General features: G+C 35.3%; 13 protein-coding genes, 2 long non-coding RNA genes, 1 other non-coding gene and 2 pseudogenes across 19 annotated transcripts; 10 read left to right on the forward strand and 8 right to left on the reverse strand.

Moving 5' to 3' along the window:
- The first annotated feature begins 1,503 nt into the window (after nucleotides 1–1,503).
- Nucleotides 1,504–2,208, forward strand: LOC122280013 (annotated as a pseudogene).
- A 1,256-nt stretch (nucleotides 2,209–3,464) lies between these two features.
- On the reverse strand, nucleotides 3,465–4,019 carry LOC122279525. Its single transcript, XM_043090210.1, has one exon. It carries the CDS (start codon nucleotides 4,017–4,019, stop codon nucleotides 3,465–3,467), a length of 555 nt encoding a protein of 184 aa, XP_042946144.1.
- Nucleotides 4,020–5,737: 1,718 nt separating this feature from the next.
- Nucleotides 5,738–8,445, forward strand: LOC122278802. Its single transcript, XM_043089004.1, has 2 exons — nucleotides 5,738–6,230; nucleotides 7,143–8,445. Exons 1-2 carry the CDS (start codon nucleotides 6,140–6,142, stop codon nucleotides 7,922–7,924), a joined length of 873 nt encoding a protein of 290 aa, XP_042944938.1. The 5' UTR covers nucleotides 5,738–6,139; the 3' UTR covers nucleotides 7,925–8,445.
- Nucleotides 8,446–9,371: 926 nt separating this feature from the next.
- LOC122279526 (UDP-N-acetylglucosamine--dolichyl-phosphate N-acetylglucosaminephosphotransferase-like) lies at nucleotides 9,372–15,018 on the reverse strand. Its single transcript, XM_043090212.1, has 12 exons — nucleotides 14,962–15,018; nucleotides 14,116–14,522; nucleotides 13,128–13,215; nucleotides 12,616–12,707; nucleotides 12,376–12,494; nucleotides 11,875–11,990; nucleotides 11,675–11,801; nucleotides 11,495–11,582; nucleotides 10,887–10,947; nucleotides 10,729–10,769; nucleotides 10,524–10,644; nucleotides 9,372–9,924 (listed from the first exon to the last, which is right to left on the reverse strand). The coding sequence occupies exons 1-12, from the start codon at nucleotides 15,016–15,018 to the stop codon at nucleotides 9,865–9,867; spliced, it is 1,377 nt and encodes a 458-aa protein (XP_042946146.1). The 3' UTR covers nucleotides 9,372–9,864.
- Nucleotides 15,019–15,711: 693 nt separating this feature from the next.
- On the reverse strand, nucleotides 15,712–21,916 carry LOC122278801 (glycosyltransferase-like At2g41451). The gene is made up of 11 exons (XM_043089003.1): nucleotides 21,411–21,916; nucleotides 20,105–20,254; nucleotides 19,913–19,965; nucleotides 19,121–19,229; nucleotides 18,895–19,029; nucleotides 18,768–18,812; nucleotides 18,198–18,385; nucleotides 17,777–17,918; nucleotides 17,018–17,064; nucleotides 16,523–16,610; nucleotides 15,712–16,403 (listed from the first exon to the last, which is right to left on the reverse strand). Exons 1-11 carry the CDS (start codon nucleotides 21,753–21,755, stop codon nucleotides 16,122–16,124), a joined length of 1,584 nt encoding a protein of 527 aa, XP_042944937.1. The 5' UTR covers nucleotides 21,756–21,916; the 3' UTR covers nucleotides 15,712–16,121.
- A 752-nt stretch (nucleotides 21,917–22,668) lies between these two features.
- Nucleotides 22,669–36,173, reverse strand: LOC122279304 (folylpolyglutamate synthase-like). Of its 3 annotated transcripts, none has more exons than XM_043089852.1 (17): nucleotides 36,015–36,173; nucleotides 35,374–35,535; nucleotides 32,930–33,138; nucleotides 32,525–32,590; nucleotides 31,991–32,100; nucleotides 30,995–31,055; nucleotides 30,665–30,748; nucleotides 29,728–29,784; nucleotides 29,417–29,477; nucleotides 29,131–29,177; nucleotides 28,860–28,937; nucleotides 27,363–27,521; nucleotides 26,441–26,776; nucleotides 26,186–26,264; nucleotides 24,716–24,871; nucleotides 23,621–23,820; nucleotides 22,669–23,240 (listed from the first exon to the last, which is right to left on the reverse strand). In XM_043089852.1, exons 3-17 carry the CDS (start codon nucleotides 33,119–33,121, stop codon nucleotides 23,181–23,183), a joined length of 1,746 nt encoding a protein of 581 aa, XP_042945786.1. In that variant the 5' UTR covers nucleotides 33,122–33,138; nucleotides 35,374–35,535; nucleotides 36,015–36,173; the 3' UTR covers nucleotides 22,669–23,180. The 3 variants fall into 3 exon arrangements, with proteins under 3 accessions (XP_042945786.1, XP_042945787.1, XP_042945788.1); XM_043089853.1 differs by lacking the exon at nucleotides 36,015–36,173 and adding an exon at nucleotides 35,867–35,997; XM_043089854.1 differs by lacking the exons at nucleotides 31,991–32,100; nucleotides 35,374–35,535; nucleotides 36,015–36,173 and having other exon boundaries at nucleotides 32,930–33,073.
- A 3,276-nt stretch (nucleotides 36,174–39,449) lies between these two features.
- On the reverse strand, nucleotides 39,450–41,650 carry LOC122279760 (protein EARLY RESPONSIVE TO DEHYDRATION 15-like). Its single transcript, XM_043090567.1, has 3 exons — nucleotides 41,495–41,650; nucleotides 39,980–40,327; nucleotides 39,450–39,875 (listed from the first exon to the last, which is right to left on the reverse strand). The coding sequence occupies exons 2-3, from the start codon at nucleotides 40,290–40,292 to the stop codon at nucleotides 39,718–39,720; spliced, it is 471 nt and encodes a 156-aa protein (XP_042946501.1). The 5' UTR covers nucleotides 40,293–40,327; nucleotides 41,495–41,650; the 3' UTR covers nucleotides 39,450–39,717.
- Nucleotides 41,651–49,267: 7,617 nt separating this feature from the next.
- On the reverse strand, nucleotides 49,268–51,469 carry LOC122279035 (annotated as a pseudogene).
- A 68-nt stretch (nucleotides 51,470–51,537) lies between these two features.
- LOC122279036 (AAA-ATPase At5g17760-like) lies at nucleotides 51,538–52,931 on the forward strand. Its single transcript, XM_043089314.1, is given in 2 exon segments — nucleotides 51,538–52,054; nucleotides 52,057–52,931. Coding segments are annotated over 2 exon segments (768 nt in total). The 5' UTR covers nucleotides 51,538–51,652; the 3' UTR covers nucleotides 52,423–52,931.
- Nucleotides 52,932–58,256: 5,325 nt separating this feature from the next.
- On the forward strand, nucleotides 58,257–63,627 carry LOC122279037. Of its 2 annotated transcripts, XR_006229427.1 has the most exons (4): nucleotides 58,257–59,142; nucleotides 60,232–61,004; nucleotides 61,193–61,528; nucleotides 61,643–63,627. It is a non-coding gene; the product is annotated as an uncharacterized LOC122279037 (long non-coding RNA). The 2 variants fall into 2 exon arrangements; XR_006229426.1 differs by having other exon boundaries at nucleotides 61,193–63,627.
- LOC122279034 (calmodulin binding protein PICBP-like) lies at nucleotides 60,267–64,700 on the reverse strand. The gene is made up of 2 exons (XM_043089313.1): nucleotides 63,945–64,700; nucleotides 60,267–63,848 (listed from the first exon to the last, which is right to left on the reverse strand). The coding sequence occupies exons 1-2, from the start codon at nucleotides 64,296–64,298 to the stop codon at nucleotides 60,267–60,269; spliced, it is 3,936 nt and encodes a 1,311-aa protein (XP_042945247.1). The 5' UTR covers nucleotides 64,299–64,700.
- A 1,398-nt stretch (nucleotides 64,701–66,098) lies between these two features.
- Nucleotides 66,099–71,946, forward strand: LOC122279149 (triacylglycerol lipase SDP1-like). Its single transcript, XM_043089532.1, has 4 exons — nucleotides 66,099–66,520; nucleotides 66,931–68,848; nucleotides 70,094–70,237; nucleotides 70,477–71,946. Exons 2-4 carry the CDS (start codon nucleotides 67,430–67,432, stop codon nucleotides 71,464–71,466), a joined length of 2,553 nt encoding a protein of 850 aa, XP_042945466.1. The 5' UTR covers nucleotides 66,099–66,520; nucleotides 66,931–67,429; the 3' UTR covers nucleotides 71,467–71,946.
- On the reverse strand, nucleotides 71,034–72,665 carry LOC122279150. Its single transcript, XR_006229486.1, has 2 exons — nucleotides 72,404–72,665; nucleotides 71,034–71,656 (listed from the first exon to the last, which is right to left on the reverse strand). It is a non-coding gene; the product is annotated as an uncharacterized LOC122279150 (long non-coding RNA).
- Nucleotides 72,666–78,986: 6,321 nt separating this feature from the next.
- Nucleotides 78,987–80,089, forward strand: LOC122279931 (probable calcium-binding protein CML36). Its single transcript, XM_043090840.1, has one exon. The coding sequence runs from the start codon at nucleotides 79,137–79,139 to the stop codon at nucleotides 79,827–79,829; it is 693 nt and encodes a 230-aa protein (XP_042946774.1). The 5' UTR covers nucleotides 78,987–79,136; the 3' UTR covers nucleotides 79,830–80,089.
- A 9,106-nt stretch (nucleotides 80,090–89,195) lies between these two features.
- Nucleotides 89,196–92,151, forward strand: LOC122278084 (pentatricopeptide repeat-containing protein DOT4, chloroplastic-like). Its single transcript, XM_043088166.1, has one exon. The coding sequence runs from the start codon at nucleotides 89,500–89,502 to the stop codon at nucleotides 91,447–91,449; it is 1,950 nt and encodes a 649-aa protein (XP_042944100.1). The 5' UTR covers nucleotides 89,196–89,499; the 3' UTR covers nucleotides 91,450–92,151.
- Nucleotides 89,221–89,433, forward strand: LOC122280266. The gene has a single exon (XR_006229847.1). It is a non-coding gene; the product is annotated as a small nucleolar RNA U3 (small nucleolar RNA).
- A 630-nt stretch (nucleotides 92,152–92,781) lies between the features above and the next one.
- Nucleotides 92,782–97,843, forward strand: LOC122279598 (probable methyltransferase PMT6). Its single transcript, XM_043090308.1, has 7 exons — nucleotides 92,782–93,253; nucleotides 94,021–94,435; nucleotides 94,988–95,277; nucleotides 96,008–96,391; nucleotides 96,517–96,763; nucleotides 96,900–97,038; nucleotides 97,510–97,843. Exons 1-7 carry the CDS (start codon nucleotides 93,085–93,087, stop codon nucleotides 97,666–97,668), a joined length of 1,803 nt encoding a protein of 600 aa, XP_042946242.1. The 5' UTR covers nucleotides 92,782–93,084; the 3' UTR covers nucleotides 97,669–97,843.
- A 14,187-nt stretch (nucleotides 97,844–112,030) lies between these two features.
- LOC122279527 lies at nucleotides 112,031–113,409 on the forward strand. The gene is made up of 2 exons (XM_043090213.1): nucleotides 112,031–113,065; nucleotides 113,185–113,409. The coding sequence occupies exons 1-2, from the start codon at nucleotides 112,031–112,033 to the stop codon at nucleotides 113,407–113,409; spliced, it is 1,260 nt and encodes a 419-aa protein (XP_042946147.1).
- Nucleotides 113,410–114,925: the final 1,516 nt, after the last annotated feature.

Genomic DNA, 114,925 nt, shown 5'->3' on the forward strand with positions numbered 1-114,925 from the left:
AGTAAACCGGATTGGACTGGACTGAATTGGTAGATTTGGTCATGTAACAGATTTGATTCGATTCGATATTGCTTTTATTTTTCTCAAAATCGGTTTAATTATAGTTTTCATTTTTTTAACACTGGACTGATTTATATATATATTTTAATTTTTATATTGTATAAATATTTTTAATATTATATATAAAATATTTTTTTATTATATAATAAATTACTAATTAATATAATTTTAAATTTTAAAATCTTATATTACTATAGTCTATTGTATTAATAGTTATACTAATACTATATCACTATAGTCTATAATATAATAATAATATATATTATAATATACTATATAATATGTCGAAAAAATTGGACTGAAATAGATAAAATCAAAAACACCGGTTTAGGAATATAACCAGTATATTATCGGTTCTTCAAATCTCAAAATCGGTATATACTGATCTAATTTTAAAATATGTGAAAAATCAGACCGAACCGGACTAGTTATACCCCAAGTGAGGAGTGTGGAATACAGTCACACACGAAATGTTTGAAATTCAAGCATCTATCTAGTGATCCCTCTCTATAAAAGGGCACCTAAGTATCATGTTAAATCCATAGATTTTACTTACCCAGCTTTGCTATAAGTCTCCCTTTTCTTCTTTATTTTTTCTCCCTAATGGCATCCAAGTTTGATTCTGCTGGCCGCACAAGCCTTTCACTGATTTCCACAATGCTGCTTGGGCTACTAATGGCTTCCCTTGACACAACAACTGTGTGTGTTATAAAATAAAACTCAAAAATATTGAATGATTGAGTACTTTAACCTCAACAATTGAATAAAAGTAGGCTATTTTGATTTGGAAAAGCCGCTATGATGAAATCGGTAGACACGCTTTTCTTAGGAAGCAATGTTAGAGTATCTCGGTTCGAGTCCGGGCGGCGGCATGGCATCTTATAAAAGAGTAAGTTGGCAATTCCATTATATTTATATATAAATTAAATATTAATTCGATTATATTTTATATTTATATAATTTAATTTTTATATATTCTATTTAATATTAATATTTAAATATTAATATTAAATTATATATATAATTTAATAATTTAATATATAATTATGTATAATTTATATGGCACAACAACTGTGTGTGTGCGCGTGTGCTGCATTCACAGTTGGGAACCAAATTTATTGCTAACTTGTCATGCAGTAATAAGAGCAAATATATATTGATCTTTTAGGATACCAGAATGTAAAGCATATATATTTTGATTACAAATATACCATGGTACTGTTTAGGTTTTATAGGAACAGCTAGCTAGCTAGCATAAGCCACAAAGTTAATTCGATCTAAAAAGTTGGATTAATGCATGGAACTGATATTATATATATATATATATATATATATATGTATGTATGTATACACGTATGTAAAGCCATTGTCTTCTTTCTTATTTACTTTGATGCAGGTACCCAAAATGGTGTTTGGTGTTTGTTATGGTATGGAAGGCTTGGAGATAACCTACCGCAGTCTAAAGAAGTTGTAGCTCTCTTTAACCAAAACAACATCCGAAGAACGAGAATCTATGATCCAGATCACTCTTTTCTCGAAGTCCTTGGAGGCTCCAATTTCTCCGGCTAGTCTCGGGAACCAGATCAAAGTTTCCACTATTATTATGACTGGAGTCCTTGGAAAATCCTACCCTCCTCCATCAATGGGCTACTTCAAGGCCGGCCACTTCTCGATCCCGTCATTAGCTTCATGGTCAATAACTAGTCTCTATTACTCGTTAACTTGTACACGTATTTCAGTTACATTAGACACACGAAAGATATTACTCTCGACTATGCTCTTTTTATGTCTCCTTCACCTCATGTAGTGAGCGATCCTATGCTCAATTACAAGAATCTTTTTTATGCCAGTTTAGATGCAATTTACTGGGCATTGGAGAAGGCTGGCGGGGGGTCTTTGGACATTGTTGTATCAGAGACTGGTCGGCCTTCAGTTGGAGGGACAGCTACATTAATTGAAAACAAGAGAACTTATGTCACGAATTTGGTCCAACATGTGCAGGGAGGGACTCCAAAGAGGCCTAAAAAGCCTATAGAAACTTACGTGTTTGCCATGTTTGACGAGAATCAAAAATCTCCTGAGTATGAGAAATTTTGGGGCCTCTTTCTCCCAAGTGGACAGCCCAAGTTTCAAGTTAATTTCAATTAAGATTAGCACTTTATTTTGGTGCATCATGTAATAAATTAAACATTAATGCACCTTATAAATATTGGGTTGTTATATATCATAATAAATCGGAGTTCTTCAATACTTTGCCATGCATGCATGTTTTAGTTTTTTTTTTTTTTTGCCATGCATGCATGTTTTAGTTTTTTTTTTTTTTTTTTTTTTAAAAAAAAAATTTATTTTATACGTAAATATAATTGATAAATGATTGGATAATGAAAGTTTTTTTTTCTTTTTTTTTAAGAAAAATGGGTTCTTTTCTTTAGATTTAGAGATATTTTGAATTGAGGACTTTTTTGTAAAACAATTTAAAAATACCCAAACTGATGCGGTTTAATCACATATATATGTTTAATTCATGAATTAAACATATATATTGGCATGTCAAAGCTAAGAAGATTAATGAACACTTCAAAATACTAATAAATGGTATATGATTTATTTCATGTGTCTTTTATTTTTAGGTTACATTTGTTGGGTAGTGAGGTAATCTCAGATATTCTGTAAATAGTAGTAAAAAAGTAATGATAAAATATTGAATAGTAGTTAATAGTAGTAAAAATTAATAAAAAATAATAATAAAATAATAAATAGTAGTAGAGTATTTTCAGTATCCAAACTAGCCCTTGAACTTTTAAATTGAGAAAAAAAATCTAGGACAGATTTCTTGCTGAATTTTCCTTATAAGATACCTCGTTCATACGGTGGATTTCCACCCTAAGTTCCCAAACACCCTAGAGCTTCCTAACCAGAGAGCTCACTGTTGGGCTTTCCTAATTTGGGCTCTAACTATAAAACAAAACCTAGTCAGACCAACTTGACCCATCATCTCGGCCCAGTGATTGATTTTGTTCTATTGCAGGCTTGCAGCACACCTTGTTATCCTAAGCCCCAAGTCCTCTGTTGTTACTCCTGTGAATAGCAGAGCACACCGTTCTCATAATTTAAATAATAAAATTTAAAATTTAAAATTATTTTAAATTAAATTATATCATATAAATATTTTATTGAGTATATTCTTATAAATAGAATTTCTAATTCCTCTGGCACTGTTGCTTAAAAATTAATGGATTTGTTGGTCTCTCAATGACTATCTAATTATTCTCATATCTATTGATATGAATTAAATTAATTTAATATAGTGATTCAATTATGGAATTGGAAACTAACTGCATAATTTTAAATAAAATATATATATATATATATATATATATATTTTTGATGAAAAGATCTCATTCTCATATATTCATTCTCAGAATTATATTTTTCTCCAGTTGGATACATTCATTCATCCACTCTGGAATGTCCTCTAACCAAACTAACTCATTATCACATTGAAGAGCAAACTGAGCCAGTTTATGTGCAGCTAAGTTACATTCTCTTGGAGCATATTGTATTGTCCATCTCTGCCTAGTATTGTATATTAACTTAATATCTTCAATAATTTGGCCATACCAAGCAAAGTTCTGGTCAGTTTGTTGCACTTCACTGATAATGTTCATTGCATCACCTTCAAACACTGCATTGGTTATTCCAATTTCCTCACATAAAACAATAGCTCTCCATAGGGCATTAGCTTCTGCTATACTTGGATCACTCACTGGAGTAAGAGGCATGCTTAAGGCTGCTATGACTTCTCCCTCAAAATTCCTTATGATTATACCTGCTCCCATTTTTGAGGTAGAGGTTTTGAAACCAGCATCCCAATTGACTTTGTATCTGGTTTCATCAGGAGGTTGCCACTTGACATCTCTTCTAATAGGTTGATGAATAAGTAGAGATCTGGTTCCCATATCATCCTTGGCCTCAATGAAATTGTTTCATTCTATCCTTGCTGCTGTCCACACTTCTGTAGGACTTTTAAATACTTTCTCAAACACCGATTTGTTTCTTCTCTGCCATATTTGTTTAAAGGTAAAAGCCATATATTCTAGTTCCTGTTTTTGCACCTTGTTTATCAGATATTGCCAAGTCTCCATAAAGGTTTCTTCTCTGCAAATTAGCTTCTGCACTTTGCTATCTTTCTCAGCCCATACATCTGAGCTTGCATTACAGTTCCATAAGGCATGCCCACTGTTTTCCTTGTTTAGCAAACATATAGGACATAGATTTTTTTTTGTTATTTTTCTTTTTTCCAAGTTTTCTTTAGTTGGTAAGCAGTTTGTGAGTGCTCTCCACAAGAAAACCTTGAGATGATTCGGGATGTTAAGCTTCCACATCTGGCCCCATATCTGATTTTTTTCTGTATAAACAGATTGTTCTCCCTTTTGTTGCCTCTCCAACTCTTGAGCCAAGTAATAAGCACTTTTAACTGAAAAGTGTCCCGATTTGTTGGGACCCCAATAGATCTTATCTTTAAGTCCCATTCTACTTGTAGGGATAGCTAATATCGCCTTGACTTCCTCTTCTTTAAAATTTTCTTCCACCATTTGTTGGTTCCAATTTCCGCTGTCTACTTCAATTAAAGCATCTACTGTTGCTTCATTTCCAAGGTTTGATACAGGGGATTGAATTTCGAATGATGATGGGGTAGGCAACCATTTGTCTTCCCATATCTTTATTTTTTTTCCGTTGCCCACTCTGTGTCTAATGCCTGCTCTGATTAGATCTCTGACACCCCAGAAACTTCTCCATATGTATGATGGTCCATACCCAAGATTTGCTTTCAAAACAGAAGTCTTTCTGAAATACTTTTCTTTCATCACTTTGGCTGCTAAAGAATTAGTGTTAGTGATCATTCTCCATAGTTGTTTGGCTAGCATTGCTCTATTGAAGTTATCAATATTTCTGAACCCCAATCCCTCTTGATTTTTTGAGCTGCTCATGTCACTCCATTTTTTCCAATGGATTTTACTATCATTTTTCAAGTGGCTCCACCATAAGTTGGTTGTCATAGCAGATATCTCTTTGCATAATTTTTTGGGAATCTTAAAAACACTTAGGCAACAAGATTTGTCACATTCATTGGACAGTTAAATAAAGTAGGAAGGAGGAAGGGTCAACAAAGTAAACCCGCCAAAAACTATAAGTGTGGCACAGTTAAAACCGTAAAAGTAAAGAAACACGTACGTACGGTGTCACCTAGGTTCTGTCCTTTCTTTCTAGAAGACCACAGTATTTCAACCGACAACTTTGCATATACTCTCGCATGTATTTTATAAAATTTGAGTGTAATTTATGTGCAGGTAAAAAAAATATATATATAATTATAAGTATAATTATGTATTAATTTGTATATTAATATAATGTGATTGGTTAAAAAGTAAATTTTATTAAAAATAATATTAATTTAAATTTTAAGTATGAATAAATCAGTATTGATACACATATTAGTGTGCGACTATGTTTGTATATAGTAAAACTTAAATTTTTTTCATTGTCTATCAGGGTGCTCAGGGGGGCGTGATGCATACACCGTCTTTGATTCACAGCCAGGGAGAGTCCTTATCAAGAGGCGAACAATGATGGAAGCGTGATGGGAACAATATATATTTAGTAATTCAAACCAAAACCAAGAGTTACCATTTGCCTCCGACACAACCAACCAAAGCGGCTTCTCTTTTTAAGAAAATATATATGCTCCCACAAAGTCACAATAACCTCGGACGGTTCCCTGTGGTATAGAAACTCCTCCAAATGCATTTTTACTCGGAAGGAAAAAAATAAAAAATTTTAAAAAGCTCTTCAATTGCTGCAGCTGACCCAATCACACCACTTCCTACGCTTCTTCTGAATCTTTGCGGAGAAAAGACACCAACCCTCCTGCTTTTTTGCTTGCAAAACCTGAGAATTGCTGCATTTTGTTTCTTTTACGGCTTAAAACCAGTTTCTGACTTTGTTTTCCCTGTTGTTTTGCTTGCTTTTCTGGGTTCTTTTGATTTGTCTGTCGTGTTTTGCTTTGTGATTTACCTGTATGGGTCGTTGGAGAAGACAACAAGGTGGAACTCATCATAAAGAAACTCAGAGTCAGGGAACACGATCGCAGAACTGGAAGCCACCTGTGTGTATGTGACCTTTCTGGGCTTTTTATTATTTCTTTTTTACGGGATTGTAGACTGTAAAATAGTTTATTCTTTTCTTATTAAAGGTTTCTCTCTAATGGAATTTTTCTTCAAGAAAGTGGGCCTTTTTTTTAAAAAAAAAATTTCTCAAAATTTGATGCGGCCGCCTTTGTGTCTGCACTTGTAGTTCTCTCTTTGGTGCCCATTTTAATAGCCGAGTCATATAATTCGTGATTTTGTAAAATGATGGTTTCTATTGGGTTTTAGGGAAACGATAGAATGGATTTCTTGCTGAATTTGGTAGGGTTTCTGATCATGACGGTTTCTGTTTGGTCATGATGTATTGAGCTTTTACCTTTCCTTCTCTCCTTCTAAAGCTTCTTGATTGTGGAGATTTGGACGTTGGAAGTTTTTTTTTGTTTTGAGGGGGTTGGCAAGGTTTTGCCTTTGAGTCTAATTGATGCTGGGGACTAAAGTCATGATGAATTTATTTAGATTCTTTTTTTGTGTTCTGAGGATTCTACTATACATGTTGATTACAAATATACATGTAAACGATTCAGATATTGAAAAGGATGCATCCATTAGTGATTAAACTTGAATCAAGAAGTGCAGAAGGGTTATTCAGATATTAATTTTTTTGAGTTAAAATTAGATTAACAAGTATGGATATGTTTATTGGATGTGGATTTTGATAATGTGACTCGATGACTTCAAAATACACCAAAAATGGCCAATGATGCTGATGGTGGAATCTGTGGAGTTATGTTAGTTGTATGAAAGGATTTGCCTCGCATTTACTTTTCTACTCCTATCTTCCAGTAGATGTGTGCATCGAATTCCCTTTTTTATGTCAATACAATGGAGATCCTTGCATGTGCAATTGAACTTATGGCTTACTCCCTTTGTTTTCAGATGCTTGGCAGTCATCTGTGCCTTCCTGGGAAAAGAAGTTCTGCACATCAATTGGTTTGGTTCCATGGCGGAAGCTCCTGGAAACCAAGAAGTGTATATATCTCTATAATAATGTGGTTCAATGGAATGACTCTGCTGGTGAAGAAGCATTTCACAATGCAAAAAAAAGATTTTGGGCAGAGATTAACGGCCTCCCCTGTGACATACCATTGCCCGATCCTGATATTTATATTGACGAAGTAGATTGGAACTCCAGCATTGATCCTGAATTGCTGTTGAACTTGGAACAGGAACCCAAGGCTCCTTCTGAGGGAGATAAAGATGAGAAGGCTGTGATTCTTGCGGATTCCCTCCTCTTGAATCAGTCATTTTGTTGCACTGGATGGGGAGAAGCTGAAGAGGACTTGAGAAAAACCACCGACTTGGCTTGGCATCCTGGATATGGGAACTACAACCAGGCTGTAAATAACAACAATGGTTATTGGGAGCATAATTATGGTCAGAGTAATAGAGCCATTGAAGATAATGGATGGGAAACTTATCAGAATGATTCATGGGGATGGAATCAGTGGGAGAAAAATTACAATGAGTCAGAAAACATAGACGGGGGAAGAGCTGGTGGGTGTTGGAGAATGTGGGACAACAATAGCAGGAGAGAAGTCTCTGATCGGTACATGTCAAGGTATAAAACCTCAAGGTTTCATGGAAATGACCATCATCAAATGGGTCGTGGGCGGAAAGATGGTAGGGTAAGGAGGAAGGTCAATCTTGCATATGAATGACCGCTCTAGATTTAGAAAGGAAAAAAAGGCCTGCCTCGGGGCAGTGGAACCTGAAATCTTGTTGTTCTGCCATTATGGATTCAGCATAGCATGAAATCCATGGAGCTATGAGAAATAAGTTTTGTAAATAAGTTTTGTGAAGTCCTCGAGTATATAGTATGTTGTTTACATGAGTTTGTTATGTTCTTGGTTATTTGCATAAATAATAGTATGTATGTAATTGCGCGATACATTCTCAGCAAAGTTGATGATGTTTGGTTTAAGCTTAGATTTTTGTAGTTTGGTTGGGAAGTCAAAGCAGATTTGGAACATGGCCCGGGATATCAGGAGAGAGTGCGTTGTGACCATGTTTGATAAACTCAGTTCTCATAAAATACTTTGCTGTGTATGTGACAATGAGAGTATCAGTTTGGAGGCTACTGTATTCTAGGTTGAGAGAATTTTAAGCTACAATGGAAGTTGATTAAGATTAATCAGATTAATGAAATAGTAAGTTCTCATTGTTCCTTCTTTTTCTGTTATTTCGTTTTATGCCAAACTCTTGTTCATGAAAGTTGCTCAATTGCCATATTCTTTTGTCATCACTTACCATTTGAGAAATAAGGATAATTGCACTTCCAGCCCTCAGTAAGACAACCTTGTCTGAACTTTTTGTGCTTCTGCAATCTCTCATGTCGCTCAGGCCTCAGGGAGGATGCAAAATGCTACATCTCATCAAATCTGAAAGGGGGCTATACATCAATTGGAATGCTCCTCTAAAATGGGGTAACGTACAATTTATCTCAAACCCAAATTTGAAAATGTCTCCAGGTTTATACATAGTTTATCAAGATAATGCAACATGTACATGCGAATTGTTGTATGTTATTATGAAGTTTTCCTTCACTCTGTATTTTTTGGCCTTAATTTTGAGGTCAACTGAAGACATCTTTATCTGCGCATTGTTGTTGATCTCACTCCCCATTATTCCTAATAATTTCGAAGCTTATTTAGTTTGTATGCTGTAATAAATTGCTTGTCGAGGCTTATTAAAAATCCAATCTTTACGGTTTCCCGTCTAATCTAATTGTGCAGAAATCAGAATATGATATGCATAGAAATATTTGTAGGGGAAAAGCAAATTTACCAACTTTTCTCATATCAGCCATTTTAGAACTTCGTCTAGAGATGTTTATGCCTGTATTTTTTTTTCTTCTTGCACAATTGGATTCAAAATTCCACCTCTTACCAGAAGCTGCTCCGGACACCAAAAGGTTTGCCTGTGCATACAAATTGCTCTCCGGAATTGCCTACGGCCAGCTGAAGCATTGCTGTTTCATAAAAAGTCAGTTATGGAACAGGTGCAGGCAAATTGGGATAAAGATCCCATTTATTCTTGGGTGGCCTGATTTTTAGTGCTTCCAACTACCGCAATATTCAATTATTTGATGCTATATTGAAACAGAGCTTCCATAAGTTGTGACGTCAGGTATATATAAAGACCTACAATCCACACCAATAGTGATAATAGTAGAAGTCCCAAAGACCTGCAGTCCCATTATTAAAAATAATAAATGGCACACCAAGTAGGTAGGATTTTCTAGCCAAGAAGTGGAGGAAGAATTTATTCATCAATTTTGAAACCGAAATGCATCATTCTTCGTCTCTAATCCTTAATTTTAAACCAGAACATGATCTCTTGCTGTCTTGGCTTTCCAGAAAGATAACTTTCTTCTCATGATGGTTCACGATGATATAAATTAATCTCAGGAGTGCAATGTCATTTAGCATGATCTCTAAAACTGTTGAAACTGTAGGGGGTTTGTGCTCCAGAAGAAAGATGTACTTCAGTAATTTTGTAATTTTAACCACTTTTTTTAAACCAGGTCATATCATTCAAGAGCTTGTGTTCCAGATGTTAATCATTGCGGCCAGAAGACCATTTCTTTGACGTTGCCATCTCATTTGTACCAACCAGCAAGGTAATACCTCAGCACAAAACAGAGGCAGCATGCACTGGCCTGTTCCATATAACAAGATGAAATGGCACATATGGAGTAAAATCCAGTCAAGCAATTTAAAAAGCACAAGTATTATACAATAAACAAAATGGTCTTTCCTAATCATAACAGCTCAATATCGAAATAAAAAAGGTCTAGTTGTAGCATAATGTTTGCTTCAACCGGAGCAACAGATTTCTAAATAGGAAACTTAAGATCCTAAATATGCTGGGTGGGATAGCTGATGAGGATTCATTATATCTAGATGGGTTTTCCAGGCAGGGCTGACATTTTAACTTCTGATTGCATGTAACACATTGAAGTGATGGAGGCCTGAATTCCTACTTTCAAAGACACAATAAATAATTTTTGATGACATGGAACCTCATCAAGGCAGAACTCTTTGGACCCACCCTGGGGAGTAAATCCTGGATATATGACCCCACCTGCCAAACTGTGTATCGGGTAATTCAGGGGAACTCATAGTGCAGAAACTAATCCAGGATATCTAGATCTACAGCTCATCCCAAGTCTGCCTTTTGTCCACGAGGCTGAACCCTGACGGATACAAGATAAAATAAATAATAAAAATGTCTACATATAAAAAACCAACAAATCACCTGGAAAAGAAGAAGAACGATGCAAAGTGACTTTTCTGACATTCTGCCAAGTAGTCTCAAAGTAAAATTAACCAGTGTCCCATCATTAGTCCCAGTTAGCTGTCCAGTCTTAGAATCAAACCTGACAAGTTAAAAGGACAAGGGAGGTATCAATGGATACAACCCGAAAAGCTGAAAAAAAAATCTAGAGGACTGATAAATTTACCTAGGGAGACGATGCCGTGGACATGGAACCAAACCCGACAGCTGAGAAATAAAAAATATCCCGAAGTTAGATGCATTTTACCCAGCAGAGTTGTAAATTATAAATAGTTATTTGCTCTCCTCTGTTTCGTGGGTTGGAGGGAGTTTACTAGACCAAACCTGAGGGAGCGATAAGAGGAAGTTCAAAACTTGAGAAGCAAAGAAAATCAGTAGTGTTTCACTGCAAGAAAGATTTGGAAAATGGAAAAGAAAACCATTACTAGGCAACGGACAAGTATTCTAATACACGTGATATTGAAGTTTATCGAACTAGAATTTAATCATGTTATATATAGGTGACACTAATCCAGCAGATATACAAACAGGGAAGAATATCCCGACATATCTAACTAGCACATTGAATCAACAACCAAATGAGCTTTAGATTGGATAATGCCTTGAATCTTAATCACACATCCTAAATAGGTGAAGGCAAATAAACTGGATTCGTTTCTCTTGGTTTTTGTTTTTGGGGGGGAGGGGGGATTCATCATTCAATAAGAACTGAAATGCTGATCTCTCAGCCACTCGTTAAGTATTACCAGAAAGTTATCACCGAAATCCTATCTTTCTCATCAGTGAAAATTCAAAACGGCAATCCATTTTCCTAACTACTCCCTAATTTTAGATATGAAAGCAGCATAATGTTGGGGGGAGGGAAAAAAGAAAAAGAAAAAGAGAAGATCCAACTTTCTGAAGCACCCATGAGGGAATATAAGTTAACACACCTAAAATGGCCTAAAATTCCAACTACAGCCATAGTCATCCCAGCAAAGTACGTGCAAGTATCTCCAACAAAAACTGAAGACGGGTTCCTATCATAAGCAAGACAATAAAAAATGTCAAGAACAATTAATTAAATTCTGAACAATGGATAACCAACGGTAACAAGAAAATGTATCACTATCAGTTGTAAGAAAGTAAAGCCAATGAGGTCGCAAGTAAGGGTTGAACTAAATAAATAGAGAATGCATGGGCCTGTTTATATTCAGGATCTGTAGATGCTCCAATTTGCATGATATTGAGCATCAAAATCTGCAAATTGCTAAAATGAGTCATATTCTGTAACAAAGTTATAATCCAATTGGTTTGCAGACTTTATGCTTACAGCAGATGCAATTACAACTGTTTGCCCAACTTCAAGTCCATTCAGACCAGCATGGATATTTATAGAGTTTGTGCAGAAAACTGCCAAAAGCCCCATATATAGCTTGTATATCCATCCTGTGACATCAGAAGATGTAAGGCCAGACTAGAAGGATAAACAACTAAAATAAAGTTAACAACTAGGATTTCAAATGTGACAAGAATCTGCAAAGTCAGGCAGAAACTGTTTAACACAGTTAAACAGCAACAGCATTTTCTTCCCGTGGGGATGGAGGAGATAAGTCACTGTTTAAAATCCATGCAGATGATGTATCCAATTGCTGAAGTTTGGTGCCTTATCATGAATGTATTTCAAGCAGTCTAGTGGCAGATTTTTCTATCCTGTCTTCAACCCTGTTTGTTTGTTTGTTTGTCTAACTTTAAGAAAAAGGAAAGGAGGAGAAGGGGGGGGAGGGAGTTGTAATAATTTTAATGGTATGTTTCTCTATAACAGAAATCATACCTAGATCAAGAACCTCTGGGCCAAGGTATGGAATGAGAGGCTTTGGTATAACAATAGTTGTATGCCCAGCATAAGCCATCAACAAAGGAAGAGTAGCAAATGATGGCAGCAGTAATTTCCTGCTCTTCAAAGATTTCAAGGAAACACAATAAATTGAATCTAGCACTAGTTCAAGAAGAATGCATACGAAACAAATGCTTACAGTTACAGAGCAGAAGATATAGATGACTGGATACTCACACTCTCCAAGGGACATCAAGGACATCATCGACAAATCCAAGTAATGTCATGAAGCAGATGGATGCCAATGCTGCATTGTACTCAACAAGCCACTGCATCATTGATGTGGCAAGCACATTTTTTGTCGTTCAAGCAGTTCAAAATCGATAGATGTTAGAATAAGGGCACCATGAGCATTAAAGCAATTCAAAGATGAGTCCTGATGATCATAAAAAAGAACTTAAAACTCCGATTGGCTTAAGATGATAGATAATACCAAACAAAGAAATAAAGAAACGAGCATATTATAAAGTCAACACGAAAAAGCATATCATTGTTGAACTTCCACTTTTCAGGTTAAATGAATAGAAGAACAAATGCTATAAAGCGTCATATCACACGTTTCCCCAGAGATTCTGTGTTTTTCTAGTGAGCCTCCTATAGGTCACTCAAGGGGACCGCAGTGGTCTCTACCTGAATATTCTTTATTTTTAGTTATGAACTAAGAAATTTCCAAGAGATAGTGAACTTACATTGGAATCGGATGTGAAGTTAGAATACTGAAATAAGATGGCCAAGACCAAGAAAACAATTCCAACAACAATACCCAATGACTCAGGCCTGCAACAATTTCGAAATACTATCATCAAGTTTAATAAGAGAAGTTAAACAGATAATTATGATATAGAGCTAAATGAATGAATGGAGGGGGGAAAAGAAAATAAAAAGAGAGAATAAATAGAAGACAACACTAACTACATGGTAATTTCTTTTCATTGAGCTTAGCATTTTCCTACGGCAAGTTTTGGTGTAAAAGTTTTGCCCCTATGGGTTAACTTTCATAATCGCCCACTATTAATAATAATAAGAAAAACCATACAATCTCAAATTGATTGATTATTCATGACATCTTAAACTTACGCTAGCAACTCCCCAAACTCTTAATAGCTGAACAAAATTAGAATTGTCCCCTCAGGCTTTTCTTTTCCGGTTGACAAAAAAGGAGAAACAAAGACACGAATACAAAGCTGATTCTAAGATCACTGTCAAATTAAAGAACTCGAACAGGCATATTAAATCCAAATAAAAAAATCGGTGAGGAATCTCATATAATTTCCTTCACACATAACTTTGGGATATAGTACAATATCAGCTCAAAAAACTATATTGAAAAGATTCAACCGCACTTCACATTAATAATGATGAAAAAGTGATACAAACCTAGAAATCACTAAAGTTATTTTTTTACAAGTAAAATCGGTAATATTATTGAAAAAATATCAGAAAGGAAAAAAAACTGACACTTCATTAAACTATTGCAACCGAAGTTAAGAATCCAACGGAAATCCTATTCATAAATTCGACCAGAATGAAAATTTAACACCTACCCAGCCGAAAAATCCAATAAAAAAATCAATCTACAACGCATTCAGCTGACAAAGTGAACTTACAACGTCCTCCCGGATTTAAAAAAAAAAAAACCTACACGAAAACAGGAACCCAAAAGCGGAAAGCACTCACACTCTGAGAGTGCCACCATAGGTACCCCTCTTGTTAATATCGTAGCCAAAAAGATTGCGCCTGAGTACGTATTTGGAAGCCACGGGGATCATCTTATGAGTGACGAAGAACCCAGCAAGGCTGAACCCCGCATTTACGAGGATTGACTTCTTGAGGTCCCTGTCGATCTTGTAGTGGTGGAAGATGAGGTACAAGTATGGGCTCAAAAGTAAGAGGGAGAGCTTCAAAATGAAGCCCGACTTTGAATTTAGTGGCGCAGTTGGAGGCTCCGTTGGAGTGGGGTCTTGAGATTTGTGTTCTGTAGCGGATGCGTCTGCTAAAGCTCTCTTGCGAGCTGCAATGGCGGGCTTCTCCCTTTCTGTGAAACGTTCCTCCTCCGACGGAGTTGCGCTTTCGATTTCTACTTTCTAGGACCAGGCCAGAAGGAAAGGTGATAGATTTATGTATACGACATTGGCCTAATCAGATCATGACATGTCATCGATCTATGGTTCCCCATCAAATTCCTGCCCAGGTCAGCATTGAGATGGCCCCAAACGCACCGGTGAGAAAAAATATTTCAAGATTTTCTCGAGATTTTTCTACGAAATTTAAGATTTCAAAAAATAGTATTATAAATTCAGCTTAGACTTAGAAATTCTACGTGAAAGGCTTGCATCATATATCTTCACTTAATTAATATATAATTTTTTATTTTTTTTCTTTCTATTCTAATGTTGAAATACATATATATTTAAATAAAATAATAAAAATCACAAATCACAAATTGATTAGATAAATGAATGCGTGTGTTGTAAGACTTTTTTATAGCATTTATCTTCTAGGATTATATCCCATAAAAGTCACAAAATCAACGCCAAGGCTATAACTATTCGTTGTCTTGTTGTCTATTTGATTGTCCATTTTGACAACACAATTGTTCTTATATTTTTTTATTTTCAAATATCATTCAAATATAAAATAATTCTCAATTTTTAATTTTTAATTTTTTTATCTAATTCTTATTTAATAATTATAACTTTCCTAAACTTCTAAACAAAATGCAAAAGACAATACTAATTTTTCAAATTTTAATCAAATAATTTTTTAACTTTATAATATTTTATTCAACTTTTTCTTTCTCATTTTCTAAAATTTAATAAAATATTTTAACTCAAACTATTTCACTACTATTCACGTGAGATATTTAAAGTATCCAAATGCCTCTTAGTTTGAGGCATCTCTCTTCTATTGTGTTGGCTACTGATCTCCCAGATTTTTGTGTGAACTGACAAAGAGATTAAAGTCCCTCAAGTCGAGTCTTTTGCTTCCACCACCAGTTCTCAAGGGTGCAAATTCTTTTGAACTTGAACCTTCTTCTCAAAGAGGGTGTGCAAGTCATTTGATGAGAACATTTACCACATTATACATTAATCACTTGGTCCTAGGCTACAACCTTTCAATGTCTGCCCACTTCTTGATTCCAAAAATCCTACCACCATTGCCTCACAAGAATATATAAGGTTACACCAGTAAGGTTTAAAAAGCAAAAGCATGTGCTGGACTTTACATTTTGCTCTTTACATTCCTTACTATCAAAACTGATACATTACTCCCTTCAATCAATAAAAGTTCATTTACCGTGTATTAACAATCAATCTTGAGGCCACGGTTTTAGATTACAACCTCAGGCAATCAGCTGACAGTCATATAAATGAACAAGATATAAGAAAATCAAGAACCTGCAATGCAAATCCCGCTCTACACCTATAACTCTCTAAAATGTATAACCTAAACTTACATATTAAAAAAATGTATAACCTAAACCTGAATGTACACCAGCACTTGGATAACAATCGGGAAGAACCCCGAGGAAACTGAACATTGAAGTGCCCGTCAGAACAGCCAAGCCTGCTTCTCGCACTCACTTTGTTTCCTCTTTTGTGAAAATCTCACAATCTCCAAACATGAAGCTGGCAGTGGCAAGGAGTTAGGGCCATAGTGAATGGCAAAAAACAAGTGGGGGATTATGCGTCGACGTGAAAATCATGCAGGCCAGGAGGAGATAAGGGTGGGATAGCCAAGGTATGAGAAACTTCTTCTTGGATTTCCAAGACCTTCCTTGCAGTCGCTTGAGAGTCTCCCCTGTTACCCATCTTCCTTGAAGAAAGCACTCCAGTTGTGATTGTCCCAGAAGAGTTACTACTCTCTATGGATTTTAAGAAATTATCTTTTGACAAACTTTTTTGCATTGCCGATGTGACTATGGAGCTAAAAACTCCAGATTCTCTCAGACCTTGAATAATGACCTGTACAGAAAACTTACTGAGAGTTTGAGAATATCCACTAACCAATCATTAACACAAAGCATATAATTTCTTGTGTGTATAATCAAAATGTAGGTAGACTTTATGCCAACTGAACTCACCATAGGAGCATAAATGTGAGTCAAGATGCCCTTCCTCGAAAGTTTCAAGTTTAGTTCTTTGTCAGTCCACACGATGTGTTCACGGTACCTATTGCAACAAAGAAAATTGAGTGAAAGCAAGTATTTATAGGAATCAAGCCAGAAACAGTCATTCATTGTAATACACCCCCTCTTAACTAACGATGAAAATGCTTCTGTAACAAGTCATCTTGGAGAGATCTCAAGAAAAGTGGGTCTCATTACAATCCTATAAGCGAGTTATCATTCCCAATTGTAATCACAACAATCATTCCAACAGTAAATGTTAAACACCACAATGAAGTCAATCGAACTCTGGATGGCCAAATGTACCCTCAAATACAACTTGCAATGTACTCAGCAAAAACAGGAAAAAAAAAATACAACTTGCAATGTGCAGACTACAGAATAGTTTTATTTAATATGAACTTTATCTAATGAAATCAAAGATGGGAAAGTTCGAAATAATCATCGTACCAATGAAGCATTTCCTCCTCCGTTGCAGTTGAAGCAATTATGAATGCCTGCACAGCATATGGTAGGACAGAACTGTAAGCAAGATGACCCAAACATAATCACACATCTGCGATTTGTACTAAAATATTTAACTACAAATCAAGATATACTGACATTAAGACCCTCCCCCCCTCCCCTCTCTTTTCCCCCTTCTCTCATTTATGCTTGGTAAAACTAACATCTATCACTACTTATGGTAAATAACCGCAGAGAGAAAACACTACTTGGGTAGCCAATGAAATTGCAGCCTGATGGTATTTGACCCTTTCACTCATGAGGGATGTCGGCCAATCAAAACCTTTTACTCTGAGGATCGAGTACCCCATTTTCAAAAAATAGCTTGGGGGTAGTATGAATTTCAACATGAGGACAATGAAGGCATCACTTGTTATATCTAATACCAAAATAGATTGGGTGACATGGATTTCTACATGAGGACAATTTAGGCATCACCCATTCTATCTACTACCAACAATCTACGTGCCATATACAATGCATCTATATACCGGTATAAAATATTTCACCTCTCAGGCCCAACCAGAACAGAATCGATAACTACACCATGCTCCAAATTACATGCATATGCATCATTTTTAAGATACTGGTCACTGATTAGACATGTAAAAGATTTATGGGTAAGGATCGGATAGAGTTGCATAACTGTTTCTAATCAAGCTTCTCTAACCATAAGAAAAGGATAGTGAAAGCATCAATACTCACAACTCTATCAAACTCCAGCATGAAGCATCTTTTAACATCTTCCTTTGTAGGCTTGCAGCCACATCGATCACGTCTTGAAGTTAAATCAGAAAATTTAGGGTATGTGTAATGCAGAACAGCAGCCTCATCTAATTTGATCTCGCTATAAAAGAGTGCATGGCAGATGTGAGTGTACAAGAAACAAAATACCATCCAACCATAAATTGGGAGACTTTAGATCATCAAAAGGTTTAAGGGTAAGAGAAAGCTGGTGATGAACATGTAGAGAGAATTACCAAGGAGTTCATGAATACCAAATCACATAAGTATGTCAATGAAAAAGTATTGTTTGATAAATTAGTGTGTATACTCATAGAGGTTTAAAAACTCTGTGACATGCATGGTCATAAACCTGCTAGCATATAATGTAGATCCAACATACTTTGGAGTCTTCATATAGTTGTGCCATCTGTGTGCACCATTAGGACGAAGATGATCTTGAACCCGAGCAGCTGATTTTCCATTTCCATAGGTCAAAAAGTAGTTTGGATTACCACGGGTTGCTTCTTTGTAGTTACCAAAATATACTTCTTTGGGAAGATGGTCATAGTTCTTCTTGAACATCGAGACCTATTCCAACAAAAGATGAGTGACATTGGATGAAAGAAAATGCATGTGCCTGGGTCATAACCATAGTTTGATGACAATTTGATGGAAATAAAGGTTAATTGCAAAAATTTGAATACAAATTATCCCTGGTCAACTTGTCAAATTTTTTTTTTTTCCTTAAAGCAACTTTGAAAAGTCTTACACCTGTCTACATCCCACATGCGCTTTTGACTTTCCTACTATTGATTTGACAAATATAAAAATTTCTAGGTGGACGGTCCATAGTACAGAAAAATACAAGTATTCCAACTTTGATTATAACTAGTGTTGCCCATCTATAAACCATCAATCATACTTTTTTTTAATATTAGTTAAGACCATGAGAATGTCAAAAAGATTATACCTCACTGAAAGGTTCCTTGATATCATCCCGCTCAACACTGCTCTCCTGAAACACAAAACATGCCAGCATAATTTTAAGTATTATAAACCACATCAAATAAAATTCTAGATAAACCTGTTCCACTCACATAATTTGGAAAAACAACCATATCAACATTTCCTGGAACATCAGACAGCAATTGTCTCAAAGAGTACTCCCGAGTGCCTGCCGGATGTAGTAGTTCATCAGTGTCAAGATGGATGATCCACTCCATACCAGCATCCTGAAATTGTCAAAGACAGCACTAGAACTGTATTACATAATAAAACATAATAACTTGTGTCGTGCAACAGGTGAAAATTCAGTAACCATACCCGTGCCATGACAATCGCCATTTCCATATTGAGAGATTGCTTCACAAACAACTCATAGTTACATGGTTTGTAGAAGAAGCTTGCCAACCAAGTCTCATTCCAGATCCGGCTAATTACACAATTACAGGAACGGAAATTGAAGCATAAATGATTAGATTCATAGTACTTAGTAACATATACAAAATAATAAAATTTCACAAAGTAAAAGCAACCTTGACTGTCTTTTCCACTAATAATAATTACTTTAGTAATTCACTGACCACTCTTGAAGGCAAAATGAATATTCAGAATTGGAATCAGCAATAGATTGGGATCTTTCACAATATTGAAACCCATACATCCAATGGTGACTAAATTGCAAGCTCAAGGTTAAAAATTCACGTTATTCTTCCACTTGAGGACCAACAACATGTTTATTTTAATACTTTGGTCCTGAATATCAACGCCAGTTTTCAGTATCCAAATAGTGGACCCAGCTCACAAAATCAATGTATATTTTTTACATTGGCACTGGGTGTCCGAAAATAGCGTCCCGACTAAAATTCCAATAACAATTTTGCCTTTGAATCCCAAAATTAACTCTCTTCCACACATTTGCCATGCAATATTGATGGAAAATTTGAATTTGAAAACAAGCATAGGCCTTAAGAGCAGCTTCAACATTATAAATAAAAGGAATAGTTATTCAAATAACAGAGAACTATTCAAAGTAGAGAATGACCTAAAAAGAGAACAGATAAAAACACTTTTACTGTAAACATAAAAAACTATTTGGATGGCGAATGTACAAACCTTTTAGCTTGCTGCTCCTCTAATTCTCTTGTTCTGTATATAACTTTTACCCCCTGTAAAAAATAGTCCATAACAATAGATATCAATAAATTGAAAACAAAAAGAGAACTATAGCAAGAATGTGCAGCTCCCTAATACAACAAGGTATTGAGGGGTTAAATATAATACAAGAAGCAGAGAACATAGACTCACTGGAATCGTTTCCAATACTTTAGATACATTTGCAGAGGCAGCCTTCCCTTCCACAAAAAGGAAAAAGGTTGAAACTCCAATAACCTTATGATAAAAGATCCATGGCAAAGTCTGCTCTAGACCAGCAGAAGTGCTTGTTGTAATGCATATCTGGCATACAATAAAATTGCAAGAGATAGAGGTCATTTGTTTTTTATAAGAAAGGTTAGTGATCGAAAATGCACTATCCCAGTATGACAAGTTTAGCACTAACTCATAACAGAACATTGGAAATTAATACAAAACAACATTTCAAACAGAAGGATAGCCATGAATTGGACAGAACAGTCACATCAAACAGAAGGACTCCTATGGGCTCGAGGATCAAAGGAAACAGCTCTCAATCCTAAAATAATAATAATAATCAAAAGACCAACAACGAACAGACTCGTCAAAATAAAAAACTGCGATGTGTCAGTAATCTAAAAATAAGGAAAATATCCAAGATTTTTTCACGCTAACTGAGAGTGGACACGCGCAAAAATACCGGAGGTTGGAACCATATCATCTACCCTGCTTTGGCTAGACCAGCACCGGGGGAAAATGCATTAAATAATTAATATCGGTACTATTCCTACATTCAGACCTCGAAACGCCAACCTTTTTTTTGAGAAAAGAAACGCCAACCTATCTCTGGCTATAAACAATATTAACTAGCTTAGAAGAAGAATCATTGAGTATCTCATACCATGTAAATTTAAATAGATTAACCAATCCAGCTTATCTGTTTTAAGATTGAATAAAAAAAAATTACCCAAGACTAGAGTCCGGATGGACCTCGACACCTAGATGTTCGAGATGCTTGTGAGTTGGATCATTTCGTTAGTCATTTCCTGATCTCAAGGATTTACAGTTTCCTCAATCTGTATCCTGGAAGACACTAGAGATCTTGGAGGATATATGTCGACGCTGCACAGGACTCTGAATAGAGCATGCATATATATCATCCCAAATTAAGAAATCAGATACTTTTTTTTATACTTCATCCCAGATACTTCAAATAGTTTCAACATGAATTTCGAAAACCCACTTGAATTATCAACGGGCAATGGCTCACATGAGTCGTATCATATTCTAATACTGATTAAAATAATATATTTCTCATGTCAAACTAAAATCAGCAAAACCCAGATGCCAGATCCAAAAACCCAAACACACACGCCATAAATTAACCCCCCAAGAAACCCAAAAAGCAAAACCCATTGACCACATTTAACCGCAAACGAAACACGATAAGCGTTCAATCAAATTCCATTCAGCCGATCACCTTAGGCTTCAGATCCGACCCGTACCCGAACTTCCAATCCCTGAAATACGGGAAGGCAGTCGAGCGGCTCTGACCCAGAAGATCGACGCAATCGGAAGAGCGAGACGATTGGGAGGGTTCGGCGCCAGAAACATCCATGCCCGGGAACTCGTTATGTTGTGGTGACCAGCGGGTAATCGGGTCGTTGAGGCCGCCCCGCCATTGAAGAATGAAGGCAAAGGAAGCGAGTATCAACGAGAGGATTGTTAGGAGCAAGAGCAAGCGAGAAGTGAAGGACTGCGTAGAAGACGAGGAAGAAGAAGAAGAGGAGGTTGTGGGTCTGACGTTAGAGTGAAGACCCGCCATGAGAGGTTGAGGAAAGAGAAAGTTTTATGAGTATATATGTATGCCAGGTATTTTGTATATACTAGCTAGCGAGAGAGAGGGAGGGAGGAGAAGTTGAAATCTGAAAGGACAACGAAACCATTATAGAAGCCGTTTTGTCGTTGGGCGTTATTCTGAGTCCTGACTGCCGGGGCCGGTTTCGGTTTCTTTCTGTTTTCAAATTTATTTATTTTTTTTAAAAATGAATTCTTTTGATTTAAAATATGAGCGGTGCTACTCACTCCACCTTCCGTTGAATTTTGTTTTTAAATTTTTTTAATATATTTAAATATATATATTTTTAAAATATGTCAATATATTTAAAAATAATTTCTTAATTATTAAATAAAAAAATTAATCAGCTATTAACTGGAACGGTACATTTGGAGCAGGCGGTATGGTAGTGTTTTTCTAAAAATATTTATGATCAATTATACTTTTGCCTTCGTTTGAGTACAAAGGAAAAATATAGTTACAAGCACAATTGTATACTAATCTGTGCATCAATGTGATGTAATTGGTCAAAGATAAATTTGATTGAAAACAGTATTAGTTACAGTTTACACGGACTTCCAATAAGTTATTTTATAAAAAATATTCTTTATTTAAATACAATTATATAAAAAATTGTAAAATATTTATGGGGGCAGGCATGCTATTTGGTGATCGTGAAATGTGATGAGCTGTAAGGTTTACGCAAGACTAACTTGATTTTTAGCTTTTGGTTTTTTGTTTTTGTTTCGTCTTTGTTCTTTCTTTATTTTTATGGTAGTGGGTGCTTAGGGTGTGGTTTTTTGGGTCATTCAGAGAGGTTTGGTTCCTTTTTCAATCCTAAACACAGCTGTCCATTGAGGATGACGACTCACCATACAGATAGATAATCATATCCTTTGAATAATAGAACTGATCTCTCTACCATATTTTACAAAAAAAAAGAAAGAAATACAATGCAATATCCAACGTTCGAATTATCCTTATTTTTCCCTCAAAGGTAGCAGAAAGAGCAACATGACTTGCAACCTGCAGGGAGCAATGATACATTGATAGTATGGAAGGTCTTGATTTGCTTGCACATGGTGTCTGTAATGCTGCTAACTGTTTATTTACTTCAATTATTTGTTTTATTAAATTGTGCAATGTTTTTCTCAATACAACAATGTTATTAGCCAAAAACAAAAAAAAACCCTATCTCTCCTCAAGCTTGAAGTTCAAGTCCCCTTAGGTGCAAACAATCTTTATGAGCCAGAGGACTGAGGGATTTTTCCATTGAATTAACCGAGATGCAGTGGCAGAAAACTCTTTACCGAGGGCCTGTGCACCTCCGAAATTAGTCGGGTAGAATCAATGTGATGTAATGAGTGAGAGAATGTTTTGGACAACCCTATTTTTGGCGCTGTATAGTTTATATCACCTCTTCAATAGCTTGAGTACATCCCCAACCAGATGCAATGATCCAGTGACAAGAACCTGTAAATCAGCAAATAAGTACAAAAAATACCTGGTTAGCATGAGTTTTTCACCGTCTGTCCAGATGCATGCGGGTTAAACTGTCATCATAAGGTTGCATATCATTGTTATTATTATTGCTGACAAAATTTATGCAATTATAATGCATGACTTACATCCAGATAATCTGTGCACACCAGGCTTATTCTTAAAATTCAGATACAGAAGCTGCAACCAGCTAACAAAACGGAAAAAATTTTCTTGTATTTAAGGAAGAGTCAGACGAAATTTTCAGGACTAATTAGCCCAATCTATATTTCCACAACCCCATATGCTGCCTAGGTCTTTCCCAAAATCAAGTTAAAGTAAGAACAATTTGTCATCTCAGATAGTAATCTTGCCTGAACTTTTAAGGATGGGTTTTGTTTGACACAATCTCGCAGCCATTTTATCGTCAATGGCAATGAAGGCATTACTGCACTGCAAGCAAAATAATTATCCACAGGACTGCAATGAGAAGCATCCAGGTAAAGAAATTCATGAGGTGGTACAATTGCTGTATTGTCCATCCTGGCACCCTTGTCATGAAAAGTACCTACTTCTGCATGTGAACAGAACAGCAGCTTGCTGGTCAGATCATACCTTAAAGGCTTTAATGTAGCAATTATTTCAAGTGCATGTTCAACTCAAACCCATACAAAACAAGTATTCAGAAAAGAAAACATGGACTTGATAATTTTTGCTTCCCAGGGTATAAGAGCACACTGCCACTATTTCACCATTTAATAAGGAAAATTTCTATTTAAAAGCAGGTGCGGAGAACACACATTCCACATCATTGATAAGGCATTATTTGATTTGCAAGAAAGATTTAAAAATCTGAATATTGCAAATCAAATATTGCCACGTAACCAGTGTGGATGGTGTGTTTTCTACACTGGCTTGCAAGTAGAAGAACTCTTTAATAAGTTTGGGTGAGTTACTGTTACATAAATCCTTTTAGTTAAGAAGTCCGGGCTCCCTTTCTATATCATGGTGGTGTGCTTTGAATGTTTACCAAGATGGAACCCAAAGCTCAGTAAAAGAATGCGATTGATCCCAACATGAACAATTATTAAATCAAACTCATTAATGAGTTCTGCACATAACTTCATCTTTTTTAATTTTATTTTTATGTAAAAATTAAATAAAAAAACAAAATAGGAAGGCAAAATCCTTAGTGCATACGAGTTTGTAAAAAGGACAAAAAGTAAAGAAATTTAATGTATTTAGGGACCTGTTTGCTTTTTGTTTGTCTTTGTTTCTTTTTTCAATATAATACTGCAGGTAATTAGTTACAAAGGTGAGCCTCTAAATACATTAAACTCCTCTTTCATGGAGCAAGTGACACCCGTTCAAAGAAACGTTGATTTACCCCTTTCAAAGATATGTGATTGATAAACAGGAAGTGAAATTGTTGACATTAATTAACAGTAAGCCAAGAAGATGGGGAATACCTTTCCCATGGATAATCTTCTCCCAAAGTCTCTGGAGGTTAAATTGCCAAGACAAATCCCTCCCAGAGATATCTGAAGGAATGACTGAGGCACCATAAGTAACCTTGTTATATGTTGACATACTTGGTACAAAAAGTGCTTTTGCAAAGTGAGTTCCTGCACATAATCATATATGATCCTCAATGCATGCTTGTAACTTGTGTCATGCCATGCAGAAATCTTCTTGAAAAGGAAAATAAGGCTATGTTTTCATGCAGTCATTTATAAGCAGGAAATCCAAGAATCAAAAGACCTCCTCATTTATCCATACTCCATGTACCAATGGCTTTCGGGAGCAAATGGCATTCCAACCCCACAAGAATAGAGTAGTGGGTGAGATATAGGATTGAAGTCCATTGAAATGCTAGAGATACTTACCAATAATAACAATAATAAAAAGAATCCTAGCCATTGGAACTATAAAAAATTTCCATTTATTATTTTCAGGGACCTCCACTGACAAAATCAACAGGCATTTGCTTCTACAGTTATTCTCCAGCAGTCTTGATAAGAGTATTTTAATTAATAAATTTGTTATAAAGAGCTAGAGACACAACCCAGGTACACAGGCATTATTGCTAACATTATATTGTTAATAGATATTTTCTGGAAATTCTTCTCACAGAATCAAGTAGAATTTGTTTCCATGTTTTGTCCATAATGTAGAATGAAGCATGTGAATTACCATACTTTATTTTTCAGTGTATTACGCCACAGCTTTATTTATTTTCGTTTCCAAAGAAATAGTAGATTACTAGTCTTTTAAAGATGAGTACTGATTCAGATGCGCTGTGATGAAGTGACATGATTTCAGGGTTAGGAAGAATACTTACGAGAAGAGGAGGTAAATTGGGGTAGATGAGAAGACATGTTGCATACGGTTCAGCAAGCAAATATCTTTTGATAAGTGATGTAATTTTATATAAAACGCTAAGGGTTGCCACCCAAGAGCACAAAAAGCATACAATAGGAAACACCCAACTAGAGGGATGAAGAAGAAAAAGAACACAATTCCACGAAGTCTAGAAAGCTCTATGGTCATGGAAACATTGTGCACCCTCATCCAAACATAAAGAGAATTGAACATAATGGCTCTTAATTCTAAGACCGTCCTCTCACAATCTTAGAAGGTCTGAGCATTATTTTCCTATCAAATACAAAAATCAAGCACAAGGGGGACCATGCTCCAAAACCCTAAAATGCTACCAACATGTGGATTAGCGTTATTTGGTTGCAAAAGGGGCTTCCAGAGGGATACAATCATGTGGGATGGGAGGGTGGTGACGAAAATTTGAGGACTGTATGGGGGAGTATACAATAGCATGCAGCTTTGAAACTGTTGTTGACAACTTTGAATGGACTTGTGCATGTGCTTATGCTCCTGATATTGATCATGATAACACTATTCATTCGAGTCTGAATTAGTGATACCTGATGAAGCACATGTACTTGCAAGCCGTGGAAGTAGAATATGAGGGTCTCTCACATCCATGCAATTGAACAAAAGAATCTGCAATGAGTGATAAATACAGTATGTGAGGAGCCAATTAAATCTATCATACGCCACATAGAAATGGGCAAAAGTGTCTATCAAGAAATATATAAGCTGGATCACCATAAGCTGTCCAAAGACACCTCAAAACATGAACCCTGAAACTAACTCTGGCTGTTTATTATGGGTTTTACCCGCTTTAATGATTTTTCTGACTCCTCCATGCTCCTGATTTCATGTTGGATGTTACCATTCCCCCAGACTTCCTCCAAATTTCTATCCTTAAATGAAGAAGATGATTTCTTGTTTTCATTCACAGCACTAGAGAACCAATTGGCACAAACTTCCATGCTCTCGGGACTATGAGCTCCATCCAAGTAGAAAATCAGATCTCCACAAGAAGTTTCAGACAGTTTTAATGAATCACTGGATTTGGAGTGAGTGTCATAAAAAGTCTGAGCCCTTCCAGAAATTTGTGCGGTTGAAAGACCTCTTAGAAAAGCCTCAGGCAAATCTGCTTCCTGGGTATCCTGATTTTATAATCCACAAAGTTGACACAGTAAAATGTGGGAGGAAAGAAAATACAGTACAATAGAAAAAGAAATTAAAAAAGAACAAAACTACCATTCTTAACCCCCAGAGTACCAATGTAAAAAGAAAAAAAAAAAATTCTTTCAAGTGTAACTAAAACAGTAACAGTAAAAGGTTACATGATCGTTCTGTTTTTCTTCCTCTGTAAGATAATACAATTCACTGAACAATATCAAACCTGTCACTTCACCCTCCACTTGTTGTGAGAAAATGATATGCTATTGTGCCCAAAGGCCATTGGTTTACATGAAATAGTTGACACCAAAAATATCCTTTTTGTGGTCTTATGAAACCAAGGTGCTTGGCTCCAGCCCACTAAGAAGAAAAACACTCTCTCTCCCCCAAATCAAACCCCCCGGCACATATGGGTACATTTTCATCAAATATTTAACAAATTGTATAACATTCTACCACCCTCTCATGATGAAAACCAAGAAGATTCTGTGAATTTACAAGCCTGTAGAGATATTGATATATAGTTTGCATGTAAAGCAAAATTGCAGTGGCGTATGAATTTCAACCAACATTTTGGAATGGCTTTTCCCAATTCCCTGTTCTTTGAAGCCAACATTTACAAAGGGAAACTGCAAGACCAGCATTAATGAACTGATGATCACCAGACAAGCCAAGCTTCAAGCCATCCAACTTTTTGTTATCAAAAGGTGCCACTACTTTCAATGGGACCTGCAATTTATAATTAATAATCAATCATTTATATCACTATCAATTTACCAGTCCATGTATGAGTGTGGGTTGTGTGTTCATGCAGGCCTGTGTGTTTGAGTGTGTATATGCATAAATTACAGTAGTCCTGCTAAGATTGTTTGAACCCATATCTAATTGCAGTTGCACCTGAAAGATCTTTTTTTTTTTTTTTAATTAGCACCAGGGCGTCTGAGAACAGAGTCTCGACCAATCCCTGGGGTGCACATGCACTCGGTAAGGAGTTTCCTGCAAGTGCACCTCAGGTAATTCAAGCATGTGTATGAATTAAACCTAGACTAATTGTTTTATTATTTTTAGTATATTTCAGAATAATGAGAATAAAAAAAAACATATGATGATAGTAGTCACTTCTCCAGATTGGCAGGTATTTTCAGTAATCTTCCTTCTTGAATCTATCCTCACAAAAAATTCCAGATTATATAAGGACAGAGCTGTTAGATAACTAGACTTATTAAAGGATCAGACTAGATAGATACCTTTACCCACCTTCTTTTTACTAGAAAGAAACTATAATGAAGTTGGAAAAGATCTGGATAACTCAATATATATAGGCTCTGGAAATTATCGTATTTTAATTCAATTAAGATAAATAAATATTTTATCAGAGTGATTGTATGCAAAGTGAATCTATAAATACAATTGTGAATTTATCACTTGCATATTAAAGAACACAATCACAGTCAAAGTCATGAAATTACAGATAAACAAGTGGACCAAATATGCTAAAACTGGATATGATTCAGAAATTGATTCAATCTGCTAGTAAGATTCTAAGGCTCTGTTTGGATGTTGAGTTGAGTTGAGATGAATTGAATTCTTTATAAATAGTAGTGTGTTGAGATGGTGGAGTGAGTTTTATGGGCCCGCTTAAGATGAATTTAGATGTGTTTGGATGTTAAGATGAGTTTAGATATATTTATGGGAAGTTAAAAAAGGTTGTGGGTCCCGCGTGAAAAGATGTGTTGAGTTGAAAAAGGTCATGGGTCTCACGCGTAAGAGGTTTTAAGTTGAGATGAGTTTAGTTCTTTGAGAGTTGGGTGTTTGGATGTTAGACTCAACTTAAAATTAGACCGAATGACTCAATTCAGTCCAAATTCCAAATGGGGCCGAAGAGATAGTTCTCTGGTCTAGATTGAAAACAACTCAAGAACCATAAATCCATAGCTAATGTGTTCACCTATAAAAATAACAAGCAGGTCATGACAAGGCAAGCAAAAGTATTTTCACCAACACATTGCTACAAAAGCAGGCAGTTGAAATGAAAAGGACATAATTGTAAACCTTAAACGTGATTACCTTCAGTTCATGCGCTCTCTCCAGAATAACATCCATTGCTTCAGAAAGTTGGCGCACCGTGAATGCAGGAATTTGAGGCTTCAGGAGCAGGGAAGACATTAAACCAATTCAGAAAATGATTGTCAATGAAAACTGCCACTTTGAATAATCAAAACATATATATAGCAATAAACAACCCATTATATTAAAGGAAGCCAGATACTTTTTTTTTTTGATAAGTTAAAGGAAGCCAGATACTTCTTAGTCTGAGTTGCTAAAAGGAGTTCAATACCTTGAAAATTCCAGCCTTGTGTGAAGCTATCTCCCCAAGGGTATTTCCTGCATATTGTACACTCATTATCAAACTTTGGCCACCAGATACAATTTCTTCTCATTGACTAACTTCAACTGTGCATAATTTGCAATAGAGTCAAACAGAACATAAAAAAAAGACAAATGCATCACAAACAAATCAATCAAATAGAAAGGTTTAAGTTTCCCATATATTGGACATTGAGAGAGAACTGTATCAATAGAAAACAGAAAGCAGCAAACTTGTTGAGTTAGAAAGCACGCACCCAAGGTCTCTGTATGATCCATCCCCAGAGAAGTAATACCACAGACAACAGGCTTTTTGATCTGCATGGTTTATCACCAATCTTCAGAACTATCATATTTGTTTATGCTTGCAACATTTTCAAATAAATGCTAAAGCAAAGACTCGAGATTTTATTTATTATAATGTTCTTGGATTTCTGAAACTAATAAATGATAGTCTTTTAAAAAGGTAAAGTTAGAGCTTTGAAAAGATTGAAAAATTGAATCAGGAAGTCAGGGTAATTTTACAAATAGATATATAACAATTTTTCCCCTAACAAAAAAAGCATACCACATTTGTTGAGTCCGTAGTTCCCCCAAGACCAACTTCAATGATAGCAACATCAACCTACAGACAGGAACTATTCTCAGTGAAAAAATTATCCTCAAATACAATAATTCATGCAGTACTTAAAACTGTTGATCATTACAAATTGCTTAAACTTTAAAAAGAAAAACAAATTGCTTAAGATGGTAGGTAATCAAATTATGGAAACAGCTGGGATTTTTTTTTTTGTGGAGATTGGATGCAGTTACTAATTCATGATCTAGCATGTACAGAACAGATGCATATGTTGGCACACAGGTTGAAGGCCTTAAAAATATGCAAAATAATTCAAGAACACCTGCATCATGTCAGTTAGGGTACAGGATACTTATCATTTGCACTTCACTTATTAAGGTACAGGATGGGATTTGGCATAACAAAAGCACAAGACTGATAGAGATATTAGATGCTTATCCTTAAAAAGCATGTAAGTTTCAAAGAATACACTTATCAAGAAAAGTTTCAAAGAATACACTAACTAGTAAAGGCAGCAGATATACACATGTTAAGAAACGTTTGTGTATGTGTCTATTTGTGTGTGTGTGTGTCGAGAGAGAGAGAGAGAGAGAGAGAGAGAGAGAGATCCCTGGAGATCCCTACGATTACTACTGGGCGAAGCACCAACCCAGTGGCAAGATCACCATAGAATCTTCATCAGAGTAGTTCAACTGTTAGTCAAACCAGCAAGCTTCACTGATGAAATATACTCTGGATGATCTATCACTCATATAGTCTAATAAAGCAACTAACGTTGTGCAATTTGCTAGGTCGCATAGGAAACATTATGAAAGATAGACATAGAAAAAGTTACAAAAACGCACATTGCGACTACTAGCCAGTCGCAAATTTGAAGGAAAGAAATGGCTAAGCTCCAATTGGAACCAAAGGATATAAGACCAACCTTTTCACAAATAAATATCTTGAAAGCCAAAATGGTGAGGAACTGAAATAACGGGGGCATTGGCAGGCGCTCTGTAACATTTTCCTGTAGAATAAAAAGTGCCATTTACGACTTTTGATTTTGAACTGGAAAAAGGAATCACTCACGAGTTGCAATACATTGGCAACAAGTGAACACAATAAGTAATAATGTACAATGCATCAAGCTGTGACTCTAAAATTTCAAAATCAGGACCCAAGCATCACGTTGAGTTTCTAAAAGTCCTCCCAAACCTTTTATTTAAGATTCAGAACAACATATCTTTCAAGATACTCTGGCTTCTATATATACCTTCAATTGGTACCAACAACCCCAAAAATACAGTAGGAACTTGTCTTCAGATACGTCCAACCTGCAGAGGGAATTAAAATCAAATATGAAAGATAATTCTACAGAGAATTTTCCTATAAACCAAGAACATGACTTCCAAAAAATAATTTAATAATGAAGATGCTTAAAAAAGCTAGGGTGATTTTTTTCTGATAAAATAGTCCAAAACTTCCACATATATATAAAGATTGGGTCCTACCGTAGCCCTACTCTCTCTCTCTCTCTCTCTCTCTCTCTCTCTCTCTCTCTCTCTCTCTCTCTCACATAAGTATTGTTGTCCTATTCTCAAAAAGAGAAGACCTTATATCAAAATACAATTATCAGTTTATTTTCCTTCTAAAAAAATGAAGACCTTATATCGAAGTAAAATTATCAGTTAATTTTCCACCAAAGGTTATTTTGCAACTCAAATCCATCCATCTATGTGGAGATGCTGAAACGACATGCTCAAGTGGCCTGAGGGAATAATTGGTCAAGTAATGATTTTATACAAGCACCTTCACACAAGTCAACAGCCAAAATAAGCAAATGAAGCCACAAATAAAGGTAAGAGATTCATCACAGCTGTGAAAATGTTTGAAACAAATCCTGGGGCTTTGAGTCCTGACAACCTTCTAAAAAGGGCATGCAAATGAAATACTTATAGTTGTTTACATGGCAATTAAAGGTCCAAATATATCTTCTAGTCAAGTGGTCTTTTATTTTCTTGTACTCCACAAATTAGGACACCTGGAGGATTTCGTAGGTACCGATCATCCATCTTGTTACAGACTTCCTACTACTGTATATTGAAGATTAAAAAAGTTTGTTGATCAATTTAATAGAACCAATGAAATTTCTTATTAATGAAAAATCTCAAGGATTCTGTTTACGGGCATTGATGTCATCAACACACACAAACGCACTCAAGGGGTATTAATCACAAAGTTTGTATCAATGATTCATTTGAAAACTTACCCATTTATACGAAATCGTTCTCTCACGTCAATTAAGTGGGGCGAAGTGAAAAGTCCAGTTTGAAAACCACATTCCCTTAAAATAGCCTCACAAAATGTACATGTGGAACCCTGAAATGTGGATCCATTAAGCAAACAATAAAATTAAAAAGAAAGCATACTTAAATATATCAGTTCTCATTTTATATTACTTTCGAACAAATAGATCAAACTGCAGTATAAATACAGATTTTAGGCTCTTGTATACTAATATCTTTGACACTTCTATCATGTTTGTGCTTTGTCCATGTCACACAACCATTTTTTTTTTTTTTTATAAGTATCCATGTCACACAACCATATATATGCTTACATGATAATGCATTTCTAAATTGTAGACGTTTTTATATTTTACAGAAGGGATAACTGTGTTAGACATATTACCAAGAAAAATTCTGACAAAATATTAAGAAAGAATAAAATTCCAAATCAACAGGTCTCAAGACAATCTGCCATGGTAAGAAACTGTTGTGTGATAATATCATTGGAAGATTACCTTTCCCTTAGTTCCAGCCACATGAATTATTTTGAGCCCATCTAAATGCTCCTCCAAGCCAAGAATCTATAAAGAAAAGATGCATGCATCTTTCAATCATCAAGAAATTTTATTTAACCCAAAAAAATATTCAAATTGGATGAGTGACTACACAAATCAAGATTCATGGACCATTTTCCGCAACGAAAACAAGAAAAAAGCTTCAACGAAAATATGCCCCTTTAATAGTCAGCCTCATAAGTTTGAACTGAATGCTCTACAGAAAAGCTTCAAGGAAAATATGCCACTTTAATAGTCAGCCTCATAAGTTAAGTTTGAGCTAAAAATTATTATGGAAGCTAAGAGTATGCAGCATTCTTAACAACAATTACTTTACACATGCAGGCAGGATTACACCAGTGTTACCTTAAGATACTCGGACATTCTTTCCAATTTTCCAAATGTACTAGCAGATGATTTGTCTCCACGTTTTTTACCAGTGATGAGAGAGGAAAGTGCCTCCATGGCAGCTTCATATGAAGATGGAAGGGGAAAACCTTGCAAGTACTCCTTCACAGCCACACTGCTTTCCATCTTTTCCGTGACTTGAGATGACATCTCTTTATATCTAACACCTGATATGTTCAGCCCACAAGTTTGAAAAATCAAGGTCAATACTTCACGGAGCACAGCAAGATAATCCAAAAATATGATATCTCTGGCAGAATATGGAGGGGTTTCTGCAGGGGTGACAACTAGAATTGAGAGATTATTCCGGGCCTTTCTATGGGGGGGTATGGGGGAGGAACCAAAATTTCATTTGGTTAATTGGGACAAAGTTTGTTCCCACATCCCGTATGGCGGTTTAGGAGTCTGCAATTTGAGGTTGTTCAATAAAACTTTATTGGAAAAATGGTTGTGGAGATTCTTCCCAAAGGGGGACACTCTCTGGAAGGATATTATTGTTTCTAGACATGGGAGTAAGTGGGAATGATGGAGCTCCAATGTAGTGAGGGGAGGGTATGGCGTGGGCTTATGGAAATTTATTATACGAGGATGGCAGTGCTTCAAAAGTCATTTATGGTTTGTGGTGGGTGAGGGGTCCAGAATCAGTTTTTGGCATGATGTTTGGTGTGGAGATAGCACTTTGTATATGGTTTTTCCAGCACTGTACCGTATTGCAGCCAATACTGAGGCTTTCGTGGAAGATATGCAGGTTTTCTCTCATGGTTCTTACTAATGGAATGTCCTCTTTAATAGGGATATTCATGAGTGGGAATTGCATGCCGTATCTGATTTTTTCAGTCTACTTTATTCTATGGGAAATTCCACGGCACAGGAGGATAAGGTACAGTGAAGGGCCATTGACAATAAAAAATATATAGTCAGGACATACTACAAGATTTTGTCAGGCCAAGGTCATGTTCCATTTCCATGGAAGAGAATTTGGAGGTCCTGAGTGCCTACTAAAGTTGCTTTCTTTGTGTGGACTGTGGCTCTTGAGAAGATCTTGACTATGGACAGTCTGAGAAAGAGGGGACTCATTGTGATGGATTGGTGTTATCTGTGTAAAAAACATGGAGAATCTGTAGACCACCTACTATTGCATTGTGAGGTTACAAGGGGGCTTTGGGATAAAATCTTTAGAAGAATGGATATTGCCTGGGTAATGCCTTCAAAGGTGGTGGATCTATTGGCCTATTGGAAGGAATTTCAAGGCTGCTCTCAAGTGGCGGCACTGTGGAAGATGATCCCGTTGTGTATCATGTGGTGTACATGGTCAGAAAGGAATAAAAGATGCTTTGAGGATAGGGAGCGCACGATGGCAGAGCTCCAGAATTTTTTTATGTGCACCTTGATGCTTTGGTTCTCAGCTATTGTACTTGATGGAAACAATGTTCATGACTTTCTTTCCTTAATTTACAATGTATTTAGGTGTTTTTTTGTATACTCCATGTATACACAGGCTATGCCTATTTCATTCGAATTAATAAAATTTACTTCTTACTTATAAAAAAAAAAACAAAGAATATGGAGGGGTTCAGTGAAGCTTCGTCATTATACCAAAGGGACGAGATGGTCCAAGATTGAGACAATTCGTTTTATATGGGAGAGGACGGTGATAGAGTTAAAAGTCTTAGTATTCAACCCCCTTTATGTTTGGATGGCTGCATAAAGCAGTTCCCAACTTCCTAACTTCATAGATTTCAAGGATTTTTATTCTTTTTCTTATTTTCACTTATTTTGTGTACTTAATTACTAGGGTTGCGCCCCTTTACACTCTCTATAAGATTACATAATTCAAAATTAATAATATCTATATTTCAATGATCATTTCATGTTTGCTTCTGGTAATCTTTCTATAACCTTTTCCATTAGTATCTCCAAAATGAGATAATTTCCTATTCAGGATAGTTTATAATTGCAATTGTAATCATGTTTCAATTCATACAGAAATTTTCAGTAGGTGTTGGGCTGTGAGACCTGGACCATTCACCCCCAGCATTTCCTATCCTTGGATAGGACTTGGCTACGATAAAGAAAGCTACAAGTCTGAATTTTTCATTACGTGCCATTCTTCTAGACTGAAGAATTGTCCAGAATTCCTCCCAGGCAACTAAATTTTTTTTTTTTTCAGAATCATGCACAGAAGTGGATATTGAACACATGTAACTCTGACCATACAAAAGTGGATGTGGAGATAAGGTGACATTATATTATCTCCGCTTCTTTTTGGATGAACAGATCATCTGATTTCAGTTGGATGCCATTGATTAAAGTCTTTCTTAACAATTTATCAAAAGCATGGATTAGAGAGATATGAAGTACATGTAACTCCGAACCTACAGTTCATTTGCAATGGGGCTTACTTTTTCTAGTAAGATAACATGCGTGGAAAGAAGCTGGAAAACAAGTAAAGCTCCCTTTCTTTTAATGCAGAATTGACAATCTCTCTTATGGAATTGTAAAACTTCAAATATCCCACACTTCAGGTAATTGTTTGCATAAACGAGCATCAGAAAGCATCAATCCTGCAAAACATAGCAGGAGTCAGTCAAAAGACCAAGATAAATTTCACAATACAGGACTTTTCAGGGAACGAATAAAGAACAACATTGGATTCCTGTACTAACGAGGAAAGGAAAATACGCTGCACATGACACACACGGCATGAAAATTTTAAAATCCACCGAGTGAGTTACAATGTTTCGCCCTCATTCTTATGAATTGCCAATGATGAAGATGTAAGAGAAATAAAAAATAAATAAATAAAACTTTACTTTTCGGTTCCTTCCTTTTCACAATTCCTCAATCTACAGTTTCAAGTTTCAACACTGCGGAAAACTCAAGCAAACAACTTACTTTCTTTTCCTTTTTACCAACAAAACAGGCACAAAGCACTACCAAAGTATTAAACAGCCATAAAATCATAGAAGGAAAAAAAACCCCATATGAATTATATGCGTGTGTGGTCCGAGGGAGAACAGAGAGGTAGGAAGAACTGGCTCACCGAGGAACCATGGAGAGCACTGGAGGCTGTGGCTAATGCTGGCGGAGATAATGGTGCAATAGTTTGTCAATTCTCAGCCTTTGTCTCAATGCCCGTTCGTAACGTTCTATGTGGCTGTTAACGACGTCCAACATCTCTCGATTCGTTGACGGCTGGCCCTACTATTGTATCACTCCGTCATTTATTTATTTGAAAGACACTTCGGCATTTATTTATTAAAAATGACAGATCCACAGCTACCGTGGAGAGCCATCGCTCACATTTTTTAATTTTTAATTTATATTTTTTTTATTTCGTAATTAAAAAAATACTTATTAGTAATATTATGAATTTTTAAAAATATATATTTATAAATGTTAAAAAAATATATGTAAAAAAAATAACTAAAAAAAACTTCAAAGCTCCCAACTACCGCTGGAGCAGTGAGCGATAAAAGTAACACCATCCTTTATTTATTTATTTGTGTTGAGTTAGTGTTATTTTTATTTAAATTTTAAATTTTAAATATTATAAAGTCTATTTTAAATATCAATCTCTTCTTCATTTTTAATATTATAAAATTCAAATAAAATTTTAAACCATCTAAATATTTTAATAATTCTTATATAATAATTCTTTGTTACATCATTCACAATGGCTTATATATAATACAAAAAATATAAATTATTTTTAAAAAATCATAAAATGACTTCTATATGATTATCTAAAAAGAATTTTTAAAATATAAATCGCTACATGTAGTAAGTACTGTTTATCCTTCAAATAATTTTTTTATTATTTATAATTCATTTAATCCCTCATTTCTTTTTACTTTTTTTTTTTAATTTCAATACAAATTCTTTTTATTGTTCAACATTTAAAACACCTCTATTTTATTTTATTTTTTTGTCTAAAAAATATATTGGAAATATTATTTAACCAATTTTTTCATATTTTGATTTTATTTGACTTATATATTTTTATTTTGTGTATATAAGACTAAATTATATTACATTGTATGTAATAATATATTGCAAATATAAAAAATATATATATGGATATTACAAATTTATTGCTAGAAATGAAATGTTTAAAAGAATAAAAAAATATTATTTAAATGATATGAAAAAAAATAGACAAATTGATGAATGATATATTGTAAAAGTTAGTATTTAAAATAATAAAAAAAAAAAGTGAAATTTGATAATATATTTTAAAGGGTAAGACAAATAAACCATTGTGCATGCTCTTAGTTCTATTGTTGTGCACACTTCTTAAATCAACATTTTCTATGCGTATTTTGTGCATTTTAAAGATCCACGGTTGTCCTTGTACTCAATGACAAAGTAATAAAGGTTTGGAGCCATTTTTGGTAATCTTCTTTTCTTTTCTTTTTTTTTTTTTTTTTTTTTTTTAATGTTATTGACATATGGTGTTTGAGAACAAAATATCGATTAATCTAGATATGCACAAATCTTTGAAAATGAGTTTATTGCAAGTGCAACTTAAATAATTTAATAAAGAGTTTTTTTAATCTGATGGTCTTATAAAATATGAGAAAAGTTTAAAACCGGTCCATCTGTCTTGTAATAAAACAAAAGCCTACCAACAACTGACCGCCATCCATTGATAAACATATGGCATTGCTTGGTAAGAGATACAAAGACACAAACTCTCATATCTGGATCATCTCCTTCGCTCAATCATTATCTCTTGTGTATTCTCAGATAATGAATTTTTGCTTTCGGTACTATTAAGTGATCTTAGATAGTGTTGGCTTGTTTCTTGGTTGGTAATGTTTTCGAGATCACAGTTTACCAAATTGATGGAGTATAGATTTTTGGATTTCTAAATTATGCTTCTCTCTTTAATTTATAGGATAAGTACCATTATTCTTTTGATCCACAACCATGCTAATTAATTTGGTTTCATGTTCATAACGGCAAGTTCAATAAACCATATCCAATGCAGCTTTTCTTTTCATTTGAGTATTGAATCACAAAAAACAAACTATATCCATTGGAAAATCAGTTTTTCTGTCTTTTGTCACCATGTTCATAATTAACTCACTTTGTGTAAACACATAGATGCAAACACATCATAGAATCACATAAAACAAACCAATAATGCCCTTTTCAAACTGCCTGCAAGTGATGATGGCTTGGGTTTGAGCATGTATTGATTGTAGTTTCTGCTGAAGTAAGCTTTTCTTGGACAATGCCCTTTTCAGTATTGTTGGTTTGAGCATGTAGTTTGCCTGCCCAGTAGATGGTGGGTGCAACGGCACTAGGGCGTTCGACTGGCTGATGGCACTAGATTGGGGCATTCGACAAAGTTTGTGAAAGGGGCATTCCTGCGTTCTTTCAACTGGGTTGAGTTTTAAGGTGAGAGTTTTGTTTCAAGCGGGCTGTCAAGAGAGCGTTTGAAAATGTGATCATCCTCGTGTTAATTATGTGGAATCGATGACGAGGCAGCTTACAACTGGTGGCTGGCATTTCCTTAAAAACAGCCAAATTGCTCCCAAGCAGTTCTGAAAAATTATTTGCACTAAAAAATATTCGAGTCTTAGATATGAAGAAAGCATACTCAAAAGAATTCGAGTCTTAGATATGAAGGAAGCATACCACTAAACACAAGACCCAATTGGTAATCAATGAATGGTTGGTTTCCCACTAATTTGGGTGCAAACAAATAAGTGGCCGAAACATTAGTCATGGGGTCTACCACAACCACCGCTTCCCGTCTCTAACGTTATCAAAAGCTTTGAAAACAATTTTCCAAAGCTTTCACACGTTTTTATCGTTATCATTTTTTCAGACATGGAAGCTTTACGCCACTAACATGTTGTGTTGCTCGTGTTGATCATGTCATCCGATGTGTCTATTACACATGCTTTCCATATGTTAAAATTTGTAAGAAAAAACCCCTCCATTCCTCAATGAGTGACTGGATGTATAGCTAGGGAGGTTCACAGATGAAAACTTGGATACAGGGTTTTGATTCCGATAGGTTAACCCCAACCCGGTTGATTAAAACCATCGAGAATGGTCCTATCAAAAAAATAAAAAAATGAAAAACCATCGAGAATAGCACTGCTACCATTGTGGTTATGGTTGTTGATCCTGTTGAACAACTACTACAAGCTCAAAAGAAGACTAAAGCAAATACAAGTTCATTACAATAGTAGTAGACAAGTGTTAGTCATTATGTATAATAGAAGCCAGCCATATGCTATTTGAGGCCTTCCATTAAACTACACTCACCAATATTTTCGGTTTCATGATTCTTCTACAGAAATTAAAAGGCTTACAAGTGATAGATAAAGCTGGTTAATAGCTCCCACCCTAAATAATTTGTGAAATGATATTGATCAGTCTTCAAGAAAAGAAAAAGATCATTCATTAAGCAGGTATGGAAAGATTCAACGGGGCTATTAGCTTGAGAACTCAAACGCAATGGACGAGAAAGGAAAATTTTTCATTTCCAGATAAACAGAACCCCCTCTTCTTTTTTTGTCTTGGCATTTTTACAACTTTTTTTTTTTTTTTCTAATTTTCTATTCCAAGGATTAGTTGGTAAGCTAACTGTAAACTGATAAAGGACACGAGAATGAACAAGGATGGATACAAGAGTTGCAACCTTGCCCTATACAAAAGCTGCAGAATGCGAAATGCGAGACATTGATTTGATTTGACACTAGAAACAGAGCTACAAGTTGTTCCCTTCAGCGAGGCTGCTGGATGCGTCGGGGGCTGCATTTCGGGTTAACATACTTGGCTGGCTTCTCATTATACTTCCTTGCAGCTTGAACTGGGGACTTAGGACCTCTTTCATCCAAAGTTTTCAGGTTCTTCAACAGTGTTTCAGCATTCATTTCCAAGCCTGTCGTTCATATCCAATATGGTAAAAACAATTAACTCCAATGATCTAACAGGATTTACCGAAATTACAAGAAATTCCTTGACCATATTACAATATGTGTGCACCTTTGTGTTCAGAAGATTGGACAAAATAATCCTCAAATTGAGCTTCCACATTTGAAAAATCTCCACCATCATCAAATTCAAAAGTCTCCGGCAGCAAGTCAGCTACATCGATGCCATCAAAGTCATCCTCGGCATTGTCATAGAAACCATCCTCACCCTGACGCTGGCTGAGCCAATAGTCATGGTACCATGATGAGGTTGTGACCAGTTGCCACCATTCCGGAGAGAAATCCTCCACTTGGCGGAAAGCAGCAGGAATGAAAAGAGGTGCGTTGGGGTTCAATGTCGACCTTCCTCCTGAAACCATTGCCATCTTTTTGAATCACCTCCGAGCCTTGAATCTTTAACCTGTAATTCCAAAGTAGCAGGACATTAGGATGACATCAAGAAGCAGGGACCATGAACGGATGGATAAAGGAAGCAATGTTGGAGCCCGGCCTATCCTTAAACATGAATGCAACTTAAGAACGGCTCATCCAAAGTCCTAAATACCATACTTGGGCAGTCTATTAAAAGTTCCAAACCAACCTAAGATATAAACCCATTTGGTGAACTGGAAAAGCTGTTTCCTACCGATAAAGCCACGGAAAAGACGAGGAAAGATGGTCCATTTTTAATCATGCAATGAGAAACACAACCTGAAATGTAAATCCCATCAATAGTTATTCCGGTACCATTACCTCACACTCTCAAACCATTTTCCCCAAATTGAAATCACCAAAAGCTATGAAATAAATCAGCTGTAAGTTCAGAACTTCAGGGTAACAAAAGCAACTGCATCGAGGATATACTCATCAGGAAAAATATCAAAATAAACTTTGAGATTCTCACAATCAGATACCACTAGCACCGAACATTAGCAGTTCAGTAGCAGTGCCAGGGCATAGCTGTTGTCTCTCAGAGAGGGCACAGCACAGTAGTTGCTGTTCTCTTTTCTGTTGCATAGGCATAGATGGGGTAGGCAACATCCAAAGCAAACATTGACAACAAGGGCAAAGGCAAAGCGCTGGATCCCGGGTAAAATCGTTAGCATAATTTGTTTTTACAACAAAAAATATCAAACATGTTGAAAAAATCTTCCGTAGCTGTTATATCAGATATTGTTACAAAAAAACCATATTATTTCCATCAGATCACACGGTAAATGAAATATACACCGAAAAGAAGTAATTTTAACTTTGACAACAGATTTGAAATTAGAAATCCAAACAAAATCAGTAACCACGAAAAATCCAGTTGTATCCGCAGTACGTTATCAGATTCAATTTCCCTACTTAGAGAATCGGGTTCAGACCGTCTAGGTTCGTATGATCTTTTAGAAAATGCAGCGAGATTGATTCTAAAAGTAAACAAAAAATCATTTCCCCTTTCTTTTCCTTCGCTTTCTCGGCAACCAAACAGACCGTCAAAATTCGTAATATTCTATCACATCTGTGAATGAAAATGCATACAAATCGCAAATTTTTTCGTTCGGAAAGATTGAAAACTGAAAGAAAGCATTTTTATTATTATTACCTCAAGATCGAAGAAAATCCAAGCTCTCTTCACACAACCTTCGTTGAATTGAAAGATTTTCGTTTGGACCGTTGAGTGAACGATACGTGTGCCGCGTGAGGATTGAGCGTGAGGGGTCGGGGCATTATATAGGGATGTGGGCGGTTGGCCCGAGCCTGTTTGGCTCGGCTTTACGCGTTTTGAGGTTCGGGAATCATCCAAGCCAGCTCACTGATAATGCCACTGCACTGTACAGCCTGCCCACTCATCGCCCGCCATATGGACTTGTTCATTATTGACTTTGACTTCTACAGTGCCTTTTATATTACGTTGTACGGCTAATGAACACTACAACATTTATAAAAAAAAAAAAAGTACAACTTAATAATATTTTTAAAAATATTTTAAAGGTTTTATAAAAATAAACTCCTAATAATTTCATATATATTGTCATTGTAAAATTACTTTTAAAAAATAATATTAACAATATTAAGATATATAAGTTTTACATACTCTTTTTTTTTTTTTTAAAGTAAATAAAATTATAATCAATATTAAAAAAATTTTCTTTTAAAAAATTGATAGAAGAAGTAGAAGAAGAGACGGCGAAAGGAGACGAGAATGCAAGTACCGATTACGTGGCTTTCCACGAAGGAGAGCAATGCTAATTGTATTCAACGGCATCATCTGCCCAAGTTGATGTCTTTATCTGTGGGTGGTGGGACCGATTTAAGTTGCTGGTTGCCGTAAATTAATTCACATGGCTTGGCTTGTGGTTGTGGGTCGGTGGGCCGGGGTTTATTAAACAGGAACAGGGATATGGTTGACCTCCATCAACATTGATCCTGAATTCCTTCCCACCAAAGAACAAACATCCTAATCATAACTTCGCCTCTTCATCATATTTAAAGCCCATGTGTGGGATCCACGAACAGCGGAGGCAACCAAAATGATCCAGCAATTCTATTCTTAAGAACGATAAAAGCAAGAGGCAATGACGTGAGAAAATTTTGATGTTTCAACTTTAAGATGACATCCATGCATGTATAATATAAATAATTAAATTTATATATTTTTATTAATTTAAATTTTTTTATAGTTTTACATGATATCGAGCAGAAATCTTGAGATGGAAACTTAACTTTACCATCAATTCCATCAGTTTAGACTTTTGGAAGATATATGGGGTTTGTTTAACATGAATCACGTGTAGTAATACATTAGTTTTCCTTTTGATAAACGTTAAAATAATACAGAGAGTGGCAGGCAAAGAGCCTTTTAGAAGACATTAGACAACTACTGGAATGATCAGTTCAGAAACCTGCTTAGAGGAAGAGCCCATTTTGTTCACATCATATGGTCCACCTTAGGCACACCACCACAATAGATATAATCACCCTATGTTTTGAATGGATTGAAAATAACTTTGTTTCTGTTGCTTCACATTTTCAAACTTCAGTGCAGTTTAGTGGGGTCTGTTCTAGGATTCTTTTGTAGATGAGAAATATGCCAGTGATCACTCTTTTTAGTTTTTTGTTTATGGTAGCACTCATTTGGGTGCTTTTGGATTTTTTATCTCTCTGCATAAAGAAACAAAAATTGTTATACTGAATGATTATAGATTGAATCCTAAGTAGCGCAATAAATTGTTTGAATATATATGGCTAGTGAATCTGCAGTGAGATCACTACTTCTTATCAGGGTTTCCTATATAACACAAATGTGAACATCCCCAAGTTTCTACAGGAGAAATCAAAGCTCTTTATACTAATGACAACCAAGCAGTTTCCTCTAAATCTCACTACTTCAGGACCAAAATGCAGGGCAATTATAAATATGCAGAATCCAGGGATTTGGTACAGAGAGGTAATCCAGAGGGAACATAAAGTATTAGGGGAGGTTATCACTCCTAATGTCATGCATTTGGAACATTGATTGAATAAACTATCGTTTGAAGTAATGCAAATGGCTCTGGGCGTGTCTTGTTCTCCAAATAAATGCAAGCGTTTGATAGCAATAGCATGGCCTTTGTGTTGGTGTTTAGGGACTAGCAGGGGCGGAACTATCACAAATTTTGAAAGATTAGTCTTATATATTATATAATTATAATTTTAAGTGTAAATATTCTTTAAATATTTAAGATTCCCCCCCCCCCCCAAAAAAAAAAACACTCAAACACAGTATATCACTCAAATATTTTTAAGTCTATTAACACAGCGGTCTCATCTCTATCTCTCTGTATTTTCCTTTGATATGCATTGTGCAGTTTGTTTAGTTTCGTATCAATTATATCATATAAGTTTTTCTTGTCTTTCTGAACTTACATATATAGTTACATGATTTTTTTTTCCTCATTTGGGCCATTCTCGACTTCATTGAATTTCTTGCATTTCACCTATACATAATCTTCCTTTACAACATTTGAGATGTTCTTAACCACATATTAATCAGTTAAGTAGCTAGAAGTTTCAAGAGAGTTTATCTAATAGTTAGAACAAATCAGGAAGATTCTTGCATATGGGAGGCAGCAAATTTATCTAGCTAGATGATTGATGAGACGTTTCTAGAGAGATAGAGAGAGTATGTGAATACTTTATTTTCTTTTATAAAGAATTTATTAGTTATTCACATGCTTTTTTTTGTTCACTTATTAATAGTAATACAATTATACGATAAAAATTCTAATGATTTTTATATTATTAGATAATTTTTCAGGTTTATTTTTTATCTATAAATTTTTCTTAAAGTTTAGAAAAATATGAGGAAATCGAGAAAAATTGTATAATTTTATGATATATGATTATTTTTTTATATAGTCACGTGTAAAAAGTACATATTACTTATACTAACACATAATACACACTTTGCCGATCGCCCCCGAGACACTAAATCCTAGTTCCGCCCGTGACTAGGATCCTAAGAATTCAATATTTTTCTTCAATAGAATAGTGTTAGGATGACCGTCAGCCTATCTCAAGACCCGCCTTCCATGCATTCCTATTGGAGATAGATGGTGGCAGATGGTGTTATAGGTAAGATATGCAGGTGCAGAGAATAAACAAAATGATATGATGAGAGGGAGGGAAAAATATTTTGTTTATTTTACAACATGATCTTTGTTAATTTTACTTTGAAAAAGCTATTGATAGGCTGACTTCATATTTTGTCTTCATGGCTGATAGCCTCACAACTTGTTCATCCATCCACTTATGACTCCAGTAAGCCTTTTCAAAGCTTGAAAGGTTTCCACCGTCTATAAATATTTCTTTTTTCATTTTTTTCCAGAGAAATCAGAGTATTTTTCCTATCCGTAGATCGTGGGGGATTGTCAGATTGATGATGCTTGTCCTAAATTATTGTACTACAAATTGGCCCAAATAGATTTTAAAATCTTTTGTATTTGGGCATATTCAAGCATCTGCCGCTGCTCTTGCCTACTGTGAAGATTGAAAAATATGCTCTCTGGAAACGAGAGTGAAAAGGGTGAAAGAGTAGAAAAAACGTAAGGCATATGTATACTATACAGTAAGAGACCTTATAAAATCTGATTCACTGACTTAGATATAGATCTATTTTGCATAAAAATAAAATAGAATTTGGTTTTTACTTTTACCCATATTTCTTGAAATTATTAAAATTTGTTAAACAAACAAATTATTTTACCACTTTCCGTTTCATGTATTCCGAGGAATCGGGGCCGATCATGTCCATGTCTTCATTACAGGCCAAATTAGAATCAGACAAAGTGTCATAACACAAGCACGATGTATGCCTGCAGGAATTATATGGCAGTATATATGCATGCATGATTGATGTACTAACTTTGTTATTATTGTTTTGTTTTGTAACTGCAAGTCTCTCACCTATATTGAAAAGCTCTAAGATACTCTAGTTTACACCGCAATTTTGGTTGGTAAATTTCAAGGTTATATGACATGACTTGAGGCTTTTCAATTGCAGACTTCTCAAATTGTTCATCAATTACCATACAAAAGGGAAGTAAAGATAATTTGCAAATGGAAGTTGTACATGCTGAGATTGATTTTTATTAGTACTTGTACGTTACACAATTACAGGAACAACTTGTTACCACAAAATTTCTCATCCCAAAGCAAAATAAGAACTCAAGCTCCGCTTGATGTATGCGCTATATAAAATTCAAAACTAAACAACCTCTGTTTCCTGAGGATCAATCTGCATGGCATAAGCTTCCCTTTTAACTCAAGAGGTCTCGGTAGGCTCTTGTGGAGTCCACTGCAACCTGGAAAGCGGCTGATTAGGCAAAAGATGGAGACTTTGGCCATGATCATGTTGCTTCTGCACTAAAGTTTGAAACTTGACAAGGTTCTTCTGAACCAAAGTTTTGGGCCCTTCAGAACCATTGGTGGTCACGTCTTTCTGCTCCTGGATCGGAAGAACCGCTTTGCGAGTGGCGTCTAAGGGTGCAGACTGTGGACGAGGGTAAAAGAAATCAGTGGGGAAGAAGTTGTACTGAAGGCCAGCCATTTCTGAAAGTTCCCCACGTCGATGTAAAATGACGAGGAGAGCTGACCGAGAAGAGGGAGAGAAAATGAACCTAAATGTCTTTCTAGTTTCTGATACGCCTCTCTCAACAACTTCACACCTACTTAAATAGAGGAGGAGGGACGGTTGGCTTTGCTATGTTCAGCAAGTGAATTCTTGCTACGTCAATAAAAATAAAAATAAAAAATTAATAAAACCTGAAGTTTATTAAATTGTACGTATATATTTCTCTCTTTTCTATGTTACCTCAAAGTGTTTCTCCGGCTCATATATTTTACACACAGTTTTGACTTTTGAGGTTGAGCTGTGTGCCTTCGATTTTACCTAATTTGCATGGCTCTCCTTCTGTCTCTGACAAGGAGAATTTAAAGACTAGAAAGAAAAAAAGGAAAGTATTTCTTCGGATACTCAATTACATTGTAGAATACAAAAAGGGTATATTCGATTTGACTTCCCGGTATGGAGTTGCCAAAGGATCCGGTTCCCCACCCAACAAAAGGTGTGCAGCGTGCCATTTATATGTAAAGTTAGAATTTTGGTTAGAAAAATGGATGAGAGATGTTAACAGGTAGAAGTGGAGTTTTAATTTTGAACGCATCTCTTTGTTTAATTTTGTAAAGCTATCTTCCTGATGATTGCTAATATGAGTCTCGAAATTGGAAAATTAAACCCACTAAATTGAGACGGTTTGGTATGACAATCTTCTTTTTAAAAAACCACCTGCATGGTCATCTGTTCATTGCTCTTGATATTTGTTAATGTAGAAGGAACATTTTCGTTCCTAGAAGAATATTCTATCCACAGTCATCGGCAAGAGGGTCTGTATTGAGACACAAGCAAATTATCTGCAGTTTTTGGGATAATATAAACCATTTAAAACCAGCTGAAACTTTTTAGGATTGGAAATAATGCATCTCCTGCTACCAAAATGAGTAAGAATAATATCTATAATATCTATTCATGGAGTAATATCAATTCATACTTCACAACTTCTAATGACTTGAAGAAGCCTTAAATTCCCAAAAGAAAGTAAGGTATGAACCTACAATCTTAGACTTACTTGCGTCTACATGGTATAATGCTGCGTCCTAAGTGACAGCGTGAATAACAGTTTGGTTATTCAGCTAAAAGGTCATCTCTGAGAACATTTCGCCTCAAGACTGATGCTACTGTAGCATTTCTACAGAGCCATCTCCAGTGATCACTGCCAAATGGTTGCTTTTTGTTGCCTTACCTGCACATTTTCAAAAAGAAGAACGAGACTCCAAGAAGATAAATGCATTATGATATCGAGCTGTCACTTAAAAACATGTCAATTGGCAGTTCTTATGTTTATCATTGATATTTTGTTTGTGTTTCTCGAAATGTTTTTCAGCAAAAGAAAAAAAAAATGTTTGGGTTTCTCTAATACTTTTTACATTGAGGAAATGATCTTCTTATATTCAATCTGATGGATAATTGGTTTAAGTAAAGAACAGGGGCATTGGGTCGAACGATCTGTACCTATTATTATTAGACTCTTCTGTCCAGGGTCCTTAGATTACTTTGATGATACTTTGTGAGCTCCTTTTTGCCATTGTCATACTTCCCTTTGTATGTTGTGTGGCTTATTGTCTTGCCTTTTGCAAGTGAAAAGGAAAATTGAAGCTCTTTGCTTTAACGCTACTGGAATATTTGGCTTGAGCAGAGTTTGCATGATTGGAAGAATGTCGCTGTATCGTGCCTTTCAACATCCTTAGGTTGGAATGACTGTTTCAACGTCCGGGGAGGGGTTAGTTTTGCAACAACCTGTTGAAGTGCATAATCAAGCATCCATTCCTCAGAATTTTTTCTCTGATCCATGTCTTGATGACTCAAATGAACATTTTCACCTTCAGGGTCTGGCTCCAAAGACTGCTGGTCAGTATATATATACTTTATGCTTTTACAATTTTTGTTCTAGTTTTCTTGTACTAGGATCAATTCAACTCTATTAGACTCAATTAAGCTACGTTTTGGCCCTCAAAACACCATTTTTTACATTAAAAAAGATAAGATAAAACTGAAAAACGGGCTGCTTCTCAATCCTCACAAACATTGAGCAAATGCAAGTTGTATATTTTTTTCTCTGGCCTCTTTTTTTTTTTTTTATTATTATTAAAATTTAAATGCACAAGGATCGTGGAAGGAGGGGGTATTTTGATAAATATTCTTGGCTGGCTAGATATATATTCGTGATCCATAAATGTAGGGGAAGGTATTTCCTTTCTGTCACCGATCAGAGATTCTCAAAGCCTCCTGATAAGATAAATAAATTGACAGCAAAAAAAAACGACAACAATACAAGTGAAGACATCAGAGAAACAACTTACCAAAATATTTAAATCAATTCATATAAACACTCCGATCTCTTATTGCAATTGTAATAGATTAAATAAATCTGCAGAATCTAAGTAAGAAAAATTGTACTTGTAATTTGGTGTGGAAGACATATTTCATCATTCACGTTGATATGACAATAATTGATTTATATGTGAATTCAATTTTAAACTTTTATTACAAATCAAATTATGTCCTGTTATCAATATTGAATGTGTGTACTCAAACCAGCTTCTAAGTAGAAGGACTTTCAAGATATAGGAGAAAATTAATTACACCTGGATTGGAAATGAAAGCATTTGATTCCATGTTTGGAAGATGATCATCTCATTCATCTCAAACCAATCATTAATAGGACCATCTCCTTTTTCAACTTCTCATACAAAGTTAAAACTCTTGTCAATCCATTTCATACATTCAAACACATTTCAATGGAATTCACAAAATATTATCATTCACAGATTAACACAAATCATTTGAAATTATCTCAACATCTAAATGCAGTTAGTAGTGTTCAGCTTACTTGGTTAACATTAACCCAACTAAGGAGGAGACTGAAGTGACTGTGCAGGCAAGAGGTGGTTTGTATCTTAATGCAGGACTACGTACATGCGTCTTCAAGAATTCAGTCTAATCTTCGATTGCACTTGCAGTACATCAAATAACTTTTCAGAATCTAGATCAATGTACAACATATGAGGCAATTATTTGACATGTGAAATGTTTTAACCCCCAGCTCGCTCTTTAAATTCCTCCTAAATGTCCAAATACATTACACTGTACAAGAATGGGCTCCAATGGCATAGACGGCACAGACAACAAGAGGAAACTCAGGAAATTAAGTATACTATCTATCTTTTTTATTTATGATTTAGAGCCAAAAAATTACAAATGAATATCACAGTCAGAGAATAAATAAACTAGCCTTGAATAAATTAATGGAAAGCTGAAAACGTTGAGTTATTTCACCAATAACCCTTACAAGAACAGTCGCCATCTTTAAAATGGTGACGCCTATTCCTGTCTCTCATGACAATCTCTCGGTTAAAAGTCTTAGATATCATTTTTGTTACTTCATGACAATCCCAACAAACCCTGAGGTTCTTTACGATCCTTATGGGTACACCTTCCTTCAAAGCCATCAAGCCAAAAGCAATGGCTACCTTCTCGCTATGTTTACACAAAGTATCCTCCTTCTCTTCCTCTTCTATGTCAAACAGCACAGGGTTGGTGTTAGCCACAACCTGATAGTTTTAGCCACTTTGAGATCTCTGCCAACTTCATCTCAATTTCATCATACATTGGGTGGGACTTATCCCCAACAAAGAACTCATGAACTTCACCACCTACCTCTATAACACTACAACCAGGGAGCTTTCTCACACCTTTAGCCTTCATAATATCTCGCAGACTACTAACCTTTTCCCAATTCTTGGAATCAGCATACATATTTGACAAGGCTACAAAAGCACCATGATTCTTGGCCTCCAGCTCCACTATCTTTCTTGAGGCAAGTTCACCCAGTTCCGTATTCTTATACATTCTACAAGCATTAAGAAAAGCCCCCCATGCACCGGAATGAGGCTTCACAGGCATGCTATTGATGAAGTTTAGGGCTTCATCTAACTGGCCAGCCCGACCGTATAAATCCACCATACACCCATACACCCATAGTGCTCAAGCTGAGGCTCAATACCATACACTCTGCTCATTGATTCAAAATGCACATGACCTTCTTCAACCAGTCCAACCAAAGAACAAACTCTAAGAACCGAGACAAATGTGACCGCATCTGGTAGAACCCCATCTTGTTTCATGAGGGAAAAAAGTTCAAGACATTTCTCACCAAATCCATTCATCGCTAGCCCACCCATGGCACTAGTCCAAGTATACACATTCTTTTCTTTCATTCTACAGAAAACTTCCATCGCCTTATTCATGTTTCCACATTTTGCATACATGTCAATCAGTGCTGTTCCCAGCGTCACTGTCACCCTTAACTTGTTTCTCTCTATATATACATGCGCCCATCTCCCTTGATCAAATGCACCCAAGTGGGTACATGCAGATAAGACCGAAACCATATACACCTCACACACTCACACCCTTCATCTGCATAAAATTAAATAAATTTAGTGCCTCCCTTGACTTTCCACACTGTGCATCCCCTGCAATCATCGCATTCCATGCAATGGGGTCCCTTACAGTCATTAAATTAAACAACTCCCTTGCAAAACCAATATCACCGTGTTTCGCACAAGCACCAATCATAGCAGTCTGACACACTAAATCTGGCTCACGAATTTGCTCGAACACCCGGTGGCATGAACTCAAGCAATCTAATTCAGCATACATGAAAATCAACCCACTCTGAATATGTGGGTCGCGCTCAAACCCGTGTTTAACGAGGGCAACATGCACCGCCGGACCGGTCTCGCGTGCCAAGAGCTGCGCACACGCACGAACCAAGAAATTGAAGGTGTGGCTATCAGGAGAGACATTGTGAGTGGATTGGAGAATTATGTTGAAGAGGTGAAAACTCTTTTGAGGGGTTGGGCTCTTGGAAGGCTCTGATCATAGAGTCTAAGGGGAAGAGGGTAGCGTTCCCGCATTGGTCTGGTGAGAATAATCAAGATTGCTGGGGTTCTTGAGAGCTACGGTGGCTACAAATTGGCCCAGGAGGTGAGGGTCGAGATGAAGACCGTTGAGTAGCAGTTGGGAGTGAATTTTCTTGAGCTCTTTGAAGGTGGAGTCTGATTCTATCAAAGAAATGATGGGGTGTTGCTTCGTGATGAGTCTTACGGAGTTCATGACCTGCTAATCAGAGTTGACGAAGAGCAGGCACAGGCACTCGTAGTCGGTTGGCTCGGCTTTGAAACCGTTTTCTGTTTTTCTTTCCCGGCATTTTCTTTGAATTTACAGGATCTGCCTAAGGAAAAATTCATAATTTTGAGTTAATAATTATTAACTTGTTGTAAACCATGTTGAATTGTATGACCACATTTATCTAGTCGTCAAATGCATAGTGCTAGCATAGTGAGCTAGCATAGTCCCCCTTTGTACGCCTATATATATCGTTGAATTCTTTAAGAAAGATATAAGTTTGATATAGAGATCAATAAGAATTTCCTCTCTCGTTCTCTCTTTTTATTCAATTTATAACACGTTATCAGCACGATGCCAAAGAAAAAGAAAAAAAAATCCTTCCACCTCCAGCTCCTTCCGCAGATCTTACTTGGTTTTGAAACCTTGAAACAATACTCAAACTTGGTTGAGCGAGCTCAAAGTTTTGCAATCATGTTTCCCACCAGAGACATACCTTCACCATCATCGCTATTTTTAGCCTATGCTTCCATGGCCGCTTCAATGATGCTTGTCCGCTCAATGGCCAACGAAATCATTCCCCAACCGGTTCGTGGCTTCCTTCTCTCCACCCTCAGATACTATTTCAAGCCTCATTCTCCTAGACTTACCCTAGTCATCGAAGAGAACTGTGGCATGTCCCGGAACCAGGTCTACGATGCTGTAGAGGTTTACCTCTGCACCAAGATCAGACCCAACACCGAGAGGCTCAAGATCAGCAAAAGCCCCAAGGAAAATAATCTTATGATCCGGCTCGAGAAGGGAGAGAGGCTGATTGATTTCTACGATGGGGTTGAGCTTAATTGGAGAATTGTTTGTGCCGAGTAAGAAAAAAAAAAAGCAACCCCAACGATTCTCAACCGAGATCTGAAAAGAGCTTCTTTGAGCTGAGTTTTCTCAAGAAACACAAGGAACAGATCTTGAACACGTACGTGCCATTTGTCCTTGAGAGAGCTAAGGCCATTAAAGATGAGGAGAGGGTCTTGAAGATGTACACACTAAATGGTTCCTACGCCTTTCATGGAGTCAAGTGGGAGTCCATTAATCTGGAGCACCCGGATACGTTTGAGACGCTAGCCATGGACCCAGAACTGAAACATTCTGTTATGGAGGACCTAAACAGGTTTGTGAAGAGGAAAGAGTTTTATAAGAGAGTAGGGAGGACATGGAAACGAGGGTACTTGTTGTATGGACCTCCAGGCTGAGAGCTTCTTTTTCAACTCTCTCGGCTTACCGCCCAGCCTCAACCAGTGAGGGAGGGGTGAAAAGAGAGAGAGGGGCTGTGAGGTGGTGTCGGCTTGAAGAAGAAAAAGTCTCCTTCCTCTGTATTCTGTGAATTCCGAGCATCATACTCCAAAGCAAGCCTGTCGCAGCTTTACCACTGTACACTGACTCACTTGGCCATTTTCTTTGGCCACCAACCACACTCTTCAAGGCAGCCACGTTGAGTAAGATGAGCTACAGAGTCTCGATAACCATTTAAAATATTTTCGTGGGCTGCTCCTTGACACATTTGACACGCGTTGAGCTCTCATAGAATGGACTCTGGAATTCTGTGGCTAAAGCCGACATCGGTTGAAGTATTACTCTAATCTGAAGTCGACATGGAAATTATACAATGATCTATTTTAGTTTTCTTTACAAAAGTCAAAAGGTGTGGGCTTGTCAGCAGTATTTGATGAAAAAAAAGAAAAAAAAGTGAGAAACGTCTCTTTGGAGAAGTTTGAAAATGGAGCTTTCTTCTGTGTACCAAATAAGACCTTGGACCCACTTTGTCCACGAGGAGATGAAGAAACTAAAAGACTATGAAGGTACACCTCAGTTTGATGTGATAATTATTTTTTTTTAGAACTAACATTTCAGGAGATTATAAGCAAGGAAGATTGCTTAGGTGGCAACAATGGTTCCACCACTACAAATTCAAGGTAGAATTTATTGAAGGTACAAACAAATGTTTAGACATGATGATAATATTAAATTTACATATCAGTTATATCTATGGTATATTAAAATTTAGATAATTTACATTTCAATTATATATGTGGTAAATTTTTATTCACATAATTTATATACAAGTTTTATTTATTACTTGTTATAAATTATTAATGATATGTATTTGTACCAAAAGCTCATTATGATTTATGCACCTGAAGTTGCATAATTGAAATTGTAGAAAGAATATATATTTGAATGAACGTTTTGAATGTGCTCCTGAAGTAGCAATATCAAGTATGCTCCTGAAGTAGCAATATGAAATGCAAACGTTCACAATATATTCTAAATTTGTATCAGGTCTTTTAGTGACTGAGCAAAATAATGAGTTTTTGATAAGAATCATTAGTCACGTCTTACTAGATCTATATCATTCCCTGAAGTGAATGATAATGAATTTATATCATTCTATTCCCTGAAGTGAAAAGAATGATGCGTTTCATTCAAAGAAACTAAGAGATTGAACGTGATAATGAATATCTTTTCGGACCAGAAGCTCATATTGGAAAAGATGTAAACTTTCTCTTTGAGATGATATTATACAAATTATTGAATCAAATATTATGATGCATCAAAAGATGATATGATTCAAAATATTTGTATCTTTTCATAGTTATCTTGATCGTCCAAAATCAATTACGATAAGTCGAATGATTTTCATATGGACGTCCATAAAAGAACCAGAAAATTCTTTTACTATAAAATCTTACCACCAGAAGTGGAAAGAAAAATTTGCCAGAAGCAAATAAGATGAAATAATTCGACGTTATCTTGATTATCATATGTGAACCAGAAGTTCATATGATAATTAAATTATGGATGCAATAAGATAAAAATGTCTCATATTCGAGCTGCTAAAATCTCAGCGAGGATTGAAGTCCCTGAAGGACAATTAAGAAATTCAGCAGTCTAATGAACATAAGACATGTCTAAAGGCATGTGAGACTTATTGATACAAAAGATAGAGCATCTCAAAAAAAAGAGAAAGACACAAATAATTGGTGCTCCTGAAGAGGCCATACCCACGAAACAAGCAATAAAGTCCATCCAGATTTTCTGTATAAAATTCTCCTATATAAACTCTTGAAGAGTACAAATCTCCTGAAGAGGTTTATCATGAAAATGTCTTCCCTTGAAGAGGGACATGTACCTGAAAATAACGAGATCTCGTTACATTTCATGAATAATGGAGAAATTATGGATAGAAATAAAATCGTTGTCGACAACGTATTTCCATATGAGATGGCAATTGACATTACCAGAAGTAATGTAGCAAGTGAATCAAGAACCGTCGAAGAATACCGACGTAAAATATTGGCCAATATTCGAAAGAAATAATTCCTGCAGAATTGATTCACTAATAAAATATGATGCATCGGGACTTATAGTCCAAACACCTAAAGAGGTGATGCTTGTTGAATGTCAGTGGGTATTTATGGAAAAGAAATAAAAATGTGATATATAAATCACGAGTCAGTTTCTCAATTCCTGCAGAATTGATATGCAGAATTGATATTACTAAGTAAAATGTGATAAATATTGACTTGAAGTCCAAATACCTAAAGAGGTGATTTTTGTTAAATATCAGTGGATATTTATATACATGATATAAAAAGCCTGAAGCTTTTAATATGAAAATGTGATATAGAAATCATTAGTTTCTCGAAGAAACAATATTGATATGATTTTAAAATGGTTGAAATCATATTGAGATTTTTATTAGCTTGAAAGTTACCGAGAGTTTGGATATGCATGATTAACTGCATATTTATATGGATCATTGGATCATGATATATATATGAAAATCTCTGAAGGATAGAAAATGTCTGAAGCTTCTAATATGAATACATCTGGAAATATGTATTCTATCAAGTTTCAAAGATCCTTATATGATCTAAAACAATCCAAACGCAAATGAAAACAAGCTATTAGTGCAGTTTATATATATGATTTAAATGTCATTGAAACTCCAGAAGAGCTCATAAAAACTGCACATATTTGAAATATAAATCTGAAACCCTTGCGGCTTCAAGGGGAAGATGGATGATGTTATTAGTCATGAAATACCATCTTTTAAATTAGTATTTCAGATTCATATTATAGGTTTGATATGAAGTGTGCATTATTAAAGAAGAAATGAAAGGGAGCACACAGAACATCTACCAAAAGATAGACACAAATATGAATATTTGTGAAATATTATTTTATTATCTTGAAGCAAGAATTACAGAAATTTAAGGCACTTTGCCTCATTCTTCAAATGCTCTTGTTCTTCAAGAATCTGCATGTCATCCCTATCTAAAGCGGTGGGCAATCGAAAAGAAGATTTAAGCAAAGATTTTAAATTCCTATTCTCTTTCTTTATTGATTCTATCTTCATGTTGGACTCCAGAAGAAGTCGCTGAAGTATAGCAATATTCTCGTGGAGATAGTCAACTCCACAAGTTCTGGATTGAAGTCGCTGAGAAAATGCGACAATGGATGATGAGTATCGGGTACCGAGACTCACAAGCTCATAGATAGCTTCATTATCTGACTTATGAGTCAGATCATTACATTGCATGATAGCACCTGTGGTAGAAGCAGGAACAGCTGATGAACGAGGTGCAGAGTACCTCATATATTGGCCATGAGAAGATCGCTGAGCCATTGCAGAGTAAAAATGTAGAGAGAGATTGCAGGATAAGAATGCAGAAAGAGATTGTAGAGTAAAATGCAGTATGATTACAGAAAAGTGAAGAAGATGAAATGCGAATGAAGATGAGCTGAATACCTCTTTTATAGAGAAAATTATGATACAGCATCTCTCGTGAAGTTAAAGAAAAGAGATGGAATATAGCTTCATAGCTATGCGGCACCTGACAGCTGAGGCGCCTGACAGCACGCCTGATAGCTGCAGCACCTAACAGCACGCCTGACAGCTGCAGTACCTGACAGCACGCCTGACACCTACAGAGGAGTTGATAATCTGCGGTGCTTGTCTGATCTTAAAAGGCTGGCCACCGTTTTTATTAAAAATGAGGTTAGCAGTTTAATGTTGATGAATTCTCCACTAACTGTGTTATTTACAAGAACTCCAGAAGAGTACAACTCCAGAAGAGTAGTGATCAGCAGAAAGATCCAGTTAGTTGGATGTACAAAATGCGAGTTATCTTTCAGATACACACAAGAAGATCATTGCAATTCATGAGAAGAAAGTTGAAATTGATATCAAGAAGGTACGGTCAAGTAAAAATCTGGCAGATTTATTCACTAAAGCATTACCAACTGCAACATTTAAGAAGATTATGCAGAACATTGGAATGCGGAGGTTTGAAGACCTGTTATCATACATTTTTCAGGGGAAGTAATATCTTAAAGACTTGTGCTGATTGTACTCTTTTTCCTTCGCTAAGGTTTTATCCCACTGGGTTTTCCTTTGCAAGGTTTTAATGAGGCAATCCTAAAGCATTCGGCGATACAAATGAATACTGTACTCTTTTTCCTTCGCCATTGGTTTTTTTCCCACAGGGTTTTTCCTTGGTAAGGTTTTAACGAGGCATATTCTTTAAATATGGTCATCCAAAGGGGAAGTGTTGTAAACCATGTTGAATTGTATGACCACATTTATCTAGTCGTCAAATGCATAGTGCTAGCATAGTGAGTTAGCATAGTCCCCCTTTGTACGCCTATATATATCGTTGAATTCTTTAAGAAATATATAAGTTTGATATAGAGATCAATAAGAATTTCCTCTCTCGTTCTCTCTTTTTATTTAATTTATAACATAACTCATAATTTTGGTGAACGGATACTGTGTTTCCTAGCACCGAACATTAAATTTTCTTTTCACGTCAATAATAAATTTGTGTAATTTTCCTTTTTTAAAATACTTAAAAAAATATTACCGGTCACTCTCAACAATAAGAATGGAACGGCAGACTATGACCCAAAACAGGGGTTTTAAATAAAAATTAGACAATAGACAAAGTTCGTACACAAGCTTTTACGGATGGTGAGGATAGAGAGATTAGATGAAATAGTTTTAAATAAAAATTAAAAATTAAATAAAATATTATTAGAATATTATTTTTTAATTTTATTATTATTTTAAGATTTGAAAAAATTAAATAGTTTATTATATTATATAATTAAATTTAAAAAAATTATAATAATGAGATGAGATAAAAAAATTTTACTATCAATGTTTTCAATTGTATGGATCAAAGTATCTCTAATGTTTTAAAAAAAAAAATTATTTTAAAAAATTATTGATAATGAATTTGTGTAATTTTCTTTTTTATAATATTTAAATAGATATATATATATATATATATATAATATATATCAATGGCCACGCTCAATAATAAGAATTGAACAGTAGAGAGCCCGTGCATCTTTAAAATTTGAAAGAATATAGATGAAATGAGTTGCATTGAAGTAGTCAAATAATGAGAACTTCAAATATGAATGGCAATATCTCCAAAGTTTTTTTCATATTTAGAGATGTACTGTTTATCTTTAAAAGTAATATTTTATTTCAAAATATCATACCCAACTACACCATAACATTTCCCACATTTTTTTATTTTCAAAAGTGATATTTATTCCAAAATATCATATCTATATTTCCCACAATAGTTTAAGTAAAAATTAAATTATTGATTAACATATAGTTTGTATAGTTGTAAAATAGGAAAAACAAATTAAAAATATATTATTAAAAATTAATATTATATGATTTATTATTATTTTAACTAATCTAATGTGAGGTTATGATTTGAATAGTTTTAAATTTATGAAACATATGTACTTTTAGTTAAATTTTAAATATGACTTTAATGAAACTAGGGATCCAAAAAGTAAGGCATATGTATAATATATAGTAATGTGCGGTTTGTATAGTGAGATAAGATAAGATAGTTTTAAATAAAAATTAAAAATTGAATAAAATATTAATTTTTAATATTATTATTATTTTAAAATTAAAAAAAAATTAAATTATTTATGATATCTTATATAAAATTAAAAAAAAAAAATTATAATAATGAGAGGTAATAAGCTTCCCCTTTAAATCAAGATGTCTCGGTAGGCTCTTATGGAGTCCACTGCAACCAAGAAAGCGGCTGATTCGGCAAAAGATTTGAGTATTTAACCATATCATGCTCCTTGATTCCACCTTTCTTTTGCTTCTGCACTAAAGGTTGAAACTTGACGAGGTTCTTCGGAACCACAGTTTTATCATTGGTGGTCACGTCTTTCTGCTCCTGGATGGGAAGAACCGCTTTGCGAGTGGCGTCTATTGTCTAAGGCTGCAGACTGTGGACGAGGGTACAAGAAATCAGTGGGGAAGAAGTTGTACTCAAGGTCAGCCATTTCTAAAATTTCCCCAAGTCGATGTAAAATGATGAGGAGTTCAGAAACAGAAAGCAGTGACTGAGAAGAGGAGAAAATGCACCTAAATCTTTGTCTTATTGATATGCCTCTCACAACTTCACGTCTACTTATATAGAGGAGGAGGTACGGTTGGCTTTGCTATGTTCAGCATCTGAATTCTTTCTCCGCCGATGAATTATTTCTCCGCCCATAAAAAAATAATAATAATAAAACGTGAACTTCATTTGTTTATTAAATTGTAAATATTTCTCTCTTTTCTATGTTACCTCAAAGTGTCCTCCGGCTCATATATTTTACACACAGTTTTCACTTTCACTTTTACCTAATTTGCATTGCTCTCCTTTTGTCTCTGACAAGGAGAATTTAAAGACTAGAAAGAAAAAAAGGGAAAGTATTTCTTGGGATATTCAATTAAGTTGTAAAATACAAAAAGACGATATTCGATTTCACTTCCCAGTATGGAGTTGCCAAAGGATCCGGTTCCCACCTAATAAAAGGCGTGCGGCGTGCCATTTATATGAAAAGAAGGTCGAAAAATGGATGAGAGATGTTTACAGGTAGAAGTAGAGTTGTATTTTTATAAATGTTTCTCTGTTTAATTTTGTAAAGCTATCTTCCTGATGATTGCTGTCCCGAAATTGGAAAGTTAAACCCACTAAATTGAGACGGTTTGATATGACAATCTTCTTTTATTTACAAGAGTAATAAACCACCTGCATGGTCATCTGTTCATTGTTCTTGATATTTGTTATTGTAGAAGGAACATTTTCGTTTCTAGAAGAATATTCTATCCGCAGTCATCGGCAAGAGATGGTCTGTATTGAGACGCAAGCAAATTATCTGCAGTTTTTGGGATAATATAAACCATTTAAAACCAGCTGAAACTTTTTAGGGTTGGAAATAATGCATCTCCAGGTACCAAAATGAATAAGAATAATATCTATTCATACATCACAACTTCTAATGACTTCAGGAAGCCTTAAAATCACAAAAGAAAGTAAGGTATGAACCTACAATCTTAGACGTACAACTTGCATCTACATGGCATACTGCTGCTTCCTAATTGAAAGAATGAACAACAGTTAGTTATTCAGCTAAAAGGTCATCTCTGAGAACATTTCCTTGGACTGATGCTACAGAGCCATCTCTAGTGATCATTACCAGATAGTCGCTTTTTTCTTTTTAGCCTTACCTGCACATTTTCAAAAAGAAGAATGAGACTCCAAGAAGATAAATGCATTATGATTACAAGATGTCACTTAAAAAACATGCCAATTGGGCATTTCTTTTGTTTGCCATTGATATTTTGTTTGGGTTTCTCGAAAGTTTATTCAGAAAAAGAAAAAAAAAATGTTTGGGTTTCTCTAATACTGTTTTACTTTGAGGAAATGATCTTCTTATGTGGAATCCGATGGATAATTGGTTTAAATAAGAACAGGGGCATTGAGTGGACGATCTGTCCCTATTATTATTAGATTCTACTGTCCACGGTCTTTAGATTACTTTGATGATGCTTTGTGAGCTCCTTTTTGCCATTATCATACTTCCCTTTGTATGTTGTGTGGCTTATTGTCTTGCCTTATGTAAGTGAAAAGGAAAATTGAAGCTCTTTGCTCTAACCTTACTGGAATATTTGGCTTGAACAGAGTTTGCATGATTGGAAGTTGCTGCATCGTGCCTTTCAACATCCTATAGTTGGAATGACTGTTTCGAAAGCTTGAACAAGAAGTTCCACTTTTCTTTTCCGGGCAGGAGTTAGTTTTGCAACAACCTGTTGAAGTGCATAATCAAGCATCCATTCCTCAGAATTTTTTCTCTGATCCATCTCTTGATGCCTTAAATGAACCTTTTCACCTTCAGGGTCTGGCTCCAAAGGCAGATAACAAGGCCCCTTTGGATTAAATTCCCTTACTTTTTCCAATGCCTTGATGAATCTTTTAAGCAAGATCCACTTTTTCAGAGTGCTCCAGCTACTTGGCATTTCCTTGTTTGATTTCTTTCCCACATTCAACTCGGTTTTCTCTTTTTCTTGGGTACTGATATTACCAGATGTAAGCCATTTTTCTCCTGGAGCTGTTCTGTGGGATTCCATGAAGCCATTCTTGCAATTTGAGAGGAATGGTTTTCCTCCCTCACTCACTTTCTCTTCTGAGAGTCCCTTATCTTGAATCATCTCACTAGTGCTAAATTCATCCTTAGTTAAGTGGTCCTGAATTTCTGGAAGAAGGATTTCATCAATTGCCTCTTCTACCAGCTTAATGGCTTCAGTACGGTGGAGATCGACATTTTGCTCATCTGCCTCATTATCCCCATCCATGTCTTGATTCATTTCTGAGAAGTTTTGACTTAAACTAGAAATGCCCATTTCTGGCAATGAGTTGGCATCATTCACTGGTTCTTCTTTACCTGCTTCATTGAGGTATGGCTTGGCTCCATCTTTTGCTGCAATACCTGATACCATGTGCTTATACACTAAGTACCACAGTCTCATGTTTTTCCCTTTTTCCGATCGGGCCTCATTTGCTACATCAATGGTGCCCTCGGGCTTATATTCTTCACATGGAGAAAACCCTGGATTTGTCTCTAAATCTTCGCCTTCTGTTTCAGATGCACTGTTTGAGAGTTCTGAACTTGGAGTAATTACCTTGGAGGCTTTTCCATTATCTCCAACTTCTTCATGACAGGTGCTTACAATGTTCTCTGGCTTCAAGGAGAATTTATTACATGAGCTGGGATCTTTGATCTCTGATGAACAACTAATGATGGAATCAGGTTGACCTTCAGCGAGAAGTAATTTGCTGCCGACCATATCAATATTGATGGCAACAGTTTGCTTTTCCTTCCAGTCTTCACCAGTGTCTTGACAGGCTGTTATATGTTGTTCTGCTTTAATGGAACAACATTCCAAAGTAGTTTCTGTGAGCTCAGAAAATTTCATTGCAGGTAGCTGTTTGTCTGCTAGAAAATCACTGACTTGGTCTGGATAACCTTGGAATATTTCAGCTGACTCTTTATAATTACTTTCTTGACCTGCTCTTCCTGTGCTTTGAGTTGAAGGACCATTACAGGCTTGAACAGTATTTGCTCGAGTACGAATTGCTGCATTGGAGCTCTGGCTAATTTCGATTTCTGACAGTGGAAGAACTGTCTCAAAAGCTTCTACAAGCAGCGCTACTTTTCGTTTTTGAGCTGGAGCTAGTTTAGAAATGACCTGTTGAAGTGCATTATCAAGCATCCATTCCTCGGTGTTTTTTCTCTCGTCTGTTGTTTGGTGCCTTAGATGGACTTTTTCTGCTTCTGGATCAGGCTTCAAGGGCAGATATCGTGGCCCCCGGGGGCTGAAATCCCCCACCTTCTCCAATGCCTTCACAAATTTCTTGAGGATGATCAATTTTTTCAAATAGCTCCAGCTCTTGGGCATTTTCTGGTCAGATTCACTTTTCACATTTGATGCTGTTCTCTCTTCCATGGGAGTGCTAATACTATCAGCTTTGACCCATGTTTCTTCTGGTTCCTGTACCATACTGTCTCTAGCAGGCTCACTGTAAGCTGAGATGCTCCATTCCTGGCCCTCGCCATGACTCTTTTCTAAGAGGTCGTGGTCTGAACTGATGCTACTAGCAATTGATTGATCCTCCATTGAGTGGTCTTGAAATTCTTGCAGAAGGATATCATCAAATGCTTTTTGTACCAGCTGAATGGCATTAATCTGGCTGAGCTCATTCTTTTGGTGGTTTGCATCATGATTTTCCTTTACCATGTCCTTGCCAATTTCAGAAAAGCCCTCAGAAGAACCGCAGTCATTAGTGCCAAGCAAGGTGCTTGTATCTTCCACCTGTTCTTCATCCAATCCATTTAGAGGAACCTGGTTTCCAGCTTTTCTATCGACACCTACCACTGCATGCTTATATATCAAGTGCCACATTCTGATATACTTTTGATTTTTAAACTGTGTTTTGTGTTCTACATGATTGGTCATGATGGGCTCGGAGTCCCTGTGGGTAGGGTACCGCTGAAAAAGTCCATGGTGCGGCTTCAAATTTCCTTTCTTGTCTTTGTCGCCTGTAATTTGATCCTCCAGTGGCTCAAGATCAAAATCAGAAGAGACCATGCTGTTACTTCCTGTTGATTCCACAAATTCATCATCAGATGGTCTTCTAATTTTAACTGGTGTTTCTCCATTTGGAAAATTGACCCTTAAATTTTTTCCAAATGATGTCGAGTCACCATTGTATGAGTCCTCAATGAGAATGGAATTAGCCTCCCCAACTTTATGGTTATATACAGCACTTTTCTCTTGTTTTCTGTCTTTGTCAGCGACTTCTGATGGATGATTGTATAGAGTTTCACTAGGCAGCCACTCAGCCTCGTATTCAAAATCGCCAAGGTCTTCATCTTCTCTACTTGAACTGCCAACTCCATTTGCTGAGCCTTTTGGTTCTTCAGCATGGGAATTTGCAAGCAAGTCCTGTCCTGCTTTTTGTTTGACAGGAGAGAGAGCTATATTACTCGCATTACCAACTGCAGGATCTCCATTATGGAGCATTTTGCTTGACTGAATTCCTTTCTTCATTTTTCCGAAACGTTTGCCTTTATGAAGTTGATTCTTCCCTTTCATGCTCTTCTGGGTCTTCAACAATCTCCGCCTCATAGATACAAAGCGTTTCAATGGAGGAGCTGCGTTATGGTTATGGCCATGAAGGGAGCAATAAGTATATCGGCAAACCCTCATGACTAATTTTCCTTCAGATTCACATTCACCAGGTTGAAGCTCGAGCTCCAAGGAATCAGGGAATTTTGAATCTTTGAGAATTGAAGAACAGGTAGCTTTATGTATGCTTGAGTCAGGAGATTGACATATTTCATAACATTTCTCCATAGAGGGCTTCTTTAATTTGAAGGTACCCATTTTTGTCAAGACTTTCACAGGTTTCAAACTCGATGTTCTTGTTATTGTAAATCTCACAGATTTGTTACCGGACAAAGCATATTTTGGCCTTGAACCACTTAATTTTTTGCTAAGAAAACTAGATTCAGAATTACGGAGGCTTGCCTGATACTGGGATTCCAATTTTCTTGCATGTGTACTGGACCACTCGAAATTTGCCTGCTTTATTGATCTCGACCTCTTCACTTTCCCCTGCACCTCAGTTCCTCCATAGCTTTTACTCATCAAAGTCCTCTTGATTTTCAAGCTAGACATTCTTGCCAAACTCTTCCCAGGCTTTAAAATCGATCTTCTTGTTGGTGTAATCGTTGATTTCTGCCCAGAATAAGTAATATTTGGTATCAGACAAATTAAATATTCTTTCAATAATCATGGCCACCAAAACTAGATTAAAAATTTTCAAAAACTTGCCTGCAAACTTCCCCTCCTTGCATCCGAACTCCTCGTGGCCTTCATATAACACGGTGGCGCATCTGAAATCTCAATTGGAATTGGCGGTGGCGTGCTTGATGGATTAGCATACAAGACAATGGGAAGGGGATCATGTCGGGATTTGGCTCGTCTCGTGGATGATCTTAAGCTTGGTAATCTTGAGAGCTTGATTGACCACAGTTTCTTTGGCTTCTTCTTTGGCTCTGTTTCTCCCCTGTCACCACTGTCCTGAATTCGATAACAAGATGATTCCTTGGTTAGGGACTGCATCTCAGGTTCTGCAGGACCAACACTATTGTAATCAACTCCAGCCTCGAGCTTGTAATGAATCATTATTCGAACCTTTACACGGGTTTGGATTTTTGAAGTGAAGAGGAGGTTTGAATGTGGTAATGTCAAAGTAATGGAGGTTTGAATATTGTAAAGTGATATTCTGGCTGTGAAGAGAAGTATCTGGCACGAAAGTATTCTGATGACTAAGAAACCTGATATTCTGGTCTTCTTCTTCTTCGTAACTCTAACAACTTTGAATATGATGGCGAAAGGGAAATAAAGATGCCTTGACTTGTACAAAATAAATAACGACTTCACATATATCAAACAACTACGACACAATCAGATCATTCTTCTCCACATAGATCATATCATTTTCTGAGAAAGAGGTCAAGAAAACTCCTTAGATATGACCAACCAGTAATATGCCTTTTTGTAAACTACTCTCCTTGTTTTCTGGAAAGTTCAAGAGCAATGCTTAGCTCTTGAACCTTACTCCCACAAGATTGCATTTTCCTGCAACATTCACAAGGATTATATGAATTTGTTGACACATTAAATGCACAATTAATATAAAAACTTGAAATTAATTAACATAAATTTATAACCACAATAAATTATATGATACCAGTGTTTTTAAAGGCCAACTTTTTATGTCAAACCTGTAGTAATGAGTCCAACGACAAGTAAACTTAACTTGTTAAGAGTCTAATAGTTTGATGGTATATAACTCAGTTCATTAAATAGAAAACTAAAACCCTCCATCCTTTTATCAAAAAATAAATAAATAAGGGTTCTTTTCTTTTATAAAGAAAAATATAAATCTTAATTCTTGTTTGTTTAATCAAAACTACAAATTTTATTTCATCTCATCTCAATTCATTATTATAACTTTTTGAAATTCTAATACTAAATATAATAAACAATTTAACTTTTTCAAATCTCAATATAAAATTAATATTTAAAAATTATATTATAATAATACTTTATTAATTATTATTTAAAATATCTAATTTTATTACATCTCATCTACATAATCAATCGAGACCACATGAATCCACCGTCACGAGCCGTAGGCAAGTGAATTTATTAGGATGGTTGTGTGAGTTATAAAAGATCATAACAATGGAGACAGGAGGTTAGCACAAAACGTGTTGACAATGGTAATATTTTGGACCGGCAAAAGCTCTAAAGTCAGAAGTAAAGCTGTAGGACCAGCAAATGCTTGCTGGCTCTTGGACCCAAAATTATTCCGAGCGCAATTACCGGGAATCGGACGGCCTGGATCCATCATCTTTGGCACCTCTTTCTATTTTTTTTTTTGTTCGTTCTCTGTCTGTATTCCATCATCTTTTCTATGATCTGTAATACAGATCTTTAACAACAAAAGGGTAAAAAAAAAACATTTTCGTGAGACCCGACATAAATAATTTTGGTTGATGTATTGCTGTCTAGTAAGACGGTTTGTAACTTGGATTGAATTAAGATCAATTCAAGTAATATTTTAATATTTAATTATTAAATTATTAAATTTATATCAATTTAAAATTTCTTTACATGAGAAATTCATAATTTTTTAATTCATAATTTCTTTATACTTGAAATTTATAATCTTTTTTAATTTCTTTTATAAATATCTTAATTTTTTTAAATAAATTTTATAAAACTTATTCTATTATTTTAATTATTATTATTCATAAATATCTCAATTCAACTTAACATCATATCACGAATCCTAATTAACATCCAAACCACGAGGCCTGACTGTAAGTTCTTGTCTGGCAGTAGCTTAGTCCAGAACATATCAGGTGGTACCAAATAAATGTGTGGTAGCAAGTCTTAAAAGCCGAAGCTTGTGCCGTGGGCCGTGGCCCGAATCTTGTGCCGGGGGCAGAAGCTCATCAATTAGCTTCGGTCTGGCTATTTTGAGGTCAAGATTGCTGAGAAACAGACAAGAGAATCTTGAAAGATCAATAGCCCATTATCAATGACAGAGGCCACCCCCATATGATGCATCTCCCGATAAATCTCATCTTCCCCGTGTTTTTGTTTGTCACTTTCTATAAATAGAAAGTTCCGACGATTTAAACAAGTTTGTCCAGAAGCACGCCATTGTGTACCTTGTCATCATTCTCCTCCCCCTCCTCCTCCTCCTCGTCGACCTTTGTAATCATTACGTCATCGCATGCATTATCCGAATCCTCTCTCCAAATTCGACGTCACCCTATCTGTATCTTTATCTCTTCCCGGATCCCAATGCTTCACATAATTGCGTTTTTCTGGTAATATTAATTTCTCTCACGTGCCTCTCTATTTACTCCTATAATTATAATTGTAGCCCTTGTGTGTTTCGGTGGGATTTCATTTCTAGGTTTTTTGGGTAGGTATTATCGGTTTTATGTTCTGATTTGGCTGTGAATTGGGGAATCTGATCCCTGGAGCTTTCAGGTTCCAATGATCATGAGAATTTTGGGGCCTCTGATATGTTGAGTTGCCGAGGGGTGTGATTGGGGTTTGGCATTTGGTTCCGAATCAAATGTGCAGTTAGGCTTCTTTTTGTTGATTTTGTTGAGCACTTTTCCGATTTCTGATTTGTATAAATTTGCAACGTACAAAATTAGTTTTTATATATTTTTTTTCATAATTCTTGAGTTTGGGGTTGAAATTTTTTTCTCGTTAATTTGGTTTTTAGTTCTTGGGAGATATCCAATACGAGTTTGCAGAGACAAACCTGATTCGCATTATTCCCTCGCTCATGTTTCATTAATTTTCACTGCCAAACATGGCCTGTATTCTACACAAGCCAGCTCCCTTCTTCTTGCAATCAGACTTTTATTAAGCCTAAAGGATATCGAAGGGACACCAAGGTACCTGACCGGAGAAGAACCTTCATCGAAGCTGCGGATGCCAAAAATTTGATCCATAACAGAATCGTTCACTACACAACTAAAAATACCACTCTTGTCTGGGGGTTCGGGGCAAGAACAGACAAACCGAGAAAGGCATTCCTCATTCTGCAATCAAAGAAACAGAGTTAATCACTCTTTTTGGCGAGCTCTGCTTCAGTCCCTTGCCAGGTGTCCTTCTGCGCAATTATTAGAACTACTGTAATTTGTTTTCTTGTACATTGAGCAGATTGAGTCGTGACACAACCACTCATTTAGACGCAGAACTGTAATATTAACCAAGAAATGGATATCAGTAACGAGGCCAGTGTTGATCCTTTTTCAATAGGACCTTCAACCATTGTTGGTCGGACAATAGCTTTTAGAATTTTGTTCTGCAAGTCAATCTCACATATGAGACATCAAATACTTCGCGTGTTGTTGAGTCTTTTCTATAGATTCAGGGACTTTGTGACACCCATGTTAGCATGGTTGCATCCCCGGAACTCGCAAGGGATATTGGCAATGGTGACAATAATTGCCTTCTTGGTGAAACGATACACAAATGTAAAACAGAGGGCTGAAATGGCTTATCGGAGAAATTTTTGGAGAAATATGATGAGAACTGCATTGACTTATGAGGAATGGGCTCATGCTGCGAAGATGCTAGATAAAGAGACCCCAAAGATGAATGAATCATACCTATATGATGAAGAATTGATGAGGAACAAGCTTCAAGAGCTCCGCCATCGTCGCCAAGAAAGATCTCTGAGAGATATAATCTTTTGCATGCGAGCCGACCTTATCAGAAATCTTGGCAATATGTGCAACCCTGAGCTTCACAAAGGTAGGCTTCAAGTGCCCAAACTCATAAAGGAATACATCATTGAGGTTTCAACTCAATTGAGAATGGTTTGTGATTCGGATTCAGAGGAGCTATTATTAGAAGAGAAGCTTGCTTTCATGCATGAAACAAGGCATGCCTTTGGGAGGACAGCTTTACTTTTGAGTGGGGGTGCTTCCCTAGGAGCTTTTCATGTTGGCGTGGTTAAAACACTGGTTGAGCATAAGCTTTTGCCCCGGATAATTGCTGGCTCTAGTGTAGGATCCATTATGTGTGCTGTGGTTGCCACTAGATCATGGCCTGAGCTGCAAAGTTTTTTTGAGGATTCTCTGCACTCATTGCAGTTTTTTGATCAGATGGGTGGGATTTTTACTGTAGTGAAGAGGGTCATGACACAAGGGGTTGTTCATGAAATTAGGAAGTTGCAAATGATGCTTAGGCATCTAACAAGTAACCTTACATTTCAAGAAGCTTATGACATGACAGGTCGAATTCTTGGTATAACGGTTTGCTCCCCAAGGAAGCATGAACCACCTAGATGCCTTAACTACTTGACTTCACCTCATGTTGTCATATGGAGTGCAGTGACTGCTTCTTGTGCCTTCCCTGGCCTCTTTGAGGCCCAGGAGCTGATGGCTAAGGATAGAAGCGGAGAGATTGTTCCTTATCATCCACCATTCAATCTGAATCCTGAGGAGGGCTCTGGCACTCATGTGCGTCGCTGGAGGGATGGTAGCCTAGAGATAGATTTACCTATGATGCAATTGAAAGAACTGTTCAATGTGAATCATTTTATTGTCAGTCAGGCAAATCCTCATATAGCACCATTATTGAGGATGAAGGAATTTGTGAGAGCCTACGGAGGCAACTTTGCTGCCAAGGTATGTAAATATCAATCGGGTGTATCTCTATTTTTTCTGGCTGATGTTTCTGTATACGCCGATGATATTCTGGGTTATAGTGTTCATCGCCAACATAAAGTCCTCATAAAAATGGTCCCTCGACTCCTCCTTTCTCAATTCTTCTTTTACTTCTTCCCTTATACCCAACCCCAACCCCTTCTTTTGTGGTGTTTAATAATACTTTGTGAAAAAAAACTAAAGAAATGAGAGTAACAAACAATGTGCTTGAGTTTGGACTAAAGTTTCCCATTTGACCATTCAACACGTAGCTATCTGATATCCTGTAAACGTTATCAGGACTGGTTCTCTGTTTCTATGATTATAGATGCATTTAATGAGTCGTTGCTACTTGGTACTAGTAGAATAAAGCTTTCTGGAGTTGCATGGCTGACATTTTGTTAAGGTAATCATAGCTTTTCCTCCCCTCCAAACCATCTCGTAGGTACAAGGAGATTGATTGTGACTGGTTGGTTCTCCAAAATGTTACATTCCACATTTTCTTTCTCCCTTTCCAGTTTTCTTCCCCTGTTTTAATATATCGTAGAGTTTCCACTTTCTTCTTTAGGCATTTTGTTTTTGTTCTTCCTTGTACTAGGGTGGCAACCTTTCTTTCCATTTCGTTTTGCTTCATTTAATTGGTTTTTATTGGGGCGTTATTTTAAAAGTTTATAACTTGTGAAATGAAAAATATTAGAAATCAGGTGAAATGTTATTTTGTTGCATCAATGGTTCAAGCTGGTGTTTGGATTGAGAGTTGATGCGCAAGGCTTACATTATATGATCTTAAGAAGAAAATTTGGGTCCAAATGGTTGGGTTGAGGCACAAATAGTTGATAAAGGTCCGAGAGATTTTATTTTATTTTATTTATATGTGATGCATGGGATAGTTACACTCGGTTGGAATGTCATAGCACCTCCACTTGAGTGGAATATCATGGCACGGTTTTAATGTAACGGCAGAAAACATTGTTGTTAATTTGGATCACTGTGCTGCAGCTCAAATATGTTTTCCAAAAGTCTTGATAATTTGTAGCAGTGTCTCATCTTGTTTCATTAAGCTGCACCTGATATGGAGCATGGGAAAATTTGGTCTGAATTATGGGCTCATTGATCTACCCCTAGTGGTTATTGATTTCAGTCATCTAATCTGTTTTTGTTTTCGTTTTAATTTATTCTGTCATTTTTGGAAAATGAAAGTAATATTCTTAATGTTTGATGGTGTAGCTTGCCCATCTCACCGAGATGGAGGTGAAACACAGATGCAACCAGGTACTGGAACTTGGTTTCCCTTTAGGTGGACTTGCCAAGCTCTTTGCTCAAGATTGGGAGGGTGATGTCACCGTTGTTATGCCTGCCACGCTCGCTCAGGTACGTGCAAAGAAAAGGTTTAAATTGCAGTTTGGCATTTTCCATCTGAATGACCTAAACTTTCTCCGAAGTTCGTTTAATTAAGCACTCAAATGTTTAAAATGAAAGTTGTTGAATACTTGAAAGTTGAGCATCAGAAGCCTAGCCTCAAACTTGTATTTGTTTTCATCAATTGGAAAATTGTCAATGACACCAAAGTGATTGACTGGCAATTTTTTCTTCCACTTATTCTTGTCCAGTACTCAAAAATTATACAAAACCCATCATCCGTGGACCTTCAAAAGGCAGCAAATCAAGGAAGAAGGTGCACTTGGGAGAAGCTCTCGGCAATAAAAGCAAACTGTGGGATTGAGCTCGCTCTTGATGAGTGTGTTGCAATTCTCAACCACATGCGAAGACTCAAAAGGAGTGCTGAGAGAGCTGCTGCTTCTTCACATGGCCTAGCTGGCACAGCCAAATTCAATGCTTCCAAAAGGATTCCTTCTTGGAACTGCATTGCACGGGAGAATTCCACAGGCTCCCTTGAAGAGGACCTTCTTGCAGATGTTTCTCCCTCATTTCTTCAAGGAGTTGGTGGATCCACGGGTGGGGGACCTACTAGTAAAAATTTACGAGCACACCATAACATGCATGATGGAAGTGATAGTGAGTCCGACAGTGTCGATCTAAATTCTTGGACAAGATCTGGTGGGCCCTTGATGAGGACTACTTCAGCTGAAATGTTTATTCATTTTGTCCAAAATCTGGATATTGATGCTGAACTAAATAGAGGTTTAATAGCTAATCGCAACTCAGCTGTACTTCAAATAGCAGGCAACAATCAATATTATCATGGCCCAAGGGTAACAACACCGGATAGAAGCCCAGAAGGCACAGAGTTTGATCAGAGGGATCTTTTCAATAGAGTTTCCAGTAATAGTTCCAGCTTAACAGTGACGGAAGGTGATCTTTTGCAGCCAGAGAGGACCCACAACGGCATTGTGTTTAATGTTGTTAAGAAAGAAGATTTAACAGTATCAACTAGGAGTCATGATGCGGAAAGTTACAACAGTGACGTTCCTGAATGTGTGCAACTTGACTGTCTTGAAAAAGAGATTGATGCTAGCTCTGCATCTGAATATGGTGACGATAATGTCACTACAACAAACAGTCTTAATATTCCAGAATCTACTTCTAGGGATGATTCTGGCATAGATGGTGGTGGCAGTCAGCATGTTACGGATAGCTGATTTTGACAATAACTTGGTGTCGACAATTCTATATTTTACAGTTGATCACTATATTATATACAAATTTGAAGCTCTTCTGTTGCCATTGAAGTGCAGGACCATGACTTCTAAAAGGGCTACAAATGCGCTTCATTCCTCCCCAGTCCCCAGATATTTGGCAAGGAAGTCTCTTGATTCATGATTCATGATTCTGCAAACATCAGGCGTTGAATGTGTGATATAACCAGGCAACATACTTGATACTGTCATTCTTAATATCTACAAATGATATAGCACACATTATCTACTCCGAATGGCAGCAACAAACTTCTCTTTGTTTTTATGTTGTTCTCTTTTATCCTTTACTCAGGCAAAACCCCTTTCACAAACTTTACAAAAAGCATGTTGATTCGTCTCATATAGCTGAGCAAAGAACAACTGAGAAGTTCTTGATTTCTCTTGTATAATACATAATTAGTAATGCTCAACTTTTCGTGTCTATTGTGTGAAAAATAAATTGAATCTCATTATATACATGGAAAACTTGAAAGTAGATGTTCCCAGGTGTCTAAAGTGAGAAATGCTCCTCTTTCTACGTATATTAACTGCCTAAAAAGCATGCAAACGAAAAGAAATTAAAGAAATTACTGTTCTTTCCTTTTTTATGCCCCATATTATACCAAATTAAGTGCAGCATCAGGTTCTATCGCTTGCACGGTGTCGATCTCCATAATCAATTATATTGCCGATTAACTTCTTTTTATATATTAATATTAGTCAATATTATCTATTGCGAAAATTCTGGTGACCCATTACCCAATAACCCAGAAGAAACATGAGCATGACATTGTTATCTTATCTGCCGCTCAAAAGTACAATTCTCCAGTCAATTTTTTTTGTTGCGTATGTGGACGAATGAACAATTTCGACATCCTTTAACAATAAGAAGTTCATGTACCTGGTCAACATGCAGAACGTACACGGGGGAGCTTGTCTCTTGGGAAGATTGTTCCTTTCTTTCCCAGAAATTGTTGTAGCAGAAATTCCGGATTATCTTGTTGGCACCTCCTTCGCAGAATTTGTTGATTTTACGTCGATTTGAAAGCTTTTACACTGCAAAATATTTATATTATATAATTTGATTTAGAATATAAATTAAAATATAATAGTATGTGGTGTAAAGTATTTTAAATATAATTATTATTTATGTGAGACGGTTGTATTTTTTTAAGCCGACTAAAGAGGCCAAGAGGGACAAAAGGAAGGAGAAAAAGTCAGCATCCATGATCAACTTCACATGCCTCTATCTTTGCACAAAACATTTGTTTTATTGCTCAAACTACTCTGCCGAAAGTTGTCGTCACCAATGCTCGTCCAAGTACGCCATTAAACAATTGGGTCCTAAGGTTGGTAAAACCATCTACCTTCGTATTAAATACTTGTATGAAGGGTAGCTTTTCCACAACCATCACTTTTCCGAGTCTTAAATGATACAATTATTTTACAATCAGTTTATTTCATAATAAAAAAATACCAACCCTTTGTTAATCTAGAATAATGCTATTTACAGTAACAAAATACATAACTATAGTATAGTTATTTAAATAATAATAATATTTATTATTAAAAAATTAAATTTTTTTATATAAATTTTATATTTATTTTTTTTTAAATAATTGATCCCGTTGTTTATTATTAGTCAAAAATAGTTACCCATGTGTCATCATCATTACATGATGGAGACAGATGTATCCTTGCGTCTCAAACTTTTGTACCATTTCTTCCTAATCCATTTGCCTACTCGATCTCACAAGCAAAATGGGTTTGAATAGTGGGTTAATGATTTCGTATATAATCTACATAGTCGGCCAAGTAGCAAAAGTTGCTTTGGCTGTTAGGCAAAGAACTTGGTTGGAAAATGGCATTTAAAACATTGAAGTCAAACATCATTTCCCTTTATGCTCGTTAAGAATACATCAAACAAAGTGAATATGATATGCGGTGTAGCGGTGCAACAATGCCCACTGAGTTGGGGGGAATATTTGGGAGTGGGCTGTCATTTTAAAAGCCTCTGTCACAGATGAAGTGAATGTCCAGCTGCGTTTGTTTGTAGTATGTGGACATAAAAATCTCTTAGAATTTCCTTCCCAATTCACAATAAATATACAATGTAAAAGACCTGTAAACAGTGGAAGTAGGATCCAAATGCGTGTGGCATGCGTGTTTGTGGCATGCAATTTCTGAGGAGAAATTTCCGCGTGCTCAACCTTTGCAGCGTGCTGCAATCTGTCAGCGCCATAGTCTATAAATTGATAGATATGAAAAAGCTGACTCCAGCTTTGCAGAAATTCCCTTAAGGTCAGACTTTTCAGCCCCCTTTCTCTCTCTTCCTGTGTCTATTAATTTCAAACCATTAAAATTTTTTAAATTATGCATTGTTCAACGAGTTCCCACTGAATTTATTCTTTAAAAAGCAACCTTCTTACCAAGAGGATTGGCAAATTGCTAACTTTAAACTTTAAATAAAAGAAAATTATAATTGTAAGTATAATTATATATTAATTTATGTATTAATATAATATAATTAGTTAAAAAGTAAATTTTATTAAAAACAATGTTAATTTAAATTTTAAGTATGAATGAATCAGTATTAGTACACAGATTAGTACGCGACTATACTTGTATATAACAAAACTCTTAAATAAAAGTTGAGGTTTTGTCAAATTTATTAAAGAAATTAATTTACATTAGATTATTTTATCTTAAAAAATTAAAATAATAATACAATATCATATATTTTAATAATAATTTTTTTTTATATTTAGTAAGTATACTTCATATATTAATTAATAATTAAATTTTTATTTAAAATTATTCTTTCCCGACTATTTTTTTCATCAACCTAATTATCTAACATAATATTTTTAAATAAAATATTATTTTAGAGATGAATAGTAGCTGGCCAAATCTAAAAAAATAAATGATTTTATCGTAACTTAAAAGTGAAAATTTTGAATTGTGACCAGTACAATGCATGTCACTTTTATTCAAGTTAGCCAAAATTTGACTAACTAAGCATTCACATTTGACTACGTCAATATTAGTGCTCTGATTTCAAAGACGGTTATTCTAATCTATAAAGTTTATAAATTGATGTTGTTTTATATAACTTGTTAGATTTATTATTTTACGATAAAAATAATTTTATAATCTGACGTACTAAATTAAGTCATATTATTTTATAAATTTAATTTTTTATATATAATTTATTTGTTTTAAAAGTATTTCTCTTCTAATTTATGTACCATTTAAACTAGTTCCTGACTAATTGCTAAATCTATAGCAATTTTGCTACAAATGACAATTATGGTTTACTCGATTGTAGCGGAATGAAATCTATATATAATAGAGTAATGCTACTCATCATCTTAATTTTTATCATTTTCTCATCATCCCATAATGTAACATTAGATGATTGAAGATTATTTAATATATTTCACTTATGAATCTATCATCTAATGTCACATCATGAGATGATGATATAACGATGAAAATTAATATGATAAATAGATTTTTTTCTATATAATATCCATTTAATGTAAAATAATAGATATTTTAGTCATTTTATATCAAGTTGATAAGTGAAATAATTAAAAGATTTCATCGTGTTAGACTAAACGAAAATTATGTAAGTTGAAATTGAGGGAATCATCGTTATAGTCCATGCAACTTTAATGCGTATTCGTGGTGTTGGTGGAATATTTAGTTAATATCCAACCCAACTTAGGTCTCCTTAGTTTTGTGTTAAATGGGAACACCTTTTCCTACCAATTCGACTTTTTGATTTTTGTGGCAACCAACATTTCTTGTATGGATTTTTTTCCTCCTCCAAATAATGGACATTGTCATCAGAGAAATGCTAAACCCATCAAGGGATGGGTCCCAAAAGGTGTGTCTCGATTCTTTATTTTTTATTTTTTTAATGATTAAGAAAGTGTTTTTTAATAATATTGTGAATTTAAAAAAAAATTATTTAAAAATTATTAAAAAATACATGAAAAAAATATAATAGATGAAATATATGAATTTAGATCCCGATTCGGTAGCTGTATCATAACTCTTGAATTAAATATTTTGATGGAAATTATATCAATGAAAGACACAAATATTTGTTCGATAAATATTTTATTCATCACAAATTAGGCCATGTTTCCAGTTGCATGTATTCAAAATAAATAAGAATTTTGGAAAATAAAAGTATTCGATTTTTTGGATTTAAATCTACAGATTTTGATTATAATAAGAGTAATGTTAGCCTGTTAGGTACAAGTTATAAATCGTTATTTGTAAAAAAAAAAATACTAATAATAAAAAATAATTTTTTTATAATTTTTTAATGTGAGATTATTTTAAAAAAAATTATATAAAATTTGTATATTTAATGCTTATATAATATTAAAATGAGGTATCATTTGGAAATGTTTGTATGTTTCGAGAGAGACAAAAATTCTTTGGCAGGAAATGTGAACTAAAACTGGGTTTTTTGGCTACGTGTTGGAGCTGAACTTTGACTATCTACCTCGATTTGAGTCACCTCTGGCGATAAAATCTTTTAATAGTGATAGATAGCATACGTAAGTGTTTGTAATCATTTTGAATAAATTATAATTTATTATTAAAAATTAATTTTTTTATATAAATATAATATTTATTATTATTTTTAAATAAATTACGTAATATTTATATATTCTATTTTTATAAATATCATTTCACAAACTTTTTATCCATCATTATTTGCAGTGAATAAATAAGTTTTACATATTTATTTTAGAAAAAAATAATCAACTTTATACGAGATTTGTAGACTTATTTCATATTATTTTAAAAAAATTATAATAATATTATAATTTGTAAATTAGTGTTTTATAAATTTTCTTTTATGATTACATTCTTTTAATGATATTTTTTAAACTTTTTCTTAAATGTAAATCATAAGTTATTAACTTCCGTATGAATAATAATTGAGTAAATATATTTATAATCGTAAAATATATAAACGTAATATTAATTTTTTTTAAAAATATATAAATATAAAATTTATATAAAAAATTTACTTTTTAATAATAAATTTCACTCATTTTTTAAATAAAAATTTTGTTATATACAAATAAAATACTCTGATTATAAAAAAATTAGATAAAAATAATTTTATAAATTAATTTAATTTGATATGATTAATCTGATTAAAAAATTATTTTTTTGTATAAAATAGAGATAAAGTCATATCTATTTATATAATTAATTTTTTTAAATTTATTTATAGGTGTAACAGCACACTTATAATTATTAGTGGGGCCTTACGTGAATATTGTTGTCAGCGTGGTGGTACCTATAATACCTACCAATGATTAAATAGTCGAGATGCCAGACCAATCTTTGCCTTTATTCATCATGTGTTTTGCAGATTTCCTACATCCTCTTTTTTTTTTTTTTAATAAAAAAAAAAACTACAACAATAGTCAAAGACGTATAATACCAGTCACAAGACATGCCAAGAGAGAACGAAACTCATCAAAAGATACATATTTAACGCATATTTGTTAGATTATTGTATTTAATAATCGTGCAACTTTCATTACTACTTTATTTACATTCTGACCGTTGGGATGGCATTCTATGTAGAGAAACGCTTAGATTTAAAGAAATCACGTAAAAATAAATTTATAAACTCACGTATTTTAATATGATATATTAAATTAAAAAATTATTTTTATTATAAAATAAATATAATAAATTATATGAAGTCATATTAATTTATAAATTTGTTTTTGTGTGATCTCTATATGATTTTAACACTTCTCTTCTATATATGTATATATTATGAAAAGTTTTGTTACTCATTATTTCTATTTCTCACACATTACATTATATATATATTTTTAGAATAATTAAATTATTCTACATATCATCTATATATCCCGCATTAGATAAGACAAAAAAATATATATATATAATATACAGTGCGTGGAGATGATGAATAAAAATTTCAATACGAAATGCAACCCTATTTTATTAATTTTCCCAACACAATAGATTTGCTCATGAACTTACATAAACAGGTCTCGTGAGGTCTGACCTTAACGTTACACACATTTATATAAAGATGTTATTGGCATACAACATAGCCTGCATGTCGCCATTGATATGAAACATAGTTTTGCTTTTACTTATAAATTACTTACAAGTGACTATTATTATGTGGTAGGTGCAACAATGATAAAGAGATTTTATAAATTAATGTGTTCATATAATATGTTATATTTATTTTATAATAAAATTAATTTTATAATCTAACGTATCATATAATTAATTTATAAATTTATTTTTATAAAATTATTAAAATGATTTATCTTATCACATACATAATCTTCACTAGACGTGTGGTCTCGATATCATAAGATGTATTTTCAATTCAAAATTTCGATATGACCATTGTAATGAATGCTAGGAACATGAATCTTCTAGACAATTCTATAAGTAGTTATCTTAGTCCATCAATGTCAGAGTTTATTAATAGAGTAATGAGATATTTTTATATTATTATATAAGATGTATAGTAATAATAAATATGTCATATTTTATACAAAAAAAATATTTTTTTATTTATCAATATATTTCAAGGAGAATTACATTTTGCTAAATTCCATAATAGCCGTTTGAACGAGTAATAACAGACTAGCCATTATTTGAGAGAATCAGCCGAATGCCGATTGGCTTCAGATTCAATTATTATCTTCAAATTGGGTAAATAATCCAAGATTCTACAGCAGCGGCCTGCACATCTTTAAAAAATGAACCTTTAATCAAACCACTTAAAGCATGCCACGTTGACAGAGTTTTTGTTTAATTTTATTCAACAGCTTTTTATTGGCATGGCTCTGGCAGTCGCTACCCCAACATCAAATGAACCTCACCTAACACACGACCAAACAAAGTGGCTATAGTCACCTACAGTGTCTCACCCTCATTAATAAAATCTTTTCTTAGGTACCGTTATCTATAATACACAATTTTTATTTATTCAAGTACGGCATATCACGTTTTTATTTCATTCTTTCTAGGTTTACATTTTTTTTTTCAATAAAAATAAATAAAAAAACTCTATCAAAGTGTATAAAAAAAAACTAATTTTTTAGATTTACATTTTTTATAAATAAAAATTTAATTATGTAAAATTATTTTTATATACTCTTCACACACTTCACTAATACGATTAATTAAAATAGTTATTTTATATTAACATAATCATATTAACAAAATACATAAAAATAATAGCAGAAATCTTTTAAAAAATCTGTACAAGACTTGTAATATTATTATAAAAAATATTTATTCAGAAAGAATGTATAATAATATAATGTGCATTATATTATTAAAATATAAATATAATATTTGAAAATGATATGTTTTTTCACGGCTATACTGATGTAGCAGTAATACGAGTCACGTATATATTACCCACTTGAAATGCTCAAAGGAAGCTTCCTCGAAGCTGCTGCCATGGCACTGCTCACATCGCAAGCATTTAACCCTTCGTCCTTCCTACCTCCTTCCACTCAAACCACTCTTCTTCCCCTCTCCATTATCTCTCTTCCCCCATTCCTCTGCTTCTTTGGGTCTATCATTTTGCCATGAAGCTCATCAAGATCAACCCGAAGCAACTCATTGTCAGCCCCAAGCGCTTCTTTCGGTCCAAGAAGGACCGGTCTTCCGACTCTTCCGTGTCCAGATCCGACCCTTTTTCGTTTGGATCCGGAACTTCGTCATCCTCGGGTTCTGACGCCTCCACGTCAATCCATAAGCCCGGTTCTGGCGTCGTCATCGCCGATCTTGGGACCCCCAAGAGCGTCCTGCCCGAGATATCGGGTAACTGGTCCGATTCCTCGGCCGATATGCAAGCGGAACTCGTGCAAACGTTCAAGTTCATAGACAGTTACCACGACGGGAGAGTGTCAAGGAAAGAGCTGGAGGCGCTGCTGAGTAAGATGGGAGCCGAGCCACCGAGCGAGGAGGAACTGACGATGATGCTGAGCGAGGTGGATCGGGACGGCGACGGGTGCATAAGCCTGCAGGCGCTGCTGAGTAGCGTGGGTTCGGCTAGCGGGCAGACTCGCGACACGGAACTGCGCGAGACGTTCGATTTCTTCGACACGGATCACGACGGGATGATCACGGCGGAGGAGCTGCTGGGATTTTTCACGGCTATAGGGGACGAAACGTGCACGTTAGAGGATTGCCGGCGCATGATAGCCGGTGTGGACAAGAACGGCGACGGGTTCGTGTGCTTCGAGGACTTCTCGCGTATGATGGAGCTGCAGAGATGATCATATCATCATGTCACGTGGCTCCCTGATGTTAAGGATAAATCCACAGTCCTTTTGTATTTTGATTTGGTATTTCCTTTTTTGGTTGGGGGTGGGTTGGGGAATTTCGTTGTATTTCTTGTGGTGAGATCAGTCAAGCGTATTGAGATCTTGCCGAAGATGGAATCGGACGGCTTTGGTCGGTCGAGCTTTAGATTTGAGGAATTGTGTTCTACTTTTACGTACATATACTATGAGAAAATATATAATATATTTTTTCAGCCAGCATTTTAATAATTGAATGGGGGAAATAGGGAAGGAATTAGTACCTAAAATATATATATATATATATATCTCTCAAGCTGTGGAGATTGTTGTGGTCCGTACTTGAGTTAGGTGCTAGTGTCGTCTGGGTTTGTGATGCCGATATATGTAGTTGGTGTGTCGTCGGAGCTCGTGGAGGTATTTGCAGTTCTATTGTTTTGTATTGTAGTTTTTACTGTTTAATTATTAATAATGTTGTAGAAATCGGCTTTTGGATTTAGTGTTAATAGCAGCAGTGTCTTGTACTCTGTCTCTTTATGAGGATAGAGGGGTCTTTCTATTCTGTTTATACGGAGTATTCTCTCTCTTCAAAGAGATTTAGGAGTTAAGATAATATTCATTATAAAGTGCGAGGGAATGTTTCAGAGCAGATGTGTAAGTTGGCTTATAGTTTAAATTTTTTTATATTAATAAATCACAATTATAATTTCGGTTCATTGAATGAATTGAATAAAGCGGTTTTCATAAAAAAATAAAATAAAAATAGATACATGTCATTATAAGTAGTAATGTACTTTTAAAAAGTCTTTGTAACCAATATAATGGTTTTTATTGATAGATATAGGTTTTTATTGATAGATATAGTTTTGGAGTGTGTAAGTTTTATTTATTTATTTTTTTAAAATTAGAATCTATTATTAAAAAGTAATTTTTTATATAAATTTTAAATTTATTTATATTTTAAGTAGTGCTCGAGATGATTCGGTTTGGCCATTAAAAATTTTCATCTCAAATTTAAAATTTTTATTTTATCATTATAATTTTTTTAAATCTATATATAAAATATAATAAATAATTCAACTTTTTCTTAATATTTTTAAATTTTAAAATAATAATAATATATTAAAATATAATACTTTATTTTAAAACTCAAAATTCTCAAATAGCCAAACGGGTAACACGCTCTATAATACTAAATATAATTTCTCTTTTACAAATCCAACAATTCTTGAAAGACGATGAGTACATCAATGTCGTGTGTATCGACATTAGATCAAGCGTGAATAAGTGGCAGCGCGTGTTTAAGTTGACATGTTAGTTTCACACATTGGTCATTTGACAACAATTCTTCCTAATACCTAGAGATGGTTTGTATGGGTGTTTAGTTTGGGCAACGATAGATGTATAGAGCTAGAGTAGGTGGGGAGTGGAAGTTGGGATTAATGCAATAACTTTCCGTATTATCCTTGCTAATGAACTGTTACATATATATATATATATATATATATATATATATATATATATATAAGAAAATCTAAAATGGAGGTGATTTTTATTAGTAACTCTCAAAGAGGTCTGTCTATAGTTTCTACCGCAGCCATGAGATGTCGCATTAGATACGATTGCACTTATTTTGAATGAGTTGTTGCGAATTTTTAAATTGTCTTTATAAATAAGGGAGTACCATCAATTTCTGGTTGTAGGAAAGCGCTAAGATAAGTGGAAAGAAAGATTCGACTTAGTCACAATATTATCAGCATCTAAAAATACATAATTGTATTGATGCGTGAACTTCGCATGCTGATCTTAAATATTTGTAGCGAATAAATTTGATGAAATATCATGTATTGTTATTTGAATTTCAACAATAGATTGTGCATGAGATTCAAAGATCACACTTTGAGTGGTAGATAAGACATACGTGCCCATCGTTTTAATTCGTGGCTTCTTGTATGTTGTAAATCGGTGGCATTAGAAGTTGATGGTATGATGCGTGTTATTTGGAGGTGACTCAATCATGATAAATAAGCCATTTCCATTATAGAAAGAGATATTTTTCTTAAAAAAATAAGAAGTTCTATGTGAATGAATTCTATATATACGTAATGCAATGAGAGGAAAAGAATGAAGTAGACGCGAGGGACGGATATACCAAGTGAAGGGGTTGGTTTCGATAATGAAAAAGATTGTCAGCACTGTTGTTTATATGGAAAAACATCTCCTTGTTAATTTTGTGGGTGTATCTATATTAAGACGCGGTTTGGTTGAGATGAGATAAAAATTGAATAAAATGTTAAATTATTTTTTATATTTAGTTTAGAAATTTGAAAAAGTGGTGATAATTTGATGAGACAAAATTATTTGTGAAAATAAACTAGATCTAAATCTATTGATTAGATGAGTAGCATGGACCGCATGACTGGATTATTTGATGAAAAACACGGCATATATACCCTAGCTAACACGTCTTATATATAGAAGTATGGTACAAGAAAGCGTGACTTTCATTTTAATGGATTTAATTTTAGATCAATAAGTCAGTTCCGTATTTTATGAAGAAAAATGGCAAATATTATCTTGCTTATCCAGTGACGTGTACTTAGATAGTGAGGCTGGGCATATTAGTTATTAAATTAAGTTGGGATAGGTATGATTCCTCATTAATATGAGGATAATGATTGTATACATAATGTTATTTTACATCCTATCACCTTAATTAATGTAACATATTTTTAACATATAGAAATGATATTTACAGTATTGGAATGCGTAAGTATCGCACATTCTTTTTAAACAAAAAATTAAAAAAGTAAATATGAGACGCAAGATTTCACGTCATTCTTTTTTAAAACAATTGTATTATGTTTATACATTTCATGATTGTTGGCAAGAATATTGTCAACGGATAATTAATCATACAAAATTATTTAAAACATTATCTTGTTTATGATACAAAAATGCCATGAAACACGACATTCCATCTGGCTACAATATATATGTATCTACGTTAGTGGCGTGATTTGTGCGACGAATGAACAGATGGGAAAGTGCTATGCACGATGCATATATATCAATCATGAGTAATGCTAGGCATGATATATATATATATATATATCTATCCACGGGGACAAGACATTAATGTTAGTAACGAATTTAACCATGTTGCCAAGTAATCAAATCCTGTGTAGAAAATGCAAGACAGACTGATATTTTTCCTGAAGTAAAATAAATAAATAAATAAATAAAGGTAAACTCCTCTTTATAACACGATGCGCAGCTATTTGCACATGACTTTGGTAATGGCTTCTAGAATGGCCATAGGATAAAAAAGATAGGACCATGCTACATACGTAGAGAAATTCTCTACCAATCAGTGCAAAGTTTTTTTTTTTCACCATTTTTTTAAACTATTTAAATATTTTTAAAAATTAAAAAAAATCATATATTTATTTAAAAACACTTACTTAATAATTAAGTAAAAAAAAATTAAAAACATTTCGGTAGAGATTTTTGGTAAAAAATCTACATGGAACAAGTATTTTCCAAAAAGATATTTGCCTTTTCGGTAGAGGTTTTGGGGGACTCCCTCCGTGAGAGTAGCACTTTCTTATTCCTAAACCTTATTTTGTTGAAACGGGTATGTGGAATTTAAGATATTAATAGATGGGAATATACTCTGTTTTTCATTAAAACTGATATGCGTACAAGTGTTGCTATATATAATAAAATTGGAGAATCAACTAAAGATATAACATATACATTCAAATTTGAAATACAAAAATTGAATCCCAGATTCTACGCATCTGATTATCTTGTGCTTGATTTGTGGGGGCTAATAAGGGCTTTATGATTTCTCATTTCTGTTACTTGAGTTTCAGCTTGCGATTCAGCATCAAGTGCACCAATATCCCCCCGCAATCGAAATGGCAGATCTAGCAATTGAAGATTGGTACGTAACAGAGTGAATTGAGGAGCATTCAACGCTTTGCTGAGCAAGTCAGCCAACTGATCTTTTGAAGAGACAAACGAAGCTTGAAACTTTTTTTGTAGGACTTGATCTCGCACAATGAAAATCGATTTCAATATGCTTGGTGTAGGTGTGAAACACCAGATTGGATGAGAGATATGTAGCACAAATATTGTCACACCATTGAAGTTCCGCAACGACATTGGAAAGAGATTTATATTCGGACTTGGTGCTACTTATTGCCACAATTTGTTGTTGTTTACAACTCCACGAGATTAAGTTCTTGCCATGAAAAATACAATAAGCACCCACACTTCTACGATCATCACTATCCCCCGCCCAATCAGCATCACTAAAGCACTAAACTCGGCATGCTGACTTCAAAGTTAGAGAGATTGCATATGGTTGCCATGGGAGTTGCATATGGTTGCCATGGGAGTTGCACATGGTTTCATGTTATCCATGTTTACTTTCCGTAATAAATCACCAAAGTATTTAAGTTGGGTTAAGAACAAATCATCACCCATGCGCAATGTTTCAATACCAAGGAAGAAAGATAATTACCAAAGATCTTTAACTGAAAAAATTGTTGATAAAGTGCTAATTAATTGATCAATAGCCTTAGTGTCCAAACCTGTAACAATTATATCATCCACATAGATGAGAATGATTAATTGGATTTTGCCTTGCTGAAAAAGTGTAGAGAGAGGTGTCAGCCTTGGAGCCTTTAAAGCTGAGTGTTTGCAATTGATCTGTGAGGTGAGAGAACCATGCTCTTGGGGCTTGCCAAAAGCTATAGAAACTCTTTTTTAATTTGCAAACATGATGAGGATAATCCAGATGAATAAATCATTGTGGTTGTTGCATATAAACATCCTCTTGAAGAAATCCATGAAGAAATGCATTTTGAATATCCAATTGGCGTAGTAGCCAATTTTTAGAGACTGTAAGAGATGACGAGGCGAATTGTGGTTGATATAACTACCGGGCTAAAAGTCTCAGTAAAATCAACACCTTCTTGTTGATAGAAGTCTTTAGCAACAAGGCGAGCTTTGAATCTTTCAATACTACCATCTGCCTTTCTTTTGACACTGGTACACCCATTTATTCCCAACAAGATTGTATTCTTCTTGAGGTGGAACTAGATCCCAATTTCCATTTTGAATTAAGGCATTGAATTCCAAAGCATTCCTCCATTGTGACTGTTTATTTGCTTCGGTGAAACAGTTTGGCTCAATGTAAGAAGTATTTACCTCGGTAAGAAGTGCTTTTGGAAGAGGATATTTGATGTATCAAACGTACAGAAATTTTGGCTTGAGGTTATTTGTTTGTGACCGTGTGACCATGTGCTGATTTGTAGTGGACGTAGAAACTTGGCTCGGCAAGGTACTGGGATGTGGAATTTCAGCAGGCATCAAACTAGATGCAACATGTGGGTCTGGAGCGTTGGCATCATCTAGATGGTGCAATGTTGTTGGAGTGGCATGTGGCATTAGATCAAATTCAAGTGGCATTGGATGAGGTTGAGATATTTGAGCACCTGTATGTAAAGTTAGTGTGTGCAGACGTGTGGAATGCAAATTAAAAGGAAGGGATGCCATGTGGGACTGAGAGTAACCGAGAGAGGGAGGATCTGATTTTTTATATGGAAAGAGAGATTCATCAAAGACCATGTGTCGAGAGACATAGATTTTTCTTGTTGATAAGTCTAGGCATTTGTACCGCTAATGTGAGAGACTATAGCCTACAAAAATGCAAGTTTTGGAGCAAAGATCAATTTTGTGACGATTATAGGGTCGTAAGTTGGACCAACAAGCACAACTAAAGACGTGCATAAAATCGTAGTTCAGCTTTTTGTGATATGCCTTTTCAAATGGAGAGAGGTTATTTAAGATTTTAGTTGGCAAACAATTAATACTATAGGTAGCCGTTTGAAAAACATCTTCCCAATAGGATTGAGGAAGGTTTGAAAGAGCTAATAAAGCAAGTTCCATTTCAACAATTTGATGATGACGTCTTTCAACCAAACCCATTTGTTCATGAGTATAAAGACAAGCAATATGATGTTCAATGCCACAATTTTTGAAATAAGTATTGAGTCGCCGAAATTCACCGCCCCAATTGGTCTGAACCGCTTTAATTTTTGTATCAAAGTGCTGCTCAACATATGTTTGAAATTGGAAAAAAATATTTTCAACTTCAAATTTATTTTTGAGGGGGAAAAGCCAAATAAATTTTGTATAATCATCCAAGAAACAAACATGATATCGTGAGTTATAGCTCAAGGTAACAACACTTGGTCCCCATACATAAGAAAAAATTAGTTCTAAAGGTCAAGTTACATGATTAATGGAGTTTGAAAAGGGCAAATTGTGGCTCTTGACTATCTCACAATCAAGGCAAATAGATTGCCTTTTATTAACTTCAACATAAATTTTATTGGAATTTAACACATGATTGACAGTTCGAAAATTAACATGTCCTAGTCGACGATGCCAATCAGAGATGGAAATATGAATACTAACGAAGGCAGAAAAGGAAACGCGTTGAAGTGGTGGAGAAAAGCAGTACAACCCATCTTTGCTATGGCCTTTATGAAAGACGTTCCCCGAGTAGTCCTTGATGAGAAAAAAATCATTGTGAAACTCAAAATAAATATTGTTATCTTGAATAAATTTTTGAACAGAAATTAGATTTTTTATGATTTGAGGACCAACAAGAATTTTATTAAGAACAAAAGATTTTGAAGGTGTGGATAAGGACGTGGTGCCAGTGTGGGTTATAGACAAACCTGAACCATCACCAACTTGAATTTGATCAGTGCCAACATAGTCTTCTCCATGTACATTGAGATTATTGAAATTGTTGGTCAGATGGTGCATTGCTCGAGAGTTAACATGCCACTCTTGGTCAGACGACTGCTAAGTTTGGTTGGTGGAGAGATTGGCTTGTGCAGTCTGACGTGGTGGTGGGGGGAAGAAAGTGAGGATCACAACACTTATAACATCGAGAGGCAATATGGCCTGATTTTTCACATAATTGGCACCACAAGTCAGAATTACAGGGTGAGAAATTACCTCCACCAGTGCCATGATTAGATCCTCGAAAACTACGCCCCCTACTGGAGTTGCCACGGTCACGATAGTCGGAAAAATTCTGCTGGCGTGCAGCTACGTTGGCTGACACGTTTGTTGTTGGAGTAGACAGGGAATGATGTGTAATTCGGGCTTAACAAGTAAGAAGCATAGAGTAGACCTCATCCATTGTCAGTGACTCATCGCGAGCAGAGATGGTAGTGACAAATGAGTCATATTCTGGTCCCAAACCAGCAAGCATATAGGTTTCTTAAATAAAAGAGAAATGATATTGTAGTTGTAGAGTGCGTAAGTACCGCACATTCTTAATTAATTTTTAAAAATAGACTCTATACTTTTTCAAAATAAGTGTAAAATATTTATACAACCCATAAATTTATCTAACATTACTCCAAACACAAAATGTCCAGTGGATTTTTAGGCGTTAGTGTCAATCCACCTTCAAGAGTTTTATTATTTATAAATTTGACATGTTAATACATTATTTGTTGTGAGCTTCATTATAATCATAAAAAATTAGTATTGACATGTCTTTATATTCTTCACATTATTAATATATGTTCGCGTGCCAAAATATAAATTTAGATATTACAAATCAAATAATATGATATACAGTTTGGAAATAAAGTAACTTTTTTAGTTGATTAGTCACGGATTGCAAAACTCAAAATTCAAATAATCCAACCGCCCATGTTTAGTTAAGAATATAAAAGTCGAGGAATATGGGCGGTTTTTGGCATGGAGTGTGGGGCTGTGCCCCAAAAAAGGGAGGATATGCATGTGGCGTTCTCTCTATATATATCCCTACAAATTTACAAAATATATTGGAATAATTTCATGTTAATAATTGCTCTTATTTAATTGATTTAGGATTGATAAATAATCTTGTTTGGACAAAAGGAAAAATTTATTGTGTTTGGATGTTAAGAATATCTAAATATTACTAAAAATATTTTATTATTTTTTATTATTATTTTTTTATCTATTTTTTTTTTTTTTTTTATGATTCACAATATATTTCAATATCTCTTAACATCTAAATCCAACTTTAAATTATTTTCCCCAGTTTTGGACGTGACCTTTTTCAATTTCCAGGTTCTTGACTTTCCCAGAAACTTCCCTTACCTTTCGGCCTTCCCCGTCAGCCATGGACTGAAAATTCTTGCCCGGAATTCTCCGTTTGAGACACGACAGTTGATTTGGATTTTTGCCTGCTCATTCATTGTATCCTCCGTAGCTGAAATTTTGTGATCGATTTCGCAAAGGGCTATCGAAAGGGTATGTTAAAATATTAGAGAAAAAAATTAAAATTATCCAGAAAATATAGGACTCGTTTGGATGTTAAAATAGCTTAAGTTAAATCGAAAATATTTTATTCCATCTCATCATTATAATTTTATTAAATTTTTATACCAAATATAATAAGAGAACTGAACCCATAAGGCAAAAAAAACTTTTATTTTATTTTTTTTCATTCATTTTTTTATACTCTTAAATATTTTTTTAATAAAAAATTCACAATATTATTAAAAAATACTTTCTTGATCACTAAATATAAAAAGTATATTCGGAACACAAATTCAGATCCCAAAGCATTTCTCATATAATAAATAATTTAACTTTTTCAAATTCTAAAATAATAATAATATTAAAAAATAATATTTTAACAAAATTTTATTTAATTTTCAACTTTTATCTCAACTCGCTATCCAAACAATACTTAATATGTTTTTATAAGATTTTGGAAAATAAGAGCAAAAATGTTGAATAAAAATATTATAAAGTTAAAATATTAGTAGAATATAATTTTTATTTTAAAATTCAAAAATATTTTTTGTATTTTGATTAGATGAAAAAGTTCAATATTTGAAATTAAAAAGTGTGTTTATAGTATTTGAATATTTAGATCAGATGATATAATATGATCTTACAATTCAAACAGAACCTTAATCAGAAATGATACTATGATTAAGGTCTAATAACTCATATAAAACTAATATTTGATTGGAGTTTTGAATGTTAATGATTAAAATCCTTACCGATTAACTTACTTAATTCCCCACAAACTGCCTTCCTCCTGAAAAAAAAGGGACCATTTTTGTCACTCTGTTTGTGTGGATCGGTGACCATATCTACTTAAAGCCCCATGACGCTATTGGATTTGGGCCTCATAAAGAGTAGCACAGACTACTTCAAGAACATCAGCCCACAATTTTTTATATTTTGTATGCAGCTGACAATCCCACATCGGGAATGTAACAAGTAAAAGAATGGTTTAGATAGCGGGAGTGCAACCAAATAGGGCACGACCTTACTTGAACAGGATCTGTTCTATAGGTTGTACATCTGTTTCCTAGAGTTCTAAGGAGACAGGAATCCAAGTCTGGTTGATGAGTCATGACCATGCGATCAGAGCGTGAATAACAGATTGGCGGTCGTCGGACCGTTGGATTAGTAGAGGATCGTTCTCAGCCACTCTTCGGATGGCTGCGATGGTCGCATGGTTGTCTGACAGACTGCCCACATCATCATTTTTGGGCTCTGTTTGTTCTCTCTCTTTTTGCTTGGGGTGGTTAATTCCTTGATGCAAGGAACCTTGAGAGCATCGTTTCGGGTGGTTAATTCCTTAGAGCTGCATCATACTTTGGCATGGAATTCAGCCATCAAATCCCACGTCGACTCGGGTTTTTTTTATTCGGCTTTTTTGTTGTACAAGGAAATGAGAGGAGTGGGTGTTGCCCATGATAGTTTTACGTTTCCGATAGTAAACCGAGCTGTTTCATCGCTCCAAAGAGATGTCATTTATGGAAAGATGGTGCATTGTGTTTCGACGAAAATGGGGTTTGGATCTGATGTATACTTCTCTAATACGATGATCGAGGTCTATGTGAAATGCGGGCGTCTAGGTTATGCTCGTAAATTGTTTGATGAGATGTCTTATAGAGATTTGGTTTCTTGGACTTCGATAATTGCAGGCTATGCTGGAGAAGGAAACATTAGTGGTGCTTTTGATTTGTTTCAGCAATTGATGGTAGAGCTTGAGCCCAATTCAGTGACTTTGATGGTAATGTTGCAGGCGTGTTGTGTTGGTGAAAGCTTGACCCTGGGGAGGCAACTTCATGGTTATGCAGTCAAGGTCGGGTTGGTAATAGATGGATCTGTACAAAATTCAATTTTGAGAATGTATACTGAGACAGGCAGCGTTGAAGAAGTTGAAAGGTTTTTCAGGGAGGTTGACCAAAGGGATGATGTTTCCTGGAATACTTTGATATGCTTTTATTCCATGGAAAGAGACTTTGAAAAGTTGGTCAATACGTTCAGTAAAATGCAGGGTCTGGCAGCACTCAGCGTTGAGACTTTAACATTACTAATTTCAGCATTTGCGAAGTCTAGAGATATTTTTCAAGGTGAGTGGATGCATTGTCTAGCTATAAAAACTGGTTTACTGGATGATGTGTTGCTGACTGCTTTATTGGATTTTTACGCCAAGTGTGGGAAAATAGAGATATCGGCACAGTTGTTCAGAGAAATTCCTTTTCAAAATACTGTTACATGTGGTGCTATGATGTCAGGTTTCATTCAAAATGGTTATATTATGGATGCCATCAATTTGTTCCGTCAAATGCAAGCTGCAAATGTTGAACCTGGGGTAGAAATTTTGAGAATCATTCTTGATGCATATACAAATCTGGGAGCTCTGCAATTGGGCAAAACAGTTCATTCTTACTTTATAAGAAACCTGTTGAACAGTTCCAAGAAACAAACTACACACCTCGAGACCTCTATCTTAAACATGTACATAAAATGTGGAAGCATTTCTTCAGCTAGGGTATATTTTGATGATATATTGGTCAAAGATCTAGTAACATGGACCACTATGATTGAAGGCTTTGGGACTCATGGGCAAGGTTTTAAAGCCCTAGAACTTTTTGGTCTGATGCTGAAAAAAGGAATAAAACCAAACAGTGTCACCTTCTTGAGCTTATTGTCTGCTTGTAGTCACTCTGGTCTTATAAGAGAAGGCTGTGAAGTTTATTTTTTCATGAAATGGATCTGTGGTATCGAACCTGCATTGGATCACTACACTTGTGTGGTGGATCTTTTGGGTCGACATGGAAAGCTTAAAGAGGCCTTAGCCATAATAGTGAAACTGGTTTTTTTTCCAGATAGTCGGATTTGGGGTGCTCTTCTTGCAGCTTCCAAAATTCACGGTGACATAAAACTCGTGGAATATACAGCAGAAAGGCTTTTGGAACTAGAACCTGATAATGTTGGGTATCATATTCTGTTGAGTAATGTACAAGCCAGTGTTGGACAGTGGGAGGAAGTTGAAGAAGTTCGGAGAGTTGTGAATGAGGAGTATATGAAGAAGAAACCAGGGTGGAGTTGTATTGAGGCAAAAGGGATTATTCATGGATTTGTATCTGCTGATAGATCACACCATCAAGTGGAAGAGATTTATGAGGTATTGGGGTGTTTAGGTAGGATGATTCAGGAATTTGGAAAGTATTCTTTGGTTGATTTGATCCCCTGAGGTATGCATTCAAATTCCTGAGGCAAAGACATTATCTAGTCTTGTTTGTGTCTGGATGGTGAGACTGCAGAGGACTGATACGAGATCAGGCTTAATGCCGATGTGCAGTCGTCAGAAAGCAAGGTTGATGCTAAAAGAATATGGGCTGATATCAAGTGTTTATTTAGTGGATGAAGTAGGGAGTAAGTTGGATGCTTGGAAAGACCAAAAAAAAAAAAAAGGTCTGTAGATTTTGGCAGCCAGAACCTATTCAAACCACCTTCCGGTATAGAAGCAAATGAAGATCACTACACTTACAAATAGAATGGTCTGTCCGACAGTCCTGGGAAAATCCCAACCAGCTTATATTGGCCGAGAAGGATCCTCCGCTGCATCAATGGTCCAAGGACCATGGATCCACCAAACATAGGATAGGATGATGTTATGATATTGGAGTTTTTGATTTAATTGACGTTGACGACACATCCTTCACATTGCGGCATGACATGATATGATTTTAGATTTTTTTACAAATCAAATTCCACCATATCAACAATATGGAGTGTGTGATTCGATGGCTTGCAGGAAAAATGACTTGTAATATTGTGATTACTAGTTGGCCCATGAAATAAAAGAAACATGTCATTGAACACTCGTGTAACTGTCTGAAAGACACTTTTATAACATGCCAAACGGCTGTACAAGTCCTTTTTGGTTACACAATAAGATGAGAAATATGTGAATGGTTGTAAAATAGTTTGTGAATATCAATAAAATAATTTGAGTTAATATATTTTATATAGTTTTGATAAATGAGAGAAAAAAAGTTGAATAAAAAAACGATAAAATTAAAATATTATTAGAATATAATTTTTTAATATTTTTTTTGTTTTGAAATTTTAAAAAATTGATCTATTTTTTATGTTTTTGAAAATATTATAATGATTATAAAAAAATCAAAATAGGTGTACAATAGGAATGACGTGTAAAGGGTTTTTTTTTTTCCTTCTTCTATAGAAAGCCTACATTTTCTCATCTAGTCCGAGTACCTATAATATTTAATTTAATAAAAAAAATTAATAATTAATTATATAAAGATGGATATATAAAAAAAAAATGCTATTAAGAAAAACAGAAATGCTAAACCCACGGAAATACGGAATTCTATTAAGTGCAAATATATATTTTTTTATTTAGTAATTAATAAAGCATTTTTTTATGATGTTATATGTTAGTTATTTTAAAAAAATATTAAAAAAATACTTGAAAAAATTAATAAAAAAAAAAAAAAAAGAAGTTTTGGATTGTCGGGACTGGGATCCGCCATATGTGGCTGTCTAGAAAAGAAAAATCACTCGTTTTAAGATTCTTATTCCTAGCTGTGCGGGTGTGTGTGTGTGCGTGTTTGTGTGAGAGGTGCATCGCTCGCGGAATTATGACGGTGTAAACTAAAACAAAAAAAGATAGGGATGGTGATCACTGATCAGTAGTGGGGTTGTTTCAGCTCTGGCCCTCGGGATCTTTCTCAGATTTCTAATATGTCGGTACCGTCCGATTGAATCCATTTGTATTAAGACTGTATACGAGAAACCCAGTTGAGATAGAGATCCAATTAGCACAGTAGACAAGGCAAAAACAAGGAAGCGAGGCTGAGAAATGGGTGGGTATGCGCTGGGTTCGGCGTTCGATTCGAGATCGGGGCGATTGATCATGGTGGCTCTGCTATTAATGTTGGGCTCCTTCTACACTGGCACCCTCTTCGGTAACAATGCCCCCATTTACGTCTCCCAGCTCCCGGCCAAGTCTTCTTCTGTTTCATCCACTGGTATGGGTACCTCTCTCTCTCTCTCTCTCTCTCTCTCTCTCTCTCTCTCTGTGTCTGCGCAAAACTTTTATGGGTCTCCAACTTTTTCTTTTTTTTCTGTTATGATACGTTCTGTAAGTTTGGTAAACTGGACAATATGAACAGTTACGCGCGGTGTGGTCAGAGTTAGGATGGATAGGTTACAAGAAGAAGATGAATTATCCTATTGGTTGGTGAGTCTTTGTTTACTGATATTCTTTGGGTTTTCGTAACTTTAATCGGCATTCATTAAAAATAATTTAACATTGTGGTGTAATAGAGGTAGATTTGATTTGAAAGAAAATTATGGATGCCTGGACACCGTTTGAGTTAGATGATTTCCGTATTATCTCTTATTCTGGCGGATACTAGACTCTAATTGGTCAGTATCACATAATTCCCACAAACCTGAGCACTTTCATGCTTTTGAAGGCATATGCGTGCAGATGATTTTATGGCCATATCTCTGAATGTTCTAAATCTTTAGTAATTACGAATGCATCAGTGAAACTTATCCGTAAGTGCCATCCAAGTCAGGAACTATATTGCATACATGCACATTGTAAAGTGTGAGGAAAGTCTTTAAGCTGTGATTAAACTTTTGATGTACATTCTTAATTTGTGCCTTGGCCCTTGGGGTCAGCCTTAGTGGATGGACTTCAATAAGATGTGCCTTTCAATCTGGTATGTTACTGAACTTTATGGCATCAAATCATTGTGAATGACATTTTTGTACTTTGCACTTGCAGGCATTTCTGAATTTACGAACGTAGTTGCTCTCACTAATAGAAAAACACCACTTTTGATCCCTGAAACTGGGATGAATGTGTGCCCATTGACGTTCAATGAGTATATTCCCTGCCATGATGTTTCTTATGTGAGGAATTTGCTCCCTAATCTGGATGTTTCTAGGAAAGAGGAACTAGAGAGGCACTGCCCTCCACCTGAGAATCGATTGTTTTGCTTGATTCCACCACCAGAAGATTATAAGTTATCAATAAAATGGCCAATCAGCAGGGATTATGTCTGGCGAAGCAATGTGAATCATACACATCTTGCGGAAGTCAAGGGAGGACAAAATTGGGTGCATGAGAAGAATCAGCTCTGGTGGTTCCCAGGTGGTGGTACGCATTTCAAACATGGGGCAGCTGAGTATATTCAAAGGTGAACCTGTTTTCATAAACTTTTTAAACAGTTTTTTTTTTCATAGCTCCACGACTAGCCCTGGAGTAAACATTTGACGATGTTTTTTTTTTCCCCCTAAATCAAGCATCGAAAGAAGATTTAGCTTTTGTTAGAAGATTGCTTGAATGATTTAATCTCCCTCCTGTCATTAGTTTAAGATGATCGCATCCCTTTTTCTCCATTAATCCTTTTGGTTCATACTGTGAAAACTCCATCCAAACTGTTGATGAAGCCTCATCCACGATTCAACGTTTTAACTTGTAATGGAAGCCTGGGTAGAAAGCTCATTACTTACCGATCAAAAAAAAAAAAAAAAAGAGAAGAAGAAGAAAAAGCTCATTACCGCTGTATATGTATTTATGTATCATTGTAAAACTTGTACTGGAGGCTTGGGTAGAAATCTCATTACCCATGCATATACCTGTAGATATGTATTGTTATATGCTTTTCATATTTTTGTCAGGATCAGAGTGTTTGGGTTTGATTTACACCATATATTTTCAAAGTTAACTGTGTTTGGTGCAATTACAGGTTAGGAAATATGATTACAAACAAGGCAGGTGATCTTCGTTCGGCAGGGGTTGTTCAAGTTTTGGATGTTGGTTGTGGGGTTGCTAGCTTTTCTGCTTACCTCCTTCCCTTGGATATACAAACAATGTCTTTTGCTCCAAAAGATGGGCATGAGAATCAGATTCAATTTGCATTAGAGAGAGGAATTAGTGCAATGATTTCTGCTTTAGCCACAAAACAACTACCATATCCCAGTAGCTCCTTTGAGATGGTTCACTGTTCAAGGTGTCGTGTTGATTGGCATGAGAATGGTACTTTGCTTCCTAAAGATTTAGTTTTTTTGGCATAAATAGAAACTAACAAAACACTGAATAACATATAGGTTTGACTATATAAATTATATGGAATGGAGTAAGTATCCAAGAAAAAATGATTTTTCATATAGTGATCAGGGATGAAACAAGTTTTTAGGTAGCTTTGTTACCAAATATATTTTGTAATGTGTTTGTAACTATTGGCTGCATGCATTTTGAATTGTGAATATATATATATATCTGCAATCTCTATCAACAATGTTGCAACTAGTAGGGGCCCATATACCTCTGCTGCACCTAAAATCGAATCATTTTGGAGATGCTTTCCTGTTATAATCGTACAGAACTCATCATGAATGCTGAGTGTATGAACACGAAAGAGTTATCAAAATGGCTCTCTGGGAGTAAAGTTCTTGGGTGTGTGTGAACATTGTATGCCTGAATGGTTTGAAGTATTCTTTACCTCAATACCTTATGAAAAAACCAAGTTCTAATGTGTGTGTTCGCTCCATAAGCTTCTTACCGATCAAAACAAAACAAAAGGGAATATATCATAAACTTCTTATAATAGAATGATAGATATGATGTGCCATATGTAATAGATTACGTGATGAATGCTTTCCACGTCAGTGGGATTCAAAAAATACCCTGTTTGGATTCCTTACGTTGAGTTTTTTGCTTGTTCAATGTGAAGTGCTTATTCTTGTTTCGTGCTCGTTACTTGCAGATGGTATTTTACTCAAAGAAGTGAATCGCCTTCTGCGATCTAATGGGTACTTTGTCTATTCGGCTCCACCTGCATATAGAAAGGATAAAGATTATCCATTGATCTGGAATAAATTGGTAAATCTGACTTCGGCAATGTGCTGGAGACTCATTGCCCAAAAAGTTCAGACAGCAATCTGGATTAAACCAGAAAATCAGACATGCCTTCTGGAAAGTGCAGAGCAGAAGCGGTTGGACATATGCGATGCTGGTGATGATACTAAACCATCATGGAATATGCCCCTGAGGAACTGTGTACAAGTAAGAAGTGCACAAAAAAAACTTCAGACACTCCAGACTAGGGCAGATCGTCTTTCAGTATATTCAGAGAGTCTCAGTAGAATAGGTCCATCCACTATCCTTTGCAGGAACTTTAAAGAAGCTACTCTTTTAGTTTTATATTAACCTTCTTGTTATTTAGTAAAATCAGTAATATTCAGTCTGATGAGATGATTAATGTTTTCACAACAGATATTAGTGAAAAGGAATTTACTTCAGACACTCTGTTTTGGCAAGATCAAGTTCGCCGCTACTGGAGCTTAATGAATATCAGTAAGACAGATATACGAAATATAATGGACATGAATGCTTTCTGTGGTGGATTTGCTGTGGCTTTGAACACCATGCCTGTTTGGGTAATGAATATAGTTCCAATAAGCATGAAGAATACCTTGTCGGCTATTTATGAACGAGGACTAAGTGGTGCTTTCCATGATTGGTAAAACATTTTCAATCCATTACGTAGTGCCTCTAGATGTTAATATTTTACAAAGAAAGTGAGCTAATATTGCTATATTATCTCATTCTATTCAGGTTAGTAGTTATAACTAAGCTAATACATATAATTACATCAGGTGTGAACCATTCTCAACTTATCCCCGCACATACGATCTGTTGCATGCCAACCATATCTTCTCTCACTATGAAAACCATGGAGAAGGCTGCTTATTGGAGGATATCATGCTGGAGATGGACCGTATAATCCGACCCCAGGTAATAATGCTGTAACCATCTGTGAAACAGAGATTCTAGACTGAAAACAAAAATAAAAAAGCCTTCAAAGCCGTTGGAGTGAAAAAGTAGGTATAGATATAGCCAAAATCGACATCCTGCTTCTGCGACTTAGACACCTGTGCCAATTTACTTTCATCCATTTATATACATTACAATTTAAGTCATTGTCATTCCATGCTAATGAAAATGAATGTTTTGACCAAGATATAGCTCCAATTTATTCTTGCTATAATATCTTTTATTGTTGGTCTAGTCTTGTGAATAAATTTGCATAAAAATCCAGCATCTAGTTTATTGGAATTGAACAGCCGTTAGTTTTGTACAAAATGATTCAGCTGAGGTCTAGTTGGTTGACATGTACATTCAAATATGGATGTCTCTAGTCGAGGTTTGAATCCAAACATATCTTTGGCATTTGATGTCCAATTTATTGACAATGTCAATGTGCAGGGGTTTATTATTATTAGAGACGAGGAAGCTATGATATCAAGGATCCGAGATGTAGCTCCCAAATTTCTATGGGAGGTTAAATCGCATCCAGCAGAAAACAAAGAAAAGAAGATGGAAACAGTGTTAATTTGCAGAAAGATCTTTTGGGCCATCATCTAAGATGTAGCTGCCTGTAGAGATTTGCCATTACAAACTAACAAATATGTAGGTATTCTGTATGATGACACAATTCATTTGTTTGTATCTGCTTTTAGAAGGAAGCGAGGTCACGTCTAAACTGTTTATTGCTTAGCAATCGATTCTGGTGTACACTATAAAGAGAGACTTGCGCCTATATATTTTTGGCAGTTCTACGATACAAATTTTCATTTATTCCGGATTCGTAAGCCATCATATTCCGGCGGCCCACCAATTAGTTTTTCCTGTGCGTTAAGCTCAGTAATTATTCGGCCTAATTCTCAAAAGGCCTAGCTATGGATGGGTGGGCCTGGATTCATTGGATGCTAAAACTTAGTACATTACTGCATTGATCAACAATAAATGCCTAAGAAACTAAACGCATCAATCGATTTAAAGTTACAAAAACCTATGGGGAAAAGGAAAAGTCTTCCGTTGAGAGAGAGAGAGAGAGAGAGAGATGTATGAATGTTTTGAGTCCCCCGACAAGCCCGGGACATGCACAGTTAAGATAGGAGGAGAGTTAAAAGAGTAAAATAAAGAGGAAGATCAGATGCCCACAGGCTGAAGAGAGGGGGTTGAATATGTCAAAAGAGAAGGCAACCCACTAAATTAAGTTTGATTTGACAAGACATTTCACACACCCCACTTGTCTCCCCTTGTCCCCCTCGCCCCCTTTTATATCTAATCATATTATAAACATATATCTCTACTGTTTCATTATCTTTGCTCTGCTTTTTTACCCCCCTTCTACTCTTCCAGTACCCCTCTCCTCAATTCCAATATTCTTCTGCCTTTCAAAACTCATGTATTGCTTCTTGTATTCTGATCGATACATGTGGGTTCAAAAACATGTTGTCACATTTCTTGGAGACAATACTGACCTCATACCTCGTTAATTTTCGGGCTGCCAATGCATCTACTTAAACAAGTACACCTTTTTTTAAATATATATATATATATATATATATAATTTATTAATACCTTTCTGGGTGTTTTAACTAAGATCAAGTACGTACACACTTTTGCGATTGGTGCATGCATGCGAGCAATTTCAGCGCAATACTTTACTTTCTGGTTTGGGGAATTAATTATAACATATTCTTAAGGGCTTTGCTTGATTCCTATATTTGCAAGATATAGTAAATGTTAATGTTAATTTTTTGGGATGAGGAAAATATCAATGAAACCATGATGCATCTTGAAGCATATTACATGAGATTAGATTTATAGCTTTTGTGTTTCCTTTATAAAGCTGGAAGATGCTTATAAAAGACATTAATCATCAAAATATAAGATAAGAACCTGTATGCATGCAGTACTGTTTTGACGGCCATAACAACAAAAAGAGAGAGAGCCTGTCTGGTCATCATGTTTTTAGGTTCAAAGTTAAAAAGAGGATTAATGATGCTGATAACTCTCGTATCATTTCTGCCCCTTTAACCATCGAGTAAAAGAATATGTTGTGTCGCAAAAAGTTTGTCTAACTGATCTTAACAAATGCATGCCTGCTAATCTTCCACTTGCCAATTTGGTTTATGTGTTGTCTAATTCTCGTTTTTCTTCTTTATTTACTCAAAAGACAATGCATCAACTTCCATTTTGAGGCATAGAAAGCATAATTTGGTGCTTTCAGAAAGCAAGCTTCGGATATTTATTATTTATAAATACACAATCCGTACTACCAATTGTCTGGCTAGGATTAGTCCAACCAAGGAAATAAAAGTTGTTTGGCGTGGAAGGCCCCACGTATAAATTTTTTGGTATTTGTGAAGATTTTGTGACCCGATGTGTCGAGAGTTTTCATCTTCCTCTTCTTTATTTTTTCTAACATATTATACGAGTTGCGCATACACAACTTGTACAAATTTTTACTATCAATGCGGTAGCCTAATTGGCATGAGCTTTTATTTCATGGTTTCAAAATCAAGAGTTTGAGTCAGGATATAAATTGAAACAAAAATTTTATGTATAATCACTTTTACATACTCTTTTGTTTACTCTATTAATGTGATTGATTATGTATTAAAAATAAAATTGATACAGTCTATCACATCAGTAGAATATGTAAAGAGTATCAAAAAGTAACTGTATATAGTATTATTCAAGTTGAAATCACTTGTGCGAGTAAAAACTGACATTTAGGTCATGAGATGGATTTTAGACTAGCAAGATACTTTGAGAATGCTGTAGTGACGGACTCGCTCTTGTGACAGTAGTTATGGTTCAAATTAGACATTCTGTAATAGTGAGGGGCTCCTATGGTCAAATTTAGGAGGGTTGTTACATTGATCGCCCCCGCCTTCCCTTTCTTTCATAAAGATTAAAAAACAAAAACTTGTACAAATTTTCTCTTCGTGTATTTTTCTCAGATTTCTTCATTTCTCAAGGCAATTTTGGACAGTCTAGTAGTTTGATATAATTTCGACAAATGGCACACTGATCATCTTAATTTATACCCTAATGGTCTATTACTTTTCAAAAGTGGATGGCATATATATCTTCAAATTTGAAATATTATAGATATGAGCATTGAAATCATGGGATTTATCAAGCATTTGAATTTTCGGAAGTTGGAAAAAAAAAAAAAAGGTCAATTCAAGATAAAGAACTCTCCCCTTTTTTCTCAGCATATTCGAGGAAATCATGTATATATAGTGCACTAGAAGATTTTCTATTATGGATGGTCCCCAACCCCTAGTGCAAGTAAACGATCATCGAATTTGATGTCTTGATTAAAAGCTTCTCACGGACTCCTAAAATATGCTTATCCTCTCCATTAACTAAGAGGCATTAACGTCTTACTCAACTACTTTCTCCTTAAAAAAGCACCTGGTGCTTTCTTTGTGTTTTGGAGGATTATGCACTTGGTGCTTTGTAAAAGCAAAGAGATGATAACAATCAATGTAGGGTATTCTTAAAGTTTGGCAACTGAGGCCCAAGTGTCAAATCCTGCATGTATATATCTCATTGTTTTATGAGTTTTGTTATATACAGTCACTTTTATATATTCTTTAAACACTCAACTTATGTAATTAATGAAAGTAATTATTTTATATTTAAAAAAAGTGATACAACTAATCACATTAGTGGAATACAAAATGACTCCATATAAAATTTTTATTATTTTATTTATTTATTTATTTATTTATTTTTAAATTCGAGATATATCTTATCACTTTCAAAATATGGCTATTAAGCGTACCATATTGAGTAGTTTTTCTTGTTGAATTTAATTCATAATTTATCTTTCAATTTCCAAGTCCTCCTACTAGCCCAACAAAAAACCCAGGCAGGCACAAATGTTAGATGATGAGGCTGGAGCTTTTACTTGATTGCTTGGGTCAAAGAATATCGAAGCTGGAAAAAATATGTTATTCTTTCTATATGTGCCTCTTATCTCATCATGAAAATGCCACAAACTCGACACGGGGAGGTATGGATTTAAGTATATAACAACATTATTTGAACTCAATCTGGATTCCCAACAGAAATTAAGCACAGAAAGCATCAACATATGAGGTTAATTAGGCCAACATAAGATTGATTATAAAGGGTTCATGACAACAAAGAGCATTGAGTTTAGATAAGCCTAACGTACGCATACAAGTTTATAATGGCATGCCATCAACACAATCAAGTCATGCTTTATATACTCGGCAGTCCCTAAAAAAGAGAAAACAAAAAAGAGTACAAATATAATCTGATAAGATCATGACAAGAGAGTTCCCACTGGAGAGGACATGTTTTTCTGACAACAAAAACCCAATGGTTACAGTCTCTTAACTGCAGTAAACGCCATGGAGTCCTTCTTAAGGAACAGACAGACCACACGAGAGAAAGAAAGAGAGAGAGAAAGAAATAGAAAGATGGATCAATGACAAATATCAGAGAGAAGAGGAAGGAAAGGCAAAAGGAATGAGAGAGACTTTGATGGAAGGGACGTGTGAAAGATATCTCGACCCCTCTCTGTTTTTAATGAAGCGTCCCATGCCTTTCACCCTAATATTGGCAGGTGAGAGAGACTCTGTGCGCGCGGCGCGAGTGTGTATGTCAGGTGCAAGGTTATCGTTGGCACGTGGGAGTCAGTGCCCATACATACATACACACAAATACCTGCCACCTTTCACAACAGTACCTCTGAGAGACATGTCTGTAATTAGCAATGACTGTACATAGAACACATCAGTGAGACAGGGGCAGCATGGGTTGATGACACGTGTATAGTTGATGCGGGTTTGTTAAGGAGCAGGGGACCGTTTCTAATCCATGTACGGGGTTCTTAGCCGTTTTTTCTTTTCTTTTCTGTTTTCTTTTTTCCAAGTGCAAAGGTTCTGTGTTCTGCTATACGTGGGGCTGTGTGCCTAAGACTGCAATGGATGGGTCTGAAACGTCATGTCAATTGTCTAATCATACCCCTCACATGCACTCAATCGTCTTGTCTTGTCAAATCATGCGGAATCATTTAACATCAAAGTTACCATACTGAAATTACGAACGGGCGTATTATATCATATTCTTGGAGTACTGTATCAACCAACTTTTCTCGTACATGAACATCGACCAGCTTAATATATTATATGGAAAAATTTAATGGTAAGTATAGTTATATATTAATATATGCTTATCAATATAAAATAATGGATTAAAAAATAAATTTTATTAAAAATAATATTAATTTAAATTTTAATTATAAAATAATTAGTATTAATATATAAATTAATATATAATTTTATTTATACGTAATAAAACTCATATTATATTAAAGGATGAGTGGTTAGAAAATTAAGAAAAGTGTCACATTGAGCATCTAAATGACAGCAATGTGATGGTTTGAATCATGCGTTAGATTTAAAAATTAAATTGAAAGGGCGCAAGATTATGAATTGTTGTCATCTATCATCTGATTCGGTACTGTTGAAAGTTCTTACAGAATACTTACAACACAACTGATGCATGCAAGGGGTTAGAAAGCAATTGGCTTTTAGAGCTTGGATTCAGCCTTTGGCAAACAATATACATACATATATATATATATATATATATATATATATATATACACTATATATATATATATATACACACATGCATATACTGAGTGTGTTTAATAGAAGAAATTAGTTTAGTATATGAGTCATAAGGGGTAACAATAGTAGAAGTAAATGAAGCAGGTTTGACAGTAGAAATACTTTTAAGGGTAATAAACCTATTAGCAATATATAGTAGGAAAGCATGCTCAGTTTTAATGAGCTTGAGATCTGGAATTGGTGAAGGTGTAGCAATCTTTTTTCATTTATCTTTTCATCTTGCTCATGGTTGCTGCAAGAATTTACGAGTAAGAAAATCAGGAATAGAATTATCAGAACCTTTGATATATTCAATATCGAAGTTAAAAACACTTAATATAGCTTGTCATTGGGCAAAAATATATTTTGATACAATTTTTTCAATATCTTTTTCTAAAACGTATTTAGTACTTTTGCAATCAATGCGTAGTAGGAATTTTTTATTTAACAAATCGCTTTGAAATTTTGAAATGCATTGTACTATAAATAAGATTTTTTCCTTAGTAGTACTATAATTAAGTTGTGCACTGTTTTTAAAACTCTATAGTAAATACGATAAACTATGTTAAGAGGTTTGCTTCATTCTTCCATATCATAACTAGATCTCAAAATATTCAAAGTCAAAGCTTTTAAAATATTTGGTTCATCCAAAGCAAGAGTTCAATCAGGAAACAGTCAAAGTGGATAGGTCCACTAAATAAAAAAGATTGAATCATACCAAATATACTAGTTTCAAATTTCTTGAATCTAGCATCTCGTAAACAAAATAGTACCGAAGCATTGATGTCTTTCCTCGTTAGAGGCTTAACAACAACTTGAAAAGAACCAATGTATAAAAATTTGTAACCTTTTACCTGAAAGTCTTGAATCTATTTTTTGTTAAAAAGGAGACATTTTTCATGAGTTTTAGAAAGAACATAAGTTTGTTCAACAATTTTTACATTGAACTTAGTCTTAAAGGCAGACTGAACCCAAGTAGTTTTGTAAATAGATTTGACATCAATCTTTAGAATACTCCATCGATTGAAATCAACAGAATCAGTTTTTTCAATAGAAAAATCTTTATCATTAATAATATCAGGAGGTATACTAAATCTGAAACTCATAGATGAATTACTTCTAAACATCCTATTCGTTATAAAATCAATCAGAACAAGACTTAGCACTCGTTAACTCTACCCTCACCCATATTTGTGTTGCATTTCATAACACATACTCTTGGTCCAACCTCATACCTACCATGCCCTACACGTTATCCCAACTCCAACGTGTGTGTATATATATAGGAAAAATATAGTTGCAAGTATAATTGTGCACTAATCTGTATACTAATGTGATGTGATTGGTCAAAAAATAAATTTTATTGAAAACAATGTTGATTTAAATTTTAAGTATGAATAAATCAGTATTGGTACACAGATTAGTGCGCGACTGTGTTTGTATGTAGTAAAACTCATATATATATATATATCAAGAAATTTTGACGTGTAAGGGGACTCTCGCATAAGAGCACTCCCCAATTGATGTTTTAAAATAGAATTTTTTTTAAAATATGAATAAAGTTGATCAAAATAAGGATCTAATGTAAGTTGTAAATGATCTTTATTTTCCAAAAAGCTACAGTAATCCCTTTATATTTATAGATTACGCTTCACACATGTAAAAAATTTTAAACTTTTACTATCTCCTCTAAATTATTTAACCTCTTTATCTTTTTTTTTTTTTTTTTGAAGTGCAAAACATCAACTTTTTGTCATCCCCTTCTTGAATTTTGTATGGAATGACATAATTTTTTAAGACCTTCATATTTAGAAGGGCCCATATATATATTTTTTTATAAATAATTTAAAATATGACATAATTGTTTTTCTATTTTTTTATTATATTTTGAATCAATTTCAATTTTAGTTTAATTTAAAATAAAATATAATGATATGAGATTGTATATGGGAGGATATTGTAAATATTAAAAGATATAAAGATATTATTGATAATTAGAGAAAATATTTAAAATGAATAAAAAATATATAATATTTAAATGATATAGAAAAAAAATTGATAAGATGATATATGAACTATTGTAAAAATAGGCATGTAAAATAAAAAAAATAAATAAAAAAAAACAAATTTAATGATGTAATTTAAAAAATAAGATGTTTAAAATCTACGGTTCTATTGCACTTTATCTGGCCATCGGATTAAAAGGAAAGAAAGAAACTTTTAGGAAATATGGACAAGTTGGTCGCATTCATCAGAGGACGTTTCGACGGGCTATTGGGGAAAACCAAAAGTAGGACCCGCATACGGCGTTCCTGAGTTTAGTGGGACCCTTTTGGACCGATCGATGCTCAGGAAATCATATTATCCTAGCTGGTAATGGTCTCCATGAAACATCGGGTTCAAAAAAACTCCCAGATAACACCTTTGAATGCAGGTTCGGTTTCTATCTAACAGCACCAGATTATTCAACGAATAGCGTCAGCCTATGAAGACAAACCATCGATCTTGTGGGGGCGAACATGGTGCCAGTAATTGGAGAGAGAGAGAGAGAGGGAGAGAACTTCAATCTAAATCCCCACTCAAGCTAATGTTCTGGCAATCTCATGATGGTATAGTTGCCCTAATTGGTGGAGGTCAAAGGGGGCCGGGCGTAAGAAAGTGGGTTTCTCAAGGATACCTGGCTCGATCCCATGCTTTTACGTTAGTGGCGGTGGTCTCCTCAAGGCTTGCTGGGTCACTCAATGGTATTAAGGACTTCTTATTGTCAAAAGTCTAAATTTCCTATCGAATTCTCATTGACCAAAAATTTTCTCACTTGTGCTGACACAAACGAAATACATTAGGCTTTGAAAAATCGTCAAGAATATCTTTAATTTTTTGTCCAAATTCTCGGGTCAATACTCTATCTGTATAATGCTCCCATTTTCTGTTGATCACATGTATACAAGTTATGGAATAAGAGTACAGGAACATACATCTTACAGTGATGAATGATTTTTCATTTTTTATATGTGGAGCCATATTTTGGGAGACGTCCCAAGAAATGAAACAAAGCATCGAATTGGGAGAAAGGGATTGCTAGAATGCCATATCTAATAGGTTTCATGACCAAAGTCTGCCATTTTATTAAAGTTTTTTACTTGTTCTTCATGGTATTGAGTAACATTTTGTGATGCTAGCATGAGTTGTGGGAAAATATATAAGATCGCTGTAATGACATTAATTCCAAAAAATGCGACACTGATCAGATGGTTTGATCATTGCAACAAAGCTGGCTAATGATTTTCTCCAAGAACAAGTAGACAGACGGCATTATTACATCACACATTTGGCACACCACATGTTGTCGAAAACTAGTGTTTATCAACTTTTGGTCTGTCATCTCACCGGGTCAAACCTGGCCGAACTTCCATGGAAAATGAAAACAAATGCTTCTTCTAAACGCAAATGGTTGAGGAGGCATAAGAGATTAATACTTATGAGAGACAGGAAGAAGGGAGAGAGAGAGAGAAGGGGGGTCATAGAAAGTTAGAAACCCCAACAGACCTAATTGGTGGAAGGCATCGATCGAGCTGACTTGAATAATATTCCAGTACCACTACGTACCGAAAAAAATTAATTGCGGTATTTTTGACCTTACACCCACCACACAAAACCTAATGTGATTCTTTCACCCATTTCCCATTTATGGAATTGCCATCCTTTCCCAATAACAAAATATCTGATCACCAACCCACCATGCATTCATCACTTTGCAGATCTAGAGAGAGAGAGGGTCCAAATGGGCACCACCTAAGAGTCCCAATATATATAGTCAAAAGTCAACCAGATCCTAATGATTGTAACCATTCAACAGACATAACTTAGTTGGATAACTTACTCCATTAGCATTTCTCTACCTAGAGAGAATGTACTAGAAGTGGATCATAGTCGTGACAGTTTTGCGCCCAAGCTGCCCCCGTCAACCAGCTTGCGATAGACGCGTAATATCGTAACTCCCATGTCTTTTTCAACGTCCAGCAAATATAGCTACACATACGTCTAGGATCTGAAACAGTACGTCTAATGGCCCACTCTGAAAACCAACATATATTTGGATATGTCCACCCAAAAGATCAGTGCCAACTAATTAAATACTAGCCTTCATTTGAATGATGAATAAAATCTAGTCAATTTAAACGATTCTGTCACTAAATCGTGCATGTATGGTCATTTCAGCTACAGTTTTCATGAAACGAAGTTTTTTGGACATTGTTCTTATCCTCAAAACTTAATTTTCAATAGTCAAATCGGTACCTTAATAGAGTAAAAATGAAATTCTTTCCACTAAGATTTGAAAGTTTGAAAATCACCTTAATTTTCATACCTACAATTCTGCCTGCGAAGATTTCAAAGTGTTGCAAAGTCCTCCATCATAAACTAGATAATTAGAAATTTCTCTGAGTACTATAACATGCATGAGCTCGAATTATGGAATGCTTTAAATATAACAAAATATAAACAGTATTATTAAAATATTCACTGATCTACTCATCCATGACAAACTTCTACCTAGGGACAAGGGCTCCGCAGCGCCTTTGCTGCGCCACTATCTAAAAGGCTAATATATATATATTGGAGGCTTTTGACGTCGATCCCTTAGCAATGGCCAGCTTTGACACACAAATTATACGTGCCAAAGTAATATTTGCACACGCTTGACAACCTATTCATGATGACTTGCCCTTGATCACTTTTTTATTTTATTTTATTTTTAGTACTGTTGACCTCGTACATATTAATTCGGTTTGACCATTTTCTTAATTGGATTTTATTTTTTTAACTTGTATGTGTGTATATATATATTTATATGGAGCGTCGTTTTTAAGGGCAAGATAGATATTCATGGAATTTATAAATTCCTTAATTTCCAGCCCCATTTGATGTGATAATTCCACTTTAAAAAAGAGAGAATCTAGATATATACGTGCCCACGAAAACTTACGAGGTTGTTTTTAATTTGACTGAAGGGCGGATATCAGTAAAACTGTAAAATTCCCTCGAGCTTGTGTTATCTTTTGTGGAACCTAGTTTATTGCTGTGGTGGTTGGACTTGATGATCTGACTCAATAATGATTTATTATGGTTTTCGAGTGAATTTTCAATGAGGCTTTGGCATGTGCCATGGAACACAGGCCCAAGCCAAAGTAAAAATTTGCTCAAGTTTCGCTCGACAGTAGTCTCGATTGAAGTCTAAACAGAAAGTTTGCTAGACTCTGAACTCAAACAAAAATCAGGTAGAAAGTTCGCTCGAGGAGCGCTTGACACTTGATCTGCTTGAGTAAATATCCCATAAAATTGAAAATTAGGATTTTCGTTGTATAACCCTATAAATATACTTATTTTATATAGTTTGGTCATTTTGAACAGTAATAAATTCACCTATCTTGTGATTACTTAACATAATAAAATTATTTGCAACTATATGGTATAGGCACACTGCGAAACCGTATAAATTTGCATCGTTCGACTGATTATTTGATTATTTTTTATTTACTTTTATTTTCTTGTCATCGTTTTGCGCAACAGCTAGCTCGATCTATGTCAAACTCATGCAGCACAAGTCAGCTTGCTGGTCACAACATATATGATCGATCGATCTGAGGTCACGAGAGGCACTGCTCCTATGTATATATATAATCATTGTTAATAAAAACAATAGTACTCAGCCTGACAATGTAACTAATTCTAAAAATGCATGCATGTAACCTTCTGAAAGTTTGCGTTACGCAGTGAATAATGCGTTTATCATTGAGTGCTTAGAAAGATGGAGCCCTATATATGGCGGGTACTAATTAATGGCTTTTGAGCCAAAATCTCTGCATGCTGTGCTCTGTATGCATGTAAGTCTCTGATTTTTATTTAATATTATAAGTTGCCAGCTTTTCTCGATCACTGTTGAAAAAATTCTTACGATTGTGTATGATTTCTCCTGCATGCAGGTACGACATCTTGATGGTTTCAGAAAACTTTAATTTACACTTCCAGCTGCCCATGTAATCTTTATAATTAACTTGAGTTGAATTGATTTGAGTTTTGAAAAAAAAAGTTAAAAGTTGAATAAAATATTATTAGAATATTATTTTTTAATATTATTATTATTTTGAGATTTAAAAAAGTTGAATTGTTTATTATATTTTGTGTTGGAAGTTAGAAAAGTTATAATGAATAAATGAGATGAGTTGAGAGAAGTTAAGAAACCAAACGCAGTCTAAGTATAATTGCGAGCAAGCTAGCATGAAGATTACCGACTTTGATTACATCCATTCAAGGTAGTAATTTCCTCGGGTAAAGTATTTTAGACATTATGTACGTTTAGACAAAGGTATGACGTTATAAAGAAATTTTATAAAAGTAAATTCACAAATAACATGATTTAATTTGATAGTTTAGATCTACTTTATAATTAAAGTATCTTTACAATTTAATATATCATATAAAAACATGTCAGTTGTAGATTTGTTTTTGTGAGATCTATCTGTTTGTGGCTAAAAGATTTATCTTCTATTTAAGACATTTCATCTTGGCAAAGAGGGAGATTTTTCCGAAACAAAACGAGACAAATTAGTTGAGAAAGTAGAAAAAGAAAATCACGACAAAATATATTTGCAACAAGCACAACGTGGAGAACACAAAAAGTTGAATTGTAAAGCAAAGAGGGAGTTGCTATATGTAATTATAGACAGACTTCTGACAACAAGATGAGAATAAAATGTTAAGCATAGACAAATTAAGAAAGAAACTAATTCATATAGATTGAAATGACTCAAAAGGCAAAAATGACAAAATCATGACATATTCTTTTCACTGATGCCTACGCAATTTCTAAATTTACACCCTGATCTTACATGAGCATGCATGATCTTAATTAAAGATTAAGGAAAAATATATCTAACAGCTAGCTAGGAAGATTAAACACTACAAGGAATATAGCCTTTACCAGCGCTATTGTGTGCGCCGCAACAAAATACGTTGCTAATGTCATTTATTTACAGCGACATTAAAATCGACGTTGGTTCTCAGCGCGGAATTCGTATGGGCGCTGGGGGGAATAGGACTGTGAACTAATGCGGCGGAATTTTGTTGTAATACGTCGAAAAATGCCGCCGCAAAAATGTATATTCCCTTTACATCGTTTTATTACGTCGGGAATAGATACTTATTATAGCGATATTATAATAATCGCTGTAATAAGTCCTGATTCTATGCCTAACCCGTCCCGAAACCCCCCTTCCTGTGATTGTGATAGTTCACTTACAAGGAATCCCATTTCCCCTTTCCCCTTTCCCCTTTCTGAATTTCACAGTTTGTATATTGATGATTTCTTTTCGTCTGAAACAATATGCCGGTGAGGGGAAGCTCCGAAGGCAAGGACCACCATCTCGCTGTGTTGAAACTGCTGATTAGGTGTAGGTAATTTCATTTCCTCCACTGCGCGGTTTAGGTTTTCTTCAACTACCATATGGACTTGAATGTTGGGGATTAAGGTCTCATACCCTGAGTGTAGTCTTTAAAAGCATTTAATTTGTTTTAGTTGATTTTTGGTAGAGTTTTTCAATGGGCTCTGTATTCTCTTGCGATGACAGGGTATGTTGACCTCGATTTCCCTCTCAACTATGTACGCGGTCCATTGGCTTCCCAGGAAGTGAAGATATTCCTCTTCTGAACACTCAGATCCCGATTCTGTTGTAAGTATTTCTTGCTGCCTATTCTCTTTATTATTTCTCTATTTGTTGGAGATGGGAAAGTTATTATATTTGTCTTACCTTGATAACACTAACGTGTTTTTCAGAAATGCCCCCTATTCTCCTTATTACTTCTCTTGTATAACCTTGATCTAATCCTTGTCTTTTGAGATGGTTGAAAGCAGGATGTTCTCAAGGTTATACAAGGATTTTCTTCCTTTTGCATCAATGGCTTTATTTTTATTCACCATTTGCTGTTTGTTGTTCTGCATTCGCAACCCATGAAAATCCTGAAACAGCAAATTATAATGATAGTTATTTCCGGTGCTTGTTTATTTATTTGATGCTCTAGAAGTAGGATGACTTTAGGTTTTATGTTCTCAATATAGTTTCTACTCAAAACTTGAATGGAAAGATAATATATCTGGCAGTGTATTTATTAACACTCACTACCTTGTATTGATTTATATGCCAAGTTAATGGGAGATGGCTCCCATTAACTTGGCATATAATTGTTGAAATGATCTCTCATAGCTGCTTAAAGTGTAATTTGCTTACTGGCACTTGATCCTACTGCACACCAGTTATGATGCATTAGAAATTGGTTGCAAATCCTTTAAATAGTATATGCACATTGTTAGGGTGCATTGTGAAATTCCTGTCAAATACCCGGTTACAACCCTGCCAATTTGGGGTTTGTTTATTCATTTAAAACCTGGCCACCAAAACCAGGTTGTAATTGATTCTGTCAGGATGGATATCCACCCAGTTACATAATTCATGACTATTTTGCATTGAGTTGAAGAGGAATTTCAACTCCCAACCAAAAAATATAGCATAAATGATTACTTCCCATTATAGTACATGACTATACTATAATGCAAACAATAAAACGTATATTATTGTTTTTAATAAATGTGCATATAACATGATGGAACGAGTATATACTTCTCAAAATATAAACCAGGGTGCTGGAAAAAATATTAACTCATCTTAAAAGTTTTGTCCTGGCTTGGAGCAAGTGGCTGAACAGGTCTAAATAACATTACAGTCTTGATGCATAGGAAAAAAAGGATGAAGTATGTGTACTCAAATTTGGTTATTCCTCTAGTCTAGTTAGGACCAGGACTAAATCCTTCTAGGAAGCCACCTAACTAACACTTACTTGGTTACCGACCTATGAGTCTTGGTTATCTAAAAATACTTGTTTCATGCATGGAGTATTCGCATTACTAGACTTTATTTTGCCTGCCTATTATACTTATAATAGCCACAATATTATAATGTTTCATGTTTTCCTGTAGAAATACTATGTTAATTGTATTGATCTGTCCAGATATAAATTGGATTAGAGTTCTTACGGCATTATTTGTTGTAAATCTATCCTGTTCACAATACCATGTGAGTTTGGTCCGCTGTACCTAATATGAGTATATATATGATTATAAACCTGAATGTGTTTATGAAGTTATTATTCCTACCAGTGTTGGAATAATAAAGAAAATCTGAGGTCTTCTATATGTCGCACTAATAGAAGACTCATTTCGTGTCTAGATGGACAAAAGTTGGATGCAACTGACTGATAGACTCTTGTCGACACAATATGCGGAAGGGGTCCAACAGTTTATCTCTCAAGCACGAAACCACGCAGTTGGAACTAACTGCGCTCGCTGTCCATGTCGGGATTGCTATAATAATATCTTCCTCCCTATAGAAGAGGTGGAAACACACTTGTTCATAAATGGGATTAATCCAAATTACCACCGTTGGATATTTCATGGGGAGGAAGAAATCTTGGATGTCAGTGATGAGGACCAAACTGGGCCACATAGTGATGAAGATGACTATATTGATGACATGGAGCAGATGCTAGGTGACATTAGGGAAGCCACGTTCATGAATACACAATCAGACAACGCCGGACCTAGCACCCAACCACCTATGACTGAGGCAAACACTTCCTTCTCATTCGACAAGCTATTGGATGATGCCCGACAGCCACTTTACCAGGGGTGTAAACAGTTTTCGAAGCTCTCATTTATTGTGAAGCTGTTGCACATTAAAACTATCGGGGGTTGGTCAATAAAGTCATTTGACCTTCTCTTGAATTTGTTAAGGTCTGCATTTCCCAATGCTCTTTTGCCAAGATCATATGAAGAGTCGCGGTCACTTCAGCGGGGGTTGGGTTTCAATTACCACAAAATCCATGCTTGTCCTAATGATTGTGTACTATTTTGGAAGGAAAATGCCGATAAGGATGAGTGTCCAAAATGCAAGGCCCCTAGGTGGTTGGCCGATGCACAAGGGAATCGTCTAATCCCTCAAAAGGTGTTGCGTCATTTCCCTTTGATGCCAAGGTTGCAACGTATCTATATGTCTACTAAGATATCCGCTGATATGAGATGGCATAAAGAGCAACGAGCTACAAATGATTCCGTCATGAGACATCTTGCTGATTCAGTTGTGTGGAACATATTCGACAAAGATCATAGTTGGTTTGCTGAAGATGCTCGTAATGTCAGGCTTGGTTTAGCAAGTGATGGCTTCAATCCTTTCAACAACCTTGCAAAACCTTATAGCATATGGCCTGTTATCCTCGTGCCATATAACTTGCCTCCGTGGTTGTGCATGAAAGAGCAATCTTCATCACGTCGCTCATTATTCCTAGGCCAAGATCGCCAGGAAATGATATTGATGTTTACTTGCAGCCTTTGGTTGATGAGTTGAAAGAGCTTTGGGAGAATGGCGTGCATACATATGATGCCTACAAGAAGGAAACCTTCACTTTGCATGCGGCTTTAATCTGGACAATAAATGGGTTCCCTGCATATGGAAATCTGTCTGGATGGTCAACTAAAGGAAAATTGGCATGTCCCGCTTGCAATGCTAGTACAGATTCCAAGTGGTTGAAATTTGGCCGGAAGCACAACTAGATGGGACATCGTCGGTTTTTACCAACAAGCCACCCATGGCGGAAAAAAAAAAGCTGCTTTTGATGGTTGTGAGGATCACCGGATGCCTCCAAGTATATTGTCAGGTCCAGATATTGTAAGTCAACTCACTCTTCTTGGGGATGTGGAATTTGGCAAATGCTTTAAGAAGAGGAAAGCACTGCTCAAGAGTTGAACTGGACTAAGCGAAGCATATTCTTCAACTTACCATATTGGTCAACACTTAAGTTTCGACATAATCTAGACGTTATGCATATTGAGAAGAACATATGCGACAGCATACTTGGCACAGTAATGAACATTCCCGAAAAAAGTAAAGATAATATAAACTCTCGCCGTGACTTGGCGACCTTGGGTATAAGAAAGGAGTTGCATTTGACGCATCAAGGTGACCGGTGTTCGATGCCACATGCATGTTTTACTCTATATGGCCATGAGAGAAAAGCTTTTTGTGAGTGGTTGGCTGACGTTAAATTTCCAGATAGGTTTGCGGGAAATATTTCACGCTGTGTTGATGTTGGTGATTGCAAGATTTCTAGGTTGAAAAGCCATGACTGCCATGTTTTCTTCCAAAGACTACTTCCTATTGCAATGGGGGGGTGTTTAAGAAATGATATTGCTTTAGCTCTCACAGAACAGCAATTTTTTCAAAGAGATTTGCCGACGAACATTAAGTGTTGACTGCCTTGCCCAACTTGAATAAGAAATTGTCCTCATTCTATGCAAGTTGGAGATGATTTTTCCTCCTTCATTCTTCGATGTGATGGTCCACTTAGCTGTCCATTTGCCTCGTGAAGCGTTGCTTGCTGGTCCAGTTCAATATAGATGGATGTATCCATTTGAGAGGTACTTGGAAAAATTTAAGCGGTATGTGAAAAATAAGGCCCGTCCAGAAGGATCAATAGCGGAAGCCTACATTCATGTTGAATGTTTGACATTTTGTTCGCCGTATCTCGAAGATGTTGAGACAAGATTCAATCGAGCTGACCGCAACGTTGATTCTGGGGTAGAGGAAAGGAGAGATGGTTTTATCATTTTCAACCAGAAAGCTCGTCCACTTGGCATGGCATCATCTGTGCAACTAGATCTGTTGGTCTTCAATGCAGCTTGTTGGTACGTGCTTAACAACTGCCCCGAGATTGCTGTCTACATAGAGTAAGTACATGTCATTTGTACTTTCAAGTAAATTAAATCTCTCCTTGCACGTTCTACGTAACTTAGTTTGTGATTAACCTTAATTGCACTTATCTCCCTAGTTATTACATCCAAAAACACCCCTAACAAACTTACGATTTGGTTTAGTGAGCACTATCGGATTTGTAAGGAAAATGACCCAACACATGTCGATAGAGCACATGAACTAGAGTTCCCTGCCTGGTTAAAGAATCGGGTACGTTACCCCACTAACTCTACGTAGTCTACTTGCAATCAAGTATGGAAGCACACCGTAGCATTAACGAAGACATCTACTGTTGTGCATTTGATTGACAGGTTCAAA

This window comes from Carya illinoinensis, chromosome 10 (genome assembly GCF_018687715.1).
Source record: "Carya illinoinensis cultivar Pawnee chromosome 10, C.illinoinensisPawnee_v1, whole genome shotgun sequence".
In the NCBI taxonomy this organism is placed as follows: Eukaryota; Viridiplantae; Streptophyta; class Magnoliopsida; order Fagales; family Juglandaceae; genus Carya; species Carya illinoinensis.

Excerpts from the sequence above, each read along its gene's own strand:
- LOC122278084 (XM_043088166.1), top strand. The coding sequence starts at position 89,500 with ATGCAAGGAACCTTGAGAGCATCGTTTCGGGTGGTTAATTCCTTAGAG.
- LOC122278801 (XM_043089003.1), bottom strand. The coding sequence starts at position 21,755 with ATGGCGGGTCTTCACTCTAACGTCAGACCCACAACCTCCTCTTCTTCT. Across the intron at positions 18,386-18,767 it reads TCAAGGAACCTTTCAGTGAG|GTCTCGATGTTCAAGAAGAA; the intron begins GTATAATCTTTT and ends TTGTTGGAATAG. Across the intron at positions 17,919-18,197 it reads AACTATATGAAGACTCCAAA|CGAGATCAAATTAGATGAGG; the intron begins GTATGTTGGATC and ends ACTCTTTTATAG.
- LOC122279598 (XM_043090308.1), top strand. The coding sequence starts at position 93,085 with ATGGGTGGGTATGCGCTGGGTTCGGCGTTCGATTCGAGATCGGGGCGA. Across the intron at positions 96,764-96,899 it reads AGTGGTGCTTTCCATGATTG|GTGTGAACCATTCTCAACTT; the intron begins GTAAAACATTTT and ends TAATTACATCAG. Across the intron at positions 97,039-97,509 it reads ACCGTATAATCCGACCCCAG|GGGTTTATTATTATTAGAGA; the intron begins GTAATAATGCTG and ends GTCAATGTGCAG.
- LOC122279304 (XM_043089852.1), bottom strand. The coding sequence starts at position 33,121 with ATGTCATCTCAAGTCACGGAAAAGATGGAAAGCAGTGTGGCTGTGAAG. Across the intron at positions 29,178-29,416 it reads GGATCATACAGAGACCTTGG|GAAATACCCTTGGGGAGATA; the intron begins GTGCGTGCTTTC and ends TACAATATGCAG. Across the intron at positions 23,241-23,620 it reads ACCCATCCTTAAAAGTTCAG|GTTCTTGTCACTGGATCATT; the intron begins GCAAGATTACTA and ends GCTGATTTACAG.
- LOC122279525 (XM_043090210.1), bottom strand. The coding sequence starts at position 4,019 with ATGGGAACCAGATCTCTACTTATTCATCAACCTATTAGAAGAGATGTC.
- LOC122279527 (XM_043090213.1), top strand. The coding sequence starts at position 112,031 with ATGGACAAAAGTTGGATGCAACTGACTGATAGACTCTTGTCGACACAA. Across the intron at positions 113,066-113,184 it reads AACCTTATAGCATATGGCCT|CCTTTGGTTGATGAGTTGAA; the intron begins GTTATCCTCGTG and ends GTTTACTTGCAG.
- LOC122278802 (XM_043089004.1), top strand. The coding sequence starts at position 6,140 with ATGGGTCGTTGGAGAAGACAACAAGGTGGAACTCATCATAAAGAAACT. Across the intron at positions 6,231-7,142 it reads GAACTGGAAGCCACCTGTGT|ATGCTTGGCAGTCATCTGTG; the intron begins GTATGTGACCTT and ends CTTTGTTTTCAG.
- LOC122279931 (XM_043090840.1), top strand. The coding sequence starts at position 79,137 with ATGAAGCTCATCAAGATCAACCCGAAGCAACTCATTGTCAGCCCCAAG.
- LOC122279760 (XM_043090567.1), bottom strand. The coding sequence starts at position 40,292 with ATGGCAATGGTTTCAGGAGGAAGGTCGACATTGAACCCCAACGCACCT. Across the intron at positions 39,876-39,979 it reads CCAATCTTCTGAACACAAAG|GCTTGGAAATGAATGCTGAA; the intron begins GTGCACACATAT and ends TATGAACGACAG.
- LOC122279034 (XM_043089313.1), bottom strand. The coding sequence starts at position 64,298 with ATGATTCATTACAAGCTCGAGGCTGGAGTTGATTACAATAGTGTTGGT. Across the intron at positions 63,849-63,944 it reads CAAGGAGGGGAAGTTTGCAG|AAATCAACGATTACACCAAC; the intron begins GCAAGTTTTTGA and ends TATTCTGGGCAG.
- LOC122279526 (XM_043090212.1), bottom strand. The coding sequence starts at position 15,018 with ATGGACAATCAAATAGACAACAAGACAACGAATAGTTATAGCCTTGGC. Across the intron at positions 13,216-14,115 it reads TATGGTGGCACTCTCAGAGT|GCCTGAGTCATTGGGTATTG; the intron begins GTGAGTGCTTTC and ends AAATTGTTGCAG. Across the intron at positions 11,802-11,874 it reads CAGTTGTAATTGCATCTGCT|ATTTTGATGCTCAATATCAT; the intron begins GTAAGCATAAAG and ends AGCAATTTGCAG.
- LOC122279149 (XM_043089532.1), top strand. The coding sequence starts at position 67,430 with ATGGATATCAGTAACGAGGCCAGTGTTGATCCTTTTTCAATAGGACCT. Across the intron at positions 68,849-70,093 it reads GAGGCAACTTTGCTGCCAAG|CTTGCCCATCTCACCGAGAT; the intron begins GTATGTAAATAT and ends TTGATGGTGTAG. Across the intron at positions 70,238-70,476 it reads TGCCTGCCACGCTCGCTCAG|TACTCAAAAATTATACAAAA; the intron begins GTACGTGCAAAG and ends ATTCTTGTCCAG.